Source organism: Oryza sativa, chromosome 2, assembly GCF_034140825.1.
Source record: "Oryza sativa Japonica Group chromosome 2, ASM3414082v1".
Lineage (NCBI taxonomy): Eukaryota > Viridiplantae > Streptophyta > Magnoliopsida > Poales > Poaceae > Oryza > Oryza sativa.
In genome coordinates, this window is record NC_089036.1 from 21,696,673 (window position 1) to 21,834,748 (window position 138,076).

General features: G+C 44.4%; 20 protein-coding genes and 1 pseudogene across 31 annotated transcripts; 10 read left to right on the top strand and 11 right to left on the bottom strand.

The window, feature by feature from the left end:
• Positions 1–8,111: 8,111 nt before the first annotated feature.
• On the top strand, positions 8,112–12,200 carry LOC4329683 (probable serine/threonine-protein kinase At1g54610). Of its 3 annotated transcripts, none has more exons than XR_010738997.1 (6): positions 8,112–9,922; positions 10,006–10,233; positions 10,325–10,543; positions 10,642–11,085; positions 11,525–11,800; positions 11,875–12,200. XR_010738997.1 is itself a non-coding variant. In XM_066307018.1 (6 exons), exons 1-6 carry the CDS (start codon positions 8,828–8,830, stop codon positions 11,903–11,905), a joined length of 2,196 nt encoding a protein of 731 aa, XP_066163115.1. In that variant the 5' UTR covers positions 8,112–8,827; the 3' UTR covers positions 11,906–12,200. The 3 variants fall into 3 exon arrangements, 2 of the variants coding, with proteins under 2 accessions (XP_066163115.1, NP_001403605.1); XM_066307018.1 differs by having other exon boundaries at positions 11,525–11,703; NM_001416676.1 differs by having other exon boundaries at positions 8,522–9,922; positions 11,525–12,181.
• Positions 11,450–14,845, bottom strand: LOC4329684 (putative 12-oxophytodienoate reductase 8). 4 transcript variants are annotated; one of them, NM_001416678.1, is made up of 5 exons: positions 14,637–14,845; positions 14,026–14,297; positions 13,325–13,498; positions 12,568–13,123; positions 11,450–12,095 (listed from the first exon to the last, which is right to left on the bottom strand). In NM_001416678.1, exons 1-5 carry the CDS (start codon positions 14,819–14,821, stop codon positions 11,753–11,755), a joined length of 1,530 nt encoding a protein of 509 aa, NP_001403607.1. In that variant the 5' UTR covers positions 14,822–14,845; the 3' UTR covers positions 11,450–11,752. The 4 variants fall into 4 exon arrangements, with proteins under 4 accessions (NP_001403607.1, XP_025878370.2, XP_066163116.1 ...); XM_026022585.2 differs by lacking the exon at positions 11,450–12,095 and having other exon boundaries at positions 12,437–13,123; positions 14,026–14,273; XM_066307019.1 differs by lacking the exon at positions 11,450–12,095 and having other exon boundaries at positions 12,437–13,123; positions 13,325–13,523; positions 14,637–14,779.
• A 3,182-nt stretch (positions 14,846–18,027) lies between these two features.
• LOC107276847 (uncharacterized) lies at positions 18,028–19,681 on the bottom strand. 2 transcript variants are annotated; one of them, XM_015768675.3, is made up of 4 exons: positions 19,534–19,681; positions 18,781–18,851; positions 18,598–18,702; positions 18,028–18,486 (listed from the first exon to the last, which is right to left on the bottom strand). In XM_015768675.3, exons 2-4 carry the CDS (start codon positions 18,823–18,825, stop codon positions 18,388–18,390), a joined length of 249 nt encoding a protein of 82 aa, XP_015624161.1. In that variant the 5' UTR covers positions 18,826–18,851; positions 19,534–19,681; the 3' UTR covers positions 18,028–18,387. The 2 variants fall into 2 exon arrangements, with proteins under 2 accessions (XP_015624161.1, XP_015624160.1); XM_015768674.3 differs by having other exon boundaries at positions 19,530–19,681.
• Positions 19,682–26,653: 6,972 nt separating this feature from the next.
• LOC107278724 (monooxygenase 1) lies at positions 26,654–30,228 on the top strand. Its single transcript, XM_015767831.3, has 6 exons — positions 26,654–26,839; positions 26,936–27,082; positions 27,185–27,241; positions 27,362–27,527; positions 28,785–29,010; positions 29,561–30,228. The coding sequence occupies exons 1-6, from the start codon at positions 26,730–26,732 to the stop codon at positions 30,088–30,090; spliced, it is 1,236 nt and encodes a 411-aa protein (XP_015623317.1). The 5' UTR covers positions 26,654–26,729; the 3' UTR covers positions 30,091–30,228.
• Positions 30,229–33,560: 3,332 nt separating this feature from the next.
• LOC4329685 (E3 ubiquitin-protein ligase EL5) lies at positions 33,561–34,826 on the bottom strand. Its single transcript, XM_015767832.3, has one exon. It carries the CDS (start codon positions 34,792–34,794, stop codon positions 33,817–33,819), a length of 978 nt encoding a protein of 325 aa, XP_015623318.1. The 5' UTR covers positions 34,795–34,826; the 3' UTR covers positions 33,561–33,816.
• A 2,880-nt stretch (positions 34,827–37,706) lies between these two features.
• Positions 37,707–39,254, top strand: LOC107278451 (monooxygenase 1). Its single transcript, XM_026022615.2, has 2 exons — positions 37,707–38,036; positions 38,587–39,254. The coding sequence occupies exons 1-2, from the start codon at positions 37,775–37,777 to the stop codon at positions 39,114–39,116; spliced, it is 792 nt and encodes a 263-aa protein (XP_025878400.1). The 5' UTR covers positions 37,707–37,774; the 3' UTR covers positions 39,117–39,254.
• Positions 39,255–42,586: 3,332 nt separating this feature from the next.
• LOC107276751 (E3 ubiquitin-protein ligase EL5) lies at positions 42,587–43,852 on the bottom strand. Its single transcript, XM_015768474.3, has one exon. The coding sequence runs from the start codon at positions 43,818–43,820 to the stop codon at positions 42,843–42,845; it is 978 nt and encodes a 325-aa protein (XP_015623960.1). The 5' UTR covers positions 43,821–43,852; the 3' UTR covers positions 42,587–42,842.
• A 2,880-nt stretch (positions 43,853–46,732) lies between these two features.
• LOC107278373 (monooxygenase 1) lies at positions 46,733–48,280 on the top strand. The gene is made up of 2 exons (XM_015769332.3): positions 46,733–47,062; positions 47,613–48,280. Exons 1-2 carry the CDS (start codon positions 46,801–46,803, stop codon positions 48,140–48,142), a joined length of 792 nt encoding a protein of 263 aa, XP_015624818.1. The 5' UTR covers positions 46,733–46,800; the 3' UTR covers positions 48,143–48,280.
• A 3,332-nt stretch (positions 48,281–51,612) lies between these two features.
• LOC107276747 (E3 ubiquitin-protein ligase EL5) lies at positions 51,613–52,878 on the bottom strand. Its single transcript, XM_015768465.3, has one exon. The coding sequence runs from the start codon at positions 52,844–52,846 to the stop codon at positions 51,869–51,871; it is 978 nt and encodes a 325-aa protein (XP_015623951.1). The 5' UTR covers positions 52,847–52,878; the 3' UTR covers positions 51,613–51,868.
• Positions 52,879–55,757: 2,879 nt separating this feature from the next.
• On the top strand, positions 55,758–57,307 carry LOC107278371 (monooxygenase 1). Its single transcript, XM_015769334.3, has 2 exons — positions 55,758–56,088; positions 56,641–57,307. The coding sequence occupies exons 1-2, from the start codon at positions 55,827–55,829 to the stop codon at positions 57,168–57,170; spliced, it is 792 nt and encodes a 263-aa protein (XP_015624820.1). The 5' UTR covers positions 55,758–55,826; the 3' UTR covers positions 57,171–57,307.
• A 3,332-nt stretch (positions 57,308–60,639) lies between these two features.
• On the bottom strand, positions 60,640–61,905 carry LOC107276750 (E3 ubiquitin-protein ligase EL5). Its single transcript, XM_015768463.3, has one exon. The coding sequence runs from the start codon at positions 61,871–61,873 to the stop codon at positions 60,896–60,898; it is 978 nt and encodes a 325-aa protein (XP_015623949.1). The 5' UTR covers positions 61,874–61,905; the 3' UTR covers positions 60,640–60,895.
• Positions 61,906–64,785: 2,880 nt separating this feature from the next.
• LOC107278372 (monooxygenase 1) lies at positions 64,786–66,333 on the top strand. The gene is made up of 2 exons (XM_015769333.3): positions 64,786–65,115; positions 65,666–66,333. Exons 1-2 carry the CDS (start codon positions 64,854–64,856, stop codon positions 66,193–66,195), a joined length of 792 nt encoding a protein of 263 aa, XP_015624819.1. The 5' UTR covers positions 64,786–64,853; the 3' UTR covers positions 66,196–66,333.
• A 3,332-nt stretch (positions 66,334–69,665) lies between these two features.
• LOC107276748 (E3 ubiquitin-protein ligase EL5) lies at positions 69,666–70,931 on the bottom strand. The gene has a single exon (XM_015768473.3). The coding sequence runs from the start codon at positions 70,897–70,899 to the stop codon at positions 69,922–69,924; it is 978 nt and encodes a 325-aa protein (XP_015623959.1). The 5' UTR covers positions 70,900–70,931; the 3' UTR covers positions 69,666–69,921.
• A 2,880-nt stretch (positions 70,932–73,811) lies between these two features.
• On the top strand, positions 73,812–75,359 carry LOC107276175 (monooxygenase 1). The gene is made up of 2 exons (XM_015769373.3): positions 73,812–74,141; positions 74,692–75,359. The coding sequence occupies exons 1-2, from the start codon at positions 73,880–73,882 to the stop codon at positions 75,219–75,221; spliced, it is 792 nt and encodes a 263-aa protein (XP_015624859.1). The 5' UTR covers positions 73,812–73,879; the 3' UTR covers positions 75,222–75,359.
• A 3,332-nt stretch (positions 75,360–78,691) lies between these two features.
• LOC107276749 (E3 ubiquitin-protein ligase EL5) lies at positions 78,692–79,957 on the bottom strand. Its single transcript, XM_015768466.3, has one exon. The coding sequence runs from the start codon at positions 79,923–79,925 to the stop codon at positions 78,948–78,950; it is 978 nt and encodes a 325-aa protein (XP_015623952.1). The 5' UTR covers positions 79,926–79,957; the 3' UTR covers positions 78,692–78,947.
• A 7,062-nt stretch (positions 79,958–87,019) lies between these two features.
• LOC107280051 (E3 ubiquitin-protein ligase EL5-like) lies at positions 87,020–88,171 on the bottom strand (annotated as a pseudogene).
• Positions 88,172–95,432: 7,261 nt separating this feature from the next.
• LOC4329686 (DNA repair protein XRCC3 homolog) lies at positions 95,433–99,702 on the top strand. Of its 2 annotated transcripts, none has more exons than XR_010739091.1 (2): positions 95,433–98,854; positions 98,968–99,702. XR_010739091.1 is itself a non-coding variant. In XM_015768402.3 (2 exons), the coding sequence occupies exons 1-2, from the start codon at positions 95,483–95,485 to the stop codon at positions 98,975–98,977; spliced, it is 879 nt and encodes a 292-aa protein (XP_015623888.1). In that variant the 5' UTR covers positions 95,433–95,482; the 3' UTR covers positions 98,978–99,702. The 2 variants fall into 2 exon arrangements, 1 of the variants encoding a protein (XP_015623888.1); XM_015768402.3 differs by having other exon boundaries at positions 95,433–96,351.
• A 3,703-nt stretch (positions 99,703–103,405) lies between these two features.
• Positions 103,406–108,599, top strand: LOC4329687 (calmodulin-binding protein 60 D). Of its 4 annotated transcripts, none has more exons than XM_015769970.2 (9): positions 103,406–103,591; positions 103,698–103,893; positions 104,992–105,067; positions 105,172–105,230; positions 105,367–105,860; positions 105,948–106,108; positions 106,187–106,390; positions 106,822–107,053; positions 107,716–108,599. In XM_015769970.2, exons 2-9 carry the CDS (start codon positions 103,769–103,771, stop codon positions 108,324–108,326), a joined length of 1,962 nt encoding a protein of 653 aa, XP_015625456.1. In that variant the 5' UTR covers positions 103,406–103,591; positions 103,698–103,768; the 3' UTR covers positions 108,327–108,599. The 4 variants fall into 4 exon arrangements, with proteins under 4 accessions (XP_015625456.1, XP_015625458.1, XP_066163244.1 ...); XM_015769972.2 differs by having other exon boundaries at positions 107,719–108,599; XM_066307147.1 differs by having other exon boundaries at positions 103,406–103,552.
• A 327-nt stretch (positions 108,600–108,926) lies between these two features.
• LOC4329688 (ankyrin repeat protein SKIP35) lies at positions 108,927–113,401 on the bottom strand. The gene is made up of 4 exons (XM_015769973.2): positions 112,988–113,401; positions 111,689–112,312; positions 111,168–111,603; positions 108,927–109,978 (listed from the first exon to the last, which is right to left on the bottom strand). The coding sequence occupies exons 2-4, from the start codon at positions 112,246–112,248 to the stop codon at positions 109,187–109,189; spliced, it is 1,788 nt and encodes a 595-aa protein (XP_015625459.1). The 5' UTR covers positions 112,249–112,312; positions 112,988–113,401; the 3' UTR covers positions 108,927–109,186.
• Positions 113,402–113,948: 547 nt separating this feature from the next.
• Positions 113,949–118,717, bottom strand: LOC9270374 (MLO-like protein 1). 2 transcript variants are annotated; one of them, XM_015767496.3, is made up of 14 exons: positions 118,443–118,717; positions 118,271–118,328; positions 117,944–118,161; positions 116,941–117,057; positions 116,807–116,858; positions 116,626–116,717; positions 116,352–116,426; positions 116,171–116,259; positions 116,010–116,059; positions 115,771–115,811; positions 115,361–115,570; positions 114,921–114,988; positions 114,631–114,691; positions 113,949–114,356 (listed from the first exon to the last, which is right to left on the bottom strand). In XM_015767496.3, exons 1-14 carry the CDS (start codon positions 118,593–118,595, stop codon positions 114,147–114,149), a joined length of 1,494 nt encoding a protein of 497 aa, XP_015622982.1. In that variant the 5' UTR covers positions 118,596–118,717; the 3' UTR covers positions 113,949–114,146. The 2 variants fall into 2 exon arrangements, with proteins under 2 accessions (XP_015622982.1, XP_066163246.1); XM_066307149.1 differs by lacking the exon at positions 115,361–115,570.
• Positions 118,718–127,752: 9,035 nt separating this feature from the next.
• LOC4329690 (glyoxylate/succinic semialdehyde reductase 1) lies at positions 127,753–132,003 on the top strand. The gene is made up of 8 exons (XM_015767691.2): positions 127,753–127,978; positions 128,070–128,180; positions 128,272–128,373; positions 130,320–130,421; positions 130,988–131,103; positions 131,267–131,345; positions 131,434–131,604; positions 131,704–132,003. Exons 1-8 carry the CDS (start codon positions 127,874–127,876, stop codon positions 131,797–131,799), a joined length of 882 nt encoding a protein of 293 aa, XP_015623177.1. The 5' UTR covers positions 127,753–127,873; the 3' UTR covers positions 131,800–132,003.
• The last annotated feature ends 6,073 nt before the right edge of the window (positions 132,004–138,076 follow it).

The following is a 138,076-nucleotide window of genomic DNA, read 5'->3' on the forward strand; positions in this document are numbered from 1 at the left end:
TGCATTAATATTATGCTTGAGTTATAAATATCCAAGTTTTGTGATTAAATTGATATTAAACTTGTAGTTTTGTGATGTTTTATGATATTTTACCTTAAAAATGTAGTTTTGTGATAAAATTAGTGTTAAATCTGTCGAAACAAATTTTCGGCAATATGAAAAGGGGGTAGCGCACGAGACCTAAAAGTGGATAGATGCAGAGACAAAGGATTTAGACAGGTTCAGGCCCTCTCGATGAGAGGTAATACCCTACTCCTGTTTGGGGATTTGAATCCGCCGGGTGTATATTGATCTGACGATCAGTTTGTGTCATGCCCCCTAGAGGGCCTCCTGCCCACCTTATATAGGGTGGGGGCAAGATTATAAGATAGAAACCTTAACCAATACGGTATCGGTTTCCTAAATTTACTTTACAATATTATCAAACCAGGACTTTAGGCCGTTCCGTAATATACAAGGAAACGTAATACCCAAGTCATGATCTGTTACATATTCTATAGATATAAGTTATCCCCTATAGCCAATCGGATAACCATGCCGTGTGGGTATGGAGTACCCATAATCTCCACAGTAGCCCCTGAGACCTTCACAGTCGGAAATATAATCTTCTCTTGAACTAGATTACTCCAAAGCCGAGTGCTTCAATCATCTTCGCCATGATCTCCCGAGTACTTTTACCAAATATGAAGACTGTGGAGGGCTGAAAAATAAAGTCAGGTGCATCGAATAGATGTACCTAATAGATGCACCAACTGAGTGGTTTTGATAATTGTAGTCAACCAAGTGACTTAATATTAATATATAACATATGCGGTGTGAATCCCTGAATAACATGATCCGAGTGATATACCGACTGCTTTGTAAAATATGATGCGTGCAACCTAAAGCTGACTTCATCATTGAAAATTCACATAGCAAAACAGCTACAAAGAAGCTTGTATGTTGTGAATAAAGAAATTTTCAAAGTATTGGGCATACGCCATGCGCATACTGCTTTAACAGATGTGCTTAAGTCCCTAAAAGACACATGGTTTCACCACAACCGGAAATATACGACATATGTGGTGTAAAATCCGAGTAAATAAACTCATAAAGGATTTACCAACCACTTGGAAAATGACCAAAATATATAATCAGCCTAAGCCATAATATTGGTCAATAAAAGTGCACACTTACGTGGCCAAAAAGCAACGATATTGTATCCAATCAATTGCTTTATGAACCCAAACAACGCCTTGACTTATATAAGAAAGTCAGCGGGGAGCTATATAAAGCATTACTGTTTGGCACCTTTTAAGATGCATTGTACCAACTCCTAAAAAGTTGAGTAACTGCGGTATAAAAGGATTTTAAGGTATTGGGCACTAGATCACGCGCACTTTGGCCTAAGCAAAAAGTGCCTAAGTCCCTAAAAGAACGTGACAGGCCACACCTAAAAATATGGGCTGCAGACATATTAGGCCTAGGCCAAAAAATATGCCTTCGACACCCTTTAAAGGATGACACATGTAACATGCTCCAGAGTAATAAATCTTTCGGGTGATATAGACCAAGTGTAGCTCATATGAATAGCTTCTGATTTGAGTGATTATCCTTTATGGGATACTCCAAAATAGATATAACAATTGAATTCCTACTGGCGCAAGTATTCGGTTGATAACCCTTATAGGGAATAATAAATAGTCCAGTCTTTAAGCATAGAAAATAGACCCATGATCATCAAATTCATGTTGCATGTATCCGGAACAAGTCCAAATTGAAGGTATGTCCATTGATTGTAGCTGACGCAGTTGGCATAGAGACAAGACGACCAATATAGAGATAAAAGTGGCAAAAATATTGGTAGTAGTGAAGATAGTGATACCAATCAAAAGTGATGAAGTTGCATAGCCGTGAAGACGAAGAAACCAGTCGGCAACAGTCAGGTCAGCCAGCAATGAATATGAAGGCGCCCAGCGATAAAGTTGTGTAGCCATGGCAGCGAAATAATCAGTCGGTGACAGACGATGCAGCTGGTGAAGAAGATGAAGATGCCCATTAGTGGCGACATAATAAGCCATCCATGAAGGCGAGGATACCGGTCGGTGGTGACGAAAGCAAGCCGACGGTGAAGATGTAGACACGCATCAAAGGCGATGACGAAATCCACCAATCATGAAGATAAAGAAAATAGTCGGCGACGACAAACGCAACCGACAGTAATGATGATAAGCAGCAATCATAGATGATCAAATATAATGACGAAGTTGCCCATCAAACAGCAGTAGAATAGGGCTATGTTGAAAAGGCTTGACAGGATATTGATGAAGATGACGATGTCGGTGATCCCGTCAATAGCAGTGTAGCAACCGATGATAATGATGAAGACGCTCATCAGCGTTTGCAAAGTAGGTCAACCGTGAGGGCGAAATAACAAGTCGGCAATGACGGAAGCAACTGGAGGAGAAGACGTAGTCATCCATTAGCAACGGCAGAGATGTCAGGGCCGATGAGGTAGAGGTGCTGGTGATGAAGTCAATGACAATAATCCATCAAACTGTTGAGAAGATATCGAAGCTCGAATAATTTTCTTGATACGAGCGTGTGCATAATGAAGACTGATGCAACGCCTCTTGATTTATGAAGATGGCTGTAGAACTTGGTGCTATAGCTGTTGCAGATGCTTCACTTAGAGGAAAGTATATGCTGTTGGTCAACTCATTGAATCTGATCTGAGTTGATTGGTTGATGACTCCAAACTCCCAGACATGTAAATTAAATCTCAAACTTGAGAAATTTGGAGTAGATTGTGGCGGCATGAAGAAGCCAAAATTGCCAGTGTAATAATTGGAGTTCCTGAAATTAAATGTCGGCTCTGAAGCGAAGACGAAGATAATAACTCCCCGAGTTGACTCGTTGATTGATTGATTGCTTCATCTTGACATAAAGCTTGTCGAATTTTGAGAGTCTTGTATTTGTGTAGCCCCCGACTCTTTGGTTAGTTGAGAAACAACTGAACATAGAGTCGAGAACTGTAGCTTCTTGTCGTCGAGTAGTCATTGCTTGAGTGAATATACGCATAGAAGATGTCCGAGTAGAAATCTTGAATATTGGAACACCACTTGTTGTAGTAAAATAACATGGCATTATACTTGTTGACGCATGCCGAGATGTCAAGGCTCCTGTAGATGTCGTGGTCGACGAAGTAGCAAAGCTTGCGAAATAGAGTTTGCTAATGCCGAAGATAATAAAGATGAGGTTGCTCCACCATGGTGACAAAGTTGCATAGCCGTGATGAAGTGAACACGAGTCAGCGGCAACAGAAGCAAACCGGTAGTGAAGACGCGCAATTGTGAAGATAAAAGCACCAGTCGGCGGCGGCATAACCAGTCGGCGCCGGAAGACGATGATGTCCATCAGTAGTGGTAGCAGTCGGCAGCAGACGTAGGCAGCTTGTGTTGAAGATGCTGACGCCTATTAGTGGTGGCGGCGACGTGGCCAGCCGTGAAGACGATAGCACCAGTTGGCGTCATACGAGGTGGCCGGTCGGAGAAGATGTAGACGTCCTACAATGGAGGCATAATAGGCCAGCCGTGCAGGCGGAAACACCAGTCGGCGGCGGACAAGGGGGCCGGTCGGTGAAAACATAGTCGCGGCGACTTAAAGGCCAGCCGTGCAGGCGGAAACACCAATCGGCGGCGGACAAGGCGGCCGGTCGGTGAAGACGTAGACGCCCAACAACGGCGGCATAAAGGCCAGCCGTGCAGGCGGAAACACCAGTCGGCGGCGGACGAGGCGGCCGGTCGGTGAAGACGTAGACGCCCAACAACGGCGGCATAAAGGCCAGCCGTGCAGGCGGAAACACCAGTCGGCGGCGGACGAGGCGGCCGGTCGGTGAAGACGTAGACGCCCAACAACGGCGGCATAAAGGCCAGCCGTGCAGGCGGAAACACCAGTCGGCGGCGGACGAGGCGGCCGGTCGGTGAAGACGTGGACGCCCAACAGACGGCGGCATAATAGGCCAGCCCTGCAGGCGGAGACACCAGTCGGCGGCGGCGAAGGGAAGCCGATGGTGATGTTCTGATTGATCCATTCCTGAAGCGTAGGAAATAAGCTTAAAGCCATGAATCCCTTTTATGCATATCTGGATCTGGATCCTACAGAACAAACAGATAGGATGAGTAGTATCTGATGTAAATATAATACTCGAGAAAAATTCAAGCATTTTAAAATATTTATAAATATGTATTTCTCCTCTCGTCAATTTTGATTTCCCCGAGCAGATGACTCATTACGTTTAAACACTCTGCCCGACTAGTCATAGCCACTAAGCACCGGGAGTCGGCCTAAGCACTTCAAAAACATGCATATGAGTGACATGAGTTCGTCATTAATGGAACAAAGTTTTGCGGGTCGGAGTTTACTACTCAGGTACTTTTGCAATTATTAAGAGCAGAAAATAAATTATCTTATCTCTATGCTTTTGATTTATTCCGAATAATACTTAGCACCTTGCGTTATTCGGTCCATCTAACAAGCCCCCGGGTGCTAGGAATCGGCCCAAAGGCAACCATCGACAAACCAAACAGAAAGCATAGGAAGATGAAACTCCATAACTCGATAGGCACTTTTGTACTCAGATTATATCGCAAGCAATCAAGACAAATATTATAAAAAAATGTTTAAAAAATATGATATAACATCTGTAGCCCCCGACTCACTAGTTAACGGCGAACCAGTTAACATAGTGAGGCAGAGGAAAAAGGAAAATATCATATAAAAAATAAAATAATGATGACTTAGCTTTGCAATATTCCCCTTGGTGATAGCAGAGGTAGCCGATGTGGAGCTAAAGTCGTCCATCAATAACGACGAAAACACCGGCCATGGAAGCAGCCGAGGCGGCCGGCGGTGAGGTCGTAGACGCCCAAAAACAGCGGTGGTGAAGTCGTGGATGCCCATGAACGGTGTTGTGACCAACCAACTGTATAGGCGAGGACACCAGTCGGCGGCGACGGAGGCAAGCCGGCGGTGGAGTCGTTGTTGATATCAGCAATGGCGGTGGTGAGGACAAGTCGGCAGAGTGGACTCGCGGCCGATCGACCAGAAAGCTGAGACGCCTCGAGTCCATGTCCAACATCGTTCGCCTCAGTAGTGCCGCGTAGTTATATGCGAACAACAACAAAAAATAGCAAGAAATTAATCTGAGATTAGAAATCGATCTAAATATGGAAAATTATGAAACGGTCAGGAGATGTGCACTCAGGCCAATATTCGGCACGAATCCCGGCAAGAGCAATCAACAGGTGACATGCAAAAGGCAACGTGCACGCGTATGCTTTCTCGCTCGGCATGCAACATGGCCAAATCTCCTGTGTACTGAGTTGCAGGTAGCAACAAGCCAGCGACCGATCCAGGCCTACGAGCTTCAGCATGTCACGTGGTCGCCGAGTGGTTCCCGATGTAGGCGTGGATCCGAACTCGCATCGTGTGGGCTCGGATTTGCACTGGGAGGAGGCTGATATTGTTGCTCGGCAACGTCGACGATGCTGGTAACAAAAATAATACCCGAGTAGATCAATCTATAATTAAAAATTAATCTATTGAGAGTTAAATTGGAACGACAAACCCAATATCTCTTCGTAGATTGATTTGATCAGAAGATGATGCCAGCAGCGGTAGAATCCAGGCTGCTTGAACAAATATGATACCGGAGAAGTTGATTCCATCACACTTTTCGACGGGAAACTCGACTCACCCCTACCTGGCGCGCCAACTGTCGAAACAAATTTTCGGCAATATGAAAAGGGGGTAGCGCACGAGACCTAAAAGTGGATGGATAAAGAGACAAAGGATTTAAACAGGTTCAGGCCCTCTCGATGAGAGGTAATACCCTACTCCTGTTTGGGGATTTGAATCCGCCAGGTGTATATTGATCTGACGATCAGTTTGTGTCATGCCCCCTAGAGGACCTCCTACCCACCTTATATAGGGTGGGGGCAGGATTACAAGATTGAAACCTTAACCAATACGGTATCGGTTTCCTAAATCTACTTTACAATATTATCAAACCAGGACTTTAGGCCGTTCCGTAATATACAAGAAAACGTAATACCCAAGTCATGATCTGTTACATATTCTATAGATATAAGTTATCCCCTATAGCCAATCGGATAACCATGCCATGTGGATATGGGGTACCTATAATCTCCACAAAATCTATAGTTTTGAGATACGTCGTGTTAAATATATAGTTTTCTGATAATTTAACCGAAGTATACGTAGTTTTATGAAATTTGCTATAAAAGAATGACTCGAACTACTAGAAGCTAGCTGAGGCTGTTCTCGGGCAGGCACCCGGCAAATAATCACAAGAATCTCAAGTAGTCAAGTTTGATTAGGCTAGTATAGGAATTTTTTTTATTTATAATTTTTTTTATTAAAAGTTTTAAAAAATAATTTTCCATTTTGAAAATTGACGGAAGTAGTCGCCTACCGCCTCGCCCTCTCAGAGGGCGGTGAAAATGACGTGGCAGACGGCCGTTCGCTCTCGGGCGACGGCCGTCAACGAAATTTGCAGGCGGCCCCCTTGCCGCCCTCCGCTAGGGCGATTTTATACTGTGCGGGGGGCCGCCTGCAAATGGGCGGCGAGGGGGGGCATGGAATTTTGCAGGTGGCCCCCTTGCCGCCCTCCGCTAGGGCGATTTTGTACTGTGGGGGGGCCGCCTGCAAATGGACGGCGAGGGGGCATGGAATTTTGCAGGCGGCCCCCTTGTCGCCCTGGGGGAGGGCGATTTTTGCCTCTCCCCCTATAAAGCCCAGTCCCTCCTCTGTGAAATTTCATTATATTCACTAAAAATCCAAAAAAAACGAAAGAGAGAGAGGGGAGGGCAGCAGAAGGGGAGCGGCGAAGCCCTGCTGGTTCGCTCAATTCATCACAGGTATGCTCCCATACATCTTTTGCATTTGTACTAATATGTTATGTTTGAGTATATATGTTGCGTTTTAGTTTTAGTTCCATATATTTTAGCACATCTGTAGCACACAGCACATATGTGTAGATCCAGAGCATAGAATATGCCCCCTCGCCGCCCATTTGCAGGCGCCCCCCCGCACAGTACAAAATCGCCCTCGCGGAGGGCGGCAAGGGGGCCGCCTGCAAATTTCCATGCCCCCCTCGCCGCCCATTTGCAGGCGGCCCCCCGCACAGTACAAAATCGCCCTCGCGGAGGGCGGCAAGGGGGCCGCCTGCAAATTTCGTTGACGGCCGTCGCCCGAGAGCGAACGGCCGTCTGCCACGTCATTTTCGCCGCCCTCTGGGAGGGCGATTTTCCCAGAGGGCGGTAGGCGACTACTTCCGTCAATTTTCAAAATGGAAAATTATTTTTGTAAAACTTTTAATAAAAAAAATTAAAAATAAAAAAAATTCCTAGTATAGGCCTTATGGGCCTCGTCTGTTTATGTGGACATCAAGATGCGGGCCTGCTGGGCCTATACCAGAAGGTGTCTAAGTCCGGCCCGTGAGCCGGCACGTGTACCGTGTACGAGTACGTGACAACCAGATAATCTTGTGTTTTCCAGGTGATGGGCAGCATGTCTTCCCACCATTTTTTTTATTGAAAATAATTAAAATTGGCTACAACTACTGGTGAACGTCATCATTGGTACCTTACGTCCTTGTTGCCATGTCAGTGCGAAGCTCCAGAAGCCATTGCTATATTTTTTTTCTTAAAAAAAAATCACAAACCTATGCAAAATGTCAATCTTGTGTTTCTTTGCATGTTCTAGAGATACCATAAATAAATAGTACTAGTAATGTTTTATTTTCCTAATATTATAACACATTTATTTACCAGGATCAATAGATAAGGTGAGTGTAGCTTAACTGGTGAAGTCCGCTGTGATAGAATCAACCTATATATCCAGATTAAATCCTAGAGTTAACACATATGCTTGTATTTTAACTAATTATTCTTGTAGTGGTCGATGATGTACTCGTCAACATAGAGACCTATGGTGACTTCGTAAATTTCAAGATGTACAGATTCAGTCTTACGAAAATGCTCGTATAGATAGGTTGTGTGTGTGCAGTGTGTGTTTATAAGAGGTGAGTATGTACACGTTGTAAACATCTATAACTCTACATTTATATTGTGTTTTTTTAAAAGAAAAGATAATATTTCATCTCTATCATTATGCATTTATTTACACAGGTCAAAGAGAATATCAGGATCTCAGGACAGGTGGGGGTCAAGCCTCATCATCCGGTTTTCTTCCTTGGTTCCCGCACGAAACGCTTGCGCATCGGGCGTCGACGTGTCGGCCAGGTTCCAGCGTGGCAGCCGTCTATACGTGCGCGCACGTTGAGTCAGTCGTGCGCGCCACTACTACTGTATATCTGCTACCTCAACATTTTTCTCACCCACCGACCAGTGGGCCCCACCCCGTCCGAGTCAGCGGCAACGGCCGGCCCCGCGCGAAGCGCGCGCGCGCCAAAACCAAAAGAGAGACTCCTCGCCTCGCCTCGCCTCGCGTCGCGCATGGCGAGCCGAGACCCCGCCGCCGCCTTCGTCTCTTCTCCTCCCGTTTGCTCCCCCGCCACCAACGGCCGACCTTAACCCCGCGCCCGCGCCCAACCACCCCGACCGCGTTCCGGCGGTTGCTGCAACCTCCCCGCCGCCGCCGCCGCCGCCATTCCTCCCCCCGCCCGCCGGAACCACCGCCGCCGCGCCATGCCCATCTCCTCCTTGTTCTTCTTCTTCCTCCTCCTGCAGCAGGAGGACCCCTACTAGATTCTTCTTCTCCCTCTTTTGTCTTCTTTCTTGGTACGGCGGCGGAGGAGGAGCCGATGGGCAGCCTTTGCTCCAAGGACAGCGTCGCCGAGGAGCTCACGCCGCAGCCGCCGCCGGCTGCGGCAGCGGCGGCGGCGCCCGTGGGGAGGCTGCAGAAGACGGAGAGCCAGTCGTTGAAGCAGCTCATCACGCTCACCGCCAAGGAGGACGCCGCGGTGGTCGCCCCCGTCGTGCACGCCGTCATCACCCGGGCGGAGTCCAACGCCAAGGCCAAGTCCAACGCCAAGGCCAAGTCCGCCGCCGCCGTGCCGCCGGTCGTCGTGATCACGTCGCTCAACAAGTCGTACAGCACCGCGGGTGCGCCCGCACACCACCACCGGCTGTCGACCGTCGACGTCCCGCAGGTGGTCCCCGGCGGCGTGCCGCAGGGGTTCTCCGGCGAGCACGTGATCGCCGGGTGGCCGTCGTGGCTGACCTCCGTCGCCGGCGAGGTGGTGCAGGGGTGGCTGCCGCGGCGCGCCGACACGTTCGAGCGGCTGGACAAGATCGGGCAGGGCACGTACAGCAACGTGTACAAGGCCCGGGACCTGGAGACCGGCAAGGTCGTGGCGCTCAAGCGCGTCCGCTTCGTCAACATGGACCCGGAGAGCGTGCGGTTCATGGCGCGGGAGATCCACGTCCTCCGCCGCCTCGACGGCCACCCCAACGTCGTCCGCCTCGAGGGCATCGTCACGTCGCGCCTCTCCCACAGCCTCTACCTCGTCTTCGAGTACATGGACCACGACCTCGCCGGCCTCGCCGCCACGCCGGGGCTGCGCTTCACGGAGCCGCAGGTGAAGTGCCTCATGGCGCAGATCCTCGCCGGGCTGCGCCACTGCCACGACCGGGGCGTGCTCCACCGCGACATCAAGGGCGCCAACCTGCTGATCGGCGGCGACGGCGCGCTCAAGATCGCCGACTTTGGCCTCGCCACCTTCTTCGACGCCGCCAGGCCGCAGCCGCTCACCAGCCGCGTCGTCACGCTCTGGTACCGGCCGCCGGAGCTCCTCCTCGGCGCCACCGAGTACGGCGTCGCCGTCGACCTCTGGAGCACCGGCTGCATCCTCGCCGAGCTTCTCGCCGGCAAGCCCATCTTGCCCGGCCAAACCGAGGTAAATATATATATCATCTATCTATGGATGGATGAAATGGGATCGGGCATCTGATTCGGCGCCATTGCTGATCATCGACGCAGATCGAGCAGCTGCACAAGATCTTCAAGCTGTGCGGGTCGCCGTCGGAGGAGTACTGGGCGAAGGCGAAGCTGCCGGACGTGACGCTGTTCAAGCCGCAGCGGCCGTACCGGCGGAAGATCGCCGAGACGTTCAGGGACTTCTCGCCGCCGGCGCTCGACCTTCTCGACACGCTGCTCGCCATCGAGCCGTCCGACCGGGGCACCGCCGCCGCCGCCCTCGACAGCGACGTAAGCATGCACCCCCTTCTCCTCCCCTCCCTCTCCTCTCCTCGCTCGCATGGATCTCTGACACGTACTCGTGTCCTCTGCTGCTGCTCAGTTCTTCAGGAGCAAGCCGCTGGCGTGCGACCCGGCGAGCTTGCCCAAGCTGCCGCCGAGCAAGGAGTACGACGCCAAGCTCCGCGGCAAGGAGGCCGCCATGAGGCAAAACGCGACGGCGGCCATCGGAGGCAAGGGCTCCATGTCCGTCAAGCCGGGGAGGAACGAGCAGTCCAAGGCGGCGGCGCCGGCGCAGGACGCCGTTGGAGGAGATCACCAGGTACGTAGCTCTTTCATTCCGAATTCATCGTCTTCTTCCCCTCCGCCGGCGTCGTCGTCGTCGTCGTCAAATTTCTTTGTGGGTGCGTACGTGTGCAGAGGAGGCAGGCGGCGGCGGCGGCGCGCGTGGTGAACCCGAGGAGCGCGAGCCACCACTACAGCTCGCTGGAGGACAGCGTGCCGGGGTTCCGCATGGAGCCGCCGGCGGCCGCGGGGCCGCCGGCGGCGATGCAGAGCGGCGGGTTCGGGTCGACGTGGTACAGGAAGGACCACGCCGCCACCGGCGACCCGCGCGCCACCACGTCACGCGCGGCCAGCGCCTCCGTCAGGGTGTCCAACTCCGTCGCCGGCGGCGCGCAGCTCACGTCGCAGCGGTCGTACGCACATTCCCGCGGCACCGACCTCCACCCGAGCTCGTCGGCGGCGAGGCACGCCAACTCCCGCTACAACCGCCTCGACGTCGCCGAGCCCGCCAACGCGCTCGACCGGCCGGGCTCCAGCTCCACCCACCAAAAGGACCTCTCCGCCGCCGCTCCGGCCACCGTGAGTACCGTACCGTACCATCCACACCACCACCATTCTTACATTCTTGCCTGTTGCTGTCGCTGTTGCACCAGAGTAGTTTTCAAGGGGATGCTTACTTTTTTTTTTCATGTCGCTTAAAAAGTTATCAAAAATTTTGAAAAAAAAGAGTAAGATATATCAATATGTGATATATCACTTTATAAACATGCATGTTTAAATTTGACTCATACAAATAGAAAAGAAAAACAAATTTTTGTTTTGAATTGTATAAGTCAAAATTCAACTTGCATGTTTGTAGAAAGATATATCAAATATTGATTTATCTTGATAATTTTTTTTTAATTTTTTATGACTTTTGAAACATCATGCACAAATCGAGAGATATCTCCTCGAGCGACAAAAATCCACTTACTAATCAAATTCTTGCTAACATGGTGATGAACTCTAACGCCATTAGGGGTTCGGAGGGAGGAACAAGAGGATCCACTACTCCGGCCCGCTGGTGCCGCCGGGCGGCAACATGGAGGACATGCTCCGGGAGCACGAGCGGCAGATCCAGCAGGCGGTGCGCAAGGCGCGGGTCGACAAGGAGAGGACGAATCACCACGGCAACAGCAGCAGCAGTAACAACAACAGGCAATACTACTGAGCTACTTGCTGACTACTTTGGCTGGCTCACACAAAGCTAAAGGAAGAAGACGATCGATCGAGCTGGTGCCCATGGCCATGGAAGGTGCAGATCATCTTCCATGGCCATCTCAGACCACGGGCCTGACTGTCTGATGAGAAGATTGCAATGCAATGCAGGGAGATGATCTTCATGGATGGAGGAGAGTAGAAAGAAGACCTGATGAGGTGAAGATCTCTGATGGAGGGTGCAGGCAGGCAGACGGCGACAGCGACGGCGGCGCGGAACTCGGGGTATAGATATCTGCAATTGAAGAGCTGGGGGGCTTTTCTTGATCCATGTGTATAAATAGCACACTGTTAGAGAGGGTTTTGGGAAGTCTGATGAGGAGGAACAAGCCCTGTAAAAACACGGATTGTAAAAGGCCAAATGGAAAACTGTGTATATCTTGCTGATCGAAGTGATGCAACAGACTTCAATGACCTAGTTTGAAAAACAAGAAAAAGGGATCATCCATGGCCTATTTTTTTTCCCCATAAAATGGAACAAAATGCAGTAACATAGCGATACTATGTTCAGAAGCTTCTGAACATATGAGAAAGGATTGACAAGGAAAGGTAAGCAACCGTAGGGGAGAAAGAATTGGATTCAGCACAATACTGATGCATGACATGAACAATAAAATTCTTGTAAACTCTTTCAGACCTATCAGTTGGTAGCAATTGAGGATAACTTACTATGTACTGTTACCAAATCAATTTAATTTTATTGTGATTCCAAGTCAAGAGCTCTGAGGAATGGATTGCAATTTCTCGCTTAATTAAAACAAATGCAATACTCACAGAGGACTGAGAAAAGGGTAATCGGTGTACCCGATAACTGGATCAGAAGTGTAGAACGTCGATCTGTCATACTTGTTCAGAGGCGCATTCAGCTCAAACCGCCTAGGCAGATCCGGGTTTGCCAAGAACCATTTACCATATGCTACCAGGTCTGTGTAACCCTGAGACACTGCTCTATTGCCTTCTTCTCTGTTGTATCCTCCAGCGACGATGAAAGTGCCAGCAAACACTTTCCTGAAGTGCCATAGCTTGTAAGGAATCTGCACCTTGCCGTCTACTTTGACCACCTCAGGCTCAACCATGCTGCAGTAGAGAACGCCCAGCTTGCTCATGGCTTGGATCATGTAGAGGCCAAGTGCATCTGGGTCTGAGTCCCAACAGTCCAGGCAGTTTGAGTATGGCGAGAGACGGACACCTACTCTGTCCGATCCGATCTCATCGATGGCTGCTTGGATTACCTCTAGAGCAAAGCGGCAACGGTTTGCGATGCTTCCTCCGTACTTGTCAGTTCTGTCGTTGACACCATCTTTCATGAACTGTTCAATTAGGTACCCAAATGCGCAGTGGATTTCAACTCCGTCAAAGCCTATAATATCATGGATGTAACAAATTAAAACTTCTAGTTGGATGGTACCGTGAAGTTCATCAAAAGGTAAATTACTGCTAGCCAAAAGCAGTATTTGGACTCCAAATTCTTGCAAGTTACAACTATGATGGTACAATGCTACAGTTTAGCCAACAAAATATTGGGAATGGTTATATGAAGATGCATAGATTATGGAAGTACCTGCTTCAATGCAATTCCTAGCAGCAATTCGGAAATCATCAACAATTTGGGGGATCTCATCTTCTCTTAGCCTCCTTGGGGCAGAGAATTCCTCGACAGTTCCATCTTTGAGAACTGTAGGAGTGATTTTCTTGTCTGTACAAGGAATTGGTGTTTGTCCATTGGGCTGATAATCTGCAAATGTTGCTGTCAGAGGAACCTGACAATCACGCAAAATGCAACTCATATGAAAGTTTGACTGTTTTGCTTCACATAAAAACATTACAGACCTTGATAGACTAAACTCAGAGAAAGAAGCACCATGCCGTAGTTTGATTTTTTTTTTTTGTGGAAACAGAGGGAATGGCTTCATATAAAGAAACCAGAATTCAGCCATGTCAATTTGATATGTGGTGTTTGATGATACTGTGACCTCTGTAACGATCCGATTCTAGACTTATTTGAACAGTTGACACTATTTTCACATGCAAACAACCTGATATTCTAAATATTCCAATGTCCTATCCTACAAGATGAAATGCCACAACTGCTTTTGAAAGGATTAAAGTCAAGCAGGCTCAGAAAACTTCAGTTTATTGATCCCATATGAAATTTACCATTGCAATAACCAAGTTAAGAGTGAAATTCATCAAGCAACACGCATTCATAAAAATTTCAATATATCCAAACTTGTAGGAAGATAATGATATGGATAATAATACCATTGGTAGATGCCCTCCCTACATGCCAGATTTGGCAGAAGAAAACACCACCCTTCTGATGCACTGCATCCACAACCGTCCTCCAAGCTTCCACCTGCTCCTTTGTCCATATACCCGGTGTGTTTGGATACCCTTGAGCAGTCTCCGAGACCCCGGTGGCTTCAGCGATCAGAAGGCCGCCATTTGTGGCCCTCTGCGAGTAGTACAGCTGAACATGTTCTTGAGGAAGATTATTGTAGCACCTCGATCTGGTCAGCGGCGCATGGACAACCCTAAGACCAAGAGGAACACACACACACACACACACACACACACACAGAGAAATTTCTTGAGGTTAGCTAGCTCCAAACATCAAGATTCGCCCAGGCAGCCACCCTCCAGGCTCAGAGGCAATCCATCAAACACCTTGAGGGCACTAAACCTTAACAGCTGAAACCGCAGTGCAGTAGGCAGTAGCCAGACACTACCTTAACTATGAGGAAGAATTGTTATCTAGATAATCGATTGATCGATTAACGTCATCCAGTTCGAGGGCTGAAGAATCCTAGCAAGTAGGGAGCGATTGCTATTACAAAACCAAAGGCGATGGATGGACATATAGCAGCACATACCTGTGGGCGAGGTGGAATCTCCCCATGGTGTGAGGAGTAAGGAGGGGAATTTTCGCTTCCATGGGTAACAAACAGGGTACGGGAGCTGATTCCGGTCTTCTGCTCGAGTGGAGAAGAATCGAGAGGTGAGGGCAAGAACCGCTGACGTCATGTAGGCAGTGTGGGGAGGCTTTTTTGCGAATCATGCATTGCTGTGATTTGATTTGCACGACGAGTACACACCGAAAAATAAAAGAAAATAATCGTTGCAATGTACTATAGTACTCCATTTCCCTCCATTTCAGGATAGAAGTTTTGCTTTTGGTCAACTATTTTAAATTTAACTAACTCTATAGAAAAAATATAATATTTACAACAGCAGCATAGTTTCGTTAAATCAATAATTGAATAAATTTTTATAATATATTAGTCTTGAATTAAAAATATTACTACTTTTTTCTACCAAATTAATTAAACTAAGAAGTCAAAACGTTTAATAACCTGAAACGGAGGGAGTACTATATTACTAAGTACATATTACTATCCTCCTCTCAGTTTATTATAAGTCGTTTTGATTTTTTTTATCAAACTTATTTAAACTTGACTAAATTTATAGAAAAATTAAACAACATTTATAACATTTTATCAAATAAAACATTAAATATAATTTGACAATATATTTATTTTGTGTTAAAAATGTTGGTATATCATTTTTTCTAAATTTGACTAGACAAAATTAAAATAACTAATAATATGAAACGGGAGAAGACTTTGATTTTTTTTTCCAAACTTAAATAAGTATGATTAAATTTATAGAAAAATATAACAATATTATTATAGATATATTCAATCAATGTTAGGTCTAATAAAACTTAATTTGATATTATAAAAGTGGTTATATTCCTCTATAAACCTCATTAAATTAATACAAGTTTAAATCTCTACAACTTAAAAAATAAGATGTGCTTCCATCGTCCGTCAAAAAAATCGGACAAAAAAACCAGATTTATCCGTAAAAAAACCGGGCGGAAAAGAAGAAAAAAACCAAACTGTCCAATAAAAAAGGGCGACAAAACGAAAAACCGGCCTAAAAAACCAAATCTATCTGATCCAGAAAAAACCGGGGAAAAAAAACTAAACCTGTCCGATCAAAAAAAAAAAGAGGGGCGAAAAAAAAGAAAAAAATCGGATCTGAAACGAATAACCGGGCGGAAAAAAAAGAAAAAAACCAAACTGTCCAATAAAAAAGGGCGAAAAAATGAAAAACCGGCCTAAAAAACCAAATCTATCCGATCCAGAAAAAACCGGGGAAAAAAAACTAAACCTGTCCGATCCAAAAAAAAGAGGGGCGAAAAAAAAGAAAAAAAATCGGATCTGAAACGAATCCGACTCCGGGTAAAAAGAAAGACGAAAAAAAATTAAAAAAAAAAGAATTTGTCCGATTCTCTGTCTCTAAACGAAAAAAAATCCAACTCTATGTCCGATTCCCCCTTAAAAACGAAAAATAAAAGGCACCTCTCCTCCAGGCGGATTGGAGATCTGTTTGCAAAAACAGAACCTACATGTCGAGAGCATTCTATTTTTATATGATTTTAATTTTTGGGTATGTACTTTTGCATTTTGAGTCTCTGTAATTTTTATATTTACATTTAAGTCCCTACAATCTTGCAATAAGGTATTTGAGGTCGTTTTTATTAAAAAAAATTAATAATAAAAGAGAGATAACAAAGGCAGGAAAGTGCATAAAAAAAAAGAAAAACCACAAAAAATAAATGAAAAAAAAGAAAAAACAACAACAACAACAACAACAAAATGTCTGTTTCCCCTAAGTGGCCAAAAAAACCATAGACCCGAAAAAAAATATAAAGCTGGTTCGTATGAATTAAAAAATGCACGCGAGAAAAAAATAGAATGGGTGAAACAAAGTTAGAAATCAGTATATATCTGTTTTCTATCTCTAATCTAATCTAACTATTTAAAAAGAGAAAATGCATGAGAAAATAAAAACGGTTCAAAAAAAAGGCGTGAGAAAAAAGTCAGAAAAAAGCGCAAAAAAAACACTCTAAAAAGGTTTTCCATCTTCCATAAAAAAATAAGAAAAGTGCGAGAAAAGTTATTTCCATCGTCGGTAAACTTTTTTAAAAAAAAACATGCGAGGAAAAAATTGCTAGAAAAACGTGCCATTTCTAAAAAATGGTTTGAGAAAACCTCGCAAGAAAAAAAACACCGTCTATTAAAAAACAAATCGCTCTGAAAAAACTATCAGAAAACGCTAAATTGATGGACGCTTGTGTCGGATAGAATCCATCAAATTTTTGCCACCTACTACACGGCTTTTATTTCGTCATATATTCTCCTGTATTGGAAAAAAGAAAAAAGAACAATCAATTTGAAAACAATCATCCAAACAAAACTTGTAGCTGTTTTTTTCCCTTCATTAACTTGTACAGTAATGTGATCCAGGTAAAAACATAATCATCCAAACAGAACATAATGCAAGGAGATGATGATACTTTTTATTGTTATGCTCTACTATGATTATATTGAATTTTTTTTGCCTCACCGTACGCTTTTGAAAGGCTTCAAAAATCGGCCGGTCATGTTGGAAACTCAAGCAGTATAGACTTGTTTAAACAGTTTATCCCAATTTTCGCATGCCAACAAACATTCAATTCTGCACAATCCAACGGCCTATCCTGCAACAGTTCTGAACGATTGAAAGGCTCAGAAAACTTCAGTGAACCGGTCTGTATGAATTTTACTGATCACCATACGATAATTAGGTCCTGTTTGGGGGAACTTCTAGGTGCTGCAGCTTCTCCAAGAATCTTCAGCTCCCCCAAACAGTACAGATTGTCACTCAGATTATGAGAATCTATAGTTGTAGAATCCAAAAAATAAACTAGAACCTATAAGCTGGAAAACCCAGCTTCTCCAGATTCTTAGAAGCTGGCTACCAACCAGCAGATTCTTATAATCTTAAGTTCCCCCAAACAGGGCCTTAGCCAATTTAAGAGTGAGATCCATCGAGCATGGCACATGCATAACATTCTCAATACATCCAAACTATGATCAACTAATTAGTACTACCTCCGTTTTTTAATATATGACGTTGTTAACTTTTTGACAATCATTTGACCATTCGCCTTATCAAAATTTTTGTACAAATATTAAAAATATTTTAGTCATGCTTAAAGAACATTTGATAATAAATTAAGTCAAAATAAAATAAATGATAATTACATATATTTTTTTGAATAAGAAGAATGGTCAAATGTATCTCAAAAAGTCAGCGACGCCATATATTAAAAAAAAAGGATGGAGTATACCGTTTCTGGAGTTTTGAGACAATTTTGACCAGCAGCTATGGTTAGCAGCATTTCCAGGAAAGGAAGACTGGAAGAGGCACACAGCAGCAGAGAAGTATTTCACATTATTGGATTCATGTAAAGAGTTGTTATCTCAACAACAGATCACACAAGCACAGAACAATACTTGTATCTGTCTACAACTCTACAACCGGTTCAGAGCTTGAATTCTACAGAAGCATCATCCATGAACAATAGGGCAGCATAACCCAAGAATCCAAGATCAATAGAGAATTCAACAACTATTTAGCGCCGATCATTAGATGCCAATCGGCCAACTGTGCTCCTGAGTATTACTGTAGCATTTATAAGATCACATACAGAACCAAAAAAGGGAACACTTCTTTTCTTTCACAAGATTGAGGTCATATTGTCACGAACAAGGAGCATAAGCGTTAAAGAGCTCATTCCTGGTTTGTCTCTGCAATCTCCCTCTTGTAGGCAAGTAGCTGTTCTTTGAATTTCTTGCTCTCTTCGAAGTTAGCCTTCCTCTTCAAAGCTTTCTGAATTTCGTAAGTCCAAAATGCGGTATTCAGGAGAAGGATTTCATCTTAGAAAATCGCAAGTCGGTCATATGAATGAGTAAAAGAGGGCAAGCAGAGATAAGCTATAACCTCTTGTCGGAAACAGCGATCTAGCTTGATTTTAAGGTCTGTACACTCTCCGAAGAACTTCTTCACAGGGTGATCCAGATGGCACTTTTGGAACTCCTCGATAATCTGGAAGAACAAATTCTACAATTAGTTTTTGCCTACATAGTAACCACTAACCAGTTTCGAGAAAATTACACAAGGTACCTCAGCGCACATAGGATGCCTGTGCAATGTCAGAGGGGGATGCATTTCCAGAGATAGATGGAAAACTTAAACTGCAAAAATTGTCAAACGCATTAGTGGTGAAATGTCCCATAATTCTATATGCACCCAAATGGAATAAATACAGCAAAAGGCATTGCATTCATGACTTATACGCACGCTTATCAAGAAATTTCCATGGCACAACCATGGGCCTCTCTAATCAAGCTGAAAATCTCACAGCCACACGCCTCAAGCAAATTTCCCAGCTCCAGATGGCCGGTGACATACGGTTTTACAGTATAAATTAATGCCATCTGTTGCAGTGAACCATCTCATTAAACATCTGAAGAATCATTCTTCCCAACATGTCGACAGCTCTCTATTTGAAACAGAGAAGCATAAATCTCTCTACATAATTCACCTTAGATCAAATTGAATGGGCCCAAAAAAAATGTTTCTCCCCTTTTGGTGTGGCAGTGCTACGAAGCATTTGATTGATTGACTGCGCAACTAATGAGGAATCTACAAGTGATCTTTGAGATAGCACAAGCAAGATTACACAAGCAAAGGGAAATTATTTGCTCTTTTGCCCCAAGTACAGCGCACAGATCCGGACCTTAGCCGCAATCAGACATCCCTCAAGAACGACCAAATCACCTCAACTAGTCAACTCAAGTACTCAGCACGCACATATGCAATCACGCGCTGGAAACGAACCGGATTTCGGAGAGAGGGAGAAAAGAAAGAACCTACTACGCGTCGTCGATGTCGTCGGTGGCAGCGGCGGGCGGCGGGCGCGGCGGCGGCGATGGGGGTGGGCAGGAGGCGGTGGGGAGCGGAAGAGAAGAGTGAAGCGCTGTGGGGTTTGGCTCGTCTCTCGGCGTCCAAATTGTCCTCCGTTGGGGAAAAAAATGAAGGGTTTGTTTGGTTATTTACCCCACAAATTCATTGGTAATGCCAAATTCTAGATAAGCTTTAGCACTACCAAAATATTAGTAGAGTAAAATTATTTGGCTAACATTTGGATTGCTATTAATATAAAGTCAAATTATCATAATATAGTGAAGAAACTTATAGAATATAACCAAATAGGATAGGGGCACTACCAAATATTTGATCTCAATTCAAATTAACACATAAACTATTGCATTTACTAATAAATTGGTAGGGCATGTTTTTTTCAATCAAACCAAAACTGCCCGAAAATCCTGGCCCAGTTTATCCTGGCGGGGATTCTTGCACTTTCTTTTTGAACTCCCAGGCAAAATAACCTAACTTTTTTACACGGTTTTCTTTAAAATTTATAAATAGATGAATAAGGATTTTAAAAAATCAAACCTTCTCATCTTCATCTTCAGGTTTTTAATTTTATAGTTTTTAAAAATCACACCGGTCATCACTCATTACTTATTTGACGTGCTTTGTTTACTTCTCTGACCTGCCATGGTATCTTTTTATCCTCCTCAGGATTTTTAAAAATAAGATTAGAGTTTATTTCCTTATCGAATTATGTCTTTATAAATTTTAGAAATTTCATCAAAATGCTGTCACTATATTCATTCACGATCCTCCCGTTGCACTCCTCTTTATTATCATTTTAGGATTTTAAATATCAATGATCATTTTTTTCTTTTTATACTTTCTAGAAATTCTGCCGACCATCGCGACCTTACTCCTTCACGGTCTGCATGCCCCCCTTCTCTTACTCGTCGTTAGGATTCTAAAAATCGAATCTGATCATCATTAGAGTTTCGTTTTATAGTTTTTGATACCCATCAACCGCTGTGGATTTTTCACATTCTAAACCTTTCTGAAAACTTATTTTATAAATAAACCCTAAAAAACTTATTTAAAAAATAGACCATTTTCACTGCGCCAACGTTATTGGCACCGTGGTCCAATGGGTGTCATCCTCCTACCCTCTCCATGAAGGCTAAGTCACTAACGTGAAGGGAGACGACGCCAATGTAATTGCGCCGAAGACCTATATATTAAAAAATAAATAAAAAGTACATGTTTATAATAAATAGGCCCTATGTATAATAAAAATATATTCACAAATAGGCCCTTGGTGCAAATGGCGCTAGTGCCAAAGACCTATTTGTAAAAAAAAAAAATATTACAAATCGTTATTTTTTGAAAAAAGATTACATATAGGTCCTTGGCGCCAATAACATAGACGTTGTTCCCCTTCACAAAAGTGACTTAGCTTATCCGAGGAGGCTAGGGAAACGGCGTTGGCGCCGGAAAAGGGTCCTTTGTAAGGGGTATATTTGTAAAAAAGAAAATCAAAAATGACAAAAAGTGAAAAATCAAGTCAACCGCTACCATCATATATCTTTATTATTCGCCCAATGTCTTCCCCTCTCTTTATGTCATTTGCCGCTGGTATGTTCTAGATGAACTACTTTTAATATTTCTTTTTTATTCCATTTTTTCTATTATTTCTAAATTGTGTTTCCACTTGAACTCTCGTTTTTTAACTTCGGAATTTATTTTATTTTCTATTTATTTTATTTTATTTTTAAAATTTATTTTACTTTTATTTTTGAATTTTAATTAATTTTTCTAGTGCACATTTTAATTTTTCATGGATTTTTTAAATATTCCTTTCTTTATTTTAACTTTTAGTTATTTTATTAAATATTATTCATATAACACTTATCTTTATTTTTCAAATTTCTTATTTTTTTTATTTTATATTCCAAATTTTAATTGATTTTGTGTTGTGTTTTAGATGATCCTTCATTCAATATTCTTTTTTTATTCTAAATTTTAGTTATTCCTAAATTGTTTTTTTCGCATGAACTATCATTTTTATTTTTCCAATTTTGGAATTCATTTAGTTTTTATTTCAAATTTAATCTCGTACTATGTTATAGATCGACCTTTTTTCAATATTCCTTATTTTTATTCCGAATTTTGGTTATTTCTGAATTATATTCCTACCCCATTCATGTTTTGTCATCTAATAACAACAAAAAAAATAATAAAAAAATTCAACTAATATGGGCGGTCAAATGTTGAACACAAAAACCCACAACTTCACTTAAAATGGGATAGAAGGATAGTTTCTAGGTGGTTCAATGTGTGCACGAGACCTGTTGGCTAGCGCGTGGGCCATAAGACGGTAAGAGCACAGTGAGCAGCCACTATTTGGGACTATTTTATTTATATATTAATTTAGTTTTAAATTTAAAAAATTATATTACTTTTTTGAACATTGATAAAAAAATATACTCTTCTCGCCCTCTATTCGGACGAATTTTAAAAATTATTAGAGCGATTCATGTGATGTGGCAGTACGGGGTTCAGAAATATTTGCATTTAGGTCTAAATATAGTTTTTTTTTCTACACATAACACGTAGTATTGGTACGATTTGTAAAATTCTCATATGATGTCGGATGAAGTTAAAGTCTATATGACAATTGTAGAGCTCGACGTGATCTGTAATTTGTAGTTGATATCTTTTCCATTAAAATAATTTATGGGTCCAAATATTCCTTAGAATATCTCAGTTTTTTTTTGCAAATTATCAGATCTACATTTTTAATGACATCCTATGGAAACAATCTCTATATCAAAGTTGTAGATCTCGTTGAGATCTATAACTTTGTACTTGACCACTCATTCATCCAAAACTATTTAGAGTGTCAAATAATAAATAGTAATTTTCAGACTAGTGAAAACCAACGAGAGGGGGCTAAAGGAAAATATAAACATTTTTTGAAGAACACTATAAATATAAAATTAGTCATGCTTGTTTGACACTCTAAATAGTTTTTGGTCAACTTCTAAATAGTTTTTAGTCAACTACAAAGTTATAGATCATGTCGAACTATACAGTTTTGATATAGATTTTATCTTCATCGGAGGCCATTTCAAATGTATATCCGAGAATTTGTAAAAGTAGATCTGAGACATTCTAAGTAATATTTGGTCCCATAAATTATTTTGAATGGAAAAATTATGAACTACAAAGTTGTAGATATCGTCGAGCTCTACAATTTTTATATAAACTTTAACTTTATCTAATATCATATGAGAATTTTACAAATCGTGCAAGTACTATGTGTTATGTGTTGCTCTAAATTTTACATTTAGAGGGTGAGAAGGACCTAAATGCAAATATTTCTGAACCCCGTGCTGCCACGTCACATAAATCGCTCTCTATTAGAGCAATTTTTAAAAATCATATATTTTTGTTAATGTTAAAAACAGTAATATAATTTTATAAGTTACAAAATACAAAATATATAAATAAAAAATTCCCGTATTTGGTGCTCTATCTCGTTTCTCGTAGTATGTCTGCCCCCCACCACCAAATCTTTCTTTCTGCGCATCTAGGAATGCAAGTGAATGAATCCAATCCCATTCCCTATGCGAGGTAATACCTTATTGAAGTAGGGTGTGCTACGATAACACTGGACTGATACGGTGGGGGCAGGAGTAATGGCTGGCAGCGGCATTCACTCTATTGCTCTATGTGTATTATCCGTCCCATTTTAAGTGTAATTGTGAGTTTAGATATCCAACGTTTGACAATCTGTGTTATTTAAAAAATTTATAAAAAATAAGTCGCGCATAAAATATTGTTTATATTTTATCATCTAATAACAATAAAAATACTAATCATAAAAAATTTCAATAAAACGGACGATCAAACGTTGGGCACAGAAACCCACGAATGGGACGGAGAAAATACTTTTTCCATGTCTTTCTTCATCTTCTCCATAAGGACATGGAAAGTAAGCACGGAGTAGTAGAAGACATTTTTCCTCTGATTTTGAGCTTGGCAATATTGTTATAGTTGTACAGTGCACTACAATTGTCCGTGCATGGATATATTTTTCCTGACGAGCACGGACAATTTCTAGTGAGCAAAGTCTCGGAGCACAAGGTGGATAGAAATAACGTAACTATTATGGCCCTGTTTAGTTATAGGGGTGAAAAATTTTGGCGTGCCACATCAAATATACAGACACATTTTTTGTCAGGGTTATGGATACCACATACTTAATAGTAGTTGACTAAATCTCGGCAGTACCCACCACATACCATATTTTATACGGAAACAACCTTCGGATATAGGAGAAGTTCCGGATAAGGAAAGACAACTAGAGTTCTACATAGAAACGACAAGGACTACTCGCATTGTATCCATATTGGTTTCCATAGTTCTACTTGGACAAGGGGACACGACACCTATGGGTATAAATACAAAGCCCCTAAGAGAAGAGGGGACACGAAGCAACATACAAGCCAACATACGCCAAGACAAGACGCTAGATATCGACTTCAGAGATAAACATGGCTAGTCCCCTACGGTGCCTACGGATACCGTCAGGAGAGATATAGCACTGTCTTTTGATCTCGCCGGATGCGGATTCGAGAAGGAAGACTACCCTGTTGTCGACTACGTGTCAACACTTCAGACCGCCAAGTCGACAACAGTTAGATAAACTACCCCAAATATTGTACTGGTGTGATTATTGGATTCGAGAAGGAAGACTACCCTGTTGTCGACTACGTGTCAACACTTCAGACCGCCAAGTCGACAACAGTTAGATAGACTACCCCAAATATTGTACTGGTGTGATTATGGTAAATAAGAGCAACGACCGGCTTCGGCCAACAGGATGTAGGGCTATTACCGGTAAGATAAGGGGTCCGAACCTATATAAAAATCATCGTCCCCATCTTTTTTACTACAATCTTGCATATACCCTGGTACCAACGATCCCATACTATGCAAATACCGGAATCACGACATCAAACATCGGCACATTTAAAGTATTAAACACAGACTAATAACAAAATAAATTACAGATTTAGTTCCCAAAACAAAATCTTTTCACCCATCACATCGAATATTTGAACATATGCATGGAGTATTAAATGTCGGAAAAAAACCAATTTCACAGTTCGTGTAAATTGCGAGACGAATCTTTTAAGCCTAATTGCGCCATGATTTGACAATGTGGTGCTACAATAAACATTTGCTAATGACAGATTAATTATGCTTAATAAATTCGTCTCGCGGTTTTCTAACAGAATCTGTAATTTGTTTAGTTATTAGATTACTTTTAATACTCCAAATATCTGTCCGTATATTCGATGTGACACCCCAAAACAAAATTTTTCGCCATCTAAACCGGGCCACCGATCACACAATCCCTGCAATTTTGTCAACTCCTCTCGATCACACAATCCTCCTCTGACGTACGTCGTACTTGCACTACGGAGCCGAAATCCCAATTCGATCGCCGTACGCATGTACGTATACATGCGCGTACACCCTGGCTAGTCATTGCGGATGATGGATCAGGGTCATGCCACGCCAAACGACGAGACGTAACTGCCGTACGTTGTGCATGCATATGTGTGCATCCTCCTAGATCGACGACCCAGTCCTATGCTTGCCAGCTAATTAAGCAAGCTAAAAGTACGAATTACCCTTCTAAATTATTATGGTCGACCAAATTACCCCGCTGAACTCGAAAACCAAACATTACTCGCACTAAACTTTCAATACCGAATGAATTACCTCTCTCGATCTAATCCAGAACGGTTTTGTCCTGCATGTGTGCGTGTGACAATTCAATCGGCATTTTCTTTTAAAAATATTAGAGGGACAGACATGTCATACCTACTCTTCACATGTTCCTAATTAATCTCTCTCTCGCGGCGCAGGTGCGCATGGCGGCGTGCAGAGGCGGGCGATGGGCACATCGAATTTAAATCCTAGACTTAACATAAGTACTCGCATTTATGGTTAGCAAGACACTCGTAGTGACTTCATTAATTTTAAAATATGATAGTTTAGTGTTGTTTCATATATGCTCATAGAGTAGGGTATGCATGTGTGTCCATATGAAGGAATTTACGAGTTGAGTGTGCATGTGTTTATACTGTGTTTAAATATTTTTTAAAAGAATATAACATTTAATTTACTTATTGTATCCTCGAATAATTATCGCACTACGTACAACCATTGAAATCACACCCTGAGACGGTGCTCTTTTGAGTGGTTCGGAATTTTTTTTCTTCTGCACGAATGAAAATCCTTACTAAAACGAGATATTAGAAGTTACGATCGAAAGTGTAACGAGATAAGTCAATTTGCAAACGGTGCTACACTGCCGTTTTGCCGCTTTGCCCTGTGTCAAAGAGGGAAAATACTCCGTGAAAGAACGGAAGAAATTAGTAATGCGATCCACGATTTGTCCTATCCACCGTCGTCGAGGCGGCTAGTTCTAGTATAGCTAGCGACGTTAGAGTGGCATGACGTTTCTCATCGTGAGAGATGATCGGTACTGCAGTAGTATTATACTATCAATATTATTAAAAATAAATTAATAATATCATAATTAATTATGAGTAACTATTATTTATATTTTTCCCGGTTAAATTAGTAGTTCATTATTCATTACACTGGCACAGTTCAAATTCCATGAAAAAAATAAAAAAGAAGAAAAAAAGTTTATTCACTATTAAATTTAAACGACTTAGTCACTACTAAATGACGATTATATTCCTCCGCACTTTTTTTTTGCAATAATGCTCTTTTATTTTTCTACTACCGCTAACTGGGGTAATATTATAAATAAATCTGAACCATTCGATCAAATAAGATGAATAATTCAGATTACTTTCTACTACCACTAGAATAAGATGAACGATTCAGGCTACTTTCTACTAATTACAAAACACCATATTGGGGCTCATCGTGAGCACAATTTCGTGTAGAACCTATGAGTCGAGTAAATATTATATATTTATTTATTTATTTATTTGTCACTGGCCTAGTGGCCTCTCCGGCTATCGCACTACTAGCAGCCACAGCCATATATAGCTCGCAAAGAAGAAATCCAGTGGCTGTGTACATGTTCCGTGGCTAACTGACGACCAAACCACTGCCTTACTGTCTTACTCCCTTCCTCGTCGATGGATGTCGTCAAGAAGGCGGCGGCGGCGGCGGAAGAGGAGGAGGTCCACGGCGTGGTCATCGTCGGCGGCGGCCTCTGCGGCCTCGCCACCGCGCTCGCCCTCCACCGGTACGCCGTCGTTTCATACTTGTTCTGGAATTAATTAACTCTGAACACGCCGTATATATAGAAATAAATTGTGTATCTGCTGTTAATTGGATGCAGCAAAGGGATGGGGAGCCTCGTGGTGGAGAGGTCGGAGGCGCTGCGTGTCGGCGGCGTGGCGCTCAACGTCCACGCCAACGGGTGGCGCGCCCTCGAGGAGCTCGGCCTCGCCGACGGCCTCCGGAAAACCGCCAACCTCATCACCTCGTAAGCATAAATCGATCACTTCTTACGGTGGCCTCTATGGCGAGGACGGTGCAATTCATCTGTGTGTGTCGTTTCTTCTTCGCTGGGGCTTTTATTTCTTAGGGTTCGCATGGTGCGGCAGATCCAGGGCAAGAACCAGACCACCGTCTCATCTCCCAGGTGACGCGTGATCATCGATCAGTTCTGCCATACCATCGATCAGTTTATTACTAGTTCCATTTTGTTGTTTTTTTATATTAAAAAAAACTGGCTTATCAGTTACTCCTATGCGAGATGTAGGAAGGAGATCCGATGCTTGAGAAGGAAGGACGTGATGGAGGCACTGGCCAAGAGCGTCCCCGCGCACACGATCCGCTACGGCTGCCGCATCGTGGCCGTCGATGAAGACCCCGGCACCGACTGTACCGTCCTCACCATGGCCGACGACAGCACCATCAAGGCCAAGGTCAACAAATGCTACTAGCTCTGTCCTAAAATATACTTCTTCCGTCTTAAAATATAAGCATTTTAAGATCCTGACACAGTTTTTGAGATACTACTTTGACAAACAATATTTATAAAAGTAAGATGTTTTAAATAAAAAAGAGTTACATATTATGATAATTTGTTTAATGATAAATCTAGCAACATTAATTTTATATGATTGATCTTTTTTTTCTATTAATGGTCAAAGTTAAAAATGTTTGATTTATCATTGTACTAAAAATATTTATATTTTGGGATGGAGGAAATAGTAACTTACTCTATTTATATTCGTGGTAATAGAATGTGTATATATTTTAAAACGATCCATCATCGGTCGATTAATTAGAAGTGGATTAATAAGTGTGATTAATCGATTCTATGAGTTAATAATGGAGGACTTTTACGGTACATTCTACTGCTAGTATATACTATCAGTATATTTGATCTAATGGTGTAAATTCATCTGATCTTCCTCCCAAATATCTTGCAGTATAAATTGTTTAGGGTATATTTATCTTTTTATCTATTTGCGTGGGGGGGGGGTAATTTTTTAAATTCGCGTTTCCTCATTTGGTCAGATCCGATCGATAGCTGCCCACCCAGTCGAAGCCCTTTTTTTTTCTCGATGCTGCGCGCATGGGCAATCGTCGCCGCTAATTTCTTCTGCGAGCTGCCGACGACCACAATCGGTGCCGCCGCGCCGCCGTTCTTTCTTAATTAAGTTCAATGAATTAAGGACTTGGTATGTGTTAGGGATTCAGACACTTAGAAACTGATCGAATCAAGAATGTATGAGATAATCCACTTCATTGCTGTGAACAGATCAAATCTATTTACATTATTATGTGGTTTTATCCCTGACCAGTTTTTTCCCTAGTGTTCTTATGCAAATCATGCCCATTGCAAACTCAATCTACTAGATTAAATCCAATCGTCGAAGGAATCGCTACGCCTCCACTCACGCCATCGCCACGCACGATGGGAGCGCTACAACGCCCGGACGACGAGATCCAGGAACTCCCGATTGAATTTAATCACAAGAAATAAATCTCAATTTCAAATTATTAAACAACCCTTTTAAGAGTTTTAACAAATACCAAATCTACCCTTTCACATACTGCTAATACCAAATCTATCCTTTCACATACTGCTAGTATCAAATCTACCCTTTCACATACTGCTAGTATATACTAGCAGTAGAATGTACCGTAAAAAGTCCTCTAATAATGTTATACAGGTGGTGATTGGTTGCGACGGGTGGAACTCGGTGGTGGCCAGGTACGTGGGGCTAGGCGCGCCGTCGCAGCTCCCTCGTTTCATCGTCCTCGGCTTCGCGAGCTACCCAGAGGGGCACCCGTTTGGGACCGAGTTCTCGCAAATCATAGCGGATGATTTTGCCGTCGGACGGGTGCCCATTAACGAAAATCTGTTGCATTTCTTCGTAAGCAGGAGTCCCTCACCAGGTATAATTAATTAACCTATGGTTTAATAATGGCATTGGCAGGTAATTTAATTTTAAGCATTAATTAATTTATAAAGTACACATGTGTCCTGTAATATTTTGATTCGGATTTACGGTTCCTTGATAGTCGACGTTTTGATAAAGATGAAGTCAAACTTTTTAAAAAATTTAACTATTAATAACTTTTAAAAATATTTAGTTTGATGATACTAAAGCAAACATATATAAATTTATCAAACAAAGTACTGTAATAAAAATAAAAATTTGTTTATTTATTTATTGTATATTACTTTCTCCGTTTCACAATGTAAGTCATCCTAACATTTTCCACATTCATATTGATGCTAATGAATATATATATATATATATAATGGATTCATTAACATTAATATAAATATGGAAAATGCTATAATGTCTTACATTGTGAAATGGAGGGAGTACAATAGAAAAATATGGTAAAAGATAGGAGTAATATCACTGTCCAAAATTAAGAATTACGGAGATGAGTGACTAATTAATTAACTTTGTCAAGAACGTGTTTATCGATCCAGGACGTACGGACGTTGATGAGGACGCGGCGAGGAAGTACGTGCTGGAGAAGGTCGACGAGCTCCCCGGCGAGGTCGCCGACATGGTGCGTCGGTGCGACGCGGCGTCGAGCTGGACGCTGACGAAGGTGTGGTACCGGCCGCCGTGGCAGGTGGCGCTCGCCGGGTTCCGGCGCGGCGCGGTGACGGTCGCCGGCGACGCGATGCACGCCATGGGGCCCTTCATCGGCCAGGGCGGCTCCGCGGGGCTGGAGGACGCCGTCGTGCTCGCCCGCTCGCTGTCGTCGGCGGCGGCCGGCGATGGCCGGGCGCCGCCGCGTCAGCAGCTGCGCGACGACGCCGTCGGCGCGGCGATAGACGAGTACGTCGCGGAGAGGCGGCGGAGGGCGACGACGCTGTGCCTGCACAGCTTCGCCATCGGGACGTTGCTGACGACGAGGTGGCTCGCCGTGAAGCTCGCGTGCGTCGCCGTCCTGGCGCTCCTCGGCGGCGACTCGCGCCGTGATGCGGACTACGACTGCGGCCGCCTCTAGCGGACCATCCGTTTCGTTTATTCGCGAAACAAGTCAAACGATATATTTATAAACTAAAAGTAATTTGTTTTTATATACGTGTTCTTAACGATCAAAAAGCAAATGCTGAAAATAAACTTCGATGAAGAAATCTCAAAACCAGCTTTAAATTTAATGTTGCAAATTCAAAATTTAGGTTACACACAAGGAAAAAAAAGCACTATGACGAGAATAGCATCTATAAACACACCTTGTTAATTTAGTAATTAGCTCCTCTGGGTGGTTAATCAGTGAGTATCATGTTGATTGTTGAGGTAGGAGTGCAACAGTGAGTATCAGTACTTATTAGTATGCAATAAATCCGATGATAATCTTGTTTCAAAAGCTGAACAAAAGGCTGTGGACATCACTTTGATTTAGGAAGTCCCCGTTCCCACCCCCACCCCCCGCGTTGCCCACGCGCTAGCAACACGGGGGGTGAAAACCCTAGCAGCGCCGCCACCTTCCCTCTCCCCCCTCCCCCACCTCATCGCCGTTGGAAAGCCGGCGAGCGAGCTATGATGGTGGCGGCGGGGCTTCCTCCATGGCGGCGACCACTATCAGGCGCGGGAGAGGCGGCGAACGGCGGCGGCCCATCCTGGCGAGGAGACGGTGGATTCGGCGCTGCCTTCGCCGGATCTGGCCATCCCTTGGCTCAGGGGCGGAACTGGGCCTAGGGCAGCTTGGGCCCGGGCCCTACTCATAGCAAAATCGTTAGTGAATTAATACCCATATATTTCTCAAATTTTTACAAATCCTCATGGTCCAGCCCTACTCGTCTGGCCTAGCCCCACATGGCCTTTCCCAGGCCCCAGGTGTCCCAGTCTTCCCAGCCCAGTAGACAGCCCAGTAGAAAAGCCAACCCTAGTCCCCACCTCCTCAGCTCCTCTCGTCTTGCTCTCGGCTCTCCCCATCACGCAGACGCAGCAGCGCCGCCGCATCCCGCTTGTCCTCGATTCCTCGGCATCAGCGCTGCGCATCGGGGCGGAAGGGAGCGGCGCACCCGTGCCACAGCGGCGCGAATCGATGGAAGGAGGCAGCGCGCATAGGAGGCGTGTCTCGGCAGCGGCGCGCGCATTGGCGTCGAGCCGGCGACGGGCCGACGGCAGCGGGCTAGCAGCGCTTCCGTAGTTCCCCTTTCTCATCCACCTCGCCTCAAAGCTTGGTTCACCAAATCTAGGTCAATGTCCTCTCTAATCTTTGATGTTCGATCTGCATCCAACATCCTTATTCTTCTTTTGATAGCAATTAGTCTCAATTAGAAATTGGTTTGATTTTTTAGATGAAGAGGAATAGAACTTTAAAATCATTCTACCAAGTCCCAATCCAGTGAGTCCACTTCAACCCAGAAACATGAGAAACAATTTGTAACTTGCATCATTTCAGCAATGAAATATTTAATTTGGTACTTGATGAAATTATTGTTGAGTTAAACAATCGCTTTGCTGAAAGGTCTACTCGGCTATTAAGATGCATTGCTTGTCTTGATCCAAGGAATTCTTTTACCAATTATGATGAAGATAAGGTCATTGAACTTGCTAAGATATATGTGGCTAACTTTTTAAATATTATTGTATAGTGCTTAGAGATCAACTTGACACATTTAGTTCAACTTGACATATTTAGTTTAATCTTGTTTTTTTCTATACTTTTACTGTACTTCGTTGTATGATTAGAAATTGTATTTCAGTCTTGCATTTTTTTTCAACTTCGTTGTATGATTAGAAATTGTATTTCAGTCTTGCATTTTTTTTCAACAGTGTATGCATTGTATGGTCCTCATGGATAGTTTTAGCCTTTAATTTGAGCCCTAGGCGTGTAGAGATCCTGGCTCCGCCACTGCCTTGGCTAGATCCGGCCGGAGCGTGGGAGCTGGCGGCGGCGACAGCGCGGCGTTGGCAGCAGAGGCCGCCGCGGCATGGCGGGGTGCGAGGCCAGCGCGGTGGCATAACAAGGGTAGCGGCTACGACGCGATGACACGCCAGCAACGGCGTGATGAGGCGGCGGCGACGATGCGATGACACGCCGGCGACGGCGCTTGCACTGCTGCTGGCGGCGCCCGCCGCGGCAAGGCGGTCGGCCACTGCAGAGGACGGCAAGGCGTAGTGGTGGGAGCCCCTGGTGCCCGACGGTGGTCGGCCGTTGGGGACGACGGCGACGGCGTCGGTGGCAGCCGCGGCAACACCCGTGGTGGTAGCAGCAGTGGTTGACGGTGCGGAGGCAGAGCTCGTCGCAGCGGCGATTGCAAGCACGGAGCTCGTCGTGGCGGTCGCGTCAGCGGCTGGCAGGCGACAGCAGGTGGCTGGACGACGGTAGCAGCGGCTGTTGTAGCGATTGTGGTTGCGGTGGGAGGATGCACTGTGGTGGCGATCGTGGCTGAGGTGGGAGGAGGCATGGTGTCCTCGGACGGCTAGCCGAGGGCGTGGAAGACGGCTGCATCTGGCCGGCGCGGCAGCGTTTGGAGGAGGGTCGAAGATTGGCTTGGCGCGGCAGCGTTTGGAGGAGGGTCGAAGATTGGCTTGGCGCAGAGAGAAGCAGCTGATGGCAGCGGAGGCTGGCTCGACGCGAGATGGCGCGGGCGGCGGAAATGGAGGACGGCTTGGCGCGAGAGGCGCATCAGGTGGAGGAGGCTAGCTTGGCATGAGAAGCGCGGCCGGCGGTGGAGGAGGCGACCTCGGTGCGAGGAGAAGTTGCCAGTGGGTGTGGCGCGGCCTACAGCACACGAATGCTGGTCGGCAGGGGGCGCCGGTGCAAGGGTCCCACATGTCGTCAGAGGTTGAGTGGTGGTGGAGCATCGGTGCATCAGCCGTGGATTCGCAGGTGGTGAGCGGTGGGTGAAAACCCAGCCCGGCCTTGGCCGAACTGACAAGGATGGTTAATTCCTCCTTCTGAGGGCGTTGTCATGCTCTCACCCCTAAAGGTTGGTTGCCGGGCGAAAGCCAAGTCTTGGCTCCTTTGAGCCCCGACGGACGGTGGCGGCGGTTTTCCGTCGCTTCTCTTCTTGAAGATTTCGTTATGGCATCCCCTAGCTATGGGGCGATCTCGTCTGTGTTCCTTTGTTGGTCTAGCGGCGATCGGTCACGCTTAGCGGCGGCCGGTCCGGTGCTAGCCTTCTCCCGGATTTGTGTGTTGGCGCTGTCGGTGTGTGGGTGGTGGTATATTTTTTCCTTTTTTCCGGATTACAACCCTCCACAGGGTTGTAATCTTGTAATTTTTCCTGCTCAATCAAAATTAACTTTGCAGCGTCTCATGCTAGGCGTTCAAAAAAAAAAAACGTTGAAGGTTGAGGAGGCCATCGGTGTGAGGGTGTCCAGTGTTATCCCAGGAGTGGCCCAAATAGCTGGGCCATCAGTGTCCTTGTAGGCTTCAATTCTTGTAGGCCTTCCTTTGTTCGTGGGCCTATTTTGGAGTGGGCTGTAGCTGTCCGTGTAGGGAGTGAGTGGGCAGAAATCTGATAGTCAAGATTTGGCTGAAATTCATATTCGGCTCACAATTCATGGAACATACGGAGAGGGATGCTTCTCACTGCCATCCATACATTTCTCTTTGCTACTTGACTGATGAACAAATAATTTCTACTTAAATGTTTCTAATCTTAAAAATGAAATTGATATTTTCTAAAATCGTAGGAATTAATGGCGATTCCAGTTCGGTTCTACCGATATGTACAGGGAGATCGCCTTATAATACTTGACGACCTCGCCGCCGTCAATTCCGGACATGCGCGGCGGCGGTTCTTGCACCGGCCTCGGCCTCCGGTGGCCGTGCCGGCGTTGCCGCCTCCACGGCGCGGATGGCGACGGTGACGCTGACACCGTGCTCGACGTCGCCGTCGTCGTTGTCTCCTCCGGTGGCGCAGGAGCATGACGACGTCGACCCCGCCGCCCCTTGCCGCCCGAAGCTCCAGAGCCTTCTCAGTGACCTCAGCCGCGCCAAGCTCGGCGACGACCTCGCCGCCGCGTCGCGCGGGGTCGTCGAAGCCGCGGATTCGGGGATCTCGATCACCAGCGTGCTGCGGCCCTCCGCTGTCATGGTCACCGCGCCGGCGCCATGGTCGGACAGGCCGAGCAGGACGCTCGCCGGGAGGCTCACGGTGTAGCTCGCCGGCGGCTCCGGCGGGACGGGAGGAAGAGGCGGCGGCGGCACGACGACGGTGAGGCGGCAGAGCGGGCAGGTGGAGTGGGAGCCGAGCCACATGTCGACGCACTCGGCGTGGAAGCCGTGGCCGCACCGGGGGAGGAACCTGGCCTCCTCGCCGTCCTCGAGCTCCGCGAGGCACACCGCGCACTCGACGCCGTCGTCGTCCTCCTCCTCCTCCTCCTTCGCCGCCGCCGCCGCCGTGCTGCGGCTGTACACCGTGACCGGCAGCGACCGGAGCACCTCCGGGTCGACCCCTCCTCCCGTTCCACCGTCCCCGCCGCTCCCAGAGCGCCGCCGCGGCCGCGGCCGCCGCCCGCGCCCGCTCGTCGACGTCGTCGTCACGGCGCGGCGCCGCTCGTCGCAGTAGCACTGGAGCAGGACGAAGGCGAGCGTGAGCGCCGCGAAGACGATGAGCACGGCCGCCACGGTGGCGATGCCGCCGGCCGTCATGGCTGCCTGCCCTGCAGGCGCGGACACCGGCGACGGCGACGACGACGACGAAGACTCGTCCATGGCGGGGCCGCCCTGCTCGACACCCCGCACCATAATAATCGACCGTCACATGCATATGTGACCGCGCGCACTCGAGCTCGCGTCGCATATTTATACACACACACACATAGCGGAGTAGTAGGCTAGAGTGGTAGATGGAATGAGACGCGGTGAGATGCGAGCGCAAGCAGAGGCTTCCTGGAAGGGGGATGCGCGCCTGCGGGGCTTGGGCGGCAAGTACTTGTGTTGGTGTTTGCTAGCGCGCGCGCATTCGTCTTCGTCCTCGTCTTCCAAACGAGCTATCAACGTCGTCCGCTGTTGATGTTGATGCAGGCAAAGTGGTGTTTGTGCGTGGGCAACTTCCATTTGGTTTGGGTACCACTACTACAGAACCCAAATAGATGTGCTGGTTCATAACAAACCGGCCCTAATTATTAATTATAAGAACCGGTTACGCGTATAAACCGGCACCGATATGTGCCGGTTATTTTAAAAAAACAATATACACCAACCGGTTCTATTTATTAAAAAAACCAGGGCAACTATATTCATCCGGCCGCGCACTTCAGTACCTGTGAATCCTCCTATATGTGCTTGTTTATTTGAAAAAAATGGTACCTATAGTTCTAAAACCCACACCTATACTAATAGGGATTGGTACCTATAAATTGGTTCCGGCTGAGAAACCGACACCTATAGTCAACTAGCACCAATATGAATTTCTCCAGCAGTGTATGGTGAGATCGAGTTAAATCAGTTTTGGATCAACGGATGCAATGTCCTCTACTCCTCTCGTTCATTTGCATATCGTTTAAATAGTATGAAAAGAAATAAGATATATTAATATGTGATATATCATTTTAGGAACATATAACTTAGAAAAATATGATTGTGAGTACATATATACTGGTTAAAGTTAGGTTTTGTTGTTCTAAACTTTAACATGTATGTTTGTCTAGTGGGTATATCACATATCAATATATCTTGTTAATCTTTTTAAGAACTTTTTTTTAAAAAATGGGACTATATAGTGCATGTGCACTAATTAGGGCAAACTAGTTGTCATCCTGACTAAATGATGGAATTAACATGTAGCTATTTTATTTAAAGCTTAGGTGGTAGGAATATATTTTCTACTTATTTGCTAGATGAACTAGTACAAATTAGATTTTTCTGAACATCACATTTGCAGACAACATCAAATGACCTGCACTAATTAGATTACATATTTAATTTCAAACTACTCTCTTCATCCAAAAATAAGTTTATTTTTTACTTACTCCACACATAACAATACAAAAGCTAATCCTATTCACTTTATCAAATCCTAAATATTATTGTAATTGTTTTTTCACTTTATCTACTTCCAATATCGTATATATCCTCTACTTTTACAAATTCTAGTACAACGATTGCTTAAAGATAAACTCATTTCGGAACGGATGTGGCATTATTTCGATGATACGCAATATGGAGCAAAACATCCCCGGCTATAATCCACACTTCCGATGGCAATATGAGCAGTTTTTAAGTTTTTCTTTTGGACTGATTGGGACCGGACCGCCGCGGGTAACGACCGAAGAAGAGCAGAAAACAGCAGGTGGCCGCGCGCATGCAGACAAACTCCAGCCTCCAGGTTACCAAGATGACGCTTAAAACACGCACGAGGAAGCCATGCGTGAGGCAGCAGGAACGCCCGGGCTTCGTCGCGAGCTCGCCCAGTCCAGCTGCCGACACGGACATCTGCGGTCAAAAGGACAAATTAACTTAGACACGTGAAGTACTTCCTCCATCTTAAAATGTATCTACCTAGTACTTTCTCTGTTTTATATTATAAGACTTTCTAGCATTGCTGACATTCATATGTATGTTAATAAATCTAACATATATGTGTGTTTAGATTCATTAATATCTATATAAATATAGGCAATGCTAGAAAATCTTATAAACTAAAACGGAGGTAGTACTAGATATGTATCTACCTAGTACTACGAATCTGAACAGCCTCCTATCCAAATTTGTATTACTAGATAATGTCACATCTAGTACTTAGATAGTTATATCTTGAGACGGAGGTAGTAATAATTAAGGCAAAATCTAAATCAAGAGGCCTCTCGTTTTAGTGCTAACGAGAGACCCTATTTGCCTTAGTACTAGTTCCCATTAAGTAAGTAGAAAATATAATCCTATCACCTATGTTTCAAATAAAATTTTCTCTTAAACTACTCATCCGATTTATGATTCGATTACACGGTTGTGTTCGTAAAAATTAAATCTTTACAACAAGATCTCACATGATTATATTTTGATGAAAAACTACAAATTACTTTTATGGTATATCTAAATTACTTTTAGATTTCACTAAATTACTTCTTACACATATAAAAATAATTTTAGTAGAGCTTAAAAGTAATTTACATATATTATAGAAGTAACTTAAGACAAAAAAGAAAGTAACTTTGTCATGACATTAAAAGTAGATCCGTTATGGAGGTAAAAACGTGAGTCTATCTAAAAATTAAATTTAATCAGCACAAATTATAGAATTGACTAAAAAGGATAATAGAATAAACAACTCACAACATTATGATTGTATAATAAGTAATTTAATCAAATCGAAAAGTAATTTATATATATATGATAAAAGTAACTTACATATATAATAAAATTAATTTACAATATAGATATTTCTTTTATCAAAATATAGTCATGTAAGATCTTGTTGTAAAGATTTAATTGAAACGAACACAATGGTGTAATCGGATTAAAAATCGGATAAATAATTTAAAAGAAAAATCTATAAGAAGAAAAAAAATGTATCATTTGGTGTACTAGTATGCAACCAGGTCTAAGATGAGTCTCTGGTTAAGACAATATAGAGTGCGGTCTCTATCTAGTCATGTCCAATAATTAACTGTAATACCAAATACCAAATCTACCCTTTCACATACTGCTAATACCAAATCTATCCTTTCACATACTGCTAGTATCAAATCTACCCTTTCACATACTGCTAGTATATACTAGCAGTAGAATGTACCGTAAAAAGTCCTCTAATAATGTTATACAGGTGGTGATTGGTTGCGACGGGTGGAACTCGGTGGTGGCCAGGTACGTGGGGCTAGGCGCGCCGTCGCAGCTCCCTCGTTTCATCGTCCTCGGCTTCGCGAGCTACCCAGAGGGGCACCCGTTTGGGACCGAGTTCTCGCAAATCATAGCGGATGATTTTGCCGTCGGACGGGTGCCCATTAACGAAAATCTGTTGCATTTCTTCGTAAGCAGGAGTCCCTCACCAGGTATAATTAATTAACCTATGGTTTAATAATGGCATTGGCAGGTAATTTAATTTTAAGCATTAATTAATTTATAAAGTACACATGTGTCCTGTAATATTTTGATTCGGATTTACGGTTCCTTGATAGTCGACGTTTTGATAAAGATGAAGTCAAACTTTTTAAAAAATTTAACTATTAATAACTTTTAAAAATATTTAGTTTGATGATACTAAAGCAAACATATATAAATTTATCAAACAAAGTACTGTAATAAAAATAAAAATTTGTTTATTTATTTATTGTATATTACTTTCTCCGTTTCACAATGTAAGTCATCCTAACATTTTCCACATTCATATTGATGCTAATGAATATATATATATATATATAATGGATTCATTAACATTAATATAAATATGGAAAATGCTATAATGTCTTACATTGTGAAATGGAGGGAGTACAATAGAAAAATATGGTAAAAGATAGGAGTAATATCACTGTCCAAAATTAAGAATTACGGAGATGAGTGACTAATTAATTAACTTTGTCAAGAACGTGTTTATCGATCCAGGACGTACGGACGTTGATGAGGACGCGGCGAGGAAGTACGTGCTGGAGAAGGTCGACGAGCTCCCCGGCGAGGTCGCCGACATGGTGCGTCGGTGCGACGCGGCGTCGAGCTGGACGCTGACGAAGGTGTGGTACCGGCCGCCGTGGCAGGTGGCGCTCGCCGGGTTCCGGCGCGGCGCGGTGACGGTCGCCGGCGACGCGATGCACGCCATGGGGCCCTTCATCGGCCAGGGCGGCTCCGCGGGGCTGGAGGACGCCGTCGTGCTCGCCCGCTCGCTGTCGTCGGCGGCGGCCGGCGATGGCCGGGCGCCGCCGCGTCAGCAGCTGCGCGACGACGCCGTCGGCGCGGCGATAGACGAGTACGTCGCGGAGAGGCGGCGGAGGGCGACGACGCTGTGCCTGCACAGCTTCGCCATCGGGACGTTGCTGACGACGAGGTGGCTCGCCGTGAAGCTCGCGTGCGTCGCCGTCCTGGCGCTCCTCGGCGGCGACTCGCGCCGTGATGCGGACTACGACTGCGGCCGCCTCTAGCGGACCATCCGTTTCGTTTATTCGCGAAACAAGTCAAACGATATATTTATAAACTAAAAGTAATTTGTTTTTATATACGTGTTCTTAACGATCAAAAAGCAAATGCTGAAAATAAACTTCGATGAAGAAATCTCAAAACCAGCTTTAAATTTAATGTTGCAAATTCAAAATTTAGGTTACACACAAGGAAAAAAAAGCACTATGACGAGAATAGCATCTATAAACACACCTTGTTAATTTAGTAATTAGCTCCTCTGGGTGGTTAATCAGTGAGTATCATGTTGATTGTTGAGGTAGGAGTGCAACAGTGAGTATCAGTACTTATTAGTATGCAATAAATCCGATGATAATCTTGTTTCAAAAGCTGAACAAAAGGCTGTGGACATCACTTTGATTTAGGAAGTCCCCGTTCCCACCCCCACCCCCCGCGTTGCCCACGCGCTAGCAACACGGGGGGTGAAAACCCTAGCAGCGCCGCCACCTTCCCTCTCCCCCCTCCCCCACCTCATCGCCGTTGGAAAGCCGGCGAGCGAGCTATGATGGTGGCGGCGGGGCTTCCTCCATGGCGGCGACCACTATCAGGCGCGGGAGAGGCGGCGAACGGCGGCGGCCCATCCTGGCGAGGAGACGGTGGATTCGGCGCTGCCTTCGCCGGATCTGGCCATCCCTTGGCTCAGGGGCGGAACTGGGCCTAGGGCAGCTTGGGCCCGGGCCCTACTCATAGCAAAATCGTTAGTGAATTAATACCCATATATTTCTCAAATTTTTACAAATCCTCATGGTCCAGCCCTACTCGTCTGGCCTAGCCCCACATGGCCTTTCCCAGGCCCCAGGTGTCCCAGTCTTCCCAGCCCAGTAGACAGCCCAGTAGAAAAGCCAACCCTAGTCCCCACCTCCTCAGCTCCTCTCGTCTTGCTCTCGGCTCTCCCCATCACGCAGACGCAGCAGCGCCGCCGCATCCCGCTTGTCCTCGATTCCTCGGCATCAGCGCTGCGCATCGGGGCGGAAGGGAGCGGCGCACCCGTGCCACAGCGGCGCGAATCGATGGAAGGAGGCAGCGCGCATAGGAGGCGTGTCTCGGCAGCGGCGCGCGCATTGGCGTCGAGCCGGCGACGGGCCGACGGCAGCGGGCTAGCAGCGCTTCCGTAGTTCCCCTTTCTCATCCACCTCGCCTCAAAGCTTGGTTCACCAAATCTAGGTCAATGTCCTCTCTAATCTTTGATGTTCGATCTGCATCCAACATCCTTATTCTTCTTTTGATAGCAATTAGTCTCAATTAGAAATTGGTTTGATTTTTTAGATGAAGAGGAATAGAACTTTAAAATCATTCTACCAAGTCCCAATCCAGTGAGTCCACTTCAACCCAGAAACATGAGAAACAATTTGTAACTTGCATCATTTCAGCAATGAAATATTTAATTTGGTACTTGATGAAATTATTGTTGAGTTAAACAATCGCTTTGCTGAAAGGTCTACTCGGCTATTAAGATGCATTGCTTGTCTTGATCCAAGGAATTCTTTTACCAATTATGATGAAGATAAGGTCATTGAACTTGCTAAGATATATGTGGCTAACTTTTTAAATATTATTGTATAGTGCTTAGAGATCAACTTGACACATTTAGTTCAACTTGACATATTTAGTTTAATCTTGTTTTTTTCTATACTTTTACTGTACTTCGTTGTATGATTAGAAATTGTATTTCAGTCTTGCATTTTTTTTCAACTTCGTTGTATGATTAGAAATTGTATTTCAGTCTTGCATTTTTTTTCAACAGTGTATGCATTGTATGGTCCTCATGGATAGTTTTAGCCTTTAATTTGAGCCCTAGGCGTGTAGAGATCCTGGCTCCGCCACTGCCTTGGCTAGATCCGGCCGGAGCGTGGGAGCTGGCGGCGGCGACAGCGCGGCGTTGGCAGCAGAGGCCGCCGCGGCATGGCGGGGTGCGAGGCCAGCGCGGTGGCATAACAAGGGTAGCGGCTACGACGCGATGACACGCCAGCAACGGCGTGATGAGGCGGCGGCGACGATGCGATGACACGCCGGCGACGGCGCTTGCACTGCTGCTGGCGGCGCCCGCCGCGGCAAGGCGGTCGGCCACTGCAGAGGACGGCAAGGCGTAGTGGTGGGAGCCCCTGGTGCCCGACGGTGGTCGGCCGTTGGGGACGACGGCGACGGCGTCGGTGGCAGCCGCGGCAACACCCGTGGTGGTAGCAGCAGTGGTTGACGGTGCGGAGGCAGAGCTCGTCGCAGCGGCGATTGCAAGCACGGAGCTCGTCGTGGCGGTCGCGTCAGCGGCTGGCAGGCGACAGCAGGTGGCTGGACGACGGTAGCAGCGGCTGTTGTAGCGATTGTGGTTGCGGTGGGAGGATGCACTGTGGTGGCGATCGTGGCTGAGGTGGGAGGAGGCATGGTGTCCTCGGACGGCTAGCCGAGGGCGTGGAAGACGGCTGCATCTGGCCGGCGCGGCAGCGTTTGGAGGAGGGTCGAAGATTGGCTTGGCGCGGCAGCGTTTGGAGGAGGGTCGAAGATTGGCTTGGCGCAGAGAGAAGCAGCTGATGGCAGCGGAGGCTGGCTCGACGCGAGATGGCGCGGGCGGCGGAAATGGAGGACGGCTTGGCGCGAGAGGCGCATCAGGTGGAGGAGGCTAGCTTGGCATGAGAAGCGCGGTCGGCGGTGGAGGAGGCGACCTCGGTGCGAGGAGAAGTTGCCAGTGGGTGTGGCGCGGCCTACAGCACACGAATGCTGGTCGGCAGGGGGCGCCGGTGCAAGGGTCCCACATGTCGTCAGAGGTTGAGTGGTGGTGGAGCATCGGTGCATCAGCCGTGGATTCGCAGGTGGTGAGCGGTGGGTGAAAACCCAGCCCGGCCTTGGCCGAACTGACAAGGATGGTTAATTCCTCCTTCTGAGGGCGTTGTCATGCTCTCACCCCTAAAGGTTGGTTGCCGGGCGAAAGCCAAGTCTTGGCTCCTTTGAGCCCCGACGGACGGTGGCGGCGGTTTTCCGTCGCTTCTCTTCTTGAAGATTTCGTTATGGCATCCCCTAGCTATGGGGCGATCTCGTCTGTGTTCCTTTGTTGGTCTAGCGGCGATCGGTCACGCTTAGCGGCGGCCGGTCCGGTGCTAGCCTTCTCCCGGATTTGTGTGTTGGCGCTGTCGGTGTGTGGGTGGTGGTATATTTTTTCCTTTTTTCCGGATTACAACCCTCCACAGGGTTGTAATCTTGTAATTTTTCCTGCTCAATCAAAATTAACTTTGCAGCGTCTCATGCTAGGCGTTCAAAAAAAAAAAACGTTGAAGGTTGAGGAGGCCATCGGTGTGAGGGTGTCCAGTGTTATCCCAGGAGTGGCCCAAATAGCTGGGCCATCAGTGTCCTTGTAGGCTTCAATTCTTGTAGGCCTTCCTTTGTTCGTGGGCCTATTTTGGAGTGGGCTGTAGCTGTCCGTGTAGGGAGTGAGTGGGCAGAAATCTGATAGTCAAGATTTGGCTGAAATTCATATTCGGCTCACAATTCATGGAACATACGGAGAGGGATGCTTCTCACTGCCATCCATACATTTCTCTTTGCTACTTGACTGATGAACAAATAATTTCTACTTAAATGTTTCTAATCTTAAAAATGAAATTGATATTTTCTAAAATCGTAGGAATTAATGGCGATTCCAGTTCGGTTCTACCGATATGTACAGGGAGATCGCCTTATAATACTTGACGACCTCGCCGCCGTCAATTCCGGACATGCGCGGCGGCGGTTCTTGCACCGGCCTCGGCCTCCGGTGGCCGTGCCGGCGTTGCCGCCTCCACGGCGCGGATGGCGACGGTGACGCTGACACCGTGCTCGACGTCGCCGTCGTCGTTGTCTCCTCCGGTGGCGCAGGAGCATGACGACGTCGACCCCGCCGCCCCTTGCCGCCCGAAGCTCCAGAGCCTTCTCAGTGACCTCAGCCGCGCCAAGCTCGGCGACGACCTCGCCGCCGCGTCGCGCGGGGTCGTCGAAGCCGCGGATTCGGGGATCTCGATCACCAGCGTGCTGCGGCCCTCCGCTGTCATGGTCACCGCGCCGGCGCCATGGTCGGACAGGCCGAGCAGGACGCTCGCCGGGAGGCTCACGGTGTAGCTCGCCGGCGGCTCCGGCGGGACGGGAGGAAGAGGCGGCGGCGGCACGACGACGGTGAGGCGGCAGAGCGGGCAGGTGGAGTGGGAGCCGAGCCACATGTCGACGCACTCGGCGTGGAAGCCGTGGCCGCACCGGGGGAGGAACCTGGCCTCCTCGCCGTCCTCGAGCTCCGCGAGGCACACCGCGCACTCGACGCCGTCGTCGTCCTCCTCCTCCTCCTCCTTCGCCGCCGCCGCCGCCGTGCTGCGGCTGTACACCGTGACCGGCAGCGACCGGAGCACCTCCGGGTCGACCCCTCCTCCCGTTCCACCGTCCCCGCCGCTCCCAGAGCGCCGCCGCGGCCGCGGCCGCCGCCCGCGCCCGCTCGTCGACGTCGTCGTCACGGCGCGGCGCCGCTCGTCGCAGTAGCACTGGAGCAGGACGAAGGCGAGCGTGAGCGCCGCGAAGACGATGAGCACGGCCGCCACGGTGGCGATGCCGCCGGCCGTCATGGCTGCCTGCCCTGCAGGCGCGGACACCGGCGACGGCGACGACGACGACGAAGACTCGTCCATGGCGGGGCCGCCCTGCTCGACACCCCGCACCATAATAATCGACCGTCACATGCATATGTGACCGCGCGCACTCGAGCTCGCGTCGCATATTTATACACACACACACATAGCGGAGTAGTAGGCTAGAGTGGTAGATGGAATGAGACGCGGTGAGATGCGAGCGCAAGCAGAGGCTTCCTGGAAGGGGGATGCGCGCCTGCGGGGCTTGGGCGGCAAGTACTTGTGTTGGTGTTTGCTAGCGCGCGCGCATTCGTCTTCGTCCTCGTCTTCCAAACGAGCTATCAACGTCGTCCGCTGTTGATGTTGATGCAGGCAAAGTGGTGTTTGTGCGTGGGCAACTTCCATTTGGTTTGGGTACCACTACTACAGAACCCAAATAGATGTGCTGGTTCATAACAAACCGGCCCTAATTATTAATTATAAGAACCGGTTACGCGTATAAACCGGCACCGATATGTGCCGGTTATTTTAAAAAAACAATATACACCAACCGGTTCTATTTATTAAAAAAACCAGGGCAACTATATTCATCCGGCCGCGCACTTCAGTACCTGTGAATCCTCCTATATGTGCTTGTTTATTTGAAAAAAATGGTACCTATAGTTCTAAAACCCACACCTATACTAATAGGGATTGGTACCTATAAATTGGTTCCGGCTGAGAAACCGACACCTATAGTCAACTAGCACCAATATGAATTTCTCCAGCAGTGTATGGTGAGATCGAGTTAAATCAGTTTTGGATCAACGGATGCAATGTCCTCTACTCCTCTCGTTCATTTGCATATCGTTTAAATAGTATGAAAAGAAATAAGATATATTAATATGTGATATATCATTTTAGGAACATATAACTTAGAAAAATATGATTGTGAGTACATATATACTGGTTAAAGTTAGGTTTTGTTGTTCTAAACTTTAACATGTATGTTTGTCTAGTGGGTATATCACATATCAATATATCTTGTTAATCTTTTTAAGAACTTTTTTTTAAAAAATGGGACTATATAGTGCATGTGCACTAATTAGGGCAAACTAGTTGTCATCCTGACTAAATGATGGAATTAACATGTAGCTATTTTATTTAAAGCTTAGGTGGTAGGAATATATTTTCTACTTATTTGCTAGATGAACTAGTACAAATTAGATTTTTCTGAACATCACATTTGCAGACAACATCAAATGACCTGCACTAATTAGATTACATATTTAATTTCAAACTACTCTCTTCATCCAAAAATAAGTTTATTTTTTACTTACTCCACACATAACAATACAAAAGCTAATCCTATTCACTTTATCAAATCCTAAATATTATTGTAATTGTTTTTTCACTTTATCTACTTCCAATATCGTATATATCCTCTACTTTTACAAATTCTAGTACAACGATTGCTTAAAGATAAACTCATTTCGGAACGGATGTGGCATTATTTCGATGATACGCAATATGGAGCAAAACATCCCCGGCTATAATCCACACTTCCGATGGCAATATGAGCAGTTTTTAAGTTTTTCTTTTGGACTGATTGGGACCGGACCGCCGCGGGTAACGACCGAAGAAGAGCAGAAAACAGCAGGTGGCCGCGCGCATGCAGACAAACTCCAGCCTCCAGGTTACCAAGATGACGCTTAAAACACGCACGAGGAAGCCATGCGTGAGGCAGCAGGAACGCCCGGGCTTCGTCGCGAGCTCGCCCAGTCCAGCTGCCGACACGGACATCTGCGGTCAAAAGGACAAATTAACTTAGACACGTGAAGTACTTCCTCCATCTTAAAATGTATCTACCTAGTACTTTCTCTGTTTTATATTATAAGACTTTCTAGCATTGCTGACATTCATATGTATGTTAATAAATCTAACATATATGTGTGTTTAGATTCATTAATATCTATATAAATATAGGCAATGCTAGAAAATCTTATAAACTAAAACGGAGGTAGTACTAGATATGTATCTACCTAGTACTACGAATCTGAACAGCCTCCTATCCAAATTTGTATTACTAGATAATGTCACATCTAGTACTTAGATAGTTATATCTTGAGACGGAGGTAGTAATAATTAAGGCAAAATCTAAATCAAGAGGCCTCTCGTTTTAGTGCTAACGAGAGACCCTATTTGCCTTAGTACTAGTTCCCATTAAGTAAGTAGAAAATATAATCCTATCACCTATGTTTCAAATAAAATTTTCTCTTAAACTACTCATCCGATTTATGATTCGATTACACGGTTGTGTTCGTAAAAATTAAATCTTTACAACAAGATCTCACATGATTATATTTTGATGAAAAACTACAAATTACTTTTATGGTATATCTAAATTACTTTTAGATTTCACTAAATTACTTCTTACACATATAAAAATAATTTTAGTAGAGCTTAAAAGTAATTTACATATATTATAGAAGTAACTTAAGACAAAAAAGAAAGTAACTTTGTCATGACATTAAAAGTAGATCCGTTATGGAGGTAAAAACGTGAGTCTATCTAAAAATTAAATTTAATCAGCACAAATTATAGAATTGACTAAAAAGGATAATAGAATAAACAACTCACAACATTATGATTGTATAATAAGTAATTTAATCAAATCGAAAAGTAATTTATATATATATGATAAAAGTAACTTACATATATAATAAAATTAATTTACAATATAGATATTTCTTTTATCAAAATATAGTCATGTAAGATCTTGTTGTAAAGATTTAATTGAAACGAACACAATGGTGTAATCGGATTAAAAATCGGATAAATAATTTAAAAGAAAAATCTATAAGAAGAAAAAAAATGTATCATTTGGTGTACTAGTATGCAACCAGGTCTAAGATGAGTCTCTGGTTAAGACAATATAGAGTGCGGTCTCTATCTAGTCATGTCCAATAATTAACTGTAATACCAAATACCAAATCTACCCTTTCACATACTGCTAATACCAAATCTATCCTTTCACATACTGCTAGTATCAAATCTACCCTTTCACATACTGCTAGTATATACTAGCAGTAGAATGTACCGTAAAAAGTCCTCTAATAATGTTATACAGGTGGTGATTGGTTGCGACGGGTGGAACTCGGTGGTGGCCAGGTACGTGGGGCTAGGCGCGCCGTCGCAGCTCCCTCGTTTCATCGTCCTCGGCTTCGCGAGCTACCCAGAGGGGCACCCGTTTGGGACCGAGTTCTCGCAAATCATAGCGGATGATTTTGCCGTCGGACGGGTGCCCATTAACGAAAATCTGTTGCATTTCTTCGTAAGCAGGAGTCCCTCACCAGGTATAATTAATTAACCTATGGTTTAATAATGGCATTGGCAGGTAATTTAATTTTAAGCATTAATTAATTTATAAAGTACACATGTGTCCTGTAATATTTTGATTCGGATTTACGGTTCCTTGATAGTCGACGTTTTGATAAAGATGAAGTCAAACTTTTTAAAAAATTTAACTATTAATAACTTTTAAAAATATTTAGTTTGATGATACTAAAGCAAACATATATAAATTTATCAAACAAAGTACTGTAATAAAAATAAAAATTTGTTTATTTATTTATTGTATATTACTTTCTCCGTTTCACAATGTAAGTCATCCTAACATTTTCCACATTCATATTGATGCTAATGAATATATATATATATATATAATGGATTCATTAACATTAATATAAATATGGAAAATGCTATAATGTCTTACATTGTGAAATGGAGGGAGTACAATAGAAAAATATGGTAAAAGATAGGAGTAATATCACTGTCCAAAATTAAGAATTACGGAGATGAGTGACTAATTAATTAACTTTGTCAAGAACGTGTTTATCGATCCAGGACGTACGGACGTTGATGAGGACGCGGCGAGGAAGTACGTGCTGGAGAAGGTCGACGAGCTCCCCGGCGAGGTCGCCGACATGGTGCGTCGGTGCGACGCGGCGTCGAGCTGGACGCTGACGAAGGTGTGGTACCGGCCGCCGTGGCAGGTGGCGCTCGCCGGGTTCCGGCGCGGCGCGGTGACGGTCGCCGGCGACGCGATGCACGCCATGGGGCCCTTCATCGGCCAGGGCGGCTCCGCGGGGCTGGAGGACGCCGTCGTGCTCGCCCGCTCGCTGTCGTCGGCGGCGGCCGGCGATGGCCGGGCGCCGCCGCGTCAGCAGCTGCGCGACGACGCCGTCGGCGCGGCGATAGACGAGTACGTCGCGGAGAGGCGGCGGAGGGCGACGACGCTGTGCCTGCACAGCTTCGCCATCGGGACGTTGCTGACGACGAGGTGGCTCGCCGTGAAGCTCGCGTGCGTCGCCGTCCTGGCGCTCCTCGGCGGCGACTCGCGCCGTGATGCGGACTACGACTGCGGCCGCCTCTAGCGGACCATCCGTTTCGTTTATTCGCGAAACAAGTCAAACGATATATTTATAAACTAAAAGTAATTTGTTTTTATATACGTGTTCTTAACGATCAAAAAGCAAATGCTGAAAATAAACTTCGATGAAGAAATCTCAAAACCAGCTTTAAATTTAATGTTGCAAATTCAAAATTTAGGTTACACACAAGGAAAAAAAAGCACTATGACGAGAATAGCATCTATAAACACACCTTGTTAATTTAGTAATTAGCTCCTCTGGGTGGTTAATCAGTGAGTATCATGTTGATTGTTGAGGTAGGAGTGCAACAGTGAGTATCAGTACTTATTAGTATGCAATAAATCCGATGATAATCTTGTTTCAAAAGCTGAACAAAAGGCTGTGGACATCACTTTGATTTAGGAAGTCCCCGTTCCCACCCCCACCCCCCGCGTTGCCCACGCGCTAGCAACACGGGGGGTGAAAACCCTAGCAGCGCCGCCACCTTCCCTCTCCCCCCTCCCCCACCTCATCGCCGTTGGAAAGCCGGCGAGCGAGCTATGATGGTGGCGGCGGGGCTTCCTCCATGGCGGCGACCACTATCAGGCGCGGGAGAGGCGGCGAACGGCGGCGGCCCATCCTGGCGAGGAGACGGTGGATTCGGCGCTGCCTTCGCCGGATCTGGCCATCCCTTGGCTCAGGGGCGGAACTGGGCCTAGGGCAGCTTGGGCCCGGGCCCTACTCATAGCAAAATCGTTAGTGAATTAATACCCATATATTTCTCAAATTTTTACAAATCCTCATGGTCCAGCCCTACTCGTCTGGCCTAGCCCCACATGGCCTTTCCCAGGCCCCAGGTGTCCCAGTCTTCCCAGCCCAGTAGACAGCCCAGTAGAAAAGCCAACCCTAGTCCCCACCTCCTCAGCTCCTCTCGTCTTGCTCTCGGCTCTCCCCATCACGCAGACGCAGCAGCGCCGCCGCATCCCGCTTGTCCTCGATTCCTCGGCATCAGCGCTGCGCATCGGGGCGGAAGGGAGCGGCGCACCCGTGCCACAGCGGCGCGAATCGATGGAAGGAGGCAGCGCGCATAGGAGGCGTGTCTCGGCAGCGGCGCGCGCATTGGCGTCGAGCCGGCGACGGGCCGACGGCAGCGGGCTAGCAGCGCTTCCGTAGTTCCCCTTTCTCATCCACCTCGCCTCAAAGCTTGGTTCACCAAATCTAGGTCAATGTCCTCTCTAATCTTTGATGTTCGATCTGCATCCAACATCCTTATTCTTCTTTTGATAGCAATTAGTCTCAATTAGAAATTGGTTTGATTTTTTAGATGAAGAGGAATAGAACTTTAAAATCATTCTACCAAGTCCCAATCCAGTGAGTCCACTTCAACCCAGAAACATGAGAAACAATTTGTAACTTGCATCATTTCAGCAATGAAATATTTAATTTGGTACTTGATGAAATTATTGTTGAGTTAAACAATCGCTTTGCTGAAAGGTCTACTCGGCTATTAAGATGCATTGCTTGTCTTGATCCAAGGAATTCTTTTACCAATTATGATGAAGATAAGGTCATTGAACTTGCTAAGATATATGTGGCTAACTTTTTAAATATTATTGTATAGTGCTTAGAGATCAACTTGACACATTTAGTTCAACTTGACATATTTAGTTTAATCTTGTTTTTTTCTATACTTTTACTGTACTTCGTTGTATGATTAGAAATTGTATTTCAGTCTTGCATTTTTTTTCAACTTCGTTGTATGATTAGAAATTGTATTTCAGTCTTGCATTTTTTTTCAACAGTGTATGCATTGTATGGTCCTCATGGATAGTTTTAGCCTTTAATTTGAGCCCTAGGCGTGTAGAGATCCTGGCTCCGCCACTGCCTTGGCTAGATCCGGCCGGAGCGTGGGAGCTGGCGGCGGCGACAGCGCGGCGTTGGCAGCAGAGGCCGCCGCGGCATGGCGGGGTGCGAGGCCAGCGCGGTGGCATAACAAGGGTAGCGGCTACGACGCGATGACACGCCAGCAACGGCGTGATGAGGCGGCGGCGACGATGCGATGACACGCCGGCGACGGCGCTTGCACTGCTGCTGGCGGCGCCCGCCGCGGCAAGGCGGTCGGCCACTGCAGAGGACGGCAAGGCGTAGTGGTGGGAGCCCCTGGTGCCCGACGGTGGTCGGCCGTTGGGGACGACGGCGACGGCGTCGGTGGCAGCCGCGGCAACACCCGTGGTGGTAGCAGCAGTGGTTGACGGTGCGGAGGCAGAGCTCGTCGCAGCGGCGATTGCAAGCACGGAGCTCGTCGTGGCGGTCGCGTCAGCGGCTGGCAGGCGACAGCAGGTGGCTGGACGACGGTAGCAGCGGCTGTTGTAGCGATTGTGGTTGCGGTGGGAGGATGCACTGTGGTGGCGATCGTGGCTGAGGTGGGAGGAGGCATGGTGTCCTCGGACGGCTAGCCGAGGGCGTGGAAGACGGCTGCATCTGGCCGGCGCGGCAGCGTTTGGAGGAGGGTCGAAGATTGGCTTGGCGCGGCAGCGTTTGGAGGAGGGTCGAAGATTGGCTTGGCGCAGAGAGAAGCAGCTGATGGCAGCGGAGGCTGGCTCGACGCGAGATGGCGCGGGCGGCGGAAATGGAGGACGGCTTGGCGCGAGAGGCGCATCAGGTGGAGGAGGCTAGCTTGGCATGAGAAGCGCGGTCGGCGGTGGAGGAGGCGACCTCGGTGCGAGGAGAAGTTGCCAGTGGGTGTGGCGCGGCCTACAGCACACGAATGCTGGTCGGCAGGGGGCGCCGGTGCAAGGGTCCCACATGTCGTCAGAGGTTGAGTGGTGGTGGAGCATCGGTGCATCAGCCGTGGATTCGCAGGTGGTGAGCGGTGGGTGAAAACCCAGCCCGGCCTTGGCCGAACTGACAAGGATGGTTAATTCCTCCTTCTGAGGGCGTTGTCATGCTCTCACCCCTAAAGGTTGGTTGCCGGGCGAAAGCCAAGTCTTGGCTCCTTTGAGCCCCGACGGACGGTGGCGGCGGTTTTCCGTCGCTTCTCTTCTTGAAGATTTCGTTATGGCATCCCCTAGCTATGGGGCGATCTCGTCTGTGTTCCTTTGTTGGTCTAGCGGCGATCGGTCACGCTTAGCGGCGGCCGGTCCGGTGCTAGCCTTCTCCCGGATTTGTGTGTTGGCGCTGTCGGTGTGTGGGTGGTGGTATATTTTTTCCTTTTTTCCGGATTACAACCCTCCACAGGGTTGTAATCTTGTAATTTTTCCTGCTCAATCAAAATTAACTTTGCAGCGTCTCATGCTAGGCGTTCAAAAAAAAAAAACGTTGAAGGTTGAGGAGGCCATCGGTGTGAGGGTGTCCAGTGTTATCCCAGGAGTGGCCCAAATAGCTGGGCCATCAGTGTCCTTGTAGGCTTCAATTCTTGTAGGCCTTCCTTTGTTCGTGGGCCTATTTTGGAGTGGGCTGTAGCTGTCCGTGTAGGGAGTGAGTGGGCAGAAATCTGATAGTCAAGATTTGGCTGAAATTCATATTCGGCTCACAATTCATGGAACATACGGAGAGGGATGCTTCTCACTGCCATCCATACATTTCTCTTTGCTACTTGACTGATGAACAAATAATTTCTACTTAAATGTTTCTAATCTTAAAAATGAAATTGATATTTTCTAAAATCGTAGGAATTAATGGCGATTCCAGTTCGGTTCTACCGATATGTACAGGGAGATCGCCTTATAATACTTGACGACCTCGCCGCCGTCAATTCCGGACATGCGCGGCGGCGGTTCTTGCACCGGCCTCGGCCTCCGGTGGCCGTGCCGGCGTTGCCGCCTCCACGGCGCGGATGGCGACGGTGACGCTGACACCGTGCTCGACGTCGCCGTCGTCGTTGTCTCCTCCGGTGGCGCAGGAGCATGACGACGTCGACCCCGCCGCCCCTTGCCGCCCGAAGCTCCAGAGCCTTCTCAGTGACCTCAGCCGCGCCAAGCTCGGCGACGACCTCGCCGCCGCGTCGCGCGGGGTCGTCGAAGCCGCGGATTCGGGGATCTCGATCACCAGCGTGCTGCGGCCCTCCGCTGTCATGGTCACCGCGCCGGCGCCATGGTCGGACAGGCCGAGCAGGACGCTCGCCGGGAGGCTCACGGTGTAGCTCGCCGGCGGCTCCGGCGGGACGGGAGGAAGAGGCGGCGGCGGCACGACGACGGTGAGGCGGCAGAGCGGGCAGGTGGAGTGGGAGCCGAGCCACATGTCGACGCACTCGGCGTGGAAGCCGTGGCCGCACCGGGGGAGGAACCTGGCCTCCTCGCCGTCCTCGAGCTCCGCGAGGCACACCGCGCACTCGACGCCGTCGTCGTCCTCCTCCTCCTCCTCCTTCGCCGCCGCCGCCGCCGTGCTGCGGCTGTACACCGTGACCGGCAGCGACCGGAGCACCTCCGGGTCGACCCCTCCTCCCGTTCCACCGTCCCCGCCGCTCCCAGAGCGCCGCCGCGGCCGCGGCCGCCGCCCGCGCCCGCTCGTCGACGTCGTCGTCACGGCGCGGCGCCGCTCGTCGCAGTAGCACTGGAGCAGGACGAAGGCGAGCGTGAGCGCCGCGAAGACGATGAGCACGGCCGCCACGGTGGCGATGCCGCCGGCCGTCATGGCTGCCTGCCCTGCAGGCGCGGACACCGGCGACGGCGACGACGACGACGAAGACTCGTCCATGGCGGGGCCGCCCTGCTCGACACCCCGCACCATAATAATCGACCGTCACATGCATATGTGACCGCGCGCACTCGAGCTCGCGTCGCATATTTATACACACACACACATAGCGGAGTAGTAGGCTAGAGTGGTAGATGGAATGAGACGCGGTGAGATGCGAGCGCAAGCAGAGGCTTCCTGGAAGGGGGATGCGCGCCTGCGGGGCTTGGGCGGCAAGTACTTGTGTTGGTGTTTGCTAGCGCGCGCGCATTCGTCTTCGTCCTCGTCTTCCAAACGAGCTATCAACGTCGTCCGCTGTTGATGTTGATGCAGGCAAAGTGGTGTTTGTGCGTGGGCAACTTCCATTTGGTTTGGGTACCACTACTACAGAACCCAAATAGATGTGCTGGTTCATAACAAACCGGCCCTAATTATTAATTATAAGAACCGGTTACGCGTATAAACCGGCACCGATATGTGCCGGTTATTTTAAAAAAACAATATACACCAACCGGTTCTATTTATTAAAAAAACCAGGGCAACTATATTCATCCGGCCGCGCACTTCAGTACCTGTGAATCCTCCTATATGTGCTTGTTTATTTGAAAAAAATGGTACCTATAGTTCTAAAACCCACACCTATACTAATAGGGATTGGTACCTATAAATTGGTTCCGGCTGAGAAACCGACACCTATAGTCAACTAGCACCAATATGAATTTCTCCAGCAGTGTATGGTGAGATCGAGTTAAATCAGTTTTGGATCAACGGATGCAATGTCCTCTACTCCTCTCGTTCATTTGCATATCGTTTAAATAGTATGAAAAGAAATAAGATATATTAATATGTGATATATCATTTTAGGAACATATAACTTAGAAAAATATGATTGTGAGTACATATATACTGGTTAAAGTTAGGTTTTGTTGTTCTAAACTTTAACATGTATGTTTGTCTAGTGGGTATATCACATATCAATATATCTTGTTAATCTTTTTAAGAACTTTTTTTTAAAAAATGGGACTATATAGTGCATGTGCACTAATTAGGGCAAACTAGTTGTCATCCTGACTAAATGATGGAATTAACATGTAGCTATTTTATTTAAAGCTTAGGTGGTAGGAATATATTTTCTACTTATTTGCTAGATGAACTAGTACAAATTAGATTTTTCTGAACATCACATTTGCAGACAACATCAAATGACCTGCACTAATTAGATTACATATTTAATTTCAAACTACTCTCTTCATCCAAAAATAAGTTTATTTTTTACTTACTCCACACATAACAATACAAAAGCTAATCCTATTCACTTTATCAAATCCTAAATATTATTGTAATTGTTTTTTCACTTTATCTACTTCCAATATCGTATATATCCTCTACTTTTACAAATTCTAGTACAACGATTGCTTAAAGATAAACTCATTTCGGAACGGATGTGGCATTATTTCGATGATACGCAATATGGAGCAAAACATCCCCGGCTATAATCCACACTTCCGATGGCAATATGAGCAGTTTTTAAGTTTTTCTTTTGGACTGATTGGGACCGGACCGCCGCGGGTAACGACCGAAGAAGAGCAGAAAACAGCAGGTGGCCGCGCGCATGCAGACAAACTCCAGCCTCCAGGTTACCAAGATGACGCTTAAAACACGCACGAGGAAGCCATGCGTGAGGCAGCAGGAACGCCCGGGCTTCGTCGCGAGCTCGCCCAGTCCAGCTGCCGACACGGACATCTGCGGTCAAAAGGACAAATTAACTTAGACACGTGAAGTACTTCCTCCATCTTAAAATGTATCTACCTAGTACTTTCTCTGTTTTATATTATAAGACTTTCTAGCATTGCTGACATTCATATGTATGTTAATAAATCTAACATATATGTGTGTTTAGATTCATTAATATCTATATAAATATAGGCAATGCTAGAAAATCTTATAAACTAAAACGGAGGTAGTACTAGATATGTATCTACCTAGTACTACGAATCTGAACAGCCTCCTATCCAAATTTGTATTACTAGATAATGTCACATCTAGTACTTAGATAGTTATATCTTGAGACGGAGGTAGTAATAATTAAGGCAAAATCTAAATCAAGAGGCCTCTCGTTTTAGTGCTAACGAGAGACCCTATTTGCCTTAGTACTAGTTCCCATTAAGTAAGTAGAAAATATAATCCTATCACCTATGTTTCAAATAAAATTTTCTCTTAAACTACTCATCCGATTTATGATTCGATTACACGGTTGTGTTCGTAAAAATTAAATCTTTACAACAAGATCTCACATGATTATATTTTGATGAAAAACTACAAATTACTTTTATGGTATATCTAAATTACTTTTAGATTTCACTAAATTACTTCTTACACATATAAAAATAATTTTAGTAGAGCTTAAAAGTAATTTACATATATTATAGAAGTAACTTAAGACAAAAAAGAAAGTAACTTTGTCATGACATTAAAAGTAGATCCGTTATGGAGGTAAAAACGTGAGTCTATCTAAAAATTAAATTTAATCAGCACAAATTATAGAATTGACTAAAAAGGATAATAGAATAAACAACTCACAACATTATGATTGTATAATAAGTAATTTAATCAAATCGAAAAGTAATTTATATATATATGATAAAAGTAACTTACATATATAATAAAATTAATTTACAATATAGATATTTCTTTTATCAAAATATAGTCATGTAAGATCTTGTTGTAAAGATTTAATTGAAACGAACACAATGGTGTAATCGGATTAAAAATCGGATAAATAATTTAAAAGAAAAATCTATAAGAAGAAAAAAAATGTATCATTTGGTGTACTAGTATGCAACCAGGTCTAAGATGAGTCTCTGGTTAAGACAATATAGAGTGCGGTCTCTATCTAGTCATGTCCAATAATTAACTGTAATACCAAATACCAAATCTACCCTTTCACATACTGCTAATACCAAATCTATCCTTTCACATACTGCTAGTATCAAATCTACCCTTTCACATACTGCTAGTATATACTAGCAGTAGAATGTACCGTAAAAAGTCCTCTAATAATGTTATACAGGTGGTGATTGGTTGCGACGGGTGGAACTCGGTGGTGGCCAGGTACGTGGGGCTAGGCGCGCCGTCGCAGCTCCCTCGTTTCATCGTCCTCGGCTTCGCGAGCTACCCAGAGGGGCACCCGTTTGGGACCGAGTTCTCGCAAATCATAGCGGATGATTTTGCCGTCGGACGGGTGCCCATTAACGAAAATCTGTTGCATTTCTTCGTAAGCAGGAGTCCCTCACCAGGTATAATTAATTAACCTATGGTTTAATAATGGCATTGGCAGGTAATTTAATTTTAAGCATTAATTAATTTATAAAGTACACATGTGTCCTGTAATATTTTGATTCGGATTTACGGTTCCTTGATAGTCGACGTTTTGATAAAGATGAAGTCAAACTTTTTAAAAAATTTAACTATTAATAACTTTTAAAAATATTTAGTTTGATGATACTAAAGCAAACATATATAAATTTATCAAACAAAGTACTGTAATAAAAATAAAAATTTGTTTATTTATTTATTGTATATTACTTTCTCCGTTTCACAATGTAAGTCATCCTAACATTTTCCACATTCATATTGATGCTAATGAATATATATATATATATATATAATGGATTCATTAACATTAATATAAATATGGAAAATGCTATAATGTCTTACATTGTGAAATGGAGGGAGTACAATAGAAAAATATGGTAAAAGATAGGAGTAATATCACTGTCCAAAATTAAGAATTACGGAGATGAGTGACTAATTAATTAACTTTGTCAAGAACGTGTTTATCGATCCAGGACGTACGGACGTTGATGAGGACGCGGCGAGGAAGTACGTGCTGGAGAAGGTCGACGAGCTCCCCGGCGAGGTCGCCGACATGGTGCGTCGGTGCGACGCGGCGTCGAGCTGGACGCTGACGAAGGTGTGGTACCGGCCGCCGTGGCAGGTGGCGCTCGCCGGGTTCCGGCGCGGCGCGGTGACGGTCGCCGGCGACGCGATGCACGCCATGGGGCCCTTCATCGGCCAGGGCGGCTCCGCGGGGCTGGAGGACGCCGTCGTGCTCGCCCGCTCGCTGTCGTCGGCGGCGGCCGGCGATGGCCGGGCGCCGCCGCGTCAGCAGCTGCGCGACGACGCCGTCGGCGCGGCGATAGACGAGTACGTCGCGGAGAGGCGGCGGAGGGCGACGACGCTGTGCCTGCACAGCTTCGCCATCGGGACGTTGCTGACGACGAGGTGGCTCGCCGTGAAGCTCGCGTGCGTCGCCGTCCTGGCGCTCCTCGGCGGCGACTCGCGCCGTGATGCGGACTACGACTGCGGCCGCCTCTAGCGGACCATCCGTTTCGTTTATTCGCGAAACAAGTCAAACGATATATTTATAAACTAAAAGTAATATGTTTTATATACGTGTTCTTAACGATCAAAAAGCAAATGCTGAAAATAAACTTCGATGAAGAAATCTCAAAACCAGCTTTAAATTTAATGTTGCAAATTCAAAATTTAGGTTACACACAAGGAAAAAAAAGCACTATGACGAGAATAGCATCTATAAACACACCTTGTTAATTTAGTAATTAGCTCCTCTGGGTGGTTAATCAGTGAGTATCATGTTGATTGTTGAGGTAGGAGTGCAACAGTGAGTATCAGTACTTATTAGTATGCAATAAATCCGATGATAATCTTGTTTCAAAAGCTGAACAAAAGGCTGTGGACATCACTTTGATTTAGGAAGTCCCCGTTCCCACCCCCACCCCCCGCGTTGCCCACGCGCTAGCAACACGGGGGGTGAAAACCCTAGCAGCGCCGCCACCTTCCCTCTCCCCCCTCCCCCACCTCATCGCCGTTGGAAAGCCGGCGAGCGAGCTATGATGGTGGCGGCGGGGCTTCCTCCATGGCGGCGACCACTATCAGGCGCGGGAGAGGCGGCGAACGGCGGCGGCCCATCCTGGCGAGGAGACGGTGGATTCGGCGCTGCCTTCGCCGGATCTGGCCATCCCTTGGCTCAGGGGCGGAACTGGGCCTAGGGCAGCTTGGGCCCGGGCCCTACTCATAGCAAAATCGTTAGTGAATTAATACCCATATATTTCTCAAATTTTTACAAATCCTCATGGTCCAGCCCTACTCGTCTGGCCTAGCCCCACATGGCCTTTCCCAGGCCCCAGGTGTCCCAGTCTTCCCAGCCCAGTAGACAGCCCAGTAGAAAAGCCAACCCTAGTCCCCACCTCCTCAGCTCCTCTCGTCTTGCTCTCGGCTCTCCCCATCACGCAGACGCAGCAGCGCCGCCGCATCCCGCTTGTCCTCGATTCCTCGGCATCAGCGCTGCGCATCGGGGCGGAAGGGAGCGGCGCACCCGTGCCACAGCGGCGCGAATCGATGGAAGGAGGCAGCGCGCATAGGAGGCGTGTCTCGGCAGCGGCGCGCGCATTGGCGTCGAGCCGGCGACGGGCCGACGGCAGCGGGCTAGCAGCGCTTCCGTAGTTCCCCTTTCTCATCCACCTCGCCTCAAAGCTTGGTTCACCAAATCTAGGTCAATGTCCTCTCTAATCTTTGATGTTCGATCTGCATCCAACATCCTTATTCTTCTTTTGATAGCAATTAGTCTCAATTAGAAATTGGTTTGATTTTTTAGATGAAGAGGAATAGAACTTTAAAATCATTCTACCAAGTCCCAATCCAGTGAGTCCACTTCAACCCAGAAACATGAGAAACAATTTGTAACTTGCATCATTTCAGCAATGAAATATTTAATTTGGTACTTGATGAAATTATTGTTGAGTTAAACAATCGCTTTGCTGAAAGGTCTACTCGGCTATTAAGATGCATTGCTTGTCTTGATCCAAGGAATTCTTTTACCAATTATGATGAAGATAAGGTCATTGAACTTGCTAAGATATATGTGGCTAACTTTTTAAATATTATTGTATAGTGCTTAGAGATCAACTTGACACATTTAGTTCAACTTGACATATTTAGTTTAATCTTGTTTTTTTCTATACTTTTACTGTACTTCGTTGTATGATTAGAAATTGTATTTCAGTCTTGCATTTTTTTTCAACTTCGTTGTATGATTAGAAATTGTATTTCAGTCTTGCATTTTTTTTCAACAGTGTATGCATTGTATGGTCCTCATGGATAGTTTTAGCCTTTAATTTGAGCCCTAGGCGTGTAGAGATCCTGGCTCCGCCACTGCCTTGGCTAGATCCGGCCGGAGCGTGGGAGCTGGCGGCGGCGACAGCGCGGCGTTGGCAGCAGAGGCCGCCGCGGCATGGCGGGGTGCGAGGCCAGCGCGGTGGCATAACAAGGGTAGCGGCTACGACGCGATGACACGCCAGCAACGGCGTGATGAGGCGGCGGCGACGATGCGATGACACGCCGGCGACGGCGCTTGCACTGCTGCTGGCGGCGCCCGCCGCGGCAAGGCGGTCGGCCACTGCAGAGGACGGCAAGGCGTAGTGGTGGGAGCCCCTGGTGCCCGACGGTGGTCGGCCGTTGGGGACGACGGCGACGGCGTCGGTGGCAGCCGCGGCAACACCCGTGGTGGTAGCAGCAGTGGTTGACGGTGCGGAGGCAGAGCTCGTCGCAGCGGCGATTGCAAGCACGGAGCTCGTCGTGGCGGTCGCGTCAGCGGCTGGCAGGCGACAGCAGGTGGCTGGACGACGGTAGCAGCGGCTGTTGTAGCGATTGTGGTTGCGGTGGGAGGATGCACTGTGGTGGCGATCGTGGCTGAGGTGGGAGGAGGCATGGTGTCCTCGGACGGCTAGCCGAGGGCGTGGAAGACGGCTGCATCTGGCCGGCGCGGCAGCGTTTGGAGGAGGGTCGAAGATTGGCTTGGCGCGGCAGCGTTTGGAGGAGGGTCGAAGATTGGCTTGGCGCAGAGAGAAGCAGCTGATGGCAGCGGAGGCTGGCTCGACGCGAGATGGCGCGGGCGGCGGAAATGGAGGACGGCTTGGCGCGAGAGGCGCATCAGGTGGAGGAGGCTAGCTTGGCATGAGAAGCGCGGTCGGCGGTGGAGGAGGCGACCTCGGTGCGAGGAGAAGTTGCCAGTGGGTGTGGCGCGGCCTACAGCACACGAATGCTGGTCGGCAGGGGGCGCCGGTGCAAGGGTCCCACATGTCGTCAGAGGTTGAGTGGTGGTGGAGCATCGGTGCATCAGCCGTGGATTCGCAGGTGGTGAGCGGTGGGTGAAAACCCAGCCCGGCCTTGGCCGAACTGACAAGGATGGTTAATTCCTCCTTCTGAGGGCGTTGTCATGCTCTCACCCCTAAAGGTTGGTTGCCGGGCGAAAGCCAAGTCTTGGCTCCTTTGAGCCCCGACGGACGGTGGCGGCGGTTTTCCGTCGCTTCTCTTCTTGAAGATTTCGTTATGGCATCCCCTAGCTATGGGGCGATCTCGTCTGTGTTCCTTTGTTGGTCTAGCGGCGATCGGTCACGCTTAGCGGCGGCCGGTCCGGTGCTAGCCTTCTCCCGGATTTGTGTGTTGGCGCTGTCGGTGTGTGGGTGGTGGTATATTTTTTCCTTTTTTCCGGATTACAACCCTCCACAGGGTTGTAATCTTGTAATTTTTCCTGCTCAATCAAAATTAACTTTGCAGCGTCTCATGCTAGGCGTTCAAAAAAAAAAAACGTTGAAGGTTGAGGAGGCCATCGGTGTGAGGGTGTCCAGTGTTATCCCAGGAGTGGCCCAAATAGCTGGGCCATCAGTGTCCTTGTAGGCTTCAATTCTTGTAGGCCTTCCTTTGTTCGTGGGCCTATTTTGGAGTGGGCTGTAGCTGTCCGTGTAGGGAGTGAGTGGGCAGAAATCTGATAGTCAAGATTTGGCTGAAATTCATATTCGGCTCACAATTCATGGAACATACGGAGAGGGATGCTTCTCACTGCCATCCATACATTTCTCTTTGCTACTTGACTGATGAACAAATAATTTCTACTTAAATGTTTCTAATCTTAAAAATGAAATTGATATTTTCTAAAATCGTAGGAATTAATGGCGATTCCAGTTCGGTTCTACCGATATGTACAGGGAGATCGCCTTATAATACTTGACGACCTCGCCGCCGTCAATTCCGGACATGCGCGGCGGCGGTTCTTGCACCGGCCTCGGCCTCCGGTGGCCGTGCCGGCGTTGCCGCCTCCACGGCGCGGATGGCGACGGTGACGCTGACACCGTGCTCGACGTCGCCGTCGTCGTTGTCTCCTCCGGTGGCGCAGGAGCATGACGACGTCGACCCCGCCGCCCCTTGCCGCCCGAAGCTCCAGAGCCTTCTCAGTGACCTCAGCCGCGCCAAGCTCGGCGACGACCTCGCCGCCGCGTCGCGCGGGGTCGTCGAAGCCGCGGATTCGGGGATCTCGATCACCAGCGTGCTGCGGCCCTCCGCTGTCATGGTCACCGCGCCGGCGCCATGGTCGGACAGGCCGAGCAGGACGCTCGCCGGGAGGCTCACGGTGTAGCTCGCCGGCGGCTCCGGCGGGACGGGAGGAAGAGGCGGCGGCGGCACGACGACGGTGAGGCGGCAGAGCGGGCAGGTGGAGTGGGAGCCGAGCCACATGTCGACGCACTCGGCGTGGAAGCCGTGGCCGCACCGGGGGAGGAACCTGGCCTCCTCGCCGTCCTCGAGCTCCGCGAGGCACACCGCGCACTCGACGCCGTCGTCGTCCTCCTCCTCCTCCTCCTTCGCCGCCGCCGCCGCCGTGCTGCGGCTGTACACCGTGACCGGCAGCGACCGGAGCACCTCCGGGTCGACCCCTCCTCCCGTTCCACCGTCCCCGCCGCTCCCAGAGCGCCGCCGCGGCCGCGGCCGCCGCCCGCGCCCGCTCGTCGACGTCGTCGTCACGGCGCGGCGCCGCTCGTCGCAGTAGCACTGGAGCAGGACGAAGGCGAGCGTGAGCGCCGCGAAGACGATGAGCACGGCCGCCACGGTGGCGATGCCGCCGGCCGTCATGGCTGCCTGCCCTGCAGGCGCGGACACCGGCGACGGCGACGACGACGACGAAGACTCGTCCATGGCGGGGCCGCCCTGCTCGACACCCCGCACCATAATAATCGACCGTCACATGCATATGTGACCGCGCGCACTCGAGCTCGCGTCGCATATTTATACACACACACACATAGCGGAGTAGTAGGCTAGAGTGGTAGATGGAATGAGACGCGGTGAGATGCGAGCGCAAGCAGAGGCTTCCTGGAAGGGGGATGCGCGCCTGCGGGGCTTGGGCGGCAAGTACTTGTGTTGGTGTTTGCTAGCGCGCGCGCATTCGTCTTCGTCCTCGTCTTCCAAACGAGCTATCAACGTCGTCCGCTGTTGATGTTGATGCAGGCAAAGTGGTGTTTGTGCGTGGGCAACTTCCATTTGGTTTGGGTACCACTACTACAGAACCCAAATAGATGTGCTGGTTCATAACAAACCGGCCCTAATTATTAATTATAAGAACCGGTTACGCGTATAAACCGGCACCGATATGTGCCGGTTATTTTAAAAAAACAATATACACCAACCGGTTCTATTTATTAAAAAAACCAGGGCAACTATATTCATCCGGCCGCGCACTTCAGTACCTGTGAATCCTCCTATATGTGCTTGTTTATTTGAAAAAAATGGTACCTATAGTTCTAAAACCCACACCTATACTAATAGGGATTGGTACCTATAAATTGGTTCCGGCTGAGAAACCGACACCTATAGTCAACTAGCACCAATATGAATTTCTCCAGCAGTGTATGGTGAGATCGAGTTAAATCAGTTTTGGATCAACGGATGCAATGTCCTCTACTCCTCTCGTTCATTTGCATATCGTTTAAATAGTATGAAAAGAAATAAGATATATTAATATGTGATATATCATTTTAGGAACATATAACTTAGAAAAATATGATTGTGAGTACATATATACTGGTTAAAGTTAGGTTTTGTTGTTCTAAACTTTAACATGTATGTTTGTCTAGTGGGTATATCACATATCAATATATCTTGTTAATCTTTTTAAGAACTTTTTTTTAAAAAATGGGACTATATAGTGCATGTGCACTAATTAGGGCAAACTAGTTGTCATCCTGACTAAATGATGGAATTAACATGTAGCTATTTTATTTAAAGCTTAGGTGGTAGGAATATATTTTCTACTTATTTGCTAGATGAACTAGTACAAATTAGATTTTTCTGAACATCACATTTGCAGACAACATCAAATGACCTGCACTAATTAGATTACATATTTAATTTCAAACTACTCTCTTCATCCAAAAATAAGTTTATTTTTTACTTACTCCACACATAACAATACAAAAGCTAATCCTATTCACTTTATCAAATCCTAAATATTATTGTAATTGTTTTTTCACTTTATCTACTTCCAATATCGTATATATCCTCTACTTTTACAAATTCTAGTACAACGATTGCTTAAAGATAAACTCATTTCGGAACGGATGTGGCATTATTTCGATGATACGCAATATGGAGCAAAACATCCCCGGCTATAATCCACACTTCCGATGGCAATATGAGCAGTTTTTAAGTTTTTCTTTTGGACTGATTGGGACCGGACCGCCGCGGGTAACGACCGAAGAAGAGCAGAAAACAGCAGGTGGCCGCGCGCATGCAGACAAACTCCAGCCTCCAGGTTACCAAGATGACGCTTAAAACACGCACGAGGAAGCCATGCGTGAGGCAGCAGGAACGCCCGGGCTTCGTCGCGAGCTCGCCCAGTCCAGCTGCCGACACGGACATCTGCGGTCAAAAGGACAAATTAACTTAGACACGTGAAGTACTTCCTCCATCTTAAAATGTATCTACCTAGTACTTTCTCTGTTTTATATTATAAGACTTTCTAGCATTGCTGACATTCATATGTATGTTAATAAATCTAACATATATGTGTGTTTAGATTCATTAATATCTATATAAATATAGGCAATGCTAGAAAATCTTATAAACTAAAACGGAGGTAGTACTAGATATGTATCTACCTAGTACTACGAATCTGAACAGCCTCCTATCCAAATTTGTATTACTAGATAATGTCACATCTAGTACTTAGATAGTTATATCTTGAGACGGAGGTAGTAATAATTAAGGCAAAATCTAAATCAAGAGGCCTCTCGTTTTAGTGCTAACGAGAGACCCTATTTGCCTTAGTACTAGTTCCCATTAAGTAAGTAGAAAATATAATCCTATCACCTATGTTTCAAATAAAATTTTCTCTTAAACTACTCATCCGATTTATGATTCGATTACACGGTTGTGTTCGTAAAAATTAAATCTTTACAACAAGATCTCACATGATTATATTTTGATGAAAAACTACAAATTACTTTTATGGTATATCTAAATTACTTTTAGATTTCACTAAATTACTTCTTACACATATAAAAATAATTTTAGTAGAGCTTAAAAGTAATTTACATATATTATAGAAGTAACTTAAGACAAAAAAGAAAGTAACTTTGTCATGACATTAAAAGTAGATCCGTTATGGAGGTAAAAACGTGAGTCTATCTAAAAATTAAATTTAATCAGCACAAATTATAGAATTGACTAAAAAGGATAATAGAATAAACAACTCACAACATTATGATTGTATAATAAGTAATTTAATCAAATCGAAAAGTAATTTATATATATATGATAAAAGTAACTTACATATATAATAAAATTAATTTACAATATAGATATTTCTTTTATCAAAATATAGTCATGTAAGATCTTGTTGTAAAGATTTAATTGAAACGAACACAATGGTGTAATCGGATTAAAAATCGGATAAATAATTTAAAAGAAAAATCTATAAGAAGAAAAAAAATGTATCATTTGGTGTACTAGTATGCAACCAGGTCTAAGATGAGTCTCTGGTTAAGACAATATAGAGTGCGGTCTCTATCTAGTCATGTCCAATAATTAACTGTAATACCAAATACCAAATCTACCCTTTCACATACTGCTAATACCAAATCTATCCTTTCACATACTGCTAGTATCAAATCTACCCTTTCACATACTGCTAGTATATACTAGCAGTAGAATGTACCGTAAAAAGTCCTCTAATAATGTTATACAGGTGGTGATTGGTTGCGACGGGTGGAACTCGGTGGTGGCCAGGTACGTGGGGCTAGGCGCGCCGTCGCAGCTCCCTCGTTTCATCGTCCTCGGCTTCGCGAGCTACCCAGAGGGGCACCCGTTTGGGACCGAGTTCTCGCAAATCATAGCGGATGATTTTGCCGTCGGACGGGTGCCCATTAACGAAAATCTGTTGCATTTCTTCGTAAGCAGGAGTCCCTCACCAGGTATAATTAATTAACCTATGGTTTAATAATGGCATTGGCAGGTAATTTAATTTTAAGCATTAATTAATTTATAAAGTACACATGTGTCCTGTAATATTTTGATTCGGATTTACGGTTCCTTGATAGTCGACGTTTTGATAAAGATGAAGTCAAACTTTTTAAAAAATTTAACTATTAATAACTTTTAAAAATATTTAGTTTGATGATACTAAAGCAAACATATATAAATTTATCAAACAAAGTACTGTAATAAAAATAAAAATTTGTTTATTTATTTATTGTATATTACTTTCTCCGTTTCACAATGTAAGTCATCCTAACATTTTCCACATTCATATTGATGCTAATGAATATATATATATATATATAATGGATTCATTAACATTAATATAAATATGGAAAATGCTATAATGTCTTACATTGTGAAATGGAGGGAGTACAATAGAAAAATATGGTAAAAGATAGGAGTAATATCACTGTCCAAAATTAAGAATTACGGAGATGAGTGACTAATTAATTAACTTTGTCAAGAACGTGTTTATCGATCCAGGACGTACGGACGTTGATGAGGACGCGGCGAGGAAGTACGTGCTGGAGAAGGTCGACGAGCTCCCCGGCGAGGTCGCCGACATGGTGCGTCGGTGCGACGCGGCGTCGAGCTGGACGCTGACGAAGGTGTGGTACCGGCCGCCGTGGCAGGTGGCGCTCGCCGGGTTCCGGCGCGGCGCGGTGACGGTCGCCGGCGACGCGATGCACGCCATGGGGCCCTTCATCGGCCAGGGCGGCTCCGCGGGGCTGGAGGACGCCGTCGTGCTCGCCCGCTCGCTGTCGTCGGCGGCGGCCGGCGATGGCCGGGCGCCGCCGCGTCAGCAGCTGCGCGACGACGCCGTCGGCGCGGCGATAGACGAGTACGTCGCGGAGAGGCGGCGGAGGGCGACGACGCTGTGCCTGCACAGCTTCGCCATCGGGACGTTGCTGACGACGAGGTGGCTCGCCGTGAAGCTCGCGTGCGTCGCCGTCCTGGCGCTCCTCGGCGGCGACTCGCGCCGTGATGCGGACTACGACTGCGGCCGCCTCTAGCGGACCATCCGTTTCGTTTATTCGCGAAACAAGTCAAACGATATATTTATAAACTAAAAGTAATTTGTTTTTATATACGTGTTCTTAACGATCAAAAAGCAAATGCTGAAAATAAACTTCGATGAAGAAATCTCAAAACCAGCTTTAAATTTAATGTTGCAAATTCAAAATTTAGGTTACACACAAGGAAAAAAAAGCACTATGACGAGAATAGCATCTATAAACACACCTTGTTAATTTAGTAATTAGCTCCTCTGGGTGGTTAATCAGTGAGTATCATGTTGATTGTTGAGGTAGGAGTGCAACAGTGAGTATCAGTACTTATTAGTATGCAATAAATCCGATGATAATCTTGTTTCAAAAGCTGAACAAAAGGCTGTGGACATCACTTTGATTTAGGAAGTCCCCGTTCCCACCCCCACCCCCCGCGTTGCCCACGCGCTAGCAACACGGGGGGTGAAAACCCTAGCAGCGCCGCCACCTTCCCTCTCCCCCCTCCCCCACCTCATCGCCGTTGGAAAGCCGGCGAGCGAGCTATGATGGTGGCGGCGGGGCTTCCTCCATGGCGGCGACCACTATCAGGCGCGGGAGAGGCGGCGAACGGCGGCGGCCCATCCTGGCGAGGAGACGGTGGATTCGGCGCTGCCTTCGCCGGATCTGGCCATCCCTTGGCTCAGGGGCGGAACTGGGCCTAGGGCAGCTTGGGCCCGGGCCCTACTCATAGCAAAATCGTTAGTGAATTAATACCCATATATTTCTCAAATTTTTACAAATCCTCATGGTCCAGCCCTACTCGTCTGGCCTAGCCCCACATGGCCTTTCCCAGGCCCCAGGTGTCCCAGTCTTCCCAGCCCAGTAGACAGCCCAGTAGAAAAGCCAACCCTAGTCCCCACCTCCTCAGCTCCTCTCGTCTTGCTCTCGGCTCTCCCCATCACGCAGACGCAGCAGCGCCGCCGCATCCCGCTTGTCCTCGATTCCTCGGCATCAGCGCTGCGCATCGGGGCGGAAGGGAGCGGCGCACCCGTGCCACAGCGGCGCGAATCGATGGAAGGAGGCAGCGCGCATAGGAGGCGTGTCTCGGCAGCGGCGCGCGCATTGGCGTCGAGCCGGCGACGGGCCGACGGCAGCGGGCTAGCAGCGCTTCCGTAGTTCCCCTTTCTCATCCACCTCGCCTCAAAGCTTGGTTCACCAAATCTAGGTCAATGTCCTCTCTAATCTTTGATGTTCGATCTGCATCCAACATCCTTATTCTTCTTTTGATAGCAATTAGTCTCAATTAGAAATTGGTTTGATTTTTTAGATGAAGAGGAATAGAACTTTAAAATCATTCTACCAAGTCCCAATCCAGTGAGTCCACTTCAACCCAGAAACATGAGAAACAATTTGTAACTTGCATCATTTCAGCAATGAAATATTTAATTTGGTACTTGATGAAATTATTGTTGAGTTAAACAATCGCTTTGCTGAAAGGTCTACTCGGCTATTAAGATGCATTGCTTGTCTTGATCCAAGGAATTCTTTTACCAATTATGATGAAGATAAGGTCATTGAACTTGCTAAGATATATGTGGCTAACTTTTTAAATATTATTGTATAGTGCTTAGAGATCAACTTGACACATTTAGTTCAACTTGACATATTTAGTTTAATCTTGTTTTTTTCTATACTTTTACTGTACTTCGTTGTATGATTAGAAATTGTATTTCAGTCTTGCATTTTTTTTCAACTTCGTTGTATGATTAGAAATTGTATTTCAGTCTTGCATTTTTTTTCAACAGTGTATGCATTGTATGGTCCTCATGGATAGTTTTAGCCTTTAATTTGAGCCCTAGGCGTGTAGAGATCCTGGCTCCGCCACTGCCTTGGCTAGATCCGGCCGGAGCGTGGGAGCTGGCGGCGGCGACAGCGCGGCGTTGGCAGCAGAGGCCGCCGCGGCATGGCGGGGTGCGAGGCCAGCGCGGTGGCATAACAAGGGTAGCGGCTACGACGCGATGACACGCCAGCAACGGCGTGATGAGGCGGCGGCGACGATGCGATGACACGCCGGCGACGGCGCTTGCACTGCTGCTGGCGGCGCCCGCCGCGGCAAGGCGGTCGGCCACTGCAGAGGACGGCAAGGCGTAGTGGTGGGAGCCCCTGGTGCCCGACGGTGGTCGGCCGTTGGGGACGACGGCGACGGCGTCGGTGGCAGCCGCGGCAACACCCGTGGTGGTAGCAGCAGTGGTTGACGGTGCGGAGGCAGAGCTCGTCGCAGCGGCGATTGCAAGCACGGAGCTCGTCGTGGCGGTCGCGTCAGCGGCTGGCAGGCGACAGCAGGTGGCTGGACGACGGTAGCAGCGGCTGTTGTAGCGATTGTGGTTGCGGTGGGAGGATGCACTGTGGTGGCGATCGTGGCTGAGGTGGGAGGAGGCATGGTGTCCTCGGACGGCTAGCCGAGGGCGTGGAAGACGGCTGCATCTGGCCGGCGCGGCAGCGTTTGGAGGAGGGTCGAAGATTGGCTTGGCGCGGCAGCGTTTGGAGGAGGGTCGAAGATTGGCTTGGCGCAGAGAGAAGCAGCTGATGGCAGCGGAGGCTGGCTCGACGCGAGATGGCGCGGGCGGCGGAAATGGAGGACGGCTTGGCGCGAGAGGCGCATCAGGTGGAGGAGGCTAGCTTGGCATGAGAAGCGCGGCCGGCGGTGGAGGAGGCGACCTCGGTGCGAGGAGAAGTTGCCAGTGGGTGTGGCGCGGCCTACAGCACACGAATGCTGGTCGGCAGGGGGCGCCGGTGCAAGGGTCCCACATGTCGTCAGAGGTTGAGTGGTGGTGGAGCATCGGTGCATCAGCCGTGGATTCGCAGGTGGTGAGCGGTGGGTGAAAACCCAGCCCGGCCTTGGCCGAACTGACAAGGATGGTTAATTCCTCCTTCTGAGGGCGTTGTCATGCTCTCACCCCTAAAGGTTGGTTGCCGGGCGAAAGCCAAGTCTTGGCTCCTTTGAGCCCCGACGGACGGTGGCGGCGGTTTTCCGTCGCTTCTCTTCTTGAAGATTTCGTTATGGCATCCCCTAGCTATGGGGCGATCTCGTCTGTGTTCCTTTGTTGGTCTAGCGGCGATCGGTCACGCTTAGCGGCGGCCGGTCCGGTGCTAGCCTTCTCCCGGATTTGTGTGTTGGCGCTGTCGGTGTGTGGGTGGTGGTATATTTTTTCCTTTTTTCCGGATTACAACCCTCCACAGGGTTGTAATCTTGTAATTTTTCCTGCTCAATCAAAATTAACTTTGCAGCGTCTCATGCTAGGCGTTCAAAAAAAAAAAACGTTGAAGGTTGAGGAGGCCATCGGTGTGAGGGTGTCCAGTGTTATCCCAGGAGTGGCCCAAATAGCTGGGCCATCAGTGTCCTTGTAGGCTTCAATTCTTGTAGGCCTTCCTTTGTTCGTGGGCCTATTTTGGAGTGGGCTGTAGCTGTCCGTGTAGGGAGTGAGTGGGCAGAAATCTGATAGTCAAGATTTGGCTGAAATTCATATTCGGCTCACAATTCATGGAACATACGGAGAGGGATGCTTCTCACTGCCATCCATACATTTCTCTTTGCTACTTGACTGATGAACAAATAATTTCTACTTAAATGTTTCTAATCTTAAAAATGAAATTGATATTTTCTAAAATCGTAGGAATTAATGGCGATTCCAGTTCGGTTCTACCGATATGTACAGGGAGATCGCCTTATAATACTTGACGACCTCGCCGCCGTCAATTCCGGACATGCGCGGCGGCGGTTCTTGCACCGGCCTCGGCCTCCGGTGGCCGTGCCGGCGTTGCCGCCTCCACGGCGCGGATGGCGACGGTGACGCTGACACCGTGCTCGACGTCGCCGTCGTCGTTGTCTCCTCCGGTGGCGCAGGAGCATGACGACGTCGACCCCGCCGCCCCTTGCCGCCCGAAGCTCCAGAGCCTTCTCAGTGACCTCAGCCGCGCCAAGCTCGGCGACGACCTCGCCGCCGCGTCGCGCGGGGTCGTCGAAGCCGCGGATTCGGGGATCTCGATCACCAGCGTGCTGCGGCCCTCCGCTGTCATGGTCACCGCGCCGGCGCCATGGTCGGACAGGCCGAGCAGGACGCTCGCCGGGAGGCTCACGGTGTAGCTCGCCGGCGGCTCCGGCGGGACGGGAGGAAGAGGCGGCGGCGGCACGACGACGGTGAGGCGGCAGAGCGGGCAGGTGGAGTGGGAGCCGAGCCACATGTCGACGCACTCGGCGTGGAAGCCGTGGCCGCACCGGGGGAGGAACCTGGCCTCCTCGCCGTCCTCGAGCTCCGCGAGGCACACCGCGCACTCGACGCCGTCGTCGTCCTCCTCCTCCTCCTCCTTCGCCGCCGCCGCCGCCGTGCTGCGGCTGTACACCGTGACCGGCAGCGACCGGAGCACCTCCGGGTCGACCCCTCCTCCCGTTCCACCGTCCCCGCCGCTCCCAGAGCGCCGCCGCGGCCGCGGCCGCCGCCCGCGCCCGCTCGTCGACGTCGTCGTCACGGCGCGGCGCCGCTCGTCGCAGTAGCACTGGAGCAGGACGAAGGCGAGCGTGAGCGCCGCGAAGACGATGAGCACGGCCGCCACGGTGGCGATGCCGCCGGCCGTCATGGCTGCCTGCCCTGCAGGCGCGGACACCGGCGACGGCGACGACGACGACGAAGACTCGTCCATGGCGGGGCCGCCCTGCTCGACACCCCGCACCATAATAATCGACCGTCACATGCATATGTGACCGCGCGCACTCGAGCTCGCGTCGCATATTTATACACACACACACATAGCGGAGTAGTAGGCTAGAGTGGTAGATGGAATGAGACGCGGTGAGATGCGAGCGCAAGCAGAGGCTTCCTGGAAGGGGGATGCGCGCCTGCGGGGCTTGGGCGGCAAGTACTTGTGTTGGTGTTTGCTAGCGCGCGCGCATTCGTCTTCGTCCTCGTCTTCCAAACGAGCTATCAACGTCGTCCGCTGTTGATGTTGATGCAGGCAAAGTGGTGTTTGTGCGTGGGCAACTTCCATTTGGTTTGGGTACCACTACTACAGAACCCAAATAGATGTGCTGGTTCATAACAAACCGGCCCTAATTATTAATTATAAGAACCGGTTACGCGTATAAACCGGCACCGATATGTGCCGGTTATTTTAAAAAAACAATATACACCAACCGGTTCTATTTATTAAAAAAACCAGGGCAACTATATTCATCCGGCCGCGCACTTCAGTACCTGTGAATCCTCCTATATGTGCTTGTTTATTTGAAAAAAATGGTACCTATAGTTCTAAAACCCACACCTATACTAATAGGGATTGGTACCTATAAATTGGTTCCGGCTGAGAAACCGACACCTATAGTCAACTAGCACCAATATGAATTTCTCCAGCAGTGTATGGTGAGATCGAGTTAAATCAGTTTTGGATCAACGGATGCAATGTCCTCTACTCCTCTCGTTCATTTGCATATCGTTTAAATAGTATGAAAAGAAATAAGATATATTAATATGTGATATATCATTTTAGGAACATATAACTTAGAAAAATATGATTGTGAGTACATATATACTGGTTAAAGTTAGGTTTTGTTGTTCTAAACTTTAACATGTATGTTTGTCTAGTGGGTATATCACATATCAATATATCTTGTTAATCTTTTTAAGAACTTTTTTTTAAAAAATGGGACTATATAGTGCATGTGCACTAATTAGGGCAAACTAGTTGTCATCCTGACTAAATGATGGAATTAACATGTAGCTATTTTATTTAAAGCTTAGGTGGTAGGAATATATTTTCTACTTATTTGCTAGATGAACTAGTACAAATTAGATTTTTCTGAACATCACATTTGCAGACAACATCAAATGACCTGCACTAATTAGATTACATATTTAATTTCAAACTACTCTCTTCATCCAAAAATAAGTTTATTTTTTACTTACTCCACACATAACAATACAAAAGCTAATCCTATTCACTTTATCAAATCCTAAATATTATTGTAATTGTTTTTTCACTTTATCTACTTCCAATATCGTATATATCCTCTACTTTTACAAATTCTAGTACAACGATTGCTTAAAGATAAACTCATTTCGGAACGGATGTGGCATTATTTCGATGATACGCAATATGGAGCAAAACATCCCCGGCTATAATCCACACTTCCGATGGCAATATGAGCAGTTTTTAAGTTTTTCTTTTGGACTGATTGGGACCGGACCGCCGCGGGTAACGACCGAAGAAGAGCAGAAAACAGCAGGTGGCCGCGCGCATGCAGACAAACTCCAGCCTCCAGGTTACCAAGATGACGCTTAAAACACGCACGAGGAAGCCATGCGTGAGGCAGCAGGAACGCCCGGGCTTCGTCGCGAGCTCGCCCAGTCCAGCTGCCGACACGGACATCTGCGGTCAAAAGGACAAATTAACTTAGACACGTGAAGTACTTCCTCCATCTTAAAATGTATCTACCTAGTACTTTCTCTGTTTTATATTATAAGACTTTCTAGCATTGCTGACATTCATATGTATGTTAATAAATCTAACATATATGTGTGTTTAGATTCATTAATATCTATATAAATATAGGCAATGCTAGAAAATCTTATAAACTAAAACGGAGGTAGTACTAGATATGTATCTACCTAGTACTACGAATCTGAACAGCCTCCTATCCAAATTTGTATTACTAGATAATGTCACATCTAGTACTTAGATAGTTATATCTTGAGACGGAGGTAGTAATAATTAAGGCAAAATCTAAATCAAGAGGCCTCTCGTTTTAGTGCTAACGAGAGACCCTATTTGCCTTAGTACTAGTTCCCATTAAGTAAGTAGAAAATATAATCCTATCACCTATGTTTCAAATAAAATTTTCTCTTAAACTACTCATCCGATTTATGATTCGATTACACGGTTGTGTTCGTAAAAATTAAATCTTTACAACAAGATCTCACATGATTATATTTTGATGAAAAACTACAAATTACTTTTATGGTATATCTAAATTACTTTTAGATTTCACTAAATTACTTCTTACACATATAAAAATAATTTTAGTAGAGCTTAAAAGTAATTTACATATATTATAGAAGTAACTTAAGACAAAAAAGAAAGTAACTTTGTCATGACATTAAAAGTAGATCCGTTATGGAGGTAAAAACGTGAGTCTATCTAAAAATTAAATTTAATCAGCACAAATTATAGAATTGACTAAAAAGGATAATAGAATAAACAACTCACAACATTATGATTGTATAATAAGTAATTTAATCAAATCGAAAAGTAATTTATATATATATGATAAAAGTAACTTACATATATAATAAAATTAATTTACAATATAGATATTTCTTTTATCAAAATATAGTCATGTAAGATCTTGTTGTAAAGATTTAATTGAAACGAACACAATGGTGTAATCGGATTAAAAATCGGATAAATAATTTAAAAGAAAAATCTATAAGAAGAAAAAAAATGTATCATTTGGTGTACTAGTATGCAACCAGGTCTAAGATGAGTCTCTGGTTAAGACAATATAGAGTGCGGTCTCTATCTAGTCATGTCCAATAATTAACTGTAATACCAAATACCAAATCTACCCTTTCACATACTGCTAATACCAAATCTATCCTTTCACATACTGCTAGTATCAAATCTACCCTTTCACATACTGCTAGTATATACTAGCAGTAGAATGTACCGTAAAAAGTCCTCTAATAATGTTATACAGGTGGTGATTGGTTGCGACGGGTGGAACTCGGTGGTGGCCAGGTACGTGGGGCTAGGCGCGCCGTCGCAGCTCCCTCGTTTCATCGTCCTCGGCTTCGCGAGCTACCCAGAGGGGCACCCGTTTGGGACCGAGTTCTCGCAAATCATAGCGGATGATTTTGCCGTCGGACGGGTGCCCATTAACGAAAATCTGTTGCATTTCTTCGTAAGCAGGAGTCCCTCACCAGGTATAATTAATTAACCTATGGTTTAATAATGGCATTGGCAGGTAATTTAATTTTAAGCATTAATTAATTTATAAAGTACACATGTGTCCTGTAATATTTTGATTCGGATTTACGGTTCCTTGATAGTCGACGTTTTGATAAAGATGAAGTCAAACTTTTTAAAAAATTTAACTATTAATAACTTTTAAAAATATTTAGTTTGATGATACTAAAGCAAACATATATAAATTTATCAAACAAAGTACTGTAATAAAAATAAAAATTTGTTTATTTATTTATTGTATATTACTTTCTCCGTTTCACAATGTAAGTCATCCTAACATTTTCCACATTCATATTGATGCTAATGAATATATATATATATATATAATGGATTCATTAACATTAATATAAATATGGAAAATGCTATAATGTCTTACATTGTGAAATGGAGGGAGTACAATAGAAAAATATGGTAAAAGATAGGAGTAATATCACTGTCCAAAATTAAGAATTACGGAGATGAGTGACTAATTAATTAACTTTGTCAAGAACGTGTTTATCGATCCAGGACGTACGGACGTTGATGAGGACGCGGCGAGGAAGTACGTGCTGGAGAAGGTCGACGAGCTCCCCGGCGAGGTCGCCGACATGGTGCGTCGGTGCGACGCGGCGTCGAGCTGGACGCTGACGAAGGTGTGGTACCGGCCGCCGTGGCAGGTGGCGCTCGCCGGGTTCCGGCGCGGCGCGGTGACGGTCGCCGGCGACGCGATGCACGCCATGGGGCCCTTCATCGGCCAGGGCGGCTCCGCGGGGCTGGAGGACGCCGTCGTGCTCGCCCGCTCGCTGTCGTCGGCGGCGGCCGGCGATGGCCGGGCGCCGCCGCGTCAGCAGCTGCGCGACGACGCCGTCGGCGCGGCGATAGACGAGTACGTCGCGGAGAGGCGGCGGAGGGCGACGACGCTGTGCCTGCACAGCTTCGCCATCGGGACGTTGCTGACGACGAGGTGGCTCGCCGTGAAGCTCGCGTGCGTCGCCGTCCTGGCGCTCCTCGGCGGCGACTCGCGCCGTGATGCGGACTACGACTGCGGCCGCCTCTAGCGGACCATCCGTTTCGTTTATTCGCGAAACAAGTCAAACGATATATTTATAAACTAAAAGTAATTTGTTTTTATATACGTGTTCTTAACGATCAAAAAGCAAATGCTGAAAATAAACTTCGATGAAGAAATCTCAAAACCAGCTTTAAATTTAATGTTGCAAATTCAAAATTTAGGTTACACACAAGGAAAAAAAAGCACTATGACGAGAATAGCATCTATAAACACACCTTGTTAATTTAGTAATTAGCTCCTCTGGGTGGTTAATCAGTGAGTATCATGTTGATTGTTGAGGTAGGAGTGCAACAGTGAGTATCAGTACTTATTAGTATGCAATAAATCCGATGATAATCTTGTTTCAAAAGCTGAACAAAAGGCTGTGGACATCACTTTGATTTAGGAAGTCCCCGTTCCCACCCCCACCCCCCGCGTTGCCCACGCGCTAGCAACACGGGGGGTGAAAACCCTAGCAGCGCCGCCACCTTCCCTCTCCCCCCTCCCCCACCTCATCGCCGTTGGAAAGCCGGCGAGCGAGCTATGATGGTGGCGGCGGGGCTTCCTCCATGGCGGCGACCACTATCAGGCGCGGGAGAGGCGGCGAACGGCGGCGGCCCATCCTGGCGAGGAGACGGTGGATTCGGCGCTGCCTTCGCCGGATCTGGCCATCCCTTGGCTCAGGGGCGGAACTGGGCCTAGGGCAGCTTGGGCCCGGGCCCTACTCATAGCAAAATCGTTAGTGAATTAATACCCATATATTTCTCAAATTTTTACAAATCCTCATGGTCCAGCCCTACTCGTCTGGCCTAGCCCCACATGGCCTTTCCCAGGCCCCAGGTGTCCCAGTCTTCCCAGCCCAGTAGACAGCCCAGTAGAAAAGCCAACCCTAGTCCCCACCTCCTCAGCTCCTCTCGTCTTGCTCTCGGCTCTCCCCATCACGCAGACGCAGCAGCGCCGCCGCATCCCGCTTGTCCTCGATTCCTCGGCATCAGCGCTGCGCATCGGGGCGGAAGGGAGCGGCGCACCCGTGCCACAGCGGCGCGAATCGATGGAAGGAGGCAGCGCGCATAGGAGGCGTGTCTCGGCAGCGGCGCGCGCATTGGCGTCGAGCCGGCGACGGGCCGACGGCAGCGGGCTAGCAGCGCTTCCGTAGTTCCCCTTTCTCATCCACCTCGCCTCAAAGCTTGGTTCACCAAATCTAGGTCAATGTCCTCTCTAATCTTTGATGTTCGATCTGCATCCAACATCCTTATTCTTCTTTTGATAGCAATTAGTCTCAATTAGAAATTGGTTTGATTTTTTAGATGAAGAGGAATAGAACTTTAAAATCATTCTACCAAGTCCCAATCCAGTGAGTCCACTTCAACCCAGAAACATGAGAAACAATTTGTAACTTGCATCATTTCAGCAATGAAATATTTAATTTGGTACTTGATGAAATTATTGTTGAGTTAAACAATCGCTTTGCTGAAAGGTCTACTCGGCTATTAAGATGCATTGCTTGTCTTGATCCAAGGAATTCTTTTACCAATTATGATGAAGATAAGGTCATTGAACTTGCTAAGATATATGTGGCTAACTTTTTAAATATTATTGTATAGTGCTTAGAGATCAACTTGACACATTTAGTTCAACTTGACATATTTAGTTTAATCTTGTTTTTTTCTATACTTTTACTGTACTTCGTTGTATGATTAGAAATTGTATTTCAGTCTTGCATTTTTTTTCAACTTCGTTGTATGATTAGAAATTGTATTTCAGTCTTGCATTTTTTTTCAACAGTGTATGCATTGTATGGTCCTCATGGATAGTTTTAGCCTTTAATTTGAGCCCTAGGCGTGTAGAGATCCTGGCTCCGCCACTGCCTTGGCTAGATCCGGCCGGAGCGTGGGAGCTGGCGGCGGCGACAGCGCGGCGTTGGCAGCAGAGGCCGCCGCGGCATGGCGGGGTGCGAGGCCAGCGCGGTGGCATAACAAGGGTAGCGGCTACGACGCGATGACACGCCAGCAACGGCGTGATGAGGCGGCGGCGACGATGCGATGACACGCCGGCGACGGCGCTTGCACTGCTGCTGGCGGCGCCCGCCGCGGCAAGGCGGTCGGCCACTGCAGAGGACGGCAAGGCGTAGTGGTGGGAGCCCCTGGTGCCCGACGGTGGTCGGCCGTTGGGGACGACGGCGACGGCGTCGGTGGCAGCCGCGGCAACACCCGTGGTGGTAGCAGCAGTGGTTGACGGTGCGGAGGCAGAGCTCGTCGCAGCGGCGATTGCAAGCACGGAGCTCGTCATGGCGGTCGCGTCAGCGGCTGGCAGGCGACAGCAGGTGGCTGGACGACGGTAGCAGCGGCTGTTGTAGCGATTGTGGTTGCGGTGGGAGGATGCACTGTGGTGGCGATCGTGGCTGAGGTGGGAGGAGGCATGGTGTCCTCGGACGGCTAGCCGAGGGCGTGGAAGACGGCTGCATCTGGCCGGCGCGGCAGCGTTTGGAGGAGGGTCGAAGATTGGCTTGGCGCGGCAGCGTTTGGAGGAGGGTCGAAGATTGGCTTGGCGCAGAGAGAAGCAGCTGATGGCAGCGGAGGCTGGCTCGACGCGAGATGGCGCGGGCGGCGGAAATGGAGGACGGCTTGGCGCGAGAGGCGCATCAGGTGGAGGAGGCTAGCTTGGCATGAGAAGCGCGGTCGGCGGTGGAGGAGGCGACCTCGGTGCGAGGAGAAGTTGCCAGTGGGTGTGGCGCGGCCTACAGCACACGAATGCTGGTCGGCAGGGGGCGCCGGTGCAAGGGTCCCACATGTCGTCAGAGGTTGAGTGGTGGTGGAGCATCGGTGCATCAGCCGTGGATTCGCAGGTGGTGAGCGGTGGGTGAAAACCCAGCCCGGCCTTGGCCGAACTGACAAGGATGGTTAATTCCTCCTTCTGAGGGCGTTGTCATGCTCTCACCCCTAAAGGTTGGTTGCCGGGCGAAAGCCAAGTCTTGGCTCCTTTGAGCCCCGACGGACGGTGGCGGCGGTTTTCCGTCGCTTCTCTTCTTGAAGATTTCGTTATGGCATCCCCTAGCTATGGGGCGATCTCGTCTGTGTTCCTTTGTTGGTCTAGCGGCGATCGGTCACGCTTAGCGGCGGCCGGTCCGGTGCTAGCCTTCTCCCGGATTTGTGTGTTGGCGCTGTCGGTGTGTGGGTGGTGGTATATTTTTTCCTTTTTTCCGGATTACAACCCTCCACAGGGTTGTAATCTTGTAATTTTTCCTGCTCAATCAAAATTAACTTTGCAGCGTCTCATGCTAGGCGTTCAAAAAAAAAAAACGTTGAAGGTTGAGGAGGCCATCGGTGTGAGGGTGTCCAGTGTTATCCCAGGAGTGGCCCAAATAGCTGGGCCATCAGTGTCCTTGTAGGCTTCAATTCTTGTAGGCCTTCCTTTGTTCGTGGGCCTATTTTGGAGTGGGCTGTAGCTGTCCGTGTAGGGAGTGAGTGGGCAGAAATCTGATAGTCAAGATTTGGCTGAAATTCATATTCGGCTCACAATTCATGGAACATACGGAGAGGGATGCTTCTCACTGCCATCCATACATTTCTCTTTGCTACTTGACTGATGAACAAATAATTTCTACTTAAATGTTTCTAATCTTAAAAATGAAATTGATATTTTCTAAAATCGTAGGAATTAATGGCGATTCCAGTTCGGTTCTACCGATATGTACAGGGAGATCGCCTTATAATACTTGACGACCTCGCCGCCGTCAATTCCGGACATGCGCGGCGGCGGTTCTTGCACCGGCCTCGGCCTCCGGTGGCCGTGCCGGCGTTGCCGCCTCCACGGCGCGGATGGCGACGGTGACGCTGACACCGTGCTCGACGTCGCCGTCGTCGTTGTCTCCTCCGGTGGCGCAGGAGCATGACGACGTCGACCCCGCCGCCCCTTGCCGCCCGAAGCTCCAGAGCCTTCTCAGTGACCTCAGCCGCGCCAAGCTCGGCGACGACCTCGCCGCCGCGTCGCGCGGGGTCGTCGAAGCCGCGGATTCGGGGATCTCGATCACCAGCGTGCTGCGGCCCTCCGCTGTCATGGTCACCGCGCCGGCGCCATGGTCGGACAGGCCGAGCAGGACGCTCGCCGGGAGGCTCACGGTGTAGCTCGCCGGCGGCTCCGGCGGGACGGGAGGAAGAGGCGGCGGCGGCACGACGACGGTGAGGCGGCAGAGCGGGCAGGTGGAGTGGGAGCCGAGCCACATGTCGACGCACTCGGCGTGGAAGCCGTGGCCGCACCGGGGGAGGAACCTGGCCTCCTCGCCGTCCTCGAGCTCCGCGAGGCACACCGCGCACTCGACGCCGTCGTCGTCCTCCTCCTCCTCCTCCTTCGCCGCCGCCGCCGCCGTGCTGCGGCTGTACACCGTGACCGGCAGCGACCGGAGCACCTCCGGGTCGACCCCTCCTCCCGTTCCACCGTCCCCGCCGCTCCCAGAGCGCCGCCGCGGCCGCGGCCGCCGCCCGCGCCCGCTCGTCGACGTCGTCGTCACGGCGCGGCGCCGCTCGTCGCAGTAGCACTGGAGCAGGACGAAGGCGAGCGTGAGCGCCGCGAAGACGATGAGCACGGCCGCCACGGTGGCGATGCCGCCGGCCGTCATGGCTGCCTGCCCTGCAGGCGCGGACACCGGCGACGGCGACGACGACGACGAAGACTCGTCCATGGCGGGGCCGCCCTGCTCGACACCCCGCACCATAATAATCGACCGTCACATGCATATGTGACCGCGCGCACTCGAGCTCGCGTCGCATATTTATACACACACACACATAGCGGAGTAGTAGGCTAGAGTGGTAGATGGAATGAGACGCGGTGAGATGCGAGCGCAAGCAGAGGCTTCCTGGAAGGGGGATGCGCGCCTGCGGGGCTTGGGCGGCAAGTACTTGTGTTGGTGTTTGCTAGCGCGCGCGCATTCGTCTTCGTCCTCGTCTTCCAAACGAGCTATCAACGTCGTCCGCTGTTGATGTTGATGCAGGCAAAGTGGTGTTTGTGCGTGGGCAACTTCCATTTGGTTTGGGTACCACTACTACAGAACCCAAATAGATGTGCTGGTTCATAACAAACCGGCCCTAATTATTAATTATAAGAACCGGTTACGCGTATAAACCGGCACCGATATGTGCCGGTTATTTTAAAAAAACAATATACACCAACCGGTTCTATTTATTAAAAAAACCAGGGCAACTATATTCATCCGGCCGCGCACTTCAGTACCTGTGAATCCTCCTATATGTGCTTGTTTATTTGAAAAAAATGGTACCTATAGTTCTAAAACCCACACCTATACTAATAGGGATTGGTACCTATAAATTGGTTCCGGCTGAGAAACCGACACCTATAGTCAACTAGCACCAATATGAATTTCTCCAGCAGTGTATGGTGAGATCGAGTTAAATCAGTTTTGGATCAACGGATGCAATGTCCTCTACTCCTCTCGTTCATTTGCATATCGTTTAAATAGTATGAAAAGAAATAAGATATATTAATATGTGATATATCATTTTAGGAACATATAACTTAGAAAAATATGATTGTGAGTACATATATACTGGTTAAAGTTAGGTTTTGTTGTTCTAAACTTTAACATGTATGTTTGTCTAGTGGGTATATCACATATCAATATATCTTGTTAATCTTTTTAAGAACTTTTTTTTAAAAAATGGGACTATATAGTGCATGTGCACTAATTAGGGCAAACTAGTTGTCATCCTGACTAAATGATGGAATTAACATGTAGCTATTTTATTTAAAGCTTAGGTGGTAGGAATATATTTTCTACTTATTTGCTAGATGAACTAGTACAAATTAGATTTTTCTGAACATCACATTTGCAGACAACATCAAATGACCTGCACTAATTAGATTACATATTTAATTTCAAACTACTCTCTTCATCCAAAAATAAGTTTATTTTTTACTTACTCCACACATAACAATACAAAAGCTAATCCTATTCACTTTATCAAATCCTAAATATTATTGTAATTGTTTTTTCACTTTATCTACTTCCAATATCGTATATATCCTCTACTTTTACAAATTCTAGTACAACGATTGCTTAAAGATAAACTCATTTCGGAACGGATGTGGCATTATTTCGATGATACGCAATATGGAGCAAAACATCCCCGGCTATAATCCACACTTCCGATGGCAATATGAGCAGTTTTTAAGTTTTTCTTTTGGACTGATTGGGACCGGACCGCCGCGGGTAACGACCGAAGAAGAGCAGAAAACAGCAGGTGGCCGCGCGCATGCAGACAAACTCCAGCCTCCAGGTTACCAAGATGACGCTTAAAACACGCACGAGGAAGCCATGCGTGAGGCAGCAGGAACGCCCGGGCTTCGTCGCGAGCTCGCCCAGTCCAGCTGCCGACACGGACATCTGCGGTCAAAAGGACAAATTAACTTAGACACGTGAAGTACTTCCTCCATCTTAAAATGTATCTACCTAGTACTTTCTCTGTTTTATATTATAAGACTTTCTAGCATTGCTGACATTCATATGTATGTTAATAAATCTAACATATATGTGTGTTTAGATTCATTAATATCTATATAAATATAGGCAATGCTAGAAAATCTTATAAACTAAAACGGAGGTAGTACTAGATATGTATCTACCTAGTACTACGAATCTGAACAGCCTCCTATCCAAATTTGTATTACTAGATAATGTCACATCTAGTACTTAGATAGTTATATCTTGAGACGGAGGTAGTAATAATTAAGGCAAAATCTAAATCAAGAGGCCTCTCGTTTTAGTGCTAACGAGAGACCCTATTTGCCTTAGTACTAGTTCCCATTAAGTAAGTAGAAAATATAATCCTATCACCTATGTTTCAAATAAAATTTTCTCTTAAACTACTCATCCGATTTATGATTCGATTACACGGTTGTGTTCGTAAAAATTAAATCTTTACAACAAGATCTCACATGATTATATTTTGATGAAAAACTACAAATTACTTTTATGGTATATCTAAATTACTTTTAGATTTCACTAAATTACTTCTTACACATATAAAAATAATTTTAGTAGAGCTTAAAAGTAATTTACATATATTATAGAAGTAACTTAAGACAAAAAAGAAAGTAACTTTGTCATGACATTAAAAGTAGATCCGTTATGGAGGTAAAAACGTGAGTCTATCTAAAAATTAAATTTAATCAGCACAAATTATAGAATTGACTAAAAAGGATAATAGAATAAACAACTCACAACATTATGATTGTATAATAAGTAATTTAATCAAATCGAAAAGTAATTTATATATATATGATAAAAGTAACTTACATATATAATAAAATTAATTTACAATATAGATATTTCTTTTATCAAAATATAGTCATGTAAGATCTTGTTGTAAAGATTTAATTGAAACGAACACAATGGTGTAATCGGATTAAAAATCGGATAAATAATTTAAAAGAAAAATCTATAAGAAGAAAAAAAAATGTATCATTTGGTGTACTAGTATGCAACCAGGTCTAAGATGAGTCTCTGGTTAAGACAATATAGAGTGCGGTCTCTATCTAGTCATGTCCAATAATTAACTGTAACAAGCATCATTTTCCTTTGCCAGATGATAATTAAATAAATACATGAACCTTATAAAAGTTCTATCAAGACCACAAATACTGTAACTGTATCTTCACTATATATAACACACACACACACACAAAAAAACCTTAATTTGGCCCGGACATGCCCGTTTTGGTAGGTTTAGCGACAAATAAAACCAAACAGAGTCCATAACCTTGGTCAGCAGTGCCGAAAGAAACTGGATTAGCGTTAATTAGGAAAAGCTTTTGGTTTTGGGGTCACGTAAGCAGCGAAGCCTAACCTGTACATCCTCTCTGTTTTTAAATATATAATGCTGTTGACATCTAGACATCATCTTATTAAAAGAATTTAGTGCAAAATATGCAAATAATTAAGTTAAACCTAAAGTACTTTTAGTGATAAAATAAATTACAATGAAATAATTTATATTGACAAGTCTTTCGAATGGTTGTTAAAAAAAATCAACCACGACATATATTATTTAAAACGTAAGAAGCATATCAGGTTCATGTAGCAGGGGGGAAAAACACCAACATGCTTACTCAGATTTTTGCCCATTCATCAAGTAATACAGACACCTTCAAGTTGTTGAGAAAGATATTACTCCCTCCGTATTTTATTTTAATGTATGACGCCATTGACTTTTAACCAACGTTTGACCACTCGTCTTATTCAAAATTTTTATACAAATATAAAAATACTTATATCATGCTTAAAGAACATTTGATGATAAATCAAGCCACAATAAAATAAATTATAATTACATAAATTTTTTGAATAAGACGAAAGATCAAACGCTTGTAAAAAAGTCAACGGCGTCATACATTAAAATACGGAGGGAAAAATACGGAGGGAGTACTAATTAAGAATCTAGGATGAAGTCCAGGCTTTTTGGACAAGTCATTGAAATTTTGGATGGTGAGAATTAATCATGCTGGCTTCTCGTCCTACACCATGCATATTCTCTGGAAAAAAAAAAGGGGGAAAATAACAGAACAGCATTCAATAATACCAGACATGTCACTGTTGTGGACTTAACTAATAATGTGCCACAACGTAGCAAATTTCTCGTTGCCACGCTTGAATCGACCATCTTTTTTTGTTTCTTCAGTTTGACTATTATACTTTTATTTTTCTTACAGGCGGCTTCACTACCCCATGATTGGTCTGCTGTCACAATCCGACCTCCCATCTTTTTAACCCTAACACTAATCTATAAACTATATTTGTTTATTTTATTTTATTTTCAAAACATAGTATCGACGCAAAGCACCCATGTATACACGTGCACACACTCACTCATATAGACATGGAAAAAAGATCTTACGAAATGAGCTACTTCCACTAGTATATCTAATTCATACCGGTACTCGTTAGGTACTTGGTTGGAGAAAATTCTACATCAATAAAAAGATCTGGGCATTGGTAATTATGTTGTTTATAGATTGTATTAAAAGTTTGCAATAAATAAAATATTATATTGCAATAACATGTACTTCCTCCGTTCTCAAATAAGCTAACCTCGTACTAGGATGTGACACATATTAGTACAACGAGTATATGTCTAGATTTATTGTATTAGGATACATCACATCTTAGTACGAGGTTGACTTATTTTTGTATGGAGGGAGTACTCTTTAGGCCCATTATCTACTCAAGATCTGTAAATCTGCTTGCTGATATTAGATGATTTTTACTGGGCCGAATTTGTAGAACTGGCTTTTAAACGGAATAAGTCTATTTTCCTCCCTCATCTCTTACTCGATTGATTTGTCTGCCTCGACCACAAAACCGGGTATAACACCTCCTACATATTTGAAACCAATGAAAATCGACTCCTTCGATGATTTCAGAAGCGGTTTCTTTAGGTGAGACCCACATGTCAATGAGATATGATAAAAAGATATGGCAGCCCCACATGTCAGGTCATCACCCTCCAACTCATCACCCCAAAGGTCCCCACCCCCATGGCTGAGCCAAGAACCCACAACCACCCCCTCCCTCCCCATGCGGCGGTGGCACCGGAAACATCGTGGAGTGGCTGCCCCAGAAGCTAGTGCTACCATCGATCTGACCCGGCGTCATCGGCCCCGCTTCGCCTTTCCTGGCTTGACCACTACCCAGCCCAGATGGCACTCATCGAGTCGCTTCACATCTTCAAGCCCAATTTGGTGAGGGACGGGGTCAGCCCGGTGAGGCCCATTGAGAGAGCTCTCGCGAGGGCGCTAGTGGAGAATTACCCGCTCACCGGGAGGCTGACCGTCTCCGAGGATTTCTGATGAGCTACATGTGGAGTGCGATGGCGATGGGGGTGTAGTTCAATGAGGCTGCCGTTCGGTGCTGGCTCAAGAACATGGATTATTGGGAGGGTGGCCGTCTCTGAGGATTCCACATGTTCCCCCAAAGGTTTGCCACTTTGTTTAGGGAACTATCATCATACTCCATATCGCACTCTTTAAAACTGTTACAAAGATGTCATAAACAGTTTACAAGGTGAGTATGCAAATGCCCTTTTATTGCTCGATATTAGAAAATCCCAGAAAAATGTACAAACCATGAAAGGCTCCTCGATTGAAGCTCCAAGTTCCTCTCTACACCAACGAAAGATTTGGTTAAAAAAGAAAAAGAAAACCTACAAGGTCGCCTAAAAAATATGTAAAAAAATATAGAGGACCATAGATCGATAACTTGCTTTTTCATTTTGCCACCAAAATTGGCACTCCCACCAATAAAATGCATCAGATGCAAATATTTCCCCCAATCAACGTGCCTCAGAATGTGTGTCAAAAAACCCTAATCTCAATGGGGAAATCACTCCCTCACCAAAGGGGAACCAGTCCGAAATTTGTGCTTCCCTTCGCAATGCCTCCGCACCCGACCGCCATTGTGAAGGAAGCACGAGCACGCACACAACAGAGGGAAAGAGAGAAGGGGGGGGCAGGGGGTAGGAGGGGTGTGCCGGACATGCATACCTGTTACCCGTGGCGAGCCGGCTTCTGTGAGACCTTTATGGTGCTTGGGAGGTACCCAGGTTACCTCTCAAACTATTGAGTATCAACCGTTGATTGCTAAAGGGTAGATTTGGGATAGAAATAATTTAATTTGCGCAAACTGTTTTAAGTCATAAGAACTGTGACTTTTTCCTGATTGTTTGCTGCTAGCCCCGAATTTTCTTGTCTGCCATTGATATGCTCGTCTTATACTTCACTAATTCATTAATTTGCATCTTCTACTGCTTAATTACAACACAATTAATAGTTATTCTTTACGTATTTCATTGTCATTTGTAGCGTATCACATCTCTGTTGCCTAGCCTTTCAAAGGCATGTTTGTTCTCTGTTCTCTCCGGCTGACCATGGCGGTGGCTCGCATTTTATAATTGATTTATCGATGAACTCTCAAGCATCAAAGTTTAAAATAGTAGTACTCCGTATTACACTACCTATCATATAAAATAATAACACAGTAGTCTGTATTAGGATCCTAATACAGATTACATGTAATCTGTAGGATCTTCATACTACGAACAATTTTTGAAAAAGAATTGTACTACGAGCAGCTTGATGGAGAAGAACCAGAACTTTCTTTACCGATTTGCCTTATCTGATAGTAGATTGATATAATTTGCCAAGGATAAAATTACCTAACCTCCCGCTTAATCTTTAAGTTAATACCTGCCCACATTTTAAGTACCTTTTCAGAGGTACCATTTGATGTAAACCATTAGATTGGGGTGGATCAACGAATGTTATGGTTTCAAAGTACCGGAGAAAGTCTCTCTGCACATATACATATAGCATGGAGTAGAGCGCACGTGACTAGGCGTGGATGCACACAAAACCCCTCGTCAGCTTCGATTATTTGACATCCTAACTCACTTTCATTCACTCAGATAGTCCCATATATCATCTTTACAAGTGTTAATTAAAGCAATTGAGCAACGAAAAAGTGTTAAATTATCAAATTCTCCACCCCCAACCCAGCCCATACACACTAGTGTCCAGTGTTATGCCAGGCCAGGAGTGGCCCAAATAGCTGGAGGATACACATAGGCTTCAAATCTTGTAGGCCTTTCTTTGTTTGCGGCCCTATTTTGGTGGGCCATGTGTTTTTCTAGGCTGATTCGTCCATGTGGAGAGTGAGAGGACAGAATTCTGATAACCCAGATTTGGCTGAAATTCATAATTGGCTGACAAATCGTGGAGCATTCTGAGATGGACTGATGAACAAATATTTTCTACATAAATGTTTCTAATCTTAAAATGAAGTTGATATTTTCTATGTGATACATAAAAAAAAAACAGTAGGAATTAATGGTGATTCCAATTGGGTTCTACCAATATGTACAGGGAGATCGCCTTGAAATACTTGGTCTCTGGCTGGACGACCTCGCCGCGGCGGTTCTTGCACCGGCCTAAGCCTCCGGTGGCCGTGCCGGCGTTGCCGCCTCCACGGCGCGGATGCCTACGGTGACGCTGATGCGGTGCTCGACGTCATCGTCGTCGTCTCCTCCGGCGGCGCAGGAGCATGACGATGTCCAGACTCCAGAGCCTTCTCAGTGACCTCAGCCGCGCCAAGCTCGGCCACGACCTCGCCGCCGCGTCGCGCGGGGTCGAAGCCGCGGATTCGGGGATCTCGATCACCAGCGAGCTGCTGCCCTCCGCTGTCATGGTCACCGCGCCGGCGCGCCCTGGTCGGACAGGCCGAGCAGGACGGTCTCCGGGAGGTTCACGGTGTAGCTCGCCGGCGGCTCCGGCGGGACGGGAGGAAGAAGAGGCGGCGGCGGCACGACGACGGTGAGGCGGCAGAGCGGGCAGGTGGAGTGGGAGCCGAGCCACATGTCGACGCACTCGGCGTGGAAGCCGTGGCCGCACCGGCGGAGGAACCTGGCCTCCTCGCCGTCCTCGAGCTTCGCGAGGCACACCGCGCACTCCACGCCGTCCTCCTTCGCCGCCGCCGCCGCCGCAGCGCGGCTGTACACCGTGACCGGCAGCACCTCCGGGTCGACCCCTCCTCCCCTTCCACCGTCTCCGCCGCTCCCAGAGCGCCGCCGCCGCCCACGCCCGCTTGCCGACGTCGTCAAGGCGCCGCGGCGCCACTCGTCGCAGTAGCAATGGAGCAGGACGATGAGCGTGAGCGCCGCGAAGGTGATGAGCACGCCCGCCACAGCGGCGATGCCGCGGAACGTGATGGCGGTCTGCCCTGCAGGCGCGGACACCGGCGACGGTGACAATGACGACGACGACGACGACGACATGGCGGCGCCGCCCTGCTCGACACCCCGCACCATACTCTCGATCGTCACTCGTCCGGGCACTCGATCGAGCTCGCATAAACTTATATATACACTCAATCGAATGGCACGCAGAGGGGCTTTCCTGGAAGGTTGGAAGGGGATGCTTATACTTGTAAGATGGATTAATACGTGATAAATCATTTCACAATTACATAAGTTTAAGTTTGATTCTTGTGAAATTAATAAAAAATAGTACTCCCTCCATCCCTAAATATTTGATGTCGTTGACTTTTTAAAACATGTTTGACCGTTCGTTTTATTCAAAAACTTTTGTAAATATTATTAAAAAACTTTAGTAGTAGTAGTATATTTAACAATGAATTAAATGATAGGAAAAGAATTAATAATTACTTAAATTTTTTGAATAAGACAAACGATTAAACATATTTAAAAAAAAATCAATGGTGCCAAATATTTAGGGACGGAGGGAGTATGTCTATAAGCACATGTATACTAATTAAAGGTAAATTTGTTGTTTTTATTATAACTTATGGAAATTGAATTTGTGCTTACATGTTTGCGTCTTATAATATACTAGCAAAAATGTCCATGCGTTGCAACGGGTGAAACAATTCTAATGATAATATACGTTTTTCATGCATAACCATATCGATGATAATGTTTGTATGGATTGTTTGTAGATAAGACAATCAGAAAATTGGAACATCTTCAATGTAATGGGCCAACCTCGACGATGGCAAGCTTACCGATGCTGCTTTACCTAAAATAATTGGATTATTTATGTGACACCATGCATATAATTTAAAATACTTTTCCATTGTCATTCTTGCAACCAATAATATGATCAATCAAATCCTACACCGCCTTGCATGGTCAAGTTTACATAAAATAGAGTCATTATGCACTCTTCTCTAAATAACAATTAAAATATTATTTTTAAATATTATTTCCATATAGTATGTTATCAAAAATAGTAGCTATACTTAAAAAATAGTCTGATAATTAAGTCTGATAATGATATACAGAATATGTAGGGTCTTTAATAACGAGAATAGATGACGAAACAAAAGCCGTGGAGATGGAAAAAAAAAAGTCGATGAATCATATCCGACCCAAGCGTCCATCAATTTAGCGTTTTTTTACAGTTTTTTCAGAACGGCTTGTTTTTTTATAAAAGATTTTTTTTGCTTGCGCAATATTTTCAAACCATTTTTTAGAAATAGCGCGTTTTTTCTGATAGTTTTTTCCTCGCAAGTTTTTTTTTTGCTTTTTTACATACAATGAAATCTTTTTTTCTAGCGTGTTTTCTTTTGCTCTTTTTTTCTGACTTCTTTAAGGAGTCCGACCTTTTTTAGATTTTTTATATTTTTTATGGTTTTTTTCTTTTTTCTTTTATAGGAATCGGATTTTTTTATTGTTTTCCCCATTTTAGGGAAAATCAGATCTACGTTTTTTTTCTTTTTCGCCACTTCTTTTCCCCTTTTATAGGAATCATTTTTTTTGTTTTTCGCCGTTTTAGGAGGAATTGGATCTACATCGTGTTTTTTTTCTTTTTCGCCACTTTGGGAATCGAATATTTTTTTCGCTGTTTTTTTTTATTTTGACGGACGATGGAAACACTTTTTATTTTTTAAGTAGTAGAGATAGAGATAGAGATAGAGATATAACGTAGTATCAATCTATTTTATTAAATTTGTTTGAAACTATTTATAATCCACAAGCAATGTCACTGTCAATTTTATAGTTTTTCTCTTGGACCGACTGGGACCAGACCGCGCGCACGGGTAACAATATGTAAACAACGGGTGAGCGTGCACATATGCATGCCTTAGAGCAAGTGCTGTAAAGACTCATGTGTTATTCCCTCCGTCCTATAATATAAATATAAGATATCTTGAGTTTTTGCTTGCAATGTTTGATCATTCGTCTTATTAAAAAAATTGTGTAAATATAAAAAACGAAAAGTTATGCTTAAAATACTTTGGATAATAAAGTAAGTCAACAAAAATTCTAAATTTTTTTTAATAAGACGAGTGGTCAAACAATATAAGCAAAAACTCAAAATCGCTTATATTATGGAACGGAGGGAGTACTACTAAAAGGTGGAGGAGAGAAATAAACAGAAAATATTAAGCACCGTTTTATACTCAACTTTACCTCGATCACGCGATGTCCACCATTTTCTTTACCAAGGATATATAGATAAATAAATATACACGATCCTTATAGAAATATTACTAAGGGTGTGTTTGAGGATAGGGAAAAGAAGATTGAGGAGATGTTCACTACAATTTTATTTTAGCATTGTCAAAATATTTGGTAAGGTTTGAGAAGTACAAATCATGTTTAGTTTCTTACCTTTGCCAGAGTTTAGATTGCTACTTTGCCAAATTTTGGTAAATACTAAAATTTGGTAGGGTTAATTTTGACAGTAAAGTGAATAACCCCTAAGTAGATACATAAAACGAGATAAGCCATTAACGTATAAATAATTAAGTATTAATCTTTTAAATCTTAAGAGATAGATTAATATAATTTTCTAAAACAATCTTTATATAGAAAATGTTTATAAATAACATATCGTTTAGTAGGTTAGGAAGTGTGTGTAGAAAATGTTTATAAATAACATATCGTTTAGTAGGTTAGGAAGTGTGTGTGAAAAATGAGAGAATTTTCCTCTCCTTATATGCTGCTACCCAAGTTGGCCTATATATGATTGCGTTCGGCACAGTTATTTGGCCAGGCTAAACAAATAAACATGTGTCTCATACATATATAAAATTTTATGTATAAAAGATTTTTTTTAATGTTCGGATTGGCCTGGATGTACCAGTTTTGGTCGGTTTAGCACCAAATTAAACCAAACAGAATCCATAACCATAAACTATCCATAAGGTCAGCTGGTCAGCAGTGCCAAAACTGGATTTAGCGTTAGCAAAAGCCGTTGGTTTTGGGGTCACGTAAGAGCAAAAGCATAACCAAGGTCTTCCCTCCGTTTTTAAATATCTATAACTAATATAAATATTCGTTTTTTTTCGGTCGTCACCTCATAGGTGCGGTGTTTTTTTCGTCCCCCTCGCCTCCCCCCAAATCCCAGTCGGAATTGCATTGCCCCCACCCAAAAAAATTCCCAATCGGAATTCAATCAATCTTCACAATGGGAATTCAATGAAACCCCCCGAATCCCAATTGCACTAAGAATCGGATAAGGGAAACACCTTCCAAAATCGGCACAACCAAATCGGATGAACACACCGCAAGAAAAATTAAACCAATCTTTGTCCCCAAAAAAATCATCCCACATACATACATCACAAAACTACACACCCTCGGCCGTCGCCGCTGTCGGCGGATCCATCCGCGGCCGCCACCGACGCTGCCACTGCCGACGGATCCATCGCCGCCGGATCTAGGGTGGGAGGGAGGCGACAGGGGAGGAGGGAGCCACCGCCGGCCCGCAGCCGCCGCCACCGCTGACGGACCCACCTGCCGACGCCGCCGACACCGCCATCGCCGCCGGATCTGGGGCAGGAAGGAGTCGAGAGGTGAGAAGGGAGCCGCCGCCGCCGGATCCACCCGCGGCTACCGCCGCCGCCGCCACCACCGGCGGATCTACCGCGGGAGGGAGGCTAGAGGGGGTGGAGGGAACCGCCGCCGACGCCGCCCCTACCCTCGGATCCGCCGCAACCGCCACCAACCCGCCGCCGCCGACCCGAGAGGGAGAGGAGGAGGGGGGGCGCCGCCGCCGTCGCTTTGAGAGAGGGGATCGGGGGCGCCGCTCGCCGGTCGCTGCTCCGCGCCACCGCAGCCGCTCTGGGGAAGAAGGGGGGGCGGCGGCGCCGCCGTCGTCGCTCGGCGAGGGGGGGAGGGACGGGGGGAGGGGGGAAATGAATCCTAGGGTTTGGGTATTTTTATTTAGGTTAGGATTAATCTGGACTGTCCATTCGATCGGACGGCTCCAGCTGCTCCCACGTCGGGCCGCCGGCCTATTGGGCCACCGAATGGAGGACGCAAAATAGACTTCAATGGAGAAAGAAAACAGGCCAGACACATAGAATAGACAAAAGGGAGGCAATATAAACTTTGCTATATTCGGCCCAAACATAGAAAGGAGGATTTTGATTTTTTTTTTTCCAATTAAATAATTTGTTAAATGATTTTTGTATTATTAAAAATTAGCAATTAAGCTCTGATAATTCCAATAAATTCCAAAGAGCGTAACTAATCATGGAGAATTTAATAAAATTAAATTTAACCATGTCATTTTATTTTTCACACTTGCTTTACTTGTAAATTGATTTAATTATACACCTACCTACTTAAAAATACCAAATATTTTAATGAATTACATAATGTAAATTTTTTTTAACTTTTTCTCAATTTTTTGTTCTGTACACTTCCCGTTGCAACGCACGGGCACCTTTGCTAGTATAATATTATTTATGTTTGCTCATTCACTGATTATATAGCCAAATACTCCCTCCGTTTCAGGTTATAAGACGTTTTGACTTTAGTCAAAGTCAAACTACTTTAAGTTTAACTAATTTTATAGAAATTTTTTTTTAACCCAAGACAAATATATTATAAAAATTTATTCAATTATAGATTTAACGAAACTATACTGGCGTTGTAAATATTACTACTTTTTTTCTGCAAAGTTAGTCAAACTTAGAGTAGTTTGACTTTGACCAAAGTCAAAACGACCTATAACCTGAGACGGGGGAGTAGCAAGTAAAATATACAAAATATAAATCATACCTAATTAAACTAACTTTATTGATAAAACAAGTTGCAATAAAATAATTTACATTTAACATTTTTTTTGGTCAAATGTCGTATGTAAAACTCAAGAACAAGCGCCACAATTTTTACTCAGATTTTTTGCTTCTTCATAAAATAATACTGACATCCAGTTGTTGAGAAAGACACATTAAGAATCTAGGATGAAGTGATCCAGTCTTCTAGCTTGGACAAGTCATTGGAGATTTGGAATTTAGGTTGGTGACAATTGTTAATCCTGCTGGCTTCTCGTCCTATACACACCAAGTCTCCTGAAAGAGAGAGAGAGAGAGGAAAATAACAGAAGAACATTCAATGATAACAGACATATATATCACTGTTCACCACTCATCAACTGATAATGTGCCACAACGTAGCAAATTCCTCGTTGCCACGCTTGAATTGACTCTCTTTTGTCCTCATTTTCTTATGTCGTTGATTATTTTCAAGCATTTCTAATTAAGCCAATAAAAAGACACACGTATATTAAAAATTTTGCGCTAAGATATTTGTTCGCTGATAAGGGCTACAGCTTATATACTCTTCTCTCTCACAACCTGGGCGGCTCACTGTCCCCTGATTGTCTGCTATCACAATCCTAATTTTATACCAGTACTCATTATAGTTTTTTTTTTTGCGAGAGAACTCATTATAGTTTGGTCCTTTGGGTCAACAAAACTCCTACACCCTCAATCTAAGTGGGTGTTTAGATTTAAGGTTGTAAAGTTTTGACGTGTCACATCGGATACTCCCTTTATTTCAAATTGATCTACATATTTCATAGGTATACCAAGACCAAGAAAAACTAATAACTCTCTCATACTATATTTACTATAGCAACAAACTCGATGCATGCACCACCTCCACTATTTTCTAACCAATAGCAAATCAAGATATTGCATGTGGGTTATAAATACTTGTGTGCATGGATGCATGTATCAATGTCCATTTACTCAAATGCACAAATAACGAATAGACTTAATGAATGATCACAAATATGTAGATCAATTAGGAGTAACCTCAAAAAAAAATATGTAGATCAATTTAGAATGGAGGGAGTATTATATAGGGTGTCGCATAGGGTGTTCGGGCACTAATAAAAAATAATTACAAAATCAGTCAGTAAACCACGAGACAAATTTATTAAGCCTAATTATCCGTTATTAGCAAATGTTTACTGTAGCACCACATTGTCAAATCATAAAACAATTAGGCTTAAAAGATTCATCTTGCAAATTAGTCGTAATCTGTGCAATTAGTTATTTTTTAGCCTATATTTAATACTTCATACAGGTATTTAAACGTTCAATGTGACAGGGTGAAAAATTTTGAGGTGAGATCTAAACAGGGCCTAAAAACGAATAGCGGAATAGCTTCTGGCTATGAATCTTATACATAAAATAACAATTTCATAACCAACATTTAATTATTTTTTTTACGAAGGGGTACATAATAAAAATGATACAGCGGCCAGTAGTTAGTAAATTTCACTTTAGGCTATATCTTATTACTAATGTTTCGTTTTAAATCATCCAATAACTATTTTTTTATTTTGAACCAAGTAATCTTACCTTTGTTGCACTTTAGACCATTCAACTATCTTCCGGGGCATGTTGGAAAGGTCGACTCCTACTCATAAATAAAATCCCACAGCTATATGTAGAGCATTTCATAAACATATTACAAGTTGGATGTAGATGGATAAAAGAGTTGAATAACCTGAAGTGCCACAAAGATAAAAAAAAATTACCCAGTTTAAAGTGAAAACATTGGTTAAATAGTGGTACAAAGTGAAACATCAGTAATAAAAAGTAGCCAAAATGAGATCCACTCTTTAACAAAAAAATTGATTGAGGGAATTAAATAATTAGGATATGTTTGGGGAGCTTCTAACAGTTGCAACTTCTCATCACACTATATCCAATTCCCTAAAAAGCCCATATTTTCATCCATTTTATGAAAATCTATAGTGACATAATTCAAAAAATGAACCAACTTCTCCAGATTCTTAGAACTTACTCCCTCCGTCCCAAAAAGACTCAATTCCTGGGTTTTCGTGTCCTACGTTTGACTATCCGTCTTATATGAAACTTTTTTATGATTAGTATTTTCATTGTTGTTAAATGATAAAACATAAATAATACTTTATACGTGATTTATCTTTTTAAATTTTTTCATAATTTTTTCAAATAAGACGAATGGTCAAATGTTGGACACGGAAACTCAGGAATTGAGTTATTTTAGAACGGAGGGAGTAGCTAACAACCAGCAGATTCCCAGAATTTTAAACTCCCCTAAACAGGTCTTGGACTCAGGCTATAGTTGACGCAGGAAAATAGACTTCTTCCAACCATTTATATTGGTAACATATTATTTGGCCCATATGGAAAACAGGCTTTTCAAGACGACACAAAGATGGGTTTTACGGCCTTTTTATATTGGGGCTACATTAGGCCCACGACCGGTTAAGAAGACCCAATGTTCGTGACGGGATTAAAAAAGGCCCAGCATGGTAAGGCCCGTTCATATTCTTCCCAAGCCCAAAGGTGAGCCCATTACTCCGCAACCCAAATTCACGTGGAAACTAGCCGCGCCAATTTGAAACCAAACCCAAATTGTGAAACCCAAACCCTCGGCGAGCTCGCCGGCGATGCGGCCGGCGGCGCCGGCAAGGCATCCGTCCGCCGCCGCCTCCTCCTCCTCCTCCACCAACAGCCAGCAAGAGCCGCGCCCGGAGAACCCCCTCCTCCTCCTCCCCTCCTCCCGCGCCGGCAAGCTCTCCCTCGGCTGCCCCGTCCTCGACCGCCTCCTCTCCGGCGGCCTCCCGCCCGCCTCCGTCACCGAGATCGCCGGCGAGTCCGCCTCCGGGAAGACCCAGCTCTGCCTCCAGCTCGCCCTCCTCGCCCCGCTCTCCCCGCTCTCCGCCTCCTGCCTCTTCCTCCACTCCGACCTCCCCTTCCCCCTCCGCCGCCTCCGCGGCCTCGCCCCCAAATCCCGCCCCGATCTCCTCGACCACGTCCTCGTCGCCGCCGCCCACTCCCCGTCCGACCTCATCTCCCTCCTCTCCCGCGCCCAGCGCCTCCTCGCCCACCCCGGCCGCCTACCCCCCGTCCGCCTCATCCTCGTCGACTCCATCGCCTCCCTTTTCCGCGCCGACTTCGACGCCTCGCCCGCCGACCTCAAGCGCCGCTCCGCGCTCTTCTTCCGGATATCCGCGAAGCTGAAGGAGCTGGCGCACAGGCACCGGTGCGTGGTGGTGGTGACCAACCAGGTGGTGGACGTGGTGGAGGGGGAGGCCGGGAACACCGTGGCGTGGTCGTCGGGGCGCCGGGTGAGCCCCGCGCTGGGGATCGCCTGGGCCAACTGCGTCAACACCCGGCTGTTCCTGACCCGGGACGCGGATGGCCGCGGCTGCGCGAGGAGGCGGATGAAGGTGGCATTCGCGCCGCACCTGCCGGAGCGGGCGTGCGAGTTTGTGATACGGAGGGACGGCGTGTTCGGCGTCGAGCCGTCGGGAAGGTAAGGAGAGTTCTCGGTCCTTTTGGGCGTTCATGTAATGGTCGTGATGTGTTCGACGAAATGTCTGCATGGTTGATTGGATCTAGTAGCGTTTTTACTTGAACTATGCAATTCATGAAATGGCTGGAAAGGCATGTAAATTAATTAACCTCATTGCAATACAATGTCCAGCTAGTTAAGGTTTTTTGGGGGGCCTAGGTACTCTTCTGGGAGAAAAATATTTTGTCTACGTCTAGAAGTCTGGAGACAGACTACTAGGTTCTTGTCTACTTGTCTTATTGCATGGTTGGTTGAACTTTCAACGGTACTTGTTATGTACTTTGGTGAAAGATTAATGTTTTCTGTGTAATTTGTCAAAAGTTAACCATAAAAAGATAATAATGAGAAAGCTGATGTTTCCAAAGGTTGTTATTGTTGTACAGCACACTTTTGAATCAGCAACCATCAGAAGTTGTGAACTCTCTTTCAATTGTGACATTAGCCGCCTAAAGTAATTAAATTACTGTGCTCATGTGTGATTACTGGTGCGTTGTGGGTATAAAAGGTCAAAATATGAGATATCATGTTAAGAATATAACAAAGATTCAAAGAAAGCATTTAGTTCTAGATTTGCTAATTGTGTAACTTTGGTAGCATGCATGTTCCATTTATAAATATACCAACATTTTAATGCAAATAACCAATTTGCGCTGTTCCATTTTTTTGCATTGTGAAAAAAAAATCTGCACATGAAACATATTTTGACAAGTTTAGCATTGAGTTGGCTAATTGAGCAAAAATGCACTACTTGCATATATGAATTGAAGTGGCCCCATTGACCAAACTAAAATGTGTTGCAGCTACAGATGAACACTTATGTGTTGCTCTAATCTTATCTTGCTTTCTTCAATGATGAACTACATACTAAAAACTAGGTTACGTTCACTCTAATTATTCAAATCGGGTCAAATAATTATAATAATCATAATTCTACTAAGTTTCATCATGCAGTTTCTTCTTTTGAACCTGTCATTTGACAGTATAAATTATCCTTGAATTGAGGTGCTCTTTATCAAGAGGATGAGCTGTACTTTCATTTTTTTTTTCAATTTGACGAGTTAGCTGAGTGCTTAGGCCTAGTGGAGCAGCTTTAAGGGGTAAATATTTTAAAGTAGAAGACAAAGCTAATCCATTATTGATGTAAAATAATATTCCAGTTTGAACTGGATGCTTCACTCTCCATTTTAATGAATACGCTTGATAATTTTTGACGTTGTCTTGTGATTGTGCCACTATGCGTTGCTTTGGTATTGTGATGACTAAAGCATTATTGCATCACACTCACACACTCGTGCTGTATTCTGTTTCTATACTCTTCCTTTTTTTAGATAATGTTCTATACTCTTCCTACTAGAGACAAACTTCATTTGTGTCTGACACTTCGTTATTGCCTAATTCTGTATCCACATAAGGATATTTTACATTCATTTTACCTGGATCAGATTGGGCAAAATTTCCCCCTATAATCAATCCTTTGATTTGGACTGGTGAAATGTCCTCTTCAAACAGTCCATGAAGCAATTCAATGGACCAGTACCTCCTGTGACCATAACTCAAGGCTCCAGTGCCACCGCGTACTAGGGAAGGAACCAATTGTCCTTTACCTCTCTTGGATTCTCTCAGGAGGGACTTCTAGAGTTGCACTGATGAACACATATTTGTTGATGGATAGTTTACTTCATGTACTATGTGTGTCGGGTTGGATTGTCGTACTGGTACATGAAGACTTGGAAGAGGCCCGATGTATCAATTTTGATTGTTTGCATCTAGGTTCTTCATTTGTTTCTTTCTTGAACATCCTATAGTCTGGTTTACAAATAGGTGTTTAACCTCCCTATCGCAGAATTAATAGCACAAGCCTTTCGTCTATTAATAGATTCCTAATCACGTTCTGTGTTGTGAATCTGATATGCTATATATCTAAAGCAGAGTTTGCTACAATAGTAGTTCTCTCAGATCCCTAAATTTTCTTACCTGATTGTTGTAACTCTTGGAAAATAATATAAGATCGATCCTAGCAGTCGATTCACCGAACTGGATAGTTCATTGTCGCCATTCCAGAACTGAAAAAATATATCAGCTCTATATCTATTTATAGTTCAAGCCTTTTTTAGTCAGATCAGGCATAACAATGGGTTAACAGCCTAACATGTGCATATGGGGACCAGATAATTTATACACATTTGGGCTTCTTAGATTTAAATCTGTTCTAGTGGGACATCGTCCATGTTTAGCCTGTAAAGAATTCCCGGTACAATGCCAGGTTAGCCCTGTGTTTAATTTGGCCTTGTGCCCCTGTCCCCTCTCTTCCTTACAAACACAGTACCATGCACAGCACATCAAACAACAATCCAGATGTGAAAGCTCATAGAATTGTCTACAGAACGGACAAGAAAGGCTCAAAGCAACCAACATAAGCAATGCATGCCATACATATCTAGAAGCATAATTACAACTATGTTAGGTAAGTTCTCTGAAAGACACACCTCTCCTGCTTATATCCAGATGAGTCCAGCGAGAAACAACCACTTGCTAGTCTCCTCCTACCCTCAGATCATTTGTTCATACCATTTGTAGGTGCACCTGAATTCATGGGTGAGCAGATGGACAACGAGGAGCTCAACCTAAGTTTGTCGCTCCAGCCATCATATCCTTCAAGGTTTCAGACAGAGTTTTCGTGTTGCTACTGTCCTAAGAGGTTCCAGAGCTCTCAGGCATTAGGTGGCCACCAGAATGCACACAAGCTCCAGCGTAACCTTGCGAAGAGGAATCGAGAGGCTTTTCTATCAATAAGCCAAAGGAAGGGTGCAAATGCTGGAATAAAGGATGGAAGCTCTGCACTCTCTGCTGAGTCTATCTGCAAAATTTCAAGTGGAAAGAAGCATCATAAAGAGGCCTGGCAGGTGATGCAGGGATCATGTGGTTCATCATCATCTGGTACAGTGATGCACAAATCTATCGAACAGGATGTAGAAGACGAAGATCTATCAAATGGGACGATTGATCTGTCCTTAAAGTTATGATATGTTATTTGTTTCTTATTTGCATCATCATCTGAATTTTTGTGGGCTACTTTTATGTGTACCATCACCTGCAATTGTTTGGGATCATCCTATGATGGGTATCTTTATGGATCCAGTAGTTTCATATACAAGGAGGGTCGTTGGTTAGAAAAAGTGATCTTTCCTTGGTTCCATACTTGTAGATACATTTTGAATAAACTATCCCGACCTGTAGCTTTGCAGAACATTTGAGTTATGTCCTTGTATTGCCAGTTATTGGTTTATGAACATGTTCGAGTGCTCTGATTAACGTGCTGAAAGGATCAACGAAATTTATGTGCATGTTCCTAGTTACAGGAACTACTAACTAGCATCTTGCTTCAATCTGGCTGTTCCATGAAGGGGTCCAGATGATTCCATATTCCAAAGGTAAGGCATCATTTTTATTTTTTTTTGTCAAAGAACACACTCAAGACTTTGCATGTCATTACATGGCTTCTTAAGGTCTAATGATGATCTCTTCATGTTCCAATTTTGACTCGGAAACTCCTACTATGCCCTGTTATTTTTTTCCAAGAAATATTAAACATTCCTTCAGTCATTTGAAATAACTTTTCTGATCTGGGAATTTAACGCAGTACATTGTCTGATGCACATTCTTCTTGAGAAAGGCACCATTATTTTCTTCACTACCAGATCAGGTAGGTTTTGTAGTCACCATTGTTTCTTTATCACCAGAAAAATGATGCGCATGTTAAGAATGGAATTTTCGCAGTACTTGATGAGTGCAAGATCGGAGCATTCAGATGATTGTTGCAGCACTCTTTGCAATCAGATCAATTTAAAAGTTGCTTGTCTTCTGTATGCGGTCCCAAAGTTGTTCTGAGATGAAGTTTCTCACATATTGTATCAGAACATGGAAGCCTACATAGATTGAAACTGCAGCACCTGTGGTTTCTTTGACAGTAAGATGCTCTTATCCTGCTATACCCTTTCAGGCAAGTTGTGCTTGCAGACATGGAGCTACTACTAGTTTACTAGCACCACATGATTCCATCCAGATTCACATGTCTAGAGTAACTATTTTTTGCTACATGGGCTTAAAGATTTGTGGCATGTATGCCACCTAATTTGAACACAAAAGGAGGTCAGTTAAAGTTTCCCAATCTTTCTTATCTAGTGAACTTGTTTATGCAATAGTATCTTGGTACAATTGGAATCAGTGCACTGTCCTGAATGGCTTCTCAACATGCTATTTCTGCACCGCATTTTTTTTTGTCCTAGCTAGATTGATTTCAGCATTTTCTAGTAACAGTTTTTCTTTTATATATATGTCTGGTTTTGGGGCATTGAATTTTATGCTCTGGGTGGTCTACGGTCCAAATGCAAGAAATGAGCTTTTGCTCCTGCTGATCTTCCCTATCGATTTTCTCGTCACCTTCTGTGCGAATAGGTGGTGCCTTTTGTCTGCTTTATGGGTTGTGCTTATCAGCTTGTGTGTAAAAGTAAAACATGTCTGAGGCAACTGACGGTTTTCTTGTGTATTTTGCAGCTGTGGCGCGCTTGGCTGTGAACTTTGTGGCAATCGCTGCTTGACAGCTTTGGTTCGTGTATCTCTGCACATTACTGCTACTGTATCATTTATTTTTCACCAATCATCCATCCTGTTGTTCGCATCTCTACAAAAAGTTCAGATAAAATTGCCCGGCTAATTATTTTTATTCTGATTCTGGAGCACATTTTGAATATGTGCAAAGTACAGACTAGAAGCGGTTGTGGATTTGCAGTGACTGTATGGCAGAAATTCTTAAGCAAACATATGCCACAGTATCTTATCTGGGACTGGATGAATCTATATTACCAATAGAAATCCAGGCATAGGTATGGGTGCTTTCTCTTTAGCAGATTTGCATGTCCTCTTTTGGAGTGCCACTTGCGTTCGTTCCCCTGGGTTGGGAACCAACCCTCCGACACGGAAAACGGAGCGGTCCATTAGCACGTGATTAATTAAGTATTTGCTAATTTTTTTAAAAAAGTGGATCAATATAATTTTTTAAGCAAATTTTATATAATTTTTTTTTAAAAAAAACGTACCGTTTAGCAGTTTGAAAAGCGTGCGCGCGGAAAACGAAGGATACGGGTTGGGAAACCTTACTATCGAACAGAAGCATGTCCCGTGGGGTGGTTGCTTGGGCCAACAAATCCATATCACCATGTGTCATAATGTCAAGCATCTCAACTCCCCTTTTAGGCGCTACACCCATCATGTACCAATCAAAACTTTGTGGCCTTCCCCATGATAGCAACACACATTTATCATTCATGTCCTTTGACAAACCAAATTTATGTTACGGATTTGCTAAACAATACTCCCTTCATCCCAAATTGATAATCATATATGTTTATGCGCCAAGACCACGGATGATTTGTATCGCATCAATCAAAAACACTATGTGCACATTCTCCCAATGCATGCGTCGATTAAAACACTATGCCGATTACTCCCTTAACATGCACACATTCTTCCTTGCTACATTAATTGTGTTTCGATAAAATCCGTATCCATGTGGTTATATGATGATCAATTTGAGAAATTTTGGATTTTTTTATATGATGATCAATTTGGAAAGGAGAAAGTATTTGACAAAAATAGTAAAAAGATCTTTCAAACTTATGACCTTCAGAGTTTAGACCCCCTCCACAATTTGAGCTCAACTACCTCCCTCTGAATTTGTTAAGAAAAAAAAACTACCTCCACTAGCTTTGATGAACTTTGCAAGTAGAGGAGGTAGCATTCGACCTTGGGGATAAAGATAGGGAAGTCCATTATAGCATCAGTTTGACGATGGATAGCGGTATTTAAAGCTTTGATTGTTTGAGCTATAGTTTATAGCTGATAAGTCATAGAAAGAAACCAAAATTAATCTGTAGATAAAAACTTTTATATCGTTGTTATTAATGATTTAAAACTTATTACTGAAAAAAATAGAATGCAATAAAAAATTTGAATCTTAAAATGAAGTTAACAAGCATATGATATAAGAGGATCATGACTAAAAAGATTCCTATTCTGATTGAAATACATATTTTACCTTTGTTTCCGTTAGCACGTTTTTCAAGCTACTAAATATTTTGTTTAAAAACTTTCTATATTGAAGTTGCTTTAGAATATCAGATAAATCCATTTTTCAAGCTTATAATAAATTAGAACTTAATTAATCACATGCTAATAGTTTTTTTTCTACCCTAACTTCATCGAGAATTCCATAGGTTATATGATCTTTGTAATCTAGATTTCGACCAGATACTCTACCATGATGTCACTGACCGATGCCAAAAAAAAAAAAATTCCAAATCCTATCAACCATGCCACAATCTAAACATCAAATTTGCTTTAAAATCAATTGCTCTGCCCCCCAACACGGCCAGCGTGACATAGACACACGGGCGCTCTCGCTCTCCTATCTCCTTCTCCTCACGAGTCCACACCAACCAATCGCAAATCACGCCGACGTGGAGCGCTAATCCCCACGCCCGCAGAAGATCCCCCCTGCCACCTTGACTAGCTACAGTCCCCGCTGCCACCTGTATGCCTACTACTTTTGTCACCAACCCAATCCCCTCCGAGCGGTGGGGCCACCACCCTCACCTGGCCCACCTGTCAGCCACGTCGGGGTATCCGCCAGCTGTCCCCCCCACGACAGGTGGGCCGGCAGCGGCGGGGTGGCCCACCGACCAGCGAGAGGCCCATGACGAGCGGCAGTACACGACGACGAGGAGAAAAATAAAAAGAAAATATCCCATCATATATGGTCCGGAACCTTTTCCCCTCGTAGCCGCCATCCCATTTTTTTTCTCCTCGCCGACCCGCGCCGTCTCGCCCGCCAGTGACCACCGGGCCCCACGTCCGTGGGACCCACATGTCAGCGGGCGCGCGGTGCGGTGGGCTCGCGTAGGGTGAGGTGAGCGAGGGTAGCGCGCGACAAGTACTGGTACAGTAAACAAAACACAACGAGGAGTCGTAAACAAAGCGCTGCACAAGGAGCGAGGCGGAGGAGGAGGCGCTCACTCTCGCGCGCGCGCACACACTCGCATCGTCGCACCGATCGCGGCGGCGACGGCGCAGATCTCCTCCGCGGCGGCGTCTCCGGCTTGCGCTGGTTCGTCGTCGTCTCTCCGGCTCGGTGACGCGCGCGCGGGTCGCTCTCTGTTGTGCTGTGATTTTTTTATTTTTTATTTTTTTTGGTGGTGTGTGTGGCGTTCATTTTTTTTGGGGATTTTTTTTGACCTGGATTTGTGGCGCAGATCTGAGGAGCGGCGGCGGAGGAGGAGGAGGAGGAGACGGAGGGGGAGGGTAGGGTTAGGGTTTAGGGGCGATGCAGCGGCAGGGGAGGAGCCTGCAGAGGTCGGGCTCGAAGCGTGTGCTCGACCCCACCGGCGGCGGCGGCGGCGACGACGACGACCATGCGGCCAAGCGGCCTCGCGTGCCCGCTCTCGCAAGGTGATACTATGATACTACTATAAGGTGGTGGTGGTGTGTGATCCGGTAGCAGCTTTTGCTTGGATGTGGTGGTTGGGTAGGGGTTGGTGGGTTAGGCTGTAGGCGGCTACAATTGGGAGGGAATTTTGGGCACTTTGCTTTGCTCCATTCTCCATTCGGACTACGGTCGGAATGTTAAATGCTGTTGTGAAACCTCCCATCCCACCAGCTTAACATCAAATAGAGCTGTTGAATTAAGCTTAATCCTTTCATTAGCTCAGCAGGTTAAGTGTGTACTTGGAACCCCAACTCAAATGATTCTGTGAGAACACATGCACTCACTAATGGGAGCTAAAAGAGTGTGTCAGCGTACTCAGGGTAGTACTGTGGTCCATACCGTTGGGTGGGGCTTGGGGCTTGAGTGCTCGGTTTGTGTCACTGCCCCAGCTGATAGCAAAAACTTTCAGCTCCCTGCATTCGTGTCTCTGACTCTTTTGTTATGTGATACACGATGGCAATTTTCCGATTTCGTTTGGGCACCTTTAAGCTCCATATGCATTAAAGTGTCTTGGCCTAACTTATTTTTACAACTGATGCTAAGCACTGTATGAGGCATTGGGGTTGTAGATATAATTTCTCCCAAAATCAAGAGAACATAGATGTAGCCATGGGTTATTTGTATCATAAAATGGCATTAACGAACTACAATTTTGTTGCATTGAGCCATCTTGAAGTTCAATTAGTCTGTATCTGTCATATTGCTGCCATGATCTATTGTTGATCTGTCCTAATCCATTTGTTTGGTATGCTGAATTAGAACTTGAAAAATGTGAAATCTTTATATGGTAGGAGTGAGTGCAGGCTGCCTCAGAAATGCTATGCAAAATTTTCCAAGGTTAACCATCAACATTTTGTTGAATTAAAAGGCAATGATCTCACAACCATGTAAGATACTAAAAGAGTAAATGTAATGATTGCTGAGTGGTTGGGATTTGGGGAAAAAAAACTATAACAGACGCTAAATTTTTTTTGTGTATATCCTTGAAATTGCAAAAATATGTTTGTATCTTAGTTGCTCGATTTAGAGGTTGCTCACTTAACAAATGACACATATTGCAGTGTCATTGTGGAAGCTCTTAAGGTGGATAGTTTGCAGAAGCTTTGTTCATCACTGGAGCCAATTCTTCGTAGAGTTGTGAGTAAAAGAACTCATAGCATTGGATGTTAGACATTTCTTTTCTATAGAGATCATACATTATTTCTTTGTTGATCAATCTAATTCATTATATTCTGGAATAGGTAAGCGAAGAGGTAGAGCGTGCTTTAGCCAAGTTGGGTCCTGCCAGAATTCAGGGAAGGTACAAGATCACTGTAAAACTTGCTTGTTGTGGTGATACTTTTGGATGTGTCTATGTGAATTTCAGTTTTTTCTACAGTTATGGTTTGAGCACAACGAAAAACTTAATACAATAACATTATACCTATTGGAAACAGGTCCTCTCCAAAAAGAATTGAAGGACCTGATGGGAGAAATCTTCAGCTTAAATTTACAACTAGATTATCTCTACCACTGTTTACTGGTGGAAAAGTAGAAGGTGAGCAGGGGGCAGCAATACATGTTGTTCTGCTAGATGCGAACACTGGGGTTGCTGTTACTTCAGGGCCTGAATCGTGTGCAAAACTGGATGTTCTTGTGCTTGAGGGTGACTTCAACAACGAGGAAGATGAGGATTGGACGGAAGAGGAGTTTGAGAGTCACATTGTCAAGGAGCGTGAAGGGAAGAGACCTCTTTTGACAGGTGACCTTCAGGTGACCCTTAAAGAAGGTGTTGGAACCATAGGGGAGCTTATTTTCACTGATAACTCCAGCTGGATAAGAAGCAGAAAATTCAGGCTTGGGCTGAGGGTTGCCCCAGGGTCTTTTGAAGGTATTCGTGTTAGGGAGGCGAAGACAGAAGCTTTTACTGTTAAGGATCACAGAGGGGAATGTATGTTTGCAATGAGTTATTGTTTTACTCATACTGCTAGATGATTTGAATGTTACTCGTTAACCATATTTCTATTGTATCTTGCAGTGTACAAAAAGCACTATCCACCTGCCCTAAAGGATGATGTTTGGAGATTAGAAAAGATTGGCAAGGATGGTGCATTCCACAAGAAGTTAAATGCAAGTGGGATTTATACAGTTGAAGATTTTCTCCAGCTTCTTGTCAAGGATCAGCAGAGGTTACGGAGTGTAAGTTCTACAATTGTTGTTAATAGGTTGTAATTAATGTAGTTTAATTGATGATCAAATACCTCTTTTTTCTTTTAGATTCTTGGCAGTGGAATGTCAAATAAGATGTGGGAAAGCCTTGTTGAGCATGCAAAGACTTGTGTCTTAAGTGGAAAGCACTATGTATATTATGCTATTGACTCAAGAAATGTCGGTGCAATATTCAATAACATCTATGAGTTCACTGGTTTGATTGCTGACGACCAGTTCATTTCAGCAGAAAATCTCACTGACAACCAGAAGGTTGGCATCTTACTTATCTCTTTCTTTGTTTTAAAGTTAAAAATGCAGTATCTTATAAATTTATAATTTTGAAGTGTTGTATAGCTGATTTTTGGCATATTAGGCATGTTGCCACATGACACTGTAAACTTATGTTGCTGTGCTGTTGGCAGTAATGTATCAATGCACAGGTCTGCGTCCTGCATGTTCACCTTGCATTCAGAGCCCTATAGTAATATACATAAATCTGTGGTGCTTCATAACTAGTTTTTGATATCACGTTTCCAGTGGTTGCCACAATAGAATATGCAATTTGTTATAAATTATGTGCCTCTTGAAGGAAATGTCTTCCTGACACCGATATGTTTCTTTTGAATTCAACTGTTGTGTACCCAAGAGCTGAAAATATAAATACCCTATTGAGTGCATAACCTGGCTGAACTCTATTGCAGATCTATGCAGATGGATTGGTTAAGAAAGCATATGAGGATTGGATGCATGTTGTAGAATATGATGGCAAGGCACTCCTGAGCTTCAAGCAGAAAAAGAAATCTGTCACAACAAGAAGTGACACGGCTGCAGCAGCAACAAACAGCCCTGTTTCCTATGGTTCATCCAACACACACAAACAATTGTCTCAACCAGCAAAAGCAGGGCAAACTTCTACAGGCACTACAAGTGAAGGTAATATGATGTTCAGCTCAAAATCCCGGTACATCTATGTATGTTGACAATTTTTATGGTGGTCTCTGCTGTTACTATGTTCCCTGTTATGTTTTTGTTTAGCAGCTACATTTTCTTTGTTATGTTGGGCTCTATTTATCTTACCTAATGCGAGCCAAGTGATTTCGGTTTGTCTTTTTATCCATATGCTCGCTGACCCATCCCTGGAACGTAATGTTGCTGAGCTCCTACTTAATTTATTTATATGGAATTATCCATCTCATCTGGAGTCACTCTCTTGTCTTCAAATTTCATAATCACTAATTCACTGCAATCTTCCTAGTGAGAATAGAAAGATGGGTAGAAAGTGGTCTATGCAATTATGACAAGCACATGCAGAGTAGGGCAGTAGGCCCATTGAGAATGCTAAAACTGGAACATGACAAACTGTAGCAGCACTGGAAGATGTGCGTACGGCCGTACGTCATGACTACAAACTGCTTTAACTACTACCATTCAATACTTTTGTTTTACTTATTGGAACTCAGCCATTGTTGGTTGGAATTGATGTATGCATTTGGAAACATGTTGATGCTTCTGATCATGTTCAGGTCAGATTATCTGTGAACATATTATTGCCATTACTAATACATTGCGCTACTGAATTCCTTTGGTCTTTTCAGCAGATGGATCTACAAGTGCATACAATGGAAATCAGGCAGGACGATATGCAGTCAATTCTCAAAGCATACCTGCAAACGTCACTACACAATATGAGCGGAGTTCACTGACACCTGAAAGCCAGTTCAATGGTTCCGCACTGCAGAATCAAGTTTCTAGGGGCTCCAATATACTGGCATTGGGACCACCACAGCAACAACATCAGCAAAATTTTGAATTCTCAGCACTAGGTGGCCAGTCCATGCAGCCCACCGGCTTGAATCCTTTCGATGACTGGTCGCAACCGCAGGAGAACCGGAGTGGGGTTGACGACTACCTGATGGAGGAGATCAGGATGCGGAGCCACGAGATATTGGAGAACGAAGAGATGCAACAGATGTTGCGGATTTTGAGCATGGGTGGCGCGTCAACCAACCTGACGGAAGACGGCTTCGCATTTCCTAACTACATGCCATCAACTCCCCCCAACTTCAACTTTGGGGATGACCGTGCCCGCCCACCTGGGAAAGCCGTCGTCGGGTGGCTCAAGATCAAGGCAGCTATGCGCTGGGGCATCTTTGTCAGGAAGAAAGCTGCCGAGAGAAGAGCTCAGCTTGTTGAGCTCGAGGACTAGCAAACATCCTAACTGCTGGTCTAACAAAGCTCCATTGGTGTTGCTGCTGCTGCTGTTTTAAGGATCTGAAAAATGGGCTTAGCAGCTCCTGTTTGGAGGACGCTTCCTTGAGGCCCTGGGTTCTTAATTATGGACACGGATTCTCGTCTACTCTTTTTTTGTATAGTTGTTTCATCATTGTTTGTTTAGTGTGATGCTTAGTTGAATCCTGTACGAACCTTAACCAGAACTGTGTACATTTAATTGTTTCAAAATTCACACAAGCATTCGACACTCCGTTTGGTTGTAGTTTAGTTTTGAATTATACCAATATAAAAGCAGGAAACATATAATAGAAACAATATAAAAGAAACACGGATTCATTTTTATTTTTTTAAAAAGAAGGAAACATATAATAGAAACAATATAAAAGAAACACGTAGTGCAGTGGGGGTTTGAGTTGAGGGACATATCTATCTTTTTCCCTCGGTTTCAGGCATGTTTCAGCCAACAATTCCTTTACGTAATGCCAAAGTTGCGCATACCGTGCATTACAGGAAAACAAAGGGTCCTGTTCTATATACAGTTGTGGAGAAATGACAGTATACCATCACAAGCAACTGAAAAACATACCATCACATTTTATGGTGCAGTTGTAGTGCCAACGCTGACCTATGACAGCAACAAAAAAAAAACAAAAAAAAAAAGTTTCCAAGCATTTATGTCTTCTCACATCGCAACCGCAAAATGCTCTATACAATCTCGACAACAAACTCCTCTCTCTGACATAGTGAACTAACACAGTGAAGGCTCATTTGGCTCCATTCTACTGTGTCAACAGCTAAACCATTTGGGTTCTGGGTAAAATTCCATGAGGTTTCTCAAGCTCCAGTTATGAATGATGGGAAGTAATGCTCCAAAACCGCCAGGAAATCTCTCCTGTTGTTTTCCATGTTGACCGGAACGCCGAGCCGGCCAACCGCCTCGACCAGTTCCCCCCTCAGTCTCTGCGGCAGCAGCTGCCCTCTTGCACTCGCGCATGCCCGGTACAGCGGCAGGTACGCGATAGCGAGTGCCATGGGCTCCGGGAGGTCATGCAGGCGGATCGGAGACGCCCCTCTCCTCAGAACCCTGGTGATGTTCACAAAATGATCTTCCCCAGCCTCTACTCCTTCAGCAAATGCGGCCTGAGACCACTGCTCTTTCAGAAAATCAACCAGGTCTTGGGGAATATCCATCGTACTCGTGGTCGCAATGCTGTCTGCAACTGCATACGTAGCGGCGGCATCGTTGAGGAAGTTTGAACGGAGAAGGAAGGAAACACCTTCAAAAGACCCACTACCCTGTCCCCTCGCAGCTTTGAGAATCTGTGGGCTGAGGGCTTCGAGGACATGCCGGGGGATATGCGCAAGCAGGTAGGTGGCAACTGCGAAGTGGCCGCAAGAGGCAGCGGTTGTTACAGCAAGGCACATCTCAATGTCTGAAACATGCCGGTTGACAAACCACTGGACAACCTGCAAGCAACCACGCTCAGAAGCTTTTACTAAGGGACAAAGGAAAGATGTGGCATGCCCTTCATCCACCAAGCATGCCATCGTTTCAAATTTGCAGTAGTGAGAAGCATAGACTAGAGCAAGATCGACATCGACAGCCAAGCTGTTCTGATGAGCAATCTGCAAAAAATAGGCAAAAGTTATATAGTTGCATACCATGCTTCTACAAAAATTCTTATTCACACATGCCAAGGACTATATAATAAAGCAGATAGTAAGAAAGTATATTCTGCTATAATATAATCAGTACTGAAGAGCAAAGAACAGCACAACCACAGATACAGCTTTTTTGATAGAAACATAGATGTCAAGATCCTACAAAAATTCGATAATCCAACAAATGCATCATAATCTTTTTGTTCATAAAAATCCAGCTACCTTCCAAAATCTAGCTAAAGTCGTACCAAAATTGTTGCCCCGATTTGATTGCTTATTCTTATTGAATATCTCTATGTGCAAGCAGCGAATGCAAGGGAGGAATCAACAACAAGGTACCCATATTAATGATGCCATCATGGGGTATAATAGATAAGAGAGAAGAGTCAATGATAGTTTGACAAACTGACAGCACTAGCATAACAGGGCAAAGCATTGCGTTAGTAGCATATATGAGTTATGATAATGCTTATTACTTCCTCCATTCCAAATTGATCTACATATAGTTTTTTTGAGGTTATTCCTAAATGATCTACATATTTGTGTTTATTCATTAGGTCTATTCGTTATTTGTGCATTGGAGTAAATGGACATTGATGCATGCATCCATGCACATAAGTATTTATAACCCACATGCAATATCTTGATTTGCTATTGGCTAGGAAATAGTGGGGATGGTGCATGCATCAAGTTTGTTGCTAGAGTAAATATAGTATAAGAGAGTTATTAGCTTTTCTTGGTCTTGGTGTACCTATGAAATATATAGATCAATTTGGAATGGAGGGAGTATGTGGCAACGTTTCAGGGACCTGGGGACTTTCCAATGTCATACAAAAGAAGTAAATAACTGACCCAATATTTGCAGTGGCACTATAATCATGTCTAAATACAATGAACAAAAAATATTATCTCCAACTATTTGCCCATGGTAAAAGCGCACTAGTTTGAATGCTCGGATATATTTCCCACTGTAACGAGAGACCAGAATTAGAAAACACTAGTGCATAGATGGATATGTTGGCCACAATTGCAAACCAAGGGCTTCTAGAATAGCAAAAATAAAATGCCACTAATGTGCTCATTTACCGCAATATGAAATAAAACAGTTTTAAGTCTTCAGATCACCGAAAACAATACAAACAATTGCAATTACCTTTAGCAGAATGCGTACAAGCTCAGTACTTCCAAAACGTGAAGCTTCTAGAAAACACTGATTTACATTCTCAGCACCTCCTTCCACCAGCAATGACAAAAGCCCTTGTATGGCAACTGCTGAACTCCCAGAAGACCATCCAGGTTCAAATAAAGTTGAGAATAGTGTAAGTGGGAAGCAGGCCGCATCGAATGCCTCAGTGAAAATCTTGCCACTGAGATTGTCACCAGCTATGTCCAAGAAGGCTTTAAACGCTGATAGATGGAACTGTACCTCTTGGTGAGTGCTGCAGTTTGCTTTGTAACACTCTGTATCTTCAGAACAACGATGCAGATGAATGCACTGCAATGCCCATTCTATAAACTTCTGCACTTTGGCACCTGCCTCAATTTGTAAACGTTCACCACCAGGACAATCTTGTAGACGATCATGTAATCTAAATTTGAAAACCAAAAGAACTAACATCAACAATGATGGTAAACAGAATATCGTGGAAGAAACAGTATGCAATTTGTGGTTACCTCTGAGCTATGATTTCCTTGCTATCACCTAAAGTAAGCGCCTTGCTTTGGCAGGCAACGACACAAGATGCGAGCAATGAAGTCCTGAGGATTGCCCTGGCAAAATCCTTCGCCCCTGATTCTACAATCTTACCTATCAGATGGTTGAGACCTTGAAGATCCTGCTCCGTCCGCAAGAACCAAATGGCATCAAGAGCAACGGACAAACCATAATCCAGCATTAACTGATGGTCTGCTAGAGCAACAAGGCTTTCAGCGAGACCCCACTGCCGCGAGAACAAAACCAACTGCAGCGAATGCCCAAAATCAATCTGTCCATGCTCATCTATCCTCTGGTTTGGCATGCAACCATTTGATTCTTCAACAGGGCCATTGCCATGAACATGGCTGGCACTGCATTCCTGGTCATCCTTGAGCACAAGGCTAGCCTGGCCATGCTCTGCACAGTGTGCCGGAGTGCCATGGCAGCTAAGTTCATCAGCTTCTACTTCAGTGAACACTGCATTGTCCAAAGGCATCACCTTTGCAGGGATAGCTAGTTGCTTGCCATGCTCTACCATTTTCTAATTTGCTTCTCCAATCAAACCATTATATTATGTCCTAGCAAGAATATTCGGATACTCCCTAAAGATCAAGCAGAAAAACACCGATTTAACAACCAATCTATTAGCTTGAAGAATCACTTAATCCAAGATGCTAAACAGGGGGACAAAAGGATCCAAAATTTAGCGTTTACTGCACATCACATATAACCATAAAACTAATAAACTTCTAGTGGAGGCTGGAAATACGAACAAAAAGATTTCAAGGATTAGAGCTACAGATAAATCAAAATCCGATTGACAAGCAATTTGTGGGGGGTCACCATATGAGATCAAATGTTGCATTTGGTATTTGGTAAGATCATCAGACCACACGGATACCGACGAAGCAACAGCCAACCAAGAGATGATATCCCCACAGGTACGAAAACTTGAAAATTTGTATTTCCAGAAGAGTTTTAATAAGAAAACAAACTCGAAAGACCAACTCTCAACTAGGAACCCAACCTTTTTAACTCAGAAAATTTACGGATTCCTACTCGGCCTTTACAAGGGGCTCTTATGAATTCAAGCAATAAATAAATATCTACCTCCAGATCGAATTTCCTAATAATCTCAATATGTGGAAACTAAATTCAATCTAAAATTCCTTTAAAAGTAGAAGCTCAACCTAACAACCCTCTTAAGATTTTCAGATGATTAACAAGAATAAAAAAACTCAGGACTATGCACTATTGGATGGATCAAGACCCTTCACCTGGGCGTTCCAAAACCGCGCCTCACCGCGCTCGCCGCCATCGAGACGACGGGCGGAGGCGCCGGTGCCGGCGCGACCCGGGGAATCGGCGGCCGGGCAGGACCGCGGGTGAAGTGGAATCCCGGGCCGCCGCCGCCGCCGCCGCCGCGTGGAATCGGGGAAAGGATTTGGCTCGGATTTTGGGGGAGAAACGGAGGAGGAGGGGGAGGAGGGTTGGGTGGGTGCGCCGCACGTGCGGCGAGCGGAGGAAGAAGAAGACGACGCACGCGAGGGAGAGGGGGGAGGGGAGACGAGACGATCTCCAATTCTGCAGCGAGAGAGAGAGAGAGAGAGATCGGACGGCCCTGGTCGATTTCCACGGGAATCGGACGGCGGCGGTGGCCAAGTGGGTTGCGGAGACGCGGCAGTACATTCGGATGCGATCGTTTCTTTCTGAGATGCTTATACCCAACTACTACGTCCGTCCTAAAATAAATAAGTGTAGCCGTGAATATCCGTGTCCAACGTTTGACTGTTCATCTTATTTAAAAAAATTATGAATTTTTTTTTAAAAAATTAGTCACACATAAAGTATTATTCATGTTTTATTATCATCTAATAACAACAAAAATACTAATCATAAAAAAATTTCAAATAAGACGAAACAATCAAATGTTGGATATGAACAGTATAAAACTACACTTATTTTGGGACGGATGGAGTACTAGTTTACTCATTTCATCTTTCTTCTACCAACAGAGCTCCTACTCCCAGTTAACCAAAGAAATTTGGCTGATGAATAGATGTATATGATATAAATTTAAATTTCTAGTATCCTTTTTGTTGTTAAACTATACATTGTTCAATTCTATTAGAGAGGTTGCAAAAATTTTGGTATGCCCGAGTTATAGAACAATGTCTGTTAGAATCATTTTGGACTCAATATTGGCCTCAATAGTTCATGTAGTACAATGTTTATGAGTTGTTTCCAAGTTAATAGTCATTTTAGATAGGTATTATCATTTATAATAGATCGTGGAATAACATACATGCATAAGCAAAATCATTTACAAACAACATGAAAACTAATGTGGAAATTGACATACTTATCATAATTCCCACCGAAAGAAAGAAAAAACAACTAGCAAAAATGTTAGTATTGGCATTGTCATCAATATGCTTAGATTAGTCTTGCAGTCCCTTGCTGAACTGACTTTGTTGGTGGGCTTGTCATTTGAACTTCACCAACATTCGATTCGTCAACCGGTGAGTCACCAACATTTTGTGTTCTTGCTGCTCTTGCATTACGCCTTCTAGCATTTTGAGCCCAATTGGCAAGTCCTTCGACCACATTCTCATCAAATATTACTTTTTTGAATGAAGTTCCCATCTTCAAGTTGGACAAAAGAAATTAGTACCATAAAACATTAAGAAAAATAGCTAGATAAGTATCGTGTAAAGGATATGATGTCATTAATATGTGAGAAGATCACAATTTGAAAAGGACAATTTATATCATTGATATAGTTTATTAATGTTTCATTACCAGCTTTCATGTCCATCAAGAGAAATAGTTTACTTTCTAGGAAAATTAGTTTTAACATTTAATCTACTAATTGAAGAATCTAATCATATTATCAAAATATGTTTCTTAAAAAACTCACATGAGAGACAATAGCGTAGAGAGGGAGGGTGCTATAGCCGCATAGAAGTTGACTGATGACACTGAAAGCATAGAAACAATTGTGAGTTTTCCAACTGAAAAAAAATGATTTTCCTAGAACAAAATCTAAATATGGCAATAAGTTTCATCTATACCCACAATATGCCACTCTTTGTGAGGATGGCATGTGGGCATTAGCCCACCTATTGATAGGATATCGATGGCATATTGTAAACATCAATGAAACTAAATGTTGTACATCTTACTAGGATAGTTATTTTTTTTTCTTACCTTATGACCAATCGAGCAATAACATATCCTTTATTTCCCATAATGCATGATTTGAATCCATATGTAACCTGAATGTGTTGACAGATTTTTAGATTTCATCTCACCTCACCTCACACACTTGATAAAAAAAAGATAGTAGGCTAAATAAACGTAGGATTCACAAATTTTATAAATTTGAATCAAATATAAAGTATCATGTGATAGTTTTCAAATAGCTAAAATTTGAAATTTTGAACGAGTGGAATTTTGTGCAAATTGTATTAGACATGTAATTAGCTTGCGTACTATGCTATTAATCATGTAAATGTTTACTATTATTTAATAAAAATAGTTAATATTTTTACAAGCTAGCAATGGACATCTAAGGATATGTTTTATGCATGGAATTCATTTGCCAGGATATTTCCCTAAAACTTTGAGTCATTTTATGTTGTTCTTACCAGAAGCCAAAAGAAAAATGCAATTTCAAATGCATTTTGGAACAAGACAATGTGGATCAACAAGAGGACTATTTTTGGTCGGTGGAACCAAAATAGCTCATCTGATGGGGATACTACGAGCTCCCCTTCAATCGCTGTATGTTTTTCAGCAACCTGATGGGCTAGCTCAGTAATAATGTGCTCCAATTTAGTCCCAACCACAAGTAGCATCTGAAAAAAAAACAAATCTAATGTTTATTTTTACTAAAACAATCCTGCTTTGTAAACATGGAAAATCATATGTATGCCTATAATCAATATTTCTACTAAACATAGGTAGCAACATAATTCGTAGGAATGCTTGCATTTAATCTAGGGATAACATAAATGTTAATGTGCGGATGAATTGTTATAATAAATGTTGTACTTACAACAAATGGGACTGCCGATATCCAGATATAGACATACCATCCTAGACATATCCATATGTAACAAAAGAATATTGTCAGTTTTTTCACATAGTACAAATATTTAAAGCATAAAAGAATTGAGCAAATTACATAAAGAAGCTTGACTAGTGTTTTACACAAATGTAAAAGATCAATGGTTTGAGCCATGATAGAACAAAAGAAGATGCCCGAGTTTGAAAAGTTTTGTGTAGAAACCACACCTTGAACATTAAGCAGCAAGAATATTATCAACATAGCCCAAAGGTACCAACTGCATTTAATTAGCATATATGTTAATTAGTTTCTACATAAAATTCTATCGAAGGATTATAAATAACTAGTACTTGTGTGCAACCTAAATCTTTATCCATTAGTTACTTACCTAATGCCTACAACTTTCTTGAAATCATCCTCCAGTGCTCTAATCATGTATTTGTAAAAGTTGAATTTAGGATTGCCCCTGCAATGTTTCTGTTATATAAAAAAAAATTACTGATGTAAGACAATATGCCTAAAGAAACAAATTAGATATCCCACTTTTCAAACGTAAAAGTTCGAATTACCATAATGAAGCCAAGCCGCATGGTTACATAGTCCTCCTCAGTAACCGACCCATAGAATTGTTTTAAGAACGAGCGCTATATGATGGAAAATAAATTAGTTTGTTCTCTATCACAATTCACACAATAATACATATCAAACTATTTCTAAAAATCTACTTCTAAGTTTTTAATATTGTTTTTGTGAATTGTATGTTAGTGATTCATACACCAAAAATTTGTATTGTATACTAAGTTGTCCATTAATTAGTATTGGCATTTTAAAAAAAAATCTTACCAGCCAACCAAATGTTTTCCACCTTTTGCCGTGTCCTTTAAAATGATTTTTGATAAATGGGAATTCTTGCACATGTTTGATCATTTGGGGACCTGAAAGTTTCATTCCAATAATCCATCTGTAAGCAAATGGTAATGGATCGATCTTTACTTGCCCAATGGAGAATGTTCTTTCATCATACCATTTTCATCACTTGCTTGGATCTTGTTCTCCCAATGTTGCCATTTCCTTGTCTAGATGATAATGCACAAAATGTTTAGCAAAAGCATGACACCTATTAACAAAAAGATGTAAGAATAACTTGATTTCCAATACCTGTGCGATTCCTAGAAGAACTGTAACAGCACTTAGAACCACATGGGAGACCGCTAATACGAAGATAAATATGTGTAATTGATGAATGGCTTCAACTGAAAGTATTGGAACTAAACCCTGTGTAATATAGTAATAATTAGTTTCGGCAAGAAGGTAACATGAATGTGCAAAATAGATAGAAGATAAGCACAACAAAATGCAGCATGATAGTGTGTTACTAAGATGAGAGGGGAGTAGCATATTGAAATGTGTTGTGGTTTGCTTTCATTTTATACAATGGAACACGAAGTAAAAGAAGCATAACTACATAAACTTGGTACTCCCTCCTTCCCAAATTGATCATTAAAAATACAATTCAAAATTTCTCAAATTAATCATCATATAACCGCATGGATACGGATTTCATCAGAATTTAATTAATGCAACATGGGAGAATGTGTGAATGCTAAGTTGTACTAATTGGTAGGATGTTTTAATCGATGCATGCATTGTGAGAGAATGTGTGTATGATGTCTTGATTGATGTGATTTAAATTATCCTTGGTCTTGGTGCATAAACATATATATATATTATGATCATTTTGAGAAGGAGGGAGTACTAATTAAAAAAAAATAACAATATGTATGATGGATGCACCATGGTACTTGTTCTAAGTTGTAACAACAATATTGTGCACAGCTCGGCGTCCTACAAACAATAGAGTAAAAAAGGACACCTCTAGTTCTCGTTCCTTGTGTTTGGTTAACGAACTTGAAACGCTGGACACGATGTATAGATGCAACCCTCCCTCGTTTACCGTTTACCCATTCTTCATGATAATTTGTTCGGATATTGTACTTGAACGAAAAAGAAAAAGAGAAGAAAATTTTATCCATTCGCTGATTTGTGTAAGTCTCAACAGTTTCGAGTTAATTAATTTGTGGCATTTCTAGGAAAGCGGCATGATGAGAGTCAAACAAATTAAAGGCAAATCAAATTAAATAGTCCTAACTACTACTAGTACCTTTTTCTCGCAGTAGTCAGACTTGGCCCCTCCTCCGGCGAGGAGCCTCCTCACGCCGGCGGCGGCCAAGTGCGCGGTGGTCTTGGCCGTCTTGGCGCCGCTGAAGTCGAGCTTGCACGGCTGCAGGTGGTCCATGACGCTCGCCTTCACGCATATCTTCTGCGTCAGCCCCTGGAACACGTTCAGCAGCAGCGAGATGAACCCCAGCAGCATCAGCTCTGCACATCAGCCACGGTTAATTTTCAGTCGATTTCATCCTTAATTCGCTTGCTAGACAATTCTTGTTTTCTTTTCTCATGGAGATGATGAGATTAGTTTTGAGCTCACCTTCTTTGACCTTGAGGAGTCCCTCGTAGAGCGGCTTCTTGCGGCTCTTCTTCAACCTCTGCTCAGAGACGGAGACAGAGATTATTTATAGCTCGTGTCGGATCGATCGCCATGGCGGCATTAGCTCGAACACACTAGCTACGTACGACGAAGAGCAGCGACGTATATATACCTTGCCCAGGCGGTGGAGCAGGCGCTCGAAGAGCAGCGAGATGATGACGATGACGAAGCAGACGGCGGAGACGATCCACGTCGGTGTGTGCTCCAGCGTTATCGCCGGCGCTTCGCCGCCGCCCGCCGCCGCCTTCCCTCCCCCTCCGGCCATGGCCGCCGCGCAATCAGCCTCTCACAGGCTCACCAACTTCTTCTCCTTCTTCCCGCGAGAATGTCAAACTCAAACTGGGAAGTAAATAGTGCACGGAGGTGGAGGAGAACGTGCACGCCGCCGCGTAGAGAGTGCGGGGAGAGAAATTTTTATAGCGGAGTGGGAGATTGACCAAGCGCGTTGGCGTTGGTGGAGGAAGAAGAAGAAGAAGGAGAAGTGGACTGACGGGTTAATTAGGACAAATTATAGCGGGGAAATTTAATTAATTAGGTGCAGCAGAAGCGATCAAAAACTGTTGCGACGGCAAAGAGAACTTTGGACACGCTCCTTGTCCTTGGAACCAAGTAGCTGGGTCAGCAGCTCAGCGTAGCAGCTAAATTCATGTGTTCAACAAACAACCCCCCGTCTGAATTGGGAATTTCAACAAATGGCAGCTTCATGTTTTCTGGGACGGAGGGAGTATCTTTTTATGTTATTTTGATTTTATGACAATTATTCAACACCGAATTCATATTAATTAGATTCTAGTGGTTTTAAACATTGACTCGATCGACCACACATCACAGCAAGAGTACACATACACATGGTCGCCCAAAAAGAAATTAAGAAGCATCTCGAGGGCTTCGTGCTACGATCCATATATCCACCGGGACACTAGCTAGCTAATTGCAAAAACGTGGGTCACCATCTCTTCATGAAGGTGCAGCTAGCTAGCGTCCTGCTAATTGTCCTTTTTAATAAAGCAGCTAGTTAAGGTTGAATGTTATTGGGGTTGGTTAGAGTGTCTACGGTCCTTGTTTGAATTATTTTTCTAGTTTATCATCTCTAACATCACCTTGTTGTGATTATTATTAATTATTCGCTTTGTTTTTGTTATCTTCCTTTTCTGCCCATGCATGTGAGCATTCAGAAGTCATCGAGGACTACACAGATTATTACTATCAAGAAATCTAACTGAAGCTGAGCTTGTAAATATACAGTATATGCGTATGTAGGAGCTTATTTAGCTTCGGGTGACAGCACAGATGGTGAAATATATTTGTTTGGATAATAGAAGTACTATTTGTAAAAAAAAACTTATTATTTAAGTGTATCCTAAGTCAAACATTATTTGAACATTAATTTATATAAACTCATATAGCTAGCTAGCTTAACATTATAAGATACCATAAGAAATATTTTCATAATATAATTCACAGCTGCACAGATTTTTAAAATAATGGTTGAAGATAAATATGCTTGATTTAAGTTAAATTTAGGATGATAAGTAATTTAAAATAGATAAAGCATAACTTTTAACTTCTACACCAATTAGTGGACGGAGTCACATGTATACACAGCAATAAGCCGGGGCAACTGACGAAATTAAAGTGAAACATGCATTTTAAATTTTAATAGCAACTTGGCGCAAAACAGATAATTCAAAGTTTCTACCGGATTGATCGATGGCGCAATCGATCGAGTTATCCATATCTTTGATCATCTAATCCATGCATGTGAAATGAATTAAGAAAAACCTATAAATGGATTCACGGACCAACCCACTTGTGGAAGGAGAAGAAGATATTATTGGGTTCAACGATTGACTAGGCTAGTGAAGTCTGAAGACTACTAGCAAATGAAACGGATTGCGATCAATCGAGCTGCCTAGTAGGCTAAAACTAGTATGTACTGTAATATCTACGCAACTAGCACCTTGTTGGATTCGGTTTAATTTCTTGTTGATTAGCGAGCGGATTCGCGGAAAATGCACACGCGGTGGAAGGGGAAAATGGGAATCAAATCAGGACTATACATCGGAGACTTGTTGCCCCTTCCTCTGGACCATATGGCAGCATGCAGCAGCTACAGCATCCTTAATCGATAAGAAATCCTATAATATAATTTCACACTAGTAATTTGGATTTGTTCTATGAAATAATTGACCGAAGATGAGCCATCATACAAGATTTTCTTTTTATTACACTAGTTACATGTTTGTACGTTAATTATGATGGGTCATACCTAATATAAATAGCTAGGGATAGACTGGAAGCGCGTACATTATTACAGAAAATACCCATATAGTAAGTAGGAAGGGATATTGGAAGGATAATTGAGGACAAAACATTAGCATATTAGTGGTTACTTTGACGTATGGATGCGCTGCACACGTTGGAAGCAGTGGATAGAAGGAGGATGACTCTATTTTTTCTTTTTACGACAGATATTTATTGTTTCCAATCATAATACCATAAATAATCGAAAGTGATACTTTTCTAATTCAATCTTTAACCTTTTCTCATGGAGCTTGTGTCGAGATTGATTATTTCTTCCGTTCTTTCCTTCTCTTCTCCGCTTCAACATTTAATCACGTGTGACAACTTATGACTAGTGCTTAGCAGTTAAATGTATTTGTTTAAAATAAGTTTAATAGTAGAGACAACCAACACCTCTAATTTTATTCACACGCTACTTCTGTTACACCTGCTTCAATATACTACAACAATTTTACTTTATTTGTTTAGTCTCAATCTACTGGCTTCTTTCTTTTCCCCTGTTAGAGCTTGTGTAAATATTATCTATTGTATGAGGGGTAGCTCATTCGCCCTTTTTTCCTTCCTTCATTCACATCACCATGTGAATCTATGCTGTACTTTTTAAGGTGGCACTTTAAGTTATGTCTGTATTCTACCTCACGACTCCCTCATTTCAAAATATAAGCGTAACTACCGCTAACATAAAAACCAAAAACTATTATTATCATCAACTTGTTTGGATCATCCTAATAAATATAATATTATAGATTAGAAATCTTAGAGGTGGATAGTTTAAAATAAAATTAAGGATGTGATGCTTAATTGCATGCTCGTATACGTGTCTTGTATATATATACTCATTTAAAAAAATGAAGTGGTGGTGGCGGTGAATCTACCACTTTACGTACATTCATCGTAAATTTTGCAAGTTACCCCTTGAATCTCTTAATATTAATAAATATCAATCCTAAATTGATAGAGAAAGACGAATATCCGTAGAAAAAAGATGATAACATATTACTCCCTCCTTCCGTATAAAAGCATGAGCATTTAGCTATGAAATATAAGAAAGTAATTGCGCCTTTTAGAAAGGAGAGTTACTTAAAAAGCTTTGTTGGACGAAAGTTGCGGAGGTCAACAAAATTGGAGCAAAATCTCATGAGCACACTGACACACATTGGTTGACCAAATTAACCGCTATAATTAAGTTGCTCGAGCTTGGTCAGGCAAATTAAAGCGCTCTAGCTACTTTGTGATTATTTCCGGCCTTATCATTTTTACTGGGAAGCAGTCAATCAGTACACCTTTCTCCAGGCAACTGGTTTCAGACTTGAAAGTTTGCATTGCTAGAAAGAGATCGACCGATTCTATATCTGTATTGTCACGTTTTTTCCATCTCTAAACTCCTTATTAGTTAAGAGATCAGCATCGATCAAATCGATCCTACACCGCGTCTCGACGAAAGAAACATTACCTGCTTCGTTATGGAATCGATCGAAGCGTCGCCGTCGTCGATCGGTCAGAGCCCAGGTGCTACTAGCGAAGAACACATCGAGACAAAAACACACCTCTGCTACTCGTCATGCAGAACAATTCAATTGCTAAATCAGCTTAATTATTTAGAGCAAGTTTAATAGCATAACAAACTATTAACTCTAAATCATCTATAATCAATTTAATAGCCAATTCATACAATAGTTACCATAAATATATACTCCCTCCGTACTCGTAAAGAAAGTCGTTTAGGACAATGTTTAGGTCAAACCTTGGAATATAAATCATAAATAACTCTCAAGTTGTTTAGTTTGAAAATATAAAAATTATATGAATAGATTTGTCTTGAAAATACTTTTATAAAAGTATACATATATCACTTTTCAATAAATATTTTTATAGAAACAAGAAGTCAAAGTTGTGTTTTGGAGACCGTGTCGCTGTCTTAAACGACTTCCTTTATGAGTACGGAGGAAGTACTACACTATTAATACATGGTCCTACCTGTCATGCACATATTACATGAAGTCCATGCTGCAGTTGACTATAAATCCATAGTCCGCTGCTTTTCTTAAACGACTTCCTTTATGAGTACGGAGGAAGTACTACACTATTAATACATGGTCCTACCTGTCATGCACGTATTATATGGAGTCCGTGCTGCAGTTGACTATAAATCTATAGTTCGCTGCTTTTCTATCTTCTCTTTTATCTCCTCGAAATGTGTTTATGCTAGCTGGTTTATTGTACCTGCTCTTAGCCACACATCATCGGCTGTGTGTCTGCCAGCCTCATCGTTTGGCATATTTTCTGAATATGCCAAATGACATATTTACAAACGAAAATCAATATATGAATTAAACTTTTATATATGTATTCTTAGCAATCTAAAAGCAAAGGCTAAAAATAAACTTCGATGAAAAAACCTCAAAATCAGCTCCAAATTTAAAGTTAGAAATTCAAATTTTGGCTGAAAAACATATGAATATGCCAAACGATGAGGCGCTGTGTGTATCAACTCCAGTAGCCCAGTTGGCTGATTAGTAGCCCTAGTAGTGATCTGTTGGCTTAAGTAATTAACTGACGTAAAGGTTGGATCGAGAGGTAACTGCTTCAATAATGAGGAAAAGAAAAATGGTTTGGTGTAGCATCGTCTGCGAAATCAATGTTGTCGTCCTCATGCATGCAGTGTATATGCATGCCTTCCACCAGGTCATTAACAGTGACATGCCAGCAGGATAAATAAATCCTGGTTTAATTTTCATAAGCCAGGTGCATATTCAACCAATATGTGAACAATCTGAATACTATCTGATTAACTTAGTGCAGTTCATCACCACATCACTTGACCACGTTGCAATTTATTGTTTACTTTGGTTAAAAAAAACATGATATTCTGGACATCGATGTGGCATTTAAAATATTTGACCATTAGTTTTTAAATATTCTGGACATAGCTACTTTTCATAATATTATAATTCATGGGGTGATTTTTGCAAATTTCCCTAGTAAAATCAATGGTTTGTACATTTTTATTGTATATACCATTGATTTGAAAACATAGAAAAGAATATAACATTATAAAAAGTATTGTTCATAGTAGATTTTCACATGGTTTCTATATGTCCAACCTTAAGTAGCCAGATACATCTTGGTTGTAGAGACTAGATTAATCCCACTAAAAGTATGTCCAATCCTAATGCCTAGTTCGGTTCAAAGGATTTCCAAAGGATTATTGTAGGAATCGATCGAAACCATATGATTTTTTTCTCTAAGCATCATTCGTTTCATAGGAATAGCTCCTACCAAATTAGTAAGGATCGTAGTCTTAGAATCATACGATTCTTAGCATGAGGTAAAACCTCTTGAAAAAATTCCTATGGATTGAAAATTCTTTACTTTTTCATATTCCTATGATTTGAAAAATCCTTTGAACCGAACAAGCCCTAAATATTTTTAAAAATGAAATATATTAAGCGATAAGGTTTCCGGATCAGAATGCCAAACAAATGAACAGTCAAGTTGAATTGGTCGTGGTCTCAACCACCGAGGTTGGCAGCTACCCGATTGTTGGGATCAAACAACCTAAGCTATACAGAGCTACCCGGTGAGGGTGCATCTATCCCATAACACCTGAAAAAAAACACATTTCTAGTGCCCTGCCAGTTGCATATTGCAGCAGTATAAAATTGACTCTTGACTGACTAAAAACAGGAGGAATCCATAATAGCCATACCAGCTGCTATATGATAGTCTCATATATACTGTGTTCTTGTTTCATATGGGGAATCAGCACTAGTATTCTGAAGACCAGTATGGTCAGTCATGCCCCTTCACCATTTTTTTTTCAGAGAGGAAACAGAGCTGGGCTGCACATGCTGTTTGTGCCAAAAATGAGGGAGAGAATGTGGGGGTTGGTTGAGATGCTGTCTTCCAAGTTCTAACTGCCACACCAACATTGGCATAGTGGATTAGGGAAACATGGCAAGAAGGTGCATGGGTACCAAACTTCCGGGGTCAGAGATCAGAAATTCAGAACAAGGATTCAGAAATGCACGTCGTTGTTAGAGATCAACTAGCACGTGGTACCAAGCTACAAGAGTTCGATGTACGTGTAAACCATCAACCGTTCGGATCGGAATTATTGCGTGTTGATGAACTGCGGAAGAAGAGTATTTTCGGAGTAGTTCAGATCAGTGGTAGAGCCACCTCCCGAGCTGGTCGGTTTTCCGCTCAAGTTCCCTAGTTGGTGTACGTTACTGCCAATTATTGTGAACATGATTTCAGTAAAAAGTTAATGGAAACTAGAAAGGGCTTTTTGCAGTCTTGACTCAATGGCGCCGCTAGCTCCACTTTCGGAGCAGTTCGTTTTACATGGTTTTGATTGATGCAGTGTTACATATGTAAATTGGGTGTAGAGCAAAACCTATATTGCTGTTGCATATAGCTCTTTTGAGCTAGTTGTCATTAGGGTTTCTCTTACAACCAGTTATCTAATTTCAGAATATCTTTCTTTGTCGAAGGGTTGCACAGATAAATAAAGCCCCAACTGAATAGGTCACCGGTGAAATCATTGGAATGGAATTACTCGTATAGGAAAAACTACAGAAAAGTGAGGAATCAATAAGAAAATCTATTCTTTCAAAAGAACAAAACTTGAGAAGTGCTTCTATGCTCCTCAATAAAAAAACCTGCACAAAAATTAAAGCACATCAATGGTCTGGATTAAAAAGCGATTAACAGGGTAAACCTCATTAGCGAGGGGCAATTTCGTCCCGGAAGCAAAAGTTCATATCCATACCCACCCCGTACCCAGCCGTCTCTCATCGATCGATTCGCGACGGCAATTCCCTCGCGACGCACCTGGAATGATATTCAGATAAGATCTGCATCATCTATGTCAAGCGGCCAAAAGGATTAGCTTTTGTAAAGGACGAAAATCACTGAATCAAAAAACAGGAGAATCGTTGGGATTTCTATCTAGGTTTCACTAGGTACAAGAAGCGGGTATTCTACCATGCAGGAGTTTGAGTCATCATGGATGGCCGCCGCCGTAGAGGATGCGGCCATTCTCCATCTGGTCTGCCGCTTCCACACCACACTGCCCTTCGAGAACTGGTCCTATATCTCATCATACTGTATAATCTGTCTCAACGCCGAGCGCAACGACGACAAGTCGACAATAGCCCTCACAGCTCGTCGCCCTCCCATTCCTCGCACATGCCCGGCTGATCTGGTGATCTTCACCATCTAGCCCTGTTGCCGTGTCGACCTCCCAGATCGATGGATCGATCGGCCTGGGCTGGATGTGGGCTTTCACTTCCTGGTCGAAATTGCCCCTTGGTAATGACGGTTTACCCTAGTAATCACCTTTTGATCCGAACCATTGATGTGCTTTAATTTCCGTGCAGGTTTTTTTCAAGGAGCATAGAAGCACTTCTCACAAAACTTTCATTTTAGTAATTGTATAGTGTTGAAGTCACGGTGTTGTTATAAATTTCAGAACTACTAAGTTTGAATAAAATCTAAACGAAAATTCTAATTTTAGTAAATTTTATCTGGTTTCCTACTGTTTACTGTGATAACCATTGTTACCGGGCTTACTGGCATAAAACTACTAGGACCATTTTGGAATTTGGATTGATACCAAAATGTGTCTTACCAATATTTTTGGCAATCTAAATAGTAAATGTGCTAGTTTGGATTAAGGCCAACCAATAGGTAGCACCCATGTTTTATTTGGCTAAATTCAAGTAGTTTCTTCACTACAATATCAAATTTTGGCTTTATATTGGTCCCAATCCAAACATGAGCTAAATAACTCTACTTTACCCATTTATTGGCAGTATCAAAGTTTGCCTAGATTTTAGTATTATTGATAAATTGGTAGGGTAGAGATCCAAACATGCCCGTAAACTTGGCTGCTGTCTGATTAAAGTCCACGACGAACCATCACGGTATGAACTATCGCGGTCTTCTTTTCTTAGATAATGGAATAGAATATCCCGATCTTTGCTCAACGAGCTACAGCCAATTATTACAGAGCAGCACACAAAATAAAAAGTTTCTCACACAAAAAAAAGACACCTACCAACCGAGGATAAGGAGTACACAATTATTGAATTCTGTTTGTGAATCCCCATCCAAAATTGGTAAACATTTGCATAATCGTTGCCTCAAGATTACGACATGCAACTTTTAAACGCTCGCCCTCTTCATCACACTTTTGTAGCAATGTCCAAGACCTGAGCCAATGTGTTGCCCTGAAAGTTACCTGCATATATGAAACAGATGGTGATTTGTCAAAAATCATATCATTCCTACTCAACCATAGAGCCCAACATATAGCAGAAGCTTCTATGAGAATAAGTTTCCTATCTTTCTTGTATCGCGGTCTTCTTGAAACAGAGAAATTCCATTTGCATCTCTCAACTATGGGTTTTTCCTACTGCCGATTATTGAGCTTATCATCAGGGTGCGATAATAGTAAGGGCCTGATAAACTTCACCAAGCTTAAATAAATCTGAATAAAAATTTTAAATTTGGTAAAATTTTGTCTGGTTTTTCTATCGTTTACTACGGTACCGTGGTTCAAATGCCCTAAAAAGGGGTAATGTAGATCCTGGTTGCCGTCTGATAAAAGCCCATTACGAAATACGAACTATCTTTTTTAGAACTCAGGAATTTGATCTTCTGAAAAAGGAAAGAAAAAAAAACCCAAATTTGATGGAGTGCAGTGCAGTTCAATTCTCCTGCTTCCAGTTGATACAAGAGCCATGGGCCACAGTTCAAGAGGAGGTATTTGGGCCACATATATTAGGTCAGCCCACGACGAGGTTAACCTACCCAGCGTGCACACGTGTCACACCCCCACTGGCCACACATCTCCCCTCATCCGCTGCGTGGTGTTCCGCCGCCCCGGAGCCGATGCGGCCGGCTGATTAATTTGGATGCGATGCGCCGGCCCACGTCGGCCCATCATCTGACGCCGACGCGTGGACGCATCCTGTCCATCCATCACCTCCACCGACGGCTCCCAGATCTCCTGGTCCATGCATCCGGTCCACCCAAAAGAGAAGCGACAAAAAGGTGGAAATAAAACGCAATAAAATAAATAAAACCATGGAGAAAATATAAAGAAAATCGAGAGATTGGTGGAGAGAGGAAGAACACTGGGGGAGAAGAACACAAGTGTGCAGCGTGCGTGTGTGGAGGCGAGAGGAGGAAGACGAAGGCGAGGAGGGAGGAGGTAGCTGCGCGCGGGCGATGGAGGTGGGGTTCCTGGGGCTGGGCATCATGGGGAAGGCAATGGCGGCCAACCTCCTCCGCCACGGCTTCCGCGTCACCGTCTGGAACCGGACTCTCTCCAAGGTTTTCTTTCCATCCATCCTTCCTCCTCCGCAGATTGGTGATGAGTTTATTCGAGTAATCCGATGTCCCTGACGCGTGTTTGAGTGCGCAGTGCCAGGAGCTCGTCGCGCTGGGCGCCGCCGTGGGGGAGACGCCGGCGGCCGTCGTCGCCAAGTGCAGATACACCATCGCCATGCTCTCCGACCCCAGCGCCGCGCTATCTGTTAAGCCCTAGCCCCTGCTTCCTTAGTGTTTGCAAGATGGCGTCCTCCCTGATTTTTTTTTGTTTTTTTTTGGGGGCTAAATTCATCTAGGTTGTATTCGACAAGGACGGCGTGCTCGAGCAGATTGGGGAAGGGAAGGGTTATGTGGACATGTCCACTGTTGATGCCGCCACTTCTTGCAAGATAAGCGAGGTATACATTTCTCCTCCCTGATGGCTTTGCCTTGCCCTGCCCCCATTATTTTTATTTCAATTCATGTATGTATGAGTGATGAGTTATTAATCGTGTATTAGTAATTAGTTTGGTGGTTCTTGTTGCCTCCGTGCAATTTCTTGAGTGCGATTGGCCAGTTACATCTTCACAATCCTGCAAGTTTGACTGTCTGAGTACCTTACCTAATTTCACATTATTAGATCCTGCAATATATGTTGCTCGCAAGCATATTCCTTGATATCGATGACCCTGTTAGTGTACAGTTTCCATCCTGGTTTGCAAAGATATTCAACTGAACACCACCATGACAATTTGTCTTGCATCCATGTATTCCTGTGTGTAGATATGGACCTAAGAGGTTGGCATTTCCCTTTTTTTTCACTATCTTGCCACATCATGTACGACAATACCTTCTGTAGTGCTCACTCGTTTTGCTTTTGTAAGTTGTTCTAAAACAGACAATTATTCTCTACTATAAATCATTGCAAAAGCGCAGAGCTTCTAGCCTTGTAGGCATTTTCGTGTTTTCTTATGTCCTTACTAATTTAATGCTGCCATTCTCATTAATGAGAGCCATTTTGTCCCCTTGATTGAATGGCAACAAGTTATTTTGTATACCTCATCCTAGTTACACTGCCAAGCACAGAATGAATTATATCGTAATCCGAGGGAATATTCCATGAAAACATGTGAATACTTAACAGAAGTGGACGATGGAGGAAGAGAACATATTTTTAATCGTTTGCAGTTAGAAAGAAGGAAGAATAATGACAAGCCAAATATCATATCTATCTCTTTGGCCGTCTGTATGCAATTGGCTACCAGGGTTTGATTTATGTCACCAAATATGAACAAATTGAGCCACTTTCTTGCTCCCCAGAAAACAGTATTGCATGAATCATAACACAGCATGGCCACTTGGTGAATAATGGGCTCCTGAGTATGTGCAAATGAGGCCATTTTTAACATTCAGCCTTCTCATCTTGGTAGAGCAAAGAAGCCATTCCCATACAAAACTGTCGGCAATATTTTTAAAATACTACCGGTGACCTCACTAAGATAACATGGAACCCAGTACTAGACTGCATACTTGTAGTTCACAATTAATAACCTAACAAGGGTCAACATCTATCAAGGAGTATTGTAGATTGTCAGGTTAATATTAAAGTTCAAACTTTACATACTCAACAGCTAATTTAATTTGCTAAACATTCGGCGCTTTGATTTTTTTTATTTGTTTAAATAGTAAGGAAAGCCCTACTTTAAATATTGGAAATCGTTAATGCATCACCGCATATCATAAGAGGTGATTTTGTTTATGAACACAATTCCATTTTGTTTATGCATGCTATTTGCTTTTTTTTTTCTGCATTAATGCACTTGTGGTCACAGTATGATCCAATCTTATTCACCGATGTATAAAAATCCACCAGTAATAGTGGCATAACATTCTGAATGGTGGTCAACCGCTCATGTATTGTGCCTTTTATGTTTTGTCTGATGACTACATGCATGGTAGTATGAGTATAACACGGCACATTTATAGATATGCCACTTCATCATAGATTTCCATTCAATCAGAACCTCACATGATTATGACATAAGGACTCCAGCATACCGCACATATGTGACCATTGAACTAGTATGTGCTTGTGCAGTAAGTTTGAGACTAATTCAGTACTGTTGACAGTATCAACTGATCAAGTCAACATATTTGCATATTTCTGAGTTTTCAACATCAAGCAAACAGCCAAAAGAAAGCATTAGCATCATAGCATGGAAGTTCAGCACATTTTTAATTCCACTGGATTGCTGTGGTGGTGTCTTTTATTTATATTTGTTTTCATCAGCATGACCGAATTGAGTGTGCTCTATAACTACCAAGGTATGTTTATAATCGATTTCCCTTAAATACATGTTTGCAGGCTATAAAACAAAAAGGTGGGGCTTTTGTTGAAGCTCCAGTTTCAGGAAGCAAAAAGCCAGCTGAAGATGGCCAATTGGTCATTCTTGCTGCAGGGGACAAGGTAATTCCATATGCTATGATGATTGTTTGCAATTACTACTGTAAACTAGTGGTATCGGTGACACTTCGCAAAAACAGTCTTTCTTTTTCTAGGTATAAATGATTGTACCATATTTTGGTCCTCTGCTTGTTAGTTTTTGGTATAAGTGATGCATCCGGTTGAGTTCTTTTGATGATTATGGCCTAATGATCATAAACCTTTTGTGATTATATTTACAAAATTTATAGTGCCCATAATGGCTTTTAGTTTATATATGGGTCTACCACTGTGGCAATTTTATCTTTTTTCTGCAAACGACAAAATGTGTCGGTGTATATTATTATTGTTTTGCAGCATTTGCCTGAAGTCCAAAGAAATACTCAGCTTATATAGGCTGGATTTGGTTTAGATGTTAGCATCTAATAAGTCACGACATGGATTGATGATCCGAATCTGATACTTAAACCTGTCAAGTGTCGACTATGCCAGTTTTCAACAATTTTAACCAGCAAGATACAAATCACTACTGCTTTAGTGCTATGTCATAGATCTGTTCCGCATTTGATGTAATTATACTGCTGCTACAGGTATTGTATGATGATATGGTCCCTGCATTTGATGTACTTGGGAAAAAGTCGTTCTTTTTGGGAGAGATTGGAAATGGAGCAAAGATGAAACTGGTGGTCAACATGATCATGGGAAGGTGACTATCTATTAATTATTTATAAACATCTGCTGCAGTATGATGAATGCAAGCTCCCTATTGTTAGCACATGCACATATCTCCTGTATCTTTCTGGACTGTCATTCATTTACTGCCGTTTTTTCCTCTCATAAAATACAAGTAATGTTGTTTCTTACTGCAGTATGATGAATGCTTTGTCTGAGGGACTCTCTCTGGCTGATAACAGTGGTTTGAGCCCCCAGACACTTCTTGATGTCCTGGTATGGCACATGGTTAATTTCATTCTACCGGAGCCACCTCCTTCACAATTGAGCATCAAATAACACCGAGTAAATCATTGTCTTTCAGGACCTTGGCGCCATCGCGAATCCAATGTTCAAGCTGAAAGGGCCCTCGATGCTGCAAGGCAGCTACAACCCTGCATTTCCCCTGAAACACCAGCAGAAGGATATGAGGTTGGCACTTGCCCTAGGAGACGAGAACGCTGTCTCCATGCCAGTGGCAGCTGCTTCCAACGAGGTGCGACGCCTTTCTTCCCCCTTTTCACCGCAACCTGTGAAAGCTGAAAACACAGCAACTGATTGCTTGAACTCATCACTGTGGTTTGCTGAATCGCAGGCGTTCAAGAAAGCAAGAAGCTTGGGACTAGGGGACCTGGATTTCTCAGCGGTTTACGAGGTACTGAAGGGCGCAGGTGGCTCAGGCAAGGCGTGAAACTCTGAACGCTAGAATCCATTCTTCAGAATCTGCCCATTGCCGTGCAGGTTTGCTACAGTGATCGGCATCGAACCACGCAGCATATGTCATCGTATTGATACTACTGGGTAACCAGTGTGAACGATGTAGTTGCAGGTTAAGTACTACAGCTTGCGTGAACTTCATCCCAATAATAAAGATATATATAGCTCTGTTATGCGATGCAACTGTGTAGTCACCCAGGTTAAGTACGTTTTTTAGTGCTCCGCAGTAAGGTTGATGTTTTTTTTTATGCTGGAAGTAAAAGGACGGACACAGTAAAATGTTTACGTCCACCCGTAACGCAGGATTGACAAAAACTCATTAACAGAAAAAAATACAAATATTTGGTATGAATATATATGATCACAGAATTGTAAAACACACACAAAAATTAATTTGTAGATTGACGATTGCCATTAATTAATGAATTAGGTGAAATTAATGAATATATATTTCAAAACCGAGGTAGTAGAAAACTTTTATAAAAAAAAATGCATCGTTTAAGAGCTTGAGAGGCGTGTTTGTGACGAGCCATCATAGTAAGGTGGTGTTTGTATCTAGGGATTTAACTTTAGTCTCTATATTTAGACACTAATTTAGAGTATTAAATATAGACTACTTACAAAACTAATTACATAAATGAAAGCTAATTTGCGAGACAAATTTTTTAAGCTTATTTAATCCATAATTAGAGAATGTTTATGTAACATCATATAGACTAATCATGGATTAATTAGGCTCAATAGATTCGTCTCATGAATTAGTCCAAGATTATGGATGGGTTTTATTAATAGTCTACGTTTAATATTTATAATTAATGTCCAAACATCCGATGTGACAAGTACTTAAAAGTTTTAGTCCCATATAAACAGGGTCTAAGAGAAAAAGAGCTTGACGATTGCCATTAATTAATTGCTAGTGCACTCCGATGCAGATTGTATGGTATTCCTTCCATCCAAAAGTGCTATTTAAGCTTAGCTACTTCTCATTTTTCGTTAACATGTTTTTCAGGCTACTAAACGATTTGTTATATATATATATATATATATATATATATATATATATATATATATATATATATATATATATATATATATATATATATATATATATATATATATATATAAGGTACTTTAAAAATTCAAATAAATATTTTTTAATTTTTTAAATATTTAATACTCAACTAATAATATGTTAATCATATTTCTTGATATTTCTCTTTTCCGTCCAGCTAATTAGCTAAAATCTTTCATCGTGTGCCCTATCGGTGATATGGGCCCGGGGGTACATAGCTTAGAGGGAAGAGGCCGCCCCCAGCGACAGTCATCACGTGGCCGCCACGCGTATGAGGTTAGCATTTAATGCGGACGGAGCGAGCGCACCACGTCACATTAAATGCGGCGTGCTGTGTGCCTGCGATCGGTCTATGACCGGCCAAATGACAGATGAGACGGCGGCAATGCACTCACACCCTGATCGTGTGTCAGGCGGCGTGTGGAAGGTATTGCCCGTCCCATCATAATGATGAGAGGCTTTGGACCTCTCGACCAGTCTGGAGTCGGCTTGACTGCTCCAGACATGCCCGAGATTGTGTTCCTGGTGCATGCATGCCCCCCAAGTCCTCCTCCATTAAATGGTGAGTGGCAGGGGCATCCCCCGTGTCAGCCGGTATGATTTGATAAGCCCCGCACAGCAGCCGACGTGCAGATGACTTCCGGGTTAAGGCACAAGACACATATTTAATGTAGAGAATATTTTCCCTCTTCCCTAAATAGACCTTTGGGCCCATCTAATAACCCCTTGAGGTATAAAAGGAGGTACATGTCTAGCGAGAAGGGGGGATCTAGAGTCGAAGGCTTAGCTCTAGCTTGTACACCAGAGATTCAGAGACTTTATAAGCTCAGAAAAATCATCATACACAGGAGTAGGGTATTACGCTCCTTAGTGGCCCGAATCTGTATAAACCCTTTTTGTCTCATCTTCATCGAGGGCCCTGACCCCCTCGACATCGCCGTATACTTCCATCCTTCCAACTCCTCAACTTTCACTCGCGGCCTCCGGCCGAACTAACAAAGGGGGGCCTCACAGTCCCCTGCTCGAGAAGTTCACCCTCTTACACACCCTTACGCGTATTATTTTTTATCACCAAGACAAAGAAAAGTTAATTCAAACTGTATTAATTTAATCTTGCTCTAAAGCAGAGTATTAAAATGGATACTCGGATATCGGTCGACAATTTAATCTTGCTATAAAAAAAAGAGATAATATCTTCATTTAAATCTTGGATACATGATGTGGTCGTACCGACGGTCCGACGTGGTAGTGGCTGGTCCAATAGTACGACCACAAGGCTCAAGGTGGTCAAGGCGGTCTCCGGCCGTTCTTCCAAAAGAGTCAAGCAAAAACTAGACCTACTCTACGTCATACTATCATAAGACACGTACGCTTATTATATGGCTATGCGACGCACCGCCGGCACCGGTGCTCACGGCAGCGGCGACCGCGTGCGCGACCGCGTCTCTCTCGGTTAACGCCACGCCATATATAAAAAAATGTTTCTTAGTCAAGTCAATGAATAATGTATCAAACTGGAGTATCGAACTGCTACTACGTACAACTAGCTTAATTTAGGCCGAAGACAACGATTAAGTAAAATCACGTAAAATAAAATAGCAATCAATACATAATTGTCCGAGTTTTTTTTTCCTGGAATTACTGCCAGTTTGCCCAGCAGTGTAATTTTTATTTATTAAGAAAAATATTTATAAAAGGTTATAAGAAAAGATATAAAGTTTGTAACCAATCATCTACAAACTGCTTGAGTGATCATTTATTCTGCAAAGATGCAGAAGAACTTCATTCAAAAAAGAGACTTCCACGACTGAAAAGATGGTTGGGTATCTCAGACATGGTTGTCCGAGTTTTTATAACACAAATTTAATTTATACAGAACATATCATTTAGCAATTTTAAAAAATATATCTTACTCGAAAGGGCCTGTAACCTAGTGTAGCATATAAGGTCCTGGGTTCGGGCGTTATACTTTCAGTGGTAGGTGGCGTATCTGTCGACAGCAAGGCGTTATGCTTTCAGTGGTAGTTGACGTAACCGTCGACAGCGAGACGCCTGTGGTGACTTCGTCAATCTCAAGGATTTACCAGCCCAGTCTTTAAAGATGCTCATAGGGGTACGATTTACGTGCGTGCATGCGTTTATAGGGATGACATTCTGTTGCGTTGTTCTGTGAAAAAAAAAAGAGTAACTTAAAAAAAGAGCAAGCCTGAGCTGAGGTTTTCTTTCAAAGCGTCTTACTGTCCCATCTACCGGGGCGTCCTGTACGATGGGCTATGCCATCCATCTCGGCCTAGTAGCTACTCCTATCTTTTCTGAACGTTTTCTTTATGTGTGTCTCCATGTCCTCGGCACCAACACCATAGGCATCTACGATCCCCTTCGTCTAAAAATAAACTATTTCTAATTATTTAAATATTATTTTACAATACAATTATTTCTTCACCTACTCCCACGTCTCAAACCATTCATATATCTATTCTCCATTTAATTTTTCTATCAGTTTTATTTTTCTCAACCAATTACAATCTCTTCTTCATATTTTATAATGCGTCCTTGAAGTTTCGTTTTGGGCTAAGTTTAGTCCTTGAGGTTTCAAAACGTCCAAACAAGTCCTCTAAATTAATTATTTGGATTAACATAGTCCTTGGACCCACAAAAAATACCACATAAGCATGCCAAGTCATTCTTGCATGCAACAATACAAATGAAATGACCATTCTACCCTTACCATATAAAAAAAAGAAAAGAAAAAAATAAAGGAAAAAAAAGGAAACAACAGGGAGGAACGAACAAAAAGGCCGGACCATTACTCTATCTGTTGTTTCCTTTTTTTCTTTTCTTTCTTTTTTATATGGTAAGGGTAGAATGGTCATTGTTGTATGCAAGAATGACTTGGCATGTTTATGTGGCATTTTTTTTTTCAAGTACTATGTTAACCCAAATGATTAATTTGGAGGACCTATTTGGACGTTTTGAAACCTCAAGGACTAAACTGAGCCCGAAGCGAAACTTCAGGGACCACATTAGCTATTCTCCCTTCTTTTTTTTTAGTAATGTCCATTTTCAGTTTTAGAATTTATTTAATATTTTGAAACGGATTATACCCTTGCACGATATATATGTAGTACTTATTACCTGTTAGAGAATGCAGGATACATGTATAACGCAGTAGTGCGTGCTGGCAATGATGCTCTTCGAGTCAAGTCCATGGTGATATATTAGTACTAGAAGACATCTCTTTGAAGTCTCGAGGATCTTGACTCTCCGTTTCGCTGTCATTGACCTGTTTCCGTGAATGATGGGGCAATTGGGCATCTTTGCCTCCATACGTGAAGGCATGCATTTGTTTCTCTTCGTCCTTCAAGGCTCAGATTTATATTTATTTTTATGCCCGCAAGAAATAAAAAGATTCAGTTTTTATCTTGTGACAAAGATAATACTCCCTTCGTTTCGAAATGTTTGACGCCGTTGACTTTTTAGCATACGTTTGACCGTTCGTCTTATTCAAAAAATTTAAGTAATTATTAATTCTTTTCCTATCATTTAATTCATTGTTAAATATATTTTTATGTAGGCATATAACTTTACATATTTCACAAAAGTTTTTGAATAAGACGAACGGTTAAACATGTGCTAAAAAGTCAACGGTGTCAAACATTTTGAAACGGAGGGAGTAGCTAGCACAACCGATTGTCTATGGTTCTATATGCACTCAGATTCAAATGTGGTCTTTAGAAGTGTGGAGATTATGGGTACCCCATATCCACACGGCATGGTTATCCGACTAGTAATAGGGGATAACATATATGTATGGAATATGTAACAGATCATGACTTGGGTATTACGTTTCCTTGTATATTATGGAACGGCCTAAAGTCCTGGTTTGATAATATTGTAAAGTAGATTTAGGAAACCGATACCGTGTTGGTTAAGGTTTCTATCTTGTAATCCTGCCCCCCATCCTATATAAGGTGGGCAGGAAGCCCTCTAGGGGGCATGAGACAACCTGATCGTCAGATCTATACTACACCCGGCGGATTCAAATCCCCAAACAGGAGTAGGGTATTACCTCTCATTGAGAGGGCCTGAACCTGTCTAAATCCTTTGTATCCGCATCCATCCACTTTTAGGTCTCGTGCGCTACCCCCTTTTATTATTGCCGAATTCATGTTTCGACAGTTGGCGCGCCAGGTAGAGGTAAACGCCGAGTTTCCTGACGACGAGTGCGATGGAATCAACTTTATGAGTCGCCGGCTTCGTCTTCGCTTTGGGAGCTCCTTGATTCCTCGCCGCCGACGACTTCAACAAGACGAATCGTCGCTGCTATTCTCTGCCTGATCTTGTTCGCATCAGCACGACGGCAACGACGGGGCAACGACAGTTCGACGGATTTGATGGTCGTCCTCGTCCACCACCAAGCCTACTGGTCCAATCTACCCAACGAGGATGCCATGGTGTTGCAAGATGGATCTACAAACACGAAGCATGCCAAAACCGATCTAATCGGATGCATAGGAGACGGCTGCAGCCACGCCGATGCCTTCCTGCCGTCCTGCGTCATGCTGATGGACACCAACGCCGCCCGCGACTGCGACCTCCGCCTCCTCCGCTCCGTCTCGGAGTCAGTCGAAGAGATCAATCTCGGCGAGTTTTTTCCTTTTAATCTCCGACTTCGCCGGGTTTTTTTCCTTTTCAACTTATTGTTGTTTATTAGATTGATCTCTAAATGTCAGATTAATCTCTCTTGGTATTTTCTGCTGTTTGCATGTAACGCCGCGGCACTACTCTTGCCGACTGGTGTTTCCGTCTGCATGGCTGGCCTATTGGTGCCCCCGCCTATACGGTCGGTTGGTCACACCACCGTTGATGGGCATCGTCATCTTCACCGCCGGCCTGCCTCCGTCGCCGCCGAGTGGTGCCTCCGCCTACACGGCTGGCCTATTATGCCGCCGCTGTTGGGCGTCTACGACTTCACCGCCGGCCTGCCTCCGTCGCCGCCGATTGGTGCCTCCGCCTACACGGCTGGCCTATTATGCCGCCGCTGTTGGGCGTCTACGACTTCACCGCCGGCCTGCCTCCGTCGCCGCCGAGTGGTGCCTCCGCCTACACGGCTGGCCTATTATGCCGCCGCTGTTGGGCGTCTACGACTTCACCGCCGGCCTGCCTCCGTCGCCGCCGA

Bases quoted from the DNA above. Each gene is read 5' to 3' on its own strand.
- LOC107276748 (XM_015768473.3), bottom strand. From the start codon at position 70,899: ATGGTGCGGGGTGTCGAGCAGGGCGGCCCCGCCATGGACGAGTCTTCG.
- LOC107276749 (XM_015768466.3), bottom strand. From the start codon at position 79,925: ATGGTGCGGGGTGTCGAGCAGGGCGGCCCCGCCATGGACGAGTCTTCG.
- LOC9270374 (XM_015767496.3), bottom strand. From the start codon at position 118,595: ATGGCCGGAGGGGGAGGGAAGGCGGCGGCGGGCGGCGGCGAAGCGCCG. The intron at 117,058-117,943 runs GTACTAGTAGTA...TATATTACACAG, and splicing joins CTGACTACTGCGAGAAAAAG to GGTTTAGTTCCAATACTTTC. The intron at 116,060-116,170 runs GTAAGTAACTAA...AATTAAATGCAG, and splicing joins AAGAAAGTTGTAGGCATTAG to TTGGTACCTTTGGGCTATGT.
- LOC4329686 (XM_015768402.3), top strand. From the start codon at position 95,483: ATGCGGCCGGCGGCGCCGGCAAGGCATCCGTCCGCCGCCGCCTCCTCC.
- LOC107276750 (XM_015768463.3), bottom strand. From the start codon at position 61,873: ATGGTGCGGGGTGTCGAGCAGGGCGGCCCCGCCATGGACGAGTCTTCG.
- LOC107276751 (XM_015768474.3), bottom strand. From the start codon at position 43,820: ATGGTGCGGGGTGTCGAGCAGGGCGGCCCCGCCATGGACGAGTCTTCG.
- LOC4329688 (XM_015769973.2), bottom strand. From the start codon at position 112,248: ATGGTAGAGCATGGCAAGCAACTAGCTATCCCTGCAAAGGTGATGCCT. The intron at 111,604-111,688 runs GTAACCACAAAT...TTTCAAATTTAG, and splicing joins AAGGAAATCATAGCTCAGAG to ATTACATGATCGTCTACAAG. The intron at 109,979-111,167 runs GTAATTGCAATT...TATTTTTTGCAG, and splicing joins TTGTACGCATTCTGCTAAAG to ATTGCTCATCAGAACAGCTT.
- LOC4329683 (XM_066307018.1), top strand. From the start codon at position 8,828: ATGGGCAGCCTTTGCTCCAAGGACAGCGTCGCCGAGGAGCTCACGCCG. The intron at 10,234-10,324 runs GTAAGCATGCAC...GCTGCTGCTCAG, and splicing joins CCGCCGCCCTCGACAGCGAC to TTCTTCAGGAGCAAGCCGCT. The intron at 11,704-11,874 runs GCAATACTACTG...AATGCAATGCAG, and splicing joins AGCAGCAGTAACAACAACAG to GGAGATGATCTTCATGGATG.
- LOC107278373 (XM_015769332.3), top strand. From the start codon at position 46,801: ATGTACCGTAAAAAGTCCTCTAATAATGTTATACAGGTGGTGATTGGT. The intron at 47,063-47,612 runs GTATAATTAATT...TTATCGATCCAG, and splicing joins AAGCAGGAGTCCCTCACCAG to GACGTACGGACGTTGATGAG.
- LOC4329687 (XM_015769970.2), top strand. From the start codon at position 103,769: ATGCAGCGGCAGGGGAGGAGCCTGCAGAGGTCGGGCTCGAAGCGTGTG. The intron at 105,068-105,171 runs GTGAGTAAAAGA...ATTCTGGAATAG, and splicing joins AGCCAATTCTTCGTAGAGTT to GTAAGCGAAGAGGTAGAGCG. The intron at 105,231-105,366 runs GTACAAGATCAC...TATTGGAAACAG, and splicing joins CCTGCCAGAATTCAGGGAAG to GTCCTCTCCAAAAAGAATTG.
- LOC107278372 (XM_015769333.3), top strand. From the start codon at position 64,854: ATGTACCGTAAAAAGTCCTCTAATAATGTTATACAGGTGGTGATTGGT. The intron at 65,116-65,665 runs GTATAATTAATT...TTATCGATCCAG, and splicing joins AAGCAGGAGTCCCTCACCAG to GACGTACGGACGTTGATGAG.
- LOC4329690 (XM_015767691.2), top strand. From the start codon at position 127,874: ATGGAGGTGGGGTTCCTGGGGCTGGGCATCATGGGGAAGGCAATGGCG. The intron at 131,104-131,266 runs GTGACTATCTAT...TTCTTACTGCAG, and splicing joins GTCAACATGATCATGGGAAG to TATGATGAATGCTTTGTCTG. The intron at 131,605-131,703 runs GTGCGACGCCTT...GCTGAATCGCAG, and splicing joins TGGCAGCTGCTTCCAACGAG to GCGTTCAAGAAAGCAAGAAG.
- LOC107276747 (XM_015768465.3), bottom strand. From the start codon at position 52,846: ATGGTGCGGGGTGTCGAGCAGGGCGGCCCCGCCATGGACGAGTCTTCG.
- LOC107278724 (XM_015767831.3), top strand. From the start codon at position 26,730: ATGGATGTCGTCAAGAAGGCGGCGGCGGCGGCGGAAGAGGAGGAGGTC. The intron at 27,083-27,184 runs GTAAGCATAAAT...TTTATTTCTTAG, and splicing joins ACCGCCAACCTCATCACCTC to GGTTCGCATGGTGCGGCAGA. The intron at 27,242-27,361 runs GTGACGCGTGAT...TGCGAGATGTAG, and splicing joins ACCACCGTCTCATCTCCCAG to GAAGGAGATCCGATGCTTGA.
- LOC4329685 (XM_015767832.3), bottom strand. From the start codon at position 34,794: ATGGTGCGGGGTGTCGAGCAGGGCGGCCCCGCCATGGACGAGTCTTCG.
- LOC4329684 (NM_001416678.1), bottom strand. From the start codon at position 14,821: ATGATTCGCAAAAAAGCCTCCCCACACTGCCTACATGACGTCAGCGGT. The intron at 13,499-14,025 runs GTATTATTATCC...CAACATTTGCAG, and splicing joins AGGGAGGGCATCTACCAATG to ATTATCAGCCCAATGGACAA. The intron at 13,124-13,324 runs GTACTTCCATAA...ATGATATTATAG, and splicing joins TAGGAATTGCATTGAAGCAG to GCTTTGACGGAGTTGAAATC.
- LOC107278371 (XM_015769334.3), top strand. From the start codon at position 55,827: ATGTACCGTAAAAAGTCCTCTAATAATGTTATACAGGTGGTGATTGGT. The intron at 56,089-56,640 runs GTATAATTAATT...TTATCGATCCAG, and splicing joins AAGCAGGAGTCCCTCACCAG to GACGTACGGACGTTGATGAG.
- LOC107278451 (XM_026022615.2), top strand. From the start codon at position 37,775: ATGTACCGTAAAAAGTCCTCTAATAATGTTATACAGGTGGTGATTGGT. The intron at 38,037-38,586 runs GTATAATTAATT...TTATCGATCCAG, and splicing joins AAGCAGGAGTCCCTCACCAG to GACGTACGGACGTTGATGAG.
- LOC107276847 (XM_015768675.3), bottom strand. From the start codon at position 18,825: ATGCATCCCCCTCTGACATTGCACAGGCATCCTATGTGCGCTGAG. The intron at 18,703-18,780 runs GTACCTTGTGTA...TTGTTCTTCCAG, and splicing joins GGCATCCTATGTGCGCTGAG to ATTATCGAGGAGTTCCAAAA. The intron at 18,487-18,597 runs GTTATAGCTTAT...TACGAAATTCAG, and splicing joins ATCGCTGTTTCCGACAAGAG to AAAGCTTTGAAGAGGAAGGC.
- LOC107276175 (XM_015769373.3), top strand. From the start codon at position 73,880: ATGTACCGTAAAAAGTCCTCTAATAATGTTATACAGGTGGTGATTGGT. The intron at 74,142-74,691 runs GTATAATTAATT...TTATCGATCCAG, and splicing joins AAGCAGGAGTCCCTCACCAG to GACGTACGGACGTTGATGAG.